Consider the following 144179-nt stretch of genomic DNA (forward strand, 5'->3'; position numbering starts at 1 on the left):
ATTCGCAGGCTTTTTTTTTCTACAGGAGGTCTATGGGACTTGTAATGTTAAAATCGCGATCGCGCAAAATCGCGATTTACCGCGAAATCGCGATTTTAGCTTTACAACTCCCATAGCCCAAAGACCCCTGCAGAAAAAAAAAACGCTGCGAATTTCACAATAAAAAAACGCTAGTGGGTAGGAGCCCTGTAAAGTGAAAATGTTTTTATTCACTACAAAAGGTTTACAAAGTTTTTACAAACAGCTTGATCAATTTTGTTAGTGGAGCAGGTGCGAGCAACTGGAATGGAGTCACAAAGCCAGACGGTAAATAAATTTAATGTCCCACAGCTGAAACTTCTGACTCAGTCCATAGATCACACAGCCAGCATACCACCTCCTCTTTCACCCTGAAGAAAACTCAGAAGAAACACTCAAGTGTATGCGATCCTCACAGATGTGATGTCCTCCACTTGGTGGCAACTCACTGCTTCTCCATCCACCGCAGAAGGCAAAGACAGCAAGTGTTACTAATGTAATCCAGCCCCAGATTAGGCTCTGTCTCTGGGTTTTCAATGCACTTGTACAGTATATTGTATCTTTATGAGTGTAATTAAAACTAATCTCTTTTAACCCCTTAGGAACAAAGCCTGTTTGCACCTTAATGACCAACGAATTGTTCAGGTTCTTTTCATCACCTCATTCCCAGAGCCATAACTTTTTTTTTTTTCCTTCAACATGGCCAAGTTGTATTTTTCAATGGCTGTGAAATCGTCCGCCAGGGATAAGCGGAACCGGAGATCTGCAGCAGCCTTTATTCTCTTGAAGGCTGAGGGTAGATATTAACACTTTCCAATCCACTGTCTGACGTCTAAAGACATTAAGATTTAAAGGGGTTGTCCCGCGCCGAAACAGGGTTTTTTTTTTATTTTTCAACAGCCCCCCCGTTCGACGCGAGACAACCCCGATGCAGGGGTTAAACAAGAACACCGGACAGCGCTTACCTGAATCCCCGCGCTCCGGTGACTTCTTACTTACCTGCTGAAGATGGCCACCGAGATCTTCTCCCTCGGTGGACCGCAGGGCTTCTGTGCGGTCCATTGCCGATTCCAGCCTCCTGATTGGCTGGAATCGGCACGTGACGGGGTGGAGCTACACGGAGCCCCATTGAGAAAAGAAGAAGACCGGACTGCGCAAGCGCGTCTAATCTGGCGATTAGACGCTGAAAATTAGACGGCTCCATGGAAACGAGGACGCTAGCAACGGAACAGGTAAGTGAAAAATTTCTGATAACTTCTGTATGGCTCATAATTAATGCACAATGTACATTACAAAGTGCATTAATATGGCCATACAGAAGTGTATAGACCCACTTTGTTTCGCTGGACAACCCCTTTAAGGCTATACATCTCCTATGTTGGAAGACGTCCAGCGGGGTTCTCTTACTGTATATTGCCAGCCTCTCTGCTGTCGTTGCCTATCCAATGTGTCACCTCATGCAGTACTGGCTTTAGGCAGCATATTATGCCATTGTATAATAGGAGAAAAAGAGTAAGCTCCCTAGAAAAACCAGAATACAAATAGGATAGGAAAGGGTTAATATGAGGACTGCGGACTGTCCAGCATTTGTATATCTCTTTACACATGCTGCAAGAATGCACATCCAGGTAGTCAGACTGCCTAAGATGTGATACCTGTAAGTATTGGGTCTACCAGTGTGGGCATGTTGATAATTATACTTACATTTTTACTATAATTCTGACCTGCTTCTATAGATTATATGTTATAGAATTAAAATAGTTTAGATTTCATAAACTGCAACTTGTGCCAGGCAGGTGTTGTAAAGCAGCTGCTTCCATGGCTCAGTGCAGGTAATAGGTTGTGCAGCTGCGCCCCAGACACCCCTCCGCCCACGTTCCTTCCCTTTCAGCATTCTTCTTGTTTGTACAGCTTTCCAGTAATAACCAGCCCTGAAAGAGTAGAGCAGCTCCAGCCTTGAAGCAAACAATGTAAAGCCTGAACAGACTACCAGCAGCTGGCATAGGCTGGATCTGACATCAACAACTAATCTGGGCAACTAAAAGATGTAAAATTTGTGATTTTTGATCAGTGGATTACAAATATATGAGCATGTACTCCAGGCCATGTACAGCATTGGCAGTGGATCAAATATAACTATTAGGCCGGGCTCACACGGGCAGATTCCAATTGCGGAATCTGTGATTGGCGTCCGCACGGAAGATCTGATGCAAAACGCATGCGTTTAAAAGCATATATTTACGCTTTTTCGCTCACACTTAGGGATACGAATTGCGTATTCTGCAAGCGGTGAAAAAATCGCATAATGCTATGTTTCTCTGCAGCTTCTGCGCAGACAGCCTCCATTGAAGTCAGTGGAGGCCGTCCAACCCGCTGCCCATACACAATTAACATTACATATGGACCGCAGGTACCCGGGTCATCGCTAAGCAACGGTTCGGAAAATACAAGCATTAAAAAAAAACTGTACTGCACAGGACCGACAGCGAGCATCTGCGGTCATCTGCAATACAGCAAAATAAGGTATGCAGGGTCGCCAGCCGGGCTCACAGCCTGAATTCGCCATGGGTCCGGTCTGCCCCTGTAATAGTCTGCAATAATATGGGAGTCATATGCCATGTGCCCAGGAGCCTCACATGGCACATAAGCCATAAATTGGGGACACTGAGGTGCATCATTAATTAAATAGCACAAATTCTTAGTTTTATCCTGTCTTTAGACAATCCAATGGAGTTTGGCAATTAACACACTGGATGCGAAATAGCAATGTTCATCCTGATTCATCTGGTTCATGAATACAATACAAGAAGTACAGTGAAGACTAACAACCAGGATGAGCAGTGTTATATAATGGGAGCAGGGAAATGTAACATTGCTTAGAAATGCAGGGTTTGGGAAAAGCTGGGTAACAATCCAATGTAAATGCTGTGGTTCATGGTTGCATCTGTAACAGTATAGAAAGCTGGGGAGCGCTACTCCAGGAATTAGAGTCGTGCTCTCTTTCTCTCTTTCTGAAATTGGAAAACTGATCTCCAGCATTGGGGCAGCTCACTCCTCACAAGGCTCTCTGTAATAAAAAAATTGTTCTATCTTGGCTGCAGAATCTCACAAGTCCAGCTGCAGGTTAGCTTGCTACAACTTTCACTAGCAGAGCCTCTCTGTTACAGCTGTGGCAGAGAAGAATGATTTGTCTTCTATATGTTCTCAATTGGGTCGGCGCTGCTGCCGCCGGCCCCATTGAGCGCATATAGAGAAGAGAACAGGAATCGCAGATCGCAGATGTGTGTCCGATACCATTGCAAAGCAATGGTTTTAAAAAATCGCCGGACGCATGCGCATGCGCAAATCGCGGCTAAAAACGCCCGTCTGACTGAGCCCTAAGGCGATTAAACATATGCAGAAAATATGCATGTTACATGCGTATTCGCTGTGTAGTACGCACATGAAAAATATGTGTGTAATATGCAGGCTACATGCGCTGTCCATCAGCCAATCAACAGGCATTAAACACAGTCATGTGACCTCTTTCTGAAGGTCCTAGCAGAAACATATATATTAAGCAATAATATGTGTGTGTGTGTGTATATATATATACAGGCCCTTACACTGGTACATCACTGACTGCAATATTATACAGGATTTCACAAGCTAAGAAGCAGAACATAAAGCAAAGAGAGTCAATTTATCTGACTAATGAGAGCATTTAGAGCGGCAATTTTTGTGTTATGTTACTCTTCACTTTTCTGAGGGCTCTACTGCTATACATTAATTTTATATACTTTTCTATGGAATCCAATAATCTGATAATCTGAAACCTTCCAGGTCCAATTGATGGTGATTAAAGGATGTTTCATATATATTATTTAGGAGGAAGAAAGTAGAAGCGCAATAGTTAAAATGATGGATATAAAAGCTCCTCTATCTTGCAGCAGATGAGTTACCACGAACTTGACAGCCATATGGCATCATGCACAGTACGTGCTGGCGGATGCACAGATGCACGGGAATATGAGATGAACTGTCTCATTCATCACCAGACGCAGGTTCAGTAACTACAATGCATCTTTTCATACAGACTAATTTATCAATACATACCATTAACAAATACATAATACATGGAGCTCTGCAGAGTGTCAGCTGCTGATTGACATCTCTCATATCAGGCAAAGAATTCTGAGTATAGTATATAACCACAGAGGTAACTATATGCTGCTATTCAAGTATCTACAGTACAACGGCTGACACCCAGCTTTTCCTAGCCTCCTAAACAACAAATCTCCTTCACATGGGTTTATCAAGTCAGATGATCTGCAAGGTGTGACTGTGCCTCTTTCCAATTAATTTCTGCCTTATTAGTGTAAGAATGTATATACACTTTCTCTGCATCTAAAGCTCATCACCGAAGGGCCATAATAACATCATGCAATTTGGGATTATGTAAACTAATCTCCTGTATAGAATGACCTGTATATAAACGCCTTCATAACATCCCATACCACAGACACTGAAAAAGAACCACAATTATATAGAAAAAATTCCAATAAAGCCTCTTCTGTTCTAGCATTATCATCAAGCAAATGTAACCAAAAGGGATTTGAATTCCAAATTCTATCCAAACCAAATGCCCTACTATTTATTAACAACAAACAAATTAAAGAATGATCAGACACAGTTCATGGCAGATATACCATTCTACGAACATCAGTGTCATGCTTGACCAGGATGTATTGAAACCGGTCCCCCGAACAGTTCCTGGGCTCTGTTTACACAGTGGAACAAAGAGCATAAATCAACACAGGTGATGTGTGGAATAACAGATGGAGAGAGGAACTTTCCCTATATGACTAAGAGACAGTAGCTGCCTATAGCGGATGTCCCATCTTGATGAGAACGCACCCAACCCACAATCCTCGGACACTCACTGTCTCTATCAGTGACAGAAGTAAACAATTAAATAAAAATACAACTACCACTAGTAACCACGGTACTTAGCTTGAGTTGAGCAGGAAAAAAACCAGAAGACCAAGATCCAGCTCTGATTCCAACAACCATCAGATGAAGACTGAGAATAATCAGCACAAGTCCACAGCCAAGACAGGAATAAAAGCTTTCCCAAACTGCTACGCAGGTGCAACAGATAGCAGAATACTCCCATAGACATTCCCACCAGTGCTAGAGAAAGCTGAGAAGAAAATCCAAAACAGCACTAGCATACTTGTAAACCAGACCTCCGTCAATAAACCAAAACCTGCCGCAACAATGAGAAAGCATAGATGGATTATCAGGAGATTATGCAAAGTACAATACCAAGAGTATTGTCCAGCTTCTGAGTTTCTCAGCTTACACAGATCGCATAAACTTAGTTCCATTAATAAACGCACGAAAGCAGTTGGAGAAGGAGAAGCCAGTAGAGGGCCTTTATTAAATCTGCCCAAACAGGGATACAAACAGTTATTAAAATCACCCACAATTAGCATAGGAACAGCATGGGATACAGCCACAAATTCCATCTCCTTCTGAATACATTTGCTGGAATACGAATGGGGAATATGTATTGCCACTAAAAAATAATTCTTCTGAGCAATAGTACATCTAAGGCAAATAAATCTCCCCTTTGAATCTGTCTCACACATGAAGGGGATGTTCTTATGAATCAGTACACTTACTCCAAATGTTTAGCTCCAGTACACAGAATAAATAGAATTTACCCATAAGGAATAGTGGGGCAAGTGAACAGTATCTTTTGTTAAATGAGTTTCCAGTAGTTGCTTTTTAATGAAAGAAATATATAAAACAGGATGGTCTAGGCTGTAACTGTGACATAACAACATGTGGATTTAATACATTAATCATTCAGTTAATGAAAAGCATATATTGTGCTGGAGCCATGTGTCAGAAATGCTGATCTAGCTGATAGGAACCTTTTTTTTGCATCTAATTAATTTCACTGAGTCAATATGCAATGTGAACATTTTATTTATTTATGTCATTAACAAGGACGGAATCGCTGACAGAGGCTTTCATGCAAACACTGTAGAGGAAGACAGGAACATAATGTGTTGGTTATGGAAGGAACCTTTTGATCTGCAAATGTGCAATATAAATACAACCAGAAGGAAGATAGAAAACAAGGTACAGCCACGTCGCCACGCAGCAGCTCTGTACCCGCCAGATGTGCAGTGTAAGGAACTGTGCGGATTTATAAAAGTCATACAAATTTGTTCTTCCACCATTGATTTTAATGTGAAGACATCAAAATGACAAAGAAACGCACAGACATAGCTATATATGTTGTCTTCGATAGCAACACTTGGAATAATAATTCGACCAGAGACATAAGTGGACCCAGGTTTTGGATACATTTAAAGAGGTTGGGAAGTGAATTTCAAAAATTACAGGTAGGAAAGGTGTTTGTGCCATGTTTACGCATAGCTGGTTATGAATACAAATCCAGCTGCCATTACCTTCCCACTATTTTCCAAGATGGCCACTTGCAGCTTGAAACTAGGTTTTGTACAATTTCCTGCTCTGTACTTCCTCCCTGCGTGCTTCTCCGTTAAGTGCTCCCTTGCTATTGGTCAGCAATTCAGTCCCGAAAGCTGAAGAGTAAAAAAGGCATCCCTAGTTGTTCCTACTAAGCAAGTCCAACCTGTAGCGCTGGAATGTCTACAGGTCGCATCCAAGGAACCGGGGAATAAACACTTCTAAAGGTGAAGGTGATGGGTTATAGACCTACAGACACAAAATCAAAGCAGAACCACACTGCAAACTTTAATAACTTTTGCTTATCATTCATTTGACAGCAACTTTATGTAACCGCAATACGCCTTTAAGGAACATCTGCAGGGAGATATGAAATACAGTATACTTTGGGCACCATGGCATTTTTTTAAAACCCTTCCCACATGTACAGTCAAACCACAGTCATGGTGTTTTCAACAGCGGATGGACTCCATTAATAGTACTAGACTGCAATCATAAACAATAGTGCCAATAAAGTGCCCCACAAAACCAGCACCTGCAGTGTCCTCATATAAGCAATGGCAACAATATCCCATCATAAGCAGTACTGTCCTCTCATAATCAATGCTAGTCCCCTACCTGAACAATGCCAGTAGAGTGCCAATAGACTGCTCTCCAGAGACCTTGGTGCCACAAAGTGCTCCAAACAGAATGTCCCTTCTAAGCAGGGCCAACAAAAACAGAACCAACAGAGTTTCCCCAATAAACAGTGCCAGCATATTGTTTCTCATCACGCAAAGAACTCATGGTAGAATTCTGGTTACCTGCAGTTACCATAAGAGGGAGCTCTCCGCATACAAATTTATACTGCTCCTGAATTCCCTATAAATGCGGCAAGTTCTTCTTAGAGGAGGCTATCAACAGAGTCTTGCCCACTCTGCTGTGAGTCTGGGGAGATCTCCCCAATTCCAGTTTAAGGGGGACTACCCACTACAGTTTTTTTTCACTGCGAAATTCGCAGCGTTTTTTTTTCTGCAGGGGTCTATGGGACTTGTAATGTTAAAATCGCGATTTCGCGGTAAATTGTGATTTTAACATTACAAGTCCCATCGACAGCAGCAGAAAAAAACCCGCTGCGAATTTCGCAGTGAAAAAAAACTGTAGTGGGTAGTCACCCTTAAGGTGAACTGCATTAAAGATATTAATGGACATAGTTAATATGTTATATATCAACAGGGTAGGGAATAACTTGGCAATCAATGGGTGTCTGACTGTTGGGACCCCTACGGATCCACAAAATCACTCCCGGTGTGTTCTGAAATTTTGACCTTGGTGGCCACCGCACTAGTCACTTCAATGGGACGGCCAGAGAGTTGAAGTCAAGAGCTCAGCAATTTCTGGTGGTCCAATTGAAGCGAATAGCACTGCTGGAGATTGCAGCGCGCTGGAACTCGGCTCTCTCCAGCAGTTCCCATTGGAGTGCGCATGTGAGGTCACCACTGTCAAAATTCAGATATGCACCATGGGCAATAACTCCGAATCCTAGATGATGGTCCCAGTAGTCAGATACCCACTGATCAGCAAGATATTCTCCATTTGTGCATGTATCGGCGCACAGTACTATACTTTTTGCACATGCAGGGCCTGTTGACATGCGTGCGCCCCCCCCAATTTAAAAGGCTAATGAGGTCCAGATGTGTTTGTTTGTCACTGAATTGTGCAGCGTATTGCTCTTTTGCATGCACATTGAGCGTGCTTTTGTGCACCTCCCATACACTTCTAAGGGGGCCTTTGCTGTGCAATACACAGAAAGATAGAGCAGAACCTATTTTTTTGCACACAAACGAAATGCGCATTTAAAAATCATTCAAGAGAACAAATCCATTGACATCAGTGGGTTCCGTTCTCTGGGCATGGTGCGTGTGTGTTTTACATAGTGTTGTCTGCAGCCGCCCTTAGGTGGGTGCAAGTATCCTGTAATTCACGGATACTTCAGAAATATCAGAAGCCTCTTATCAAGGAAGCACCCCAAGAGACACTGAATGCAGTTACGCTTTTTGGACCTAATCAGTTGGATGTATTTTCCATCTGTGTGCTGTAGGTGTATTTCATGAGGACCTATTATAGCCTATGAGGCTTAACACATGAGCATACGGACCATGGTCTGTATGAAAAAATTGTTACATATCCTGTTCTGGTCCTTATCACGGCTGAGAATGAGACATGCAATATGCACTACTGGCAGCGAAACAAAGTATGCGAAGACTGTGAAACAGATTGTTGTACCAGAGGCTGAGAGTGAACTGAGCAACAGCGCCACCTAGATCTTCAGAATCAAAAAAATACATCCACTGTTTCCTTTTTCCGAATCCTTTTCCATGAGTGACTTTTACATGAGACCTACACATCACATTTATTGGTGCTGCAGCAGAATTATATACTGGGGAGGTGACCTATATGATTTATTATATACTGGGTGAGAGCTGCACTGGTGGAAATTGAAAGTATTACACACAGAATAAACGATAGCATGAAACATGATGGAAGTGTACAGCGTCATACCCAGAATAAATGATAGCGAATTGGAATTAAAGGGGTTTTCCAGTGACATACTATCATCAGAATAGGTCATCAATAGTTGATCGGCCAGGGTCTATCGCTTGGGACCCCGAATGATCAGCTGAGCGGGCGCATGCTGTCAGCGCGGCAAATACACAGAGGTCGGAGCGGAAGCCTCTATGTAGTGGCCGGCGCTTGTACTGCAGGCACCGCTCCCATTGACTTCAATGGGTTCATTCACATGGGAGTATTTTTTCACGCGATGTGTGATTGCAGGAAAATATAGGCGACAAGATCTTGCGAGCATCTGCGAAATCAATGTACTTGCGTAAATGTGTGCAACATACCTAGAAAATCTGTGTATTTGCTGTGCATAAACGCACAAAATCAATGATTTTTGGCATATTTTTTTGTGTGCGTAAACACACACACAAACACAAGGGAGTGAGTGAAATACGCAGGTGAAAGTGCATTTCAGTGGCGCAAACACGTGTGAGTGCGGCCTAAACTTGCAGAATAAATAGGCATGATGCTGATTTACAATCCACTGCATTTTTTTAAAAAGCTGCAGATTCGTTGTGTAGATTTTCTGCAGGAGATTTTAGAAAGCTTCCCCTGGCTTGTACTGTAAATGCTGCAGAATTGTCATAGCAAAGTCTGCAGCAGAAGATCCACAGCATTTATGGCCTGTGTGAAAACAGAGTAAAAGTGCATCTTAAAAACACGCATGCTTTTAGGGTCCATCCATACATGGTGTATATGATGCGTATTTCCCGTTGTGGATTTGCATGTGGAAAATCTGCAGCGTATTTCAGTGCAAACATGGTGGATAACAAGAATCCCATCCACACATTGCGGTAAAAATCTGCAGCAGAAATTGACCCGTGGTGCGGATTTTAAATCTATAGCATGTCAATTTAGCTTCACACGAGGGTTTTATCGCGGCCGTTTTGGTGTGATAAAACGCCGGCCGAAAATCGCAACCATCTGAAGCATTGGACTCCAATGCATTTGTTCAGATGGGCGATTTTCCGGTGCATAAAATCGGTCATCCGGAAAAATAGCATATACGGTGTGCATTCCAGCCGGCCGGAAAAGATAGGCCTTGTCCTATCTTTTGCCGGAATACACAGGCCATTCCCATAGACTCCTATGGGAGCCTATGAGAACCATTAGAAAAGGGAAGGGGGAGGGAGTGTAGCAGCGGCTCGCAATACTAAAAGTCCCGCCCCTCCCCTTGCTGGCAGCTCCCATAGGCTGGAGAGGGAGGGGATGGAGTTTAGCACAACTAGCTCTGCTAAGCTCCCGCCCCCTCACCTTGCCAACAGCCGGCAAGGGGTGGAGAGGGAGAGGAAGTTTAGCACACTAGCTCTGCTAAGCTGCCGCCCCCTCCTTTTTCCGGCAAGGGGCAGACAGGGGGAGGGAGTTTCGCAGAGCTGAACTCTCTACCCCCAGCTGATGGTATTCCGGGCTATAAATAATCCAAAAAGACCCAATTGGGTCGAAACATCGCAGCTTCTCTGTACTGAGGAATAAAGAGAAATTTTTGGATCGTAAGAAGTCTCTGTGTGCTGGTCTCCCTTTTTTATTATTTGGAGGCATATATGTTGGGGTCTTCAGTCTGGACCTATATGTGACCTTGCACCTACTTTTTGTTCTTACGTGGTTCTCATTTCTGGAACTCCGGTTGTGCTGCTATCCGTATACTCCTTATGGATTACGGTATTCCGGGCTGTGGCGTATGCACTCCACACTCGACCGTCTAAATGGGATGAGAAAACGGGAGATGCTGCCTCTCGCTCATGCGTTTTTCATCCACGATTCGGACAGCCTAAAATCACAGCACCCGCGTGAAAGATTAGGCCTTATGCACACGGCCGTGACGGGCTCCGCAAGCGGAATACCGCAGCGGAGTCTGTCAAGGCGCCCCCCCCCCAAAGATCCCATACTTACCTCCGGATCCACTGCACGAAGTCCCGCATAACGCTCCAGTGCACAAGCGAAGTACAGTGCACGACGCGCTGGCAGTGTCATATGACGCGCTTGGCGGTGGTTAGAGGCGCGTATTCACGCTATATTTCCGCTGTGCTACAGTGGACGTATAGCGTGACGGGCGGCTTCCATTGACTACAATGATAGCCGTTCACGCGTATACCCGCTGCAAATAGGACACGCCGCGGGTAATTTCATGCTGCGGAATTCCGCGGTCGAATTCCGCAGCATGTACATTGAGCTATTAGGTTCAATAGAACCTAATAGCTGCAGTGAAACGCCGCAGATTTCGGCCACGTAAATACGGCTGTGGGCATTAGGCTTTATACTGTGGATTTTCACTGTGGATTTCACCTCTTCAGATGAGGGGATGAAATCTGCAACAAGATATGTGGCAAATGCGCATGTAAAGCTACATCGATGCCTTGTTTGGACACTGGTCCAGGCTTCCTGTCTGAGGATTCCATCTGACATGTCGAAAACGGCATCCAGATGGAACTCTAGACGGCTCCATAGGCTCTCATCTCTGAAACAAAGACCAAAACTATAACTTTGGTCTCTGTTTCAAAAGATTTCAATTTGCCTCCAGCATTTTGGCCCGACAGAATGTAGTTGGCTATATTACTCTGTCTGGGGAAAATGTCAGAAACAAACAGAAAGCTGATGAAATGGATTCAGTCCGGCTAGAATGCTGCAAATAACCAGAAACCTTCTGAAATGGAGAAGTTACAGATCTGAGTTCCGGTTTTGGCAAAGCCTGGATGAAGCCTGAACAAAGTGTCAATGCAGCCTTAGGCCGGGGATCCAGGACCGTATGCGGAAAACCTTGTGTGATCATACAGAATTTTACCACGGTGGAGCTGGCCTATCGCCACGCATGGTAGCCATATTGTACTGCGCATGACAGCGCATCTAACACACACTGTCATAAACAGTGTTCCTGTTTCTTGGTTAGAATTTCACGCACTGTTGTTTCGCAACAGCCTATATATATGCCACCTATACGCAATGTAATTGTGCTCATCGAGAACAATTGTCTCTCTCGCGCCTAATATGCGTCAAAATGCAAGATGATGTGTTTGTTTTTGCACTTGCGTGTTACGCAATGCATACACACAAATGTGAGCAAAACAGGCCTGCGAATTACTGCGTATGAATGTACATTGCACGTGTAATGTGCAATGAAATCATGGCTGTCTGAGGTCAGCCGAATGCACACGGGCGGATTTGATTTCCACTCGCGGATGAAAAATCGCAGCATGCTCTATTTTCCTGCGGTTCCCGCACAGACGGCTTCCATTGAAGTCGATGGAAGCCGTCTGACTTGCAGCAATGTCAATTGCGGACGAGCTGTAGACTCTGTGGGAAAAGCAGAAGTTAAAAAAAAACAATCTGTACTGCGCATATCCAACAGCACGCTGTGCGGACCATTCGCAGTACAGAGAACCGGAAGAAGACAGGTCTGCGCGGATGCCACGAAAAAAGACAACAGTTTCGCAGGGTCACCCACTGCGGTCAGGGCCAGATTCCATGCGGGATTCTGCAGCTGGAATCCGGACATGCGGTGTGTATTTGGCCTCAATCATATGGATTTTCCGCAGATTTATTGTTGTGAAATTGCGCCAAAATCTGCAGCACGTCTGTATTGTGGATGTGGTAAACTATCCTAACGCTTGGAACTAAAGATGTAGCAATGACGAGCGCATCATGAATGACAGCTTTGAAGAATATTGTAGCCGAGTTAGATGTCCAGTTAACGTTTGCTACATCTGTAGACGATTTCTGGATAATCATTTTTGGCGCGTCTATTCGCGGTTTACAGTTTATTGATAGAAAACAATGGGGGCTAGAAGAGATCTGGTTAGACCTCACAGGAATCTTCCTGTTTATTATTGCATTCCTAATAAGTGTGGTAATCTGATCCTAATGACATCTTCCTCTGTTTTCCACAGCCCAGATGTTCTCATGGCGTTCTTCGGGCAGGTGCTTTGTTGCAGCAGACCTCTCTGCTATGGTGTCAGCTCTTCCCATATAACTTGGCACCTGGTGAGATAATACTCACAGGGAAGCAGAAATGTCTGGACAGTTGCCTGTAAAGGAAAAAAACTGAAAAGTTTGCCCATTTTATAGCTCCATCCATTAAGGGCTCCTTCACACGGGCAGATTTGTATGCTTTTTCGTGTGCGTAAAATATATGCGTGCCATACACAAATAATAGAGCCCAATGATGTTAGTGGGTTCTTTTACTTCGGTCGCATGCAAAAAAATAAGACCTGCTCTATCTTTCTGCGTATTTACGCAGTAAAGTTCTCCATACTTACCACTCTGGATCCTCCGTACGTGTCCCGCATGGAGGGCCAGCGCATGACGCGTCGGCAGCGTCAGATGACGCGGCCGGCGGTGGGCATGGCCGCATATTCACGCGATACTCCGCTATGCTACAGTGGAAGTATAGCGTGACGGCCGGCTTCCATTGACTACAATGGAAGCTGTCCGTTCGTATTCCCGGTGGAATTCCACAGCGTGAACATTGAGCTATTAAGTTCAATAGAACCTAATAGCTGCGGTGTCATGTGGCGGAAATCCGGCCGTGGGCATTAGCTCTTAAAGATGACAGAGTTCACTTCTTCGCTGGTGTAGCCTGTTTATATGTGAACGACTATTTGTAAACAATCGCTCTTCACATAACGATGTACAAACGATTAGCTTTTTGCATGAAAATGAATGAGAAGCGAATGATTTTCATTCGTCCTTCAGTCGTTGGCCGTGTTTATACTGAGCGAATATTGTCCTAATTTGCACAATCCAATTTTTTTGAACAATAACCGCGTCGTATAAAAGGGACTATAGAGACACAGAAACCGGAACAAGTAACAATTGGGGAGATGCAATTTGTGATTTACCTGGAATGCAGCAAGCCTACAATACAAGCAGAAACTCGCTACACATTAACTGGCATTTGGCAGAGAGATCAAACTTGTCATAGGTTTCTTCTTTCTTCACAATGGAGCCGCATGCTTATTGTCACCGATCCAATGCACAAATAAAGTACTTAAAAGAGCACAAAACATACCGTGATCTTGGCTTAAAGGGGCAGTCTACTTTTAAAATGTGCATGGAAACATGCAGTTTAGGGATAGAGAATTTTTCCTACAAGCAAATAATCAGCCTAAGGGCTTATTCCAACATGGTTCCCAGGCCGATATACACTGTCTCTCTCTGTAGGAGGGGGGGCTCCCACCCTTCTCTGTAGGAGGGGGGGCTGGGGGGGCTCCCACCCTCTCTCCTCCCCGCTCCCGCCCTCTCTCCGCCCCCCTCTCTGCCCCTCTCCGCCCCTCACCACTATTTGCAATAGGTGAAGTGGGTCTGAACTTAGCTCCGCCCCATCCTGGCCATCCCATTGCAAACAGTGGTGAGGGTCGGAGAGGGTGTGGGAGCTCAGAGCACTGCTCCCGGCCCGCCTCCTCCCCCTGCAGAAAGGGACACCGTATATCGGCTGGGCGTGAAAATCCGACCGATATACGGACGTCAGAATAAGCCCTCATTGTTACTGTTATTTTAGGACAACTGGTTGAAAGCTAATATAGCTACAATTGCAACTCTAAGGGCTCCTTGCACACTCGATATTCACGGCATGATATCGCCCTCGCAATCCTTCTGAAAACCCCTTGATACAAGGCGTTTTCACATGGAAACAGCCTCGCATCCTTGGGGGGGTTTCCCTTCATCCCCGCCGCGGATGTCACAGCCGCAGTAGGGGATCGTGATGTCCTCCCACTGTTTTCAGTGGGACAACACTGCAACCGTCGGCTCCATTGAAAACATGTGGAAACCCATGGATGCGGCAGCCTTGCATCCCTGCCGGGCTGAAGGAATCCCCTTCTGCAATCATCACAGCCCCTGCAAGGCATCGCATTATTCTCTGATTGTTTTCAACGGGGTCGGAATTTGTTCGTGAGAAACACGCTCGTGAAAATGAGTCCATTGAAATTAGCGGCTTCGCTTTGTCACATTTTACGGGCGTGAATTTCACACACGCAAAAACCTCCGCAAACACGTTTGTCTGTTTAAGCCCTTAAGGCAGGTTTTCAACATGAAACCTCACATTGTACTGTCCCATGGAAAACAATGAGTGCTGCGTTCTGAGGAACGCGAAAAGATACGACACGCCACGATTCCACAGTGTGGGAAAACATCGCTCATTTTTTTTACTCTATTCAGAAGAATGAAATTCATATTTGCACAAGTTTTATGAGTCTCGCAATGCATCAAATTCACACGAAATTCTCGGCCCCGTGAAAGGGGGTTAAAATCTACGTCAAATTCTGTGTCTTTCTGACATGGCTTTTGGCACGGATCCAGACGCGGAAGTTACCCTGTCAATGTCCACGTGATTTCAAGCACTGATTTCACATGAAATCTCTCTGTGGTGAATTCCACCATGTAAACATACACTAAAATGTGGATTTTTAACGATTTTAACAATATTTTTATTGATTTTTGACAATATTGCTGATAATAACATGAAATCAAAGCGTTATATTCATGTGAACAAACAGGCTAGGAAAGTCATGAGAGTCATTGCTTAGACTGCAACCAAATCAAACATTTTTGAAACAAAATTATAAACAAGTCAACTGGTCAAGTTGTAATTTTACCTCTCAAGTGTAATAAGGTGAAGCGACTGAAATAGTAGGGTAACGGTAAAAATGAGTATTATGATACAGAATTTAAAAAGGCTGAATTCAACAAGATCTGCATTTAGGTCTCAGTCATACAGGCGCCGATCCGCCCGTGTTCCTGCACGATAAGACCGCTGCACTGCAGGTGCAGACGACTCTCCGCACCGGCCGGAAGATAGAACAGATGGCCGTCAATGGAGACTGTCATGCAGAGAGTCGTTCGCACGTGGTGCGGCTGTCTTATCATGCAGAAACACTTGCACATTGGCACCCGTGTGACTGAGCCCTTAGAGGATTTTGGAGTGGATTTCGACAGAAGAGTCTTGTGGACTATCCAGTCCCTTGTGAAGGCACCCTGATGGCTTATTCACACAAATTCGTTTGCGCTGCTTATTGCATAATTCGCACTTGATGTCAATGGGTTCGTTCACATGAGCGTATTTTGCGCACACATTTTATTCACACAAAAAGTGTAAAATACTACTGATGACCTATCCTCAGGATAGGTCATCAATAGTTGATCGGCTGGGGTCTGCCGCTCGGGACCCCGACCGATCAGCTGAGCAAGCACATGCTGTCAGCGCTGCAATAATACAGAGGTCGGAGCGGAAGCCTCATTGAAATCAATGGGAGCCGTGCCAGCAATTACAAGCGCCAGCCACTATATGGAGGTTGGCACGAAGGCTTCCTCTCTGACCTTCGTGTATTTGACCTCCCATCTAGTGGCAGGCGCTGGTAAATGCAGGCACGGATCTCAGCCTACTGCACTTGTCATTCAGCCTTAGCCCTATACCTTTTTATTTCTATAATATTAACAATTTCCCAGCATATACATTTTTCTATGAATATGTGACATCAGCAGCAGCTTTCCTTTTCTTAATTTCCTGTAATTTAGTTTCTCTAAAAAACTATGTGATGATTCCATTAACCCCTTAAGAACCAGGCTGTTTTGCACCTTTAGGACCAGACACTTTTTAGGGATTTTACCCTTTTTCACTGACTTTTTTTCCCGGTTTTTAGTTTTATTGGGGGTAAAAAGCTAAAAAAAAAAAGATTTTTTTAATAACATATATAGTTTTTTTTTTTAATTAGTATATATTTATGCTAAAATAAAGTATGGGAATGGGTTTCTCCTGTTGTTTCAGACATTTTGATATATAATATGTATGGTTTGGGACTAGAGGGTGCATACGGCGATGGTTTGGGTTGATGTCGGCTTTGGGTTATTTTCTGTTTTATGTATATAATTTTAATTTATTCTGTAATTTTTTTTTAAACATATATGTAATTATTCTTGTTACTATCTATGTCCCGTATGATGTCATATAAGACCTCTGGGAGACATTCACATGTTTTTTGTTTTTTTTAATTTGACACTTTTCCACTGTAGCTGGAGCATCCATAGGAGCCTCAGTTACAGGAGAAAACATCCCCTGTAGTGAAAATAACCACTAAGAGAACTGATCAGGGTTTTCTGGGACCCTGCAGCTCTGCTGTAGCATGAGATCCAGTGGTCACATGACCCTCGGGCTGTTGTAGTGGAAGAAACATTTCACTTTCACTTTTTGGTAGATAGTGCTTATTGAGCGCTGTGTACTCTGGAAGGGAGAAGGCAGAAAGGGTGACAACCCGACCTGCTTCTGCTTGATTGCAGAAGCATGGGCTTTAAACCCATGCCGTATTTTTTACAATCGGCTGGGCTTAAAGCCCAGACTCAAGCGCCGTAAATTTACAGTGCTTGGCCCTAAATGGGTTAAAGAGATCCAGAAATGGTTGTCATGTGTCCGCTTTGCATAACAGGCCTCCATTACCTTGGGAAGTCATTCAGTGAATTTACTAGTGAACTTGCCAGAATCAGTTGGAAAGAACAGGATGTACAGAAAGGGAGATTACAATACTCTGTTGAAAATGAAAGCATGTCCGCCGCTTGCAAAGCACAATCAGGTTTATTTTAAGCACGATAGCATCATTTTGAGAAATCCAGCTGTGAAACTGAATCAAATATTTGTGTTGTGGGAAGCAACAATTACTCACTAACCATCTAAGTAACATAATAGGGGGAATTGTTGTATTGTTCAATGTAACTGCATGAAAAGCCAATGAGCCTCCGATAGGGAACATCTCAGCGATGAATCCTGGATCATAAGAGGGAAGATGGGTCAATTTAGGGAAGTAAAGATGAATTCTAGGATTCTGCATGTTACTGATCTGGTTTATGTACTAAATCCTCTTATTAATGGCATATTGAACTTTTTCAGTGACTGCATTATACGGTAATATAATTAGATGATTGATTAAAGGAAACAGAACAGAAAAATGAAGACAATGTTTGTTTAAAGATTTTTTTTTGAGAATTTTTGTAAGTTTTCCAACTTTATTTGCAGCAAATTTTAGTTTCTCGGAGCACATGAAGACTTTTTGGAAGCTCTATTATAAATTTACCATTATAACTGGTGTTATTATTGCTCCAAAGTAGCAAAAGTAAAAATGAAGTAACTTTCCGACTAGTCTTGATTAAATATATAAATTATGAAGTTGCCGTAGGAATAATCCAGGTTATATAAACACAATTCTAATTGCCAAAGGCAAAAAATCCCCGAAGGTAATATCCCCTAAAATATCATCTAAATACTTTATTATGCAAAAATACAACATCCAATGATATTTAAAATAAAGGGCAAATGTTGGTAGCAAGGAAATGTGACCAGCAGTCATCAGTTAGAATCATGTATGTAATTGTGCATATACACACCAAAACATAGGCCATGCCAACTTCCAAAAGCCTATGTGGAAATTAATATGTCAGCACCATCAAAACCCTATTAAAATCTAATCTGTAGCCACCCGACATGTTTCGCCTTCCGGCGTCCTCAGAGGGAGCAAAAAACAGGGCTATAGTGACTCTGAAAACTGTCTAAAGCAAAATCTGTTTTTGTTGCCCATAGCAACTAATCACAGTGCAGCTTTCATTTTACCTCAGCAGTATAATAAATGAAAGTTGTGCTGTGATTGGTTGCTATGGGCAACAAAGACAGATTTTGTTTTAGACAGCTTTCATAAGAGTATGATACCAGGATCAGAGACGGGCTACTTTTCCATGGCAGACCCTGTACATTAGCAGGAAGTAGAGGATGGCTAAAGGGTTATACTGGCCCACCAACCCATAGGGAAGGTACAAGTGCCAATTGCCTAGGTGCAGGGTAGATCCCAGCTTATGTGGGCCCTTGAACAATAAATTCTTAGTGGGTCTCTTTGTGGTGTGTCATGACACGTGGTAGTAACACTGCATGTATGGAAGATATATCATCATTAGAGGGGTCTTCTGAGTTATTATTATATCGGTTTGAGCTCCCAACTGCCACCTCTGTTTTTAATTAGAAAAAGGCCTTTAAACTCCCACAGAGGTCCTATTTGGAACAGGGGGCTGTCACTGATGGGCACAGGTGCATTCATGGATCTACTCTGTAAGACCCCCCTTGTGACAGGGGTGCTAAATGATATAAATGTGTTATAGTTTGGACATCAGTTTTCTGGCATAAAAAAATAAAATAAAATAAAAATCGCAATTTTGCAGCACGGGCAAAGATTCTGACTTTTTGGATTTTTACAACAGGCCCCGATACTTTCGGCCCTGATACTTTTTCAAGAGGTGGATGGGGCCTAGCGTTAGGGGGCATGGCATCCCATATTGTTTACTATAATGTACATCATTAATTGATTTGGAGCCACAATGTCTCTTGTGTTGAATCTCTTTGTTTTACATTCACCTACTAGATGTCATCATGTATTGGAAGAAGCCATATATTCCTGTTTTTAGGTGATCAATAGAACTCAATAATATAACTACTCATAGGCTGCCATAAACTGAAGATTTCATATGACAATAAAGGCAGTAAAGTTAGACCCTTTCCTGCTGATTGTAGACATTTATTTCTTGACATTGGTCAAATGCAAGAATCTGTGGATCTGCTGTGTTTTATTTTTTAAGTCATCATCAGGTACAGTCATTGCATAATTGGAAAGTCAGTTGTGACAAATCACAAACCTGCTCCATACGATGCAATGAATGGCAAAAATGGTACCCACCCTTTCAGAAATTGCTCACCCTAAGCACTGCCTGATAATGAGCATGCAGTAAGCACTCATTCCTCTTGTGTATTTGGGCAGATAATCGGTCGTATGATGGCAAACCGTACTGTGTATCGGGATTCGAGCCCAGAGACTCCTGCGTCCCCGAGCAGTGGATCTGCCAACTGAGCTGCTGGGCAAGACAGCTCCTTGCTATCTATTGCCCTAGTGCCTAACGTGTTAGAATCCTTGCCTTGTGTGATTGTTCTCAGTAAGAGAAACCAAGTAATCTTGTAGATATGACACGTTTTAATGGTTAACAAAAAGACATGATGTTATAGTATTTTTGTTAGCCATTAAAAGGTATCATATCTACAAGATTACTCGGTTTCTCTTACTGGGAACAATCACACTTTGCTCTACTGGCCAACACAGTACTACATTTTTTTGTTAATCCTTGCCTATCTGGCTGGCTCCGCCTCCACATTCTCTATAAAAGCCTGTCTCTTCCCAGTCCTTCTCCCAAGATTATTGGCTTTAGTGCCAGTCTAGTGCCTTCCTTCCTCGGTTGAGGTCCTCTCAGACAAACCTCTTACTGCTTATATGTCTGTGTACCGTTGTCTGGCTAACTACAAGATCGCACTTTCCTTAAATCCCTTACTGCTGATATCAATGTACTGACCTCTGGCTTGTTTACTGACCTCTGCTTGTACTAATCGGAGCTATCACAGTACCCGTACTCTGACCCTTGACTATCATTGGTGAGCTGCTCATCACTCCATTTACATAAGGAGATGTGTAACAGACCAGCGCATTTTTTTTTTGTTCTAATAAAAAAGCTACTTAGCCAACAAATTAGTGCGCTTTTGTCAGCTAAGTATTGGTTCTTCTACAGGATTTGATAATTTGGCAAACAAACATGCCTGATAATTTGGCCATGTAAAAGGCCATTAAAGGGGTTGCTCCACTTCTAGTTATTTTGCTGCGGTGGCCAGTGTTGGTGCTGCAAGCTCAGCCTCATTCACTTCAATAGGACTCAGCCGGCAGTACCAACTCGGGCCACTGCATAATGCATGGAGCTGTCTGCTTCCTGCAGCAAAACAGCTAGAGGTAAGACAACTCCTTTAAGGCAGTCTAAAATCAAAATAAATAATACGTATAGAGCATAAGTATTAGAATAGAGACTGCTGCACCAACTCCCACTGCATAAACAATATACTAGCTCTTTAATAGTGGCCATTTTGTACACTGGGTGGATAGTATTTTGCCATAAAGATTTAATTGTGTTGAAATTCAACGAGAATAATTGAACAATCCCCAAATTCTTACTATTAGGTCATCAATTGTTTATCTTGCTCTTAAGTAACATACCAATGAGGTCATGTAAGTTCACTCACTGAGCAATCCTGCTTGATTTATTATGAGTATCTAAGAAGTATGAGGAAATGCATAGATGAGATGTGTAAGTATAGCAAGATAAGTCATATAAATCTTTTTAATCTAAAAATGTGAAACCTGCAGTGAGCCAGATAAGGGGTTTTATGACAGCAAATCATTCAGTCAATCCAACCCCACCAGTAAGAAGAGTTTATGCAGATAATGCAGAAGAAACTTTAGTTTCTGACGTACAGAAAATGGGTAAAAAGTTTGACATACTAAAAATGTTTGCTCTGCTCATGTTCACCTCAGTCTCATCTTGTGCTGCACCCATTCTGTGGAACTCACTGCCCTGAACCTTTAGATTTTCTCTTAAAGGAAAAGTGTAATTAGAAAATGACATTTTGAATAAATCAAGTTTTTACGTTAAACGTATTTTAAAATACATTTAAAATTCGGGCGTTGCAATTTTCGGTCGGCCTCAGTGCAGCCGAAATTGCATAATTAGGAGGCAGCCGTGATCAGAGGCATAACTTGAAACTCCTGGGCCCAATGCAAAACCTGTAACAGGGCCCCCAACTATAATGCTTTATTCATAGTACTGGGCTCTCTATATGGAGAAGAGAGGCCTTATGGCCCCCCCATAGACTCCTGGGCTCGGGTGCAACCGCATCCCCTGCATCCCCTATAGTTACGCCAGTGGCCATGACCAAGTCACGGCTGCATCTCCCGTTTATGCGCCTGTTCAGACGGCCCAGGTGCGGCAAGTATATGCTGCACCTGGAATACCGTTGAGCGGGAAAGAGGGTTTAGCTCTGCTAAACTGCCTCCCACTCTCCGCCCCCTTGTTGGCAAGGGGAGGGGGAGATATGGGAGCTAGTATGTTAAACTACCACCCCCTCTCTCCCCCTCACTGCCTGTCGGCAAGGGGAGGGGGCAGGACAGGGCGGGAGCTAGTGTGCTAATCTCCAGCCCCAACCCGCCCCCTCCCCTTGCTGGCAGCTGGCAAGGCGTGGAGAGGGAGAGGGAAAGAGGAGGGAGTTTAGCAAAGCCTCTGATAAACTCCCTCCCACCTTCCTTTTTTGGCAGCACTCATAGGCTCCCATAGGAGTTTTTGGAAACGGCCACCGTATTCCAGCTGGAAGATAGTTCCAGCACTATCTTTTTCAGCCGGCGTAACAACGGCTGGTCGGAATGCGCACCGTATGCACTTTTCAGGCTGGCCCTTTTTTTACGCACCCGAAAATTGGCCATCTGAACTGATGCATTGGAATCGAATGCATCAAATGGTCGCGTATATTGGTCGGCCGTGAAAATAGGGCCGATATACGCTCGTGTGAATAAGCCCTTAGATTGATCTCCACCTTGGAGATATTTGTTGACAAGTCTCTTTGATTTAATTAAAATCTGTTGAAAATCTTATGTCTATAAGACCAGACACGGGGGCCTCACAAATGTTCACAAATGTTTACACGTAGCCCCACATGAGCGAACGTCATTACGTCCAGCGTAGCACCACGTGACCTTCCTAATGACGTGACAAGAGACTTCCTAGAAGAGACGCGATGGGACCCCGCCCCCCCCCCCTTGTATCCTAGGATACTTAACGCTCACCTGATCGGTCCCAAGGAACGTTCCACCTCCTGTGTAACATCACAATACTTCCCCCTTCTCCTTTGGACTTCCGATCACGTCACTGAATGGCGTTGTGATACTTTATGGGTACCGCTGGATATGGTTAAATTTGCACATAATATATAGATAATAGCAACAGTATGCCATCAAAAATGGGGATATGACACCATTTATAGTAATATACTTATTATTTAGAGGTTGCACATAGTGACTGTTCCCTCCCTGCCCCTCCCCTTCCCCTTTTCCCTCAGTGTATGTTTGTTATAAATAGAGACCACTTGCCAATTGTTCCCTATGCTTGAAAAAGGCTTGACAGAAGCCGAAACGCGTTGCAGCGCCTATCCACTTGTTCTTTTATGTAATAAACCGATATATGAGGATTATCCCCGCTTCGTTGGAATCTTTCTGCTTCCTTGGATATTGGGGGTGCCAGGAGCCCAGGCACCCCCCAACAAGTAAGATTTTCATATCCCGACACAGTTTGACGGAGCGCATGAAGTGAGTTTTTTCCTATTTTGAATATAAATGTTCACTGATGGAAGACATTATAGGGTTGTACCAAGGTATAAAGGCATCCCCTATCTGCCACGCTGTAAATTGCTGAGAGCCTGAACTCAGCAATATCTAGCGCTGTTAATAAAATAAATGGAGCTGTGATGTGCATGTGCTTCCTCCACTCCATTCATGTGGGGACCATTGAGATCCCCGATCTCAGGATCAGTAGTGGCCCCATTAGCCTGTGGATAGGGGATAACTTTATATCTTAGTAAAACCCCTTTAAGGGATATAAGAAGCAACTACGTTTGAGTTTAACATCACTGATCCTCTGTGTCTGGCAACTGTGGCCAACTTTTTCATCTCCAATGGTCAGAGAGACATCTCTCATCTTAGACCTCCAGCTACCCTGATGGTATCATCAATGGAGCCTGTGAAATTGGACTTCCCCCAACTTGCAAGGGTCTGTTGCACTGTGTAGGGTAAAACTTTGGGCCACCCAGAAATTCCTGTTACTGGAAATCTCTGACAGAGCATTGTAAGTTCTGGGAACCATAGAAGCCCTTGTAAAGATAAAAGGTAGAAATTCATTAGTAGTTTCTTTTTATTATTTTTGCATCAATTAAACTAGATTTCAGGTTAAGTAAATATTCTACCTGCATTACAGAAACACAGCATCCTAAAAAAAAAAGGGTTAATAGTAATGCATCTCTTAGCTAGTGCCCCGGCTTGCAAACAATAAACGGGGTTAACTCATTAGTTAGGCTTACAGCCGCGAGTCTAACGTGACCATCACAAGTTCAGAGAAATGCCAGTCTCACATGACTTTTCTCACATCATCGGGCCCTGACAAAATAACATCACAGTACATAAACAGCAGTGTGCAGAACAGCAAGCCGAACGTCTGGAATTCTCACACACAGACATAGAATATGATAAGATGTAGATATACTGTATATGTGCATGAATGTACGGTCAGAAATAAAAAAAAAAAAAACACCCAGCTAAATTATGCTACTACACCACTAGGGGGTGCTGTTTAAGTCTATAACAATCACACTAGTCTGTAGAGCTGTTCACGAGCCTGGAGTACGGCCATAATACATGCACAAGAATGCACTCACATTACACTTGTGGGAAACTGACCAGAACTGAAACACAGAGATAATTTGCTAAAAGTATGCAGAACAACATACTTAAAACATCGCCATATGCAGTTTCGCTCAAATTAGCATGTAGAAATTACGTGTTATGCAAGCACAAAAAAGAAAGCAGCATATTCTATATTGCGGCGTATTACGCTCAAGAGAGACCATTGTTCTTTATGGGCAAGTAATCAACGGCGCCCATACGCAATCACATTGTGTATATGTGCCGCTGCATGGCCAAGGTCGCTTGTTACATTTGAATGGTGATCATATAGTCATTCACATTCACTGATATAGTGAATGTGAATGACTGACCAATCAACAAACGAAATTTCAGTGATTTATCTGCCAGTACAAATCGCTCACACAAGTGACAGCCATCCAATTGCCTACATCTAACTGATGATGTCACAACACTAGGATATGCATTAAAGAAGTTTTCCTCTCCACTGCATCTCTGGACAGAGAAATGCAATGCAATCCAAGTAGAGAGACTGAGCTACATTGGCTGCACAGTAGAGCCAGAGGGCTCCTATGGATGCCCCAGCTACAGTAGAATGAAAAGAAAAAAAGATAATGTGAATGACCCCCAGAGGTCTTATATGACATCATGGGGGACATGGATGTGAAGAACAATTGTTAGAAAAATACTTTAAAAAAGTTTACAGAATAATGTTGGTTTCACACAGGTGTAAGTGTTTTTACATTTGCCTGCCGGCGGCATGAAAAAAACACGTGATCAGGCGCACAAATGTAAGGTTTTTGCGTCCGTTCAGACAGCACGGGCCCAACGTATATACACCGAGCCTGCAAAGCTGTTGGGCGTGAGAAGGGCAGTTTAGCTCTGCTAAGCTGTTCTCCCCCTTCCCTCCCCTTCGCCGCCTCGCTGCCGCCTCGATGTCATTGAATGGCTGTGATTGGTTAATCGAGTGCCGGCTCTCATTAGCTGACATGGCGCTCGATTAACCAATCAGAGCATTAGCTTGCTGGAGGTGGGGTTTTCAAGCCCCGCTTCCAGGAAGAACTGCTCTGTCAGCTTGAAGGAGGATGCGGCAGCCTGCAGCAGCGACGGAGGCCAGCGCGAGGACCAGAACGCCAGAGGTAGGCAAGTATTATTAGACACTCCCTAAAAATAAGACACTGTGCCTCTCTTGAGTCAAAAATTAATATAAGACAGTGTTATATTTCCAGGGAAACACGGTATATAAAAAAGAAAAATTACCCACTGCCAACACCAAACAAAACCATCGTCATATGCGCCCTGTAATACGAGACTATGCAAATTATATATCAAAATGTCCGAAACAAAATGTGAAACCCATTCCTATACTTTATTTTAGAATAAATATACTAACATTAAAAATAACCAACTATAAATTTAAAAAAAAGATTTTTTGATCTTTTTACCCCTAATAAAACAAAAAAAAAACCTGAAAAAAGTCATTAAAAAATATATAACAAAATAGACCTATGTATCATGCAAAAGATGCAGACAAAATAATGTTGGTAGCCAAAGAAAAAGAAATAGGCCAGTAAAAACCACCACATGGGTAAAATCCTTAAAAAGTGTTTGGTCCTTTAGGACTGAAACACCCTGGACCTTAAGGGGTCAAAAAAAGTTAGTTATCCATGAAAGGGGTAGCAGCTGTTTGTACAATTGTTTGGCAATGAGGATATAGTATGATTCAGCCTTTTACATTGCTTCATGTGATTAATAACCCTGTGGTGTAAGTCATTTCAATAGTATACCATCCGTAAAATTAATGAGAAGCTTTTAACATGACTTGTAAAACATGAAAGCAAAATAAAAGAAGATTGGTGATGTCCCCTGAATGTTTATAAATACCCCGGTCAGTGATGTAATAACCTTATAATGATGTACAGCATTAAAAATGAGTTGGGAATTCTGTCTGGAAAGTCGATCCCTGGAGGGGTTGGTTCTGACCTCTAACATTAGCAGGTCACCAGCGGCTTGAGATACTGTGAATTCCCACCACATTTAAGTATTTTTTAGCTTTAAGAAAAATTAGAGAGAATTTGATCATGATCAGGAACCGAAAATACTAAACAATGTGATCAAGTCAGGTGCAAGATCAAGATTTAACAAGAGCAAAGAAGTGTGTTACATATTTGTGCATTGCATATTACATGTATGATCTAATCCCGGGTTATGTTATTATAAGAAGCCGGTCATACTAGGTGCATAGTATACTTTTTTTTATGGGAAAATCTGTTTTCTGGTTAAAAACACACATTACACTATTAGTAATAAAATTATTTGCCATTAGTCATGAAGCCATAAAAATCATTGTTCGTCATTTGCCAGTTATTACATGTAAAAGGCGATCATTCAGTCATAGACCATTTGCAGGTATTTCCAGACTCCCCTGACAGACCAACTATGGACTGAGTGAGCTATGAGAAAAAAATTTAAATGGTTATCTACGAATGTAAACGGACGCCGTTTGAAAGCAAACTATTCGTTAACTGCAATATATATCCATGCTGAGGAAAATTATAAAAAAAGTTTAGCACTATGTTAACCAGTAGAGCAAAGTGTGATTACCAAGTAATCTTGTAGATATGATACCTTTTAATGGCTAACAAAAATACATGATAGTGAGCTTTCAAACCTACGCAGGCATCTTGCTCAGGCATAATATAAAGACGTATTTATATTAAAACATATACAGATGTTTACATGGATAGGCACAGACATAGTGAACTTAATTTGAACTTATATAAATACCAGGGAGGAATGAACATAACAGTAAATAATTAGTACAGTGCAAGGAATTTGAAAGTTTATAATCTCTAAATTGATGTTAGGGGGTCACCACCAGGTTAACGTGTTACCTCTTCTCTGGGTTTCTCATATCTCATAATCTCCACTGATGTAAGAACCCCCCTCAGAGATTCATATCATTTCTGATAGTATCAAAGGTGGTTATAAACTTATATTCCCAAATTCTTTTGAGACGTTGGGACTTAAAATTGCCTTTAAGTATAATAATGTTATACGAGTATGTTGTGTCCGTGACTAAAAAAATGCTTTGCCACAGGTAATTCTGTCTTTCTCTTTTTAATTGTGTGTGATGTAATCTCATCCTCGCTTTCAGTTTCTGTCCTGTTTCCCCAATATAAAGGCCCCCAACAGGACATTTACTGCACAGAATCAGGTACACAACATTGGACATGGAACATGTGAATGTCCCTGGGATCTTATAGTCCTGCTGTGTGTTGGGGATCCGTATCCTGTCCACAGTCAGTACATGTGAGCAGGTCTTGCAGTTCCCTACATTGCACGGATAAGTTCATTTTGTGTGTCAGAGGGCAATGCACTCCTGATTATAAAGGTCCTCAAATTTGGGGGCTTCCTGTAACACAGGAGCGGAGGGTCCGGGAATATGGAGGAAGATTATGCAGTAGAATTAGGAATAATAGCTGACGCCTTTGCATTCTAGCTATTTTGAATACACAAAATACTTGGGGAAACCAACGTGGAGGTCCCTTTGCTAGTTACCCCACTGGCCTACTTTTGTAGACACTGGTGGAACTTTTCAGAAGCCTCTGCAGGATTTTCTTTTATTCTTAGCATTTCTAATTAAAATATTTCCAGACAAACAACATTCTGGTGAAGTTTGTTGTACATGGTGGGTCAACTGAAAATTGGTCAATGTGTACAAAATCTTTAGTTGCCCGTAGTAATCAATCACAGTGCAACTTTCATTTTACCTCAGCAGTATAAGAAATGAAAGCTGCGCTATGTTTCGTTGATATGGGCAGCTAAGACAGATTTTCTTATAGACGGCTTTAATAAAAGTGCAGTGCCGGCCTACTTTTCTGTGGCCCATCTTGTAGATGCTATGGTGATGATGAGGGAGTGTGAGGCATAGCTTATAGCTACATAATGCATCCACATGAGGGCAGAGTTGTTTTGACAACGAATTGCACCACATCAGGCTATTCTCTACCATGTCTATTTTATGAACCATGTATCCTGGAACTGAGGGAAGAAAGGCTGAGTTATCCCAAAAACAAGCTGACCTCCAATCAGTTTAATGCATAATGGGAATGATACGCACTATCAGGCTCTTAAACTACCAGCCCCCATCCATTCAAGAATCCCCACATTTCGATGCAAATATGGCTTTTTCCATGCAGACTAATTTTTAGAGTCTGTTAATAGGTTATTCCCTTATAAAAGCTTAGAAAGTAAATACTGTATATTAGGTTCTTCATGGCCTAGCAAGAGAAAGGTATGAAAGTACTAATGCCAACTGGAAATCATGGTGGTGAGAGGATCTCTGGCTTGCCAACTGGGCCACTTGGGAATGATCTCTTTTGCACTCTGTGTTATTATGGTATGGTCTTTTTCAACAGGAATTACGCGCTGTAGAGTATACTGCGCAAACAATATTCTTCCCTACTATGAAAGTGACCTGGCTTTTACATTCAGTTATAGTCTGCTTGTTTAATAGTATACAGCATGGGTGTCCAACCTATTGACATCTCTGCGCTACATTGGAAGAAGAAGAAGACTTGTCTTGTGTCACACATAAATACTCAAACACTAACGAAACGCATCAAAATTTTGCATGCAGAATTTGCCAATTGGCAGGGCTAAATTTGCGTGATGATCCATGGCAAAAACCGTAGCAGGAAGCCATGGATTTTGCTGCAGTTTTAAAGGTGGAATTCGCACGTGTGAAAATTCCGCCATGTGAACATACACTTAGGGTTCAAATAATCAGTTTATACCCACCTGAGACACAGAAACAACAACACTGACCTGGCTAATCTGACTACTGTCTGTACTGGGCCACCAGCTCATTAACGCACACAGACTCGCTCACAGTACTGCTGCAGTCCGAGAGCGCTGGACCAATGAGGGGGCTTGCTGGCTTAGACTCGCCCAGCATGGCTCCCTATTGGCTCTCCTCTCCACAATTACTCTCCTACAACTTGGAGCAACAACAGCAGCCATTGAACTGTAAGTTCTCACCCCAGGACTTCTCCCTCTCGTGAGCCAATGTCTCCGCACTTCATTACTTCACAGTCACACACAGTAGTATTTGCAGGCCGCTGCTGTTCTTATACACAGGGCTGGCCACATTTAGTTGCCATTGACAGTAGCCAGCCTTGTGTATAATGAAGCAAAGTGGCCGGCCTACAGAGAGGTTGGCCAACCAGGAATTTTCCCGATGCAGTAAATGACCAATCTGCCCCTATGAGTTACATTCATAGTCATACTGAGATGCATGTGACCCACAGATTGGACACCCCTGATTTACAAGTTCCAAAAACTCTAGGCATAATAGTTGGCTGTAGATTCTTCTCCATCAGCCACGACCCCCAATGCACTACTTACCACAAACATTCGTCTCTGCCAAATTTGCATGTAATTCTACAGACTAACGAAAGTATGTCTAGCTTGAGGTGTCAGGTGACCGGACGTGCCCCCTGTTTGTCTTATGGATTGACCGAGTGCAAAACATCACATATTCTTATAGCTATTGGTGGATGATGCTTTTTAAGGGTATTATTAGTTTGACCCACCATACCTGATAAAGCTATCCGCGAAACGAGCATCGGGTGTGGCGACCTGTCCATCCTGCTCGTCTGATATCTACATGCACATACACTTTTGTGGTTAATGTATGTATTTAATCTTCATATTTAAGTGGATAGTATTTATGCTTACTTCGTTATACTGATGAAGCACAGATTTTTATGCACTTTGCACTATATTATTTAATAGGTTATTGTATTGATTTTAGAGTAGTTTGTGTATTTTTATATATTTCTGTGGAGTAGCTCATCTTTTATGTATTTTACTGTATGCATTAATATTGGTTTTTAACCTAAATAATTTGTTGGTTTAATAAAGATATCTACTTTTATATTTATTTTTATGTGCATTATATGATTCAGCGCTTTGTATAATTGGGTGTTATCTAATACATAGTACTGATACAAGTCAGGATCTTAAAATAGCATGGAGTGGAGACGCACATCCCAAACGTCTCACCTATGTAGTCTTAGCTGCTAGCAGGATCCACACGGAAGACTGAGGCGGACACAAGATCTATGCAGCAAAATCAAAAACGTTACTGAACACATATATACTTTTTTTTACTGCATAGGAGGGTAATAATACTAATATGCTGCATAAACAGTATTGCAGTCCTGAACATTACAGTTTAACACATGGGCTTAGCTCCCACTATAGAAGCAGTCTTACAACTGGGTTTGTCGCCTGAGAGAATACAGTTTTTCTATTGTTCAGTTCAGTGGGGAACCTCCCTGTTACAGGGGCAATGTTAGGGTGCTTCCACAGAGGCCACAATTAGGCCGTATTACGCACCCAAATCTGCCACTGTGGATTTTGATTTGTAAATTTTATTGCAGAATTGCAGGCAGAAGAACCATAAGCCCTTTTGTTTCTGCAACGAAATTCACATGGAGCGTGCAGATTTTGTTGCGTAATTTACTGCAGCTTGCGGTGCAGCCTGCGGACAAATTCTGCCCATGTGAAAGCGCCCTCAAGTAGCAGTCTCTTACTAAGCTGACACACAGGTGGACAGTACGGCACTCTTTAGGGATGATAACACAATACTGGCTGCATCACACATTGGCCTAGGGGAGTTGTCACCCCCAGCTCCTCTCCGACTCGCTGCCTCACCTGCACCAGAGCAGCAGGGCCTTTACTCAGACATCCTCCACCCTTGCATGGTCTGAGGCCATGCCAGCTGCAATATGCCTTTTCCCGCAGCCTCGCACTGGACTGCTCCATCACATGCTGTAACAGCAGGCCATTATTGCTGGCCTTTTCGGTTTCTGGCGCACTTCATTTCCTCGGCACAGCAGCCACTGCACTGGCCTTCCACTCTGAGTTTCTGCTGCTAGGGCCTACTATGCAGTCTACACCATGTTCTTCTTTATTGGTGGCCTCTGCCACTTGCCTCCTCTTTTACTTTACCACAATTCTGCCGGTCTAGCCATTATAATAGGCCCCACCTACTAGTCCATGTCATTGGTGACACACCAGCCATGGCACAAGGGGAGGCTGGCTCTTCCTCTAAGATGGGCTTGATCTTTAGGGTAGTGATGCACTAATCATGACACAACCCACATCATCCTGGCCACTGAAGAGCGGCGCATCATTTGACAAGGATCAGGGCTTGATTCAGTGCTAATCAGAGCACCTGTCTCACCTATACTATGGGTTCAAAAATATACCTGAGTAGGTCAACTTTGCTGCAGATTTTCCAGATTTGTGCAGGAAAAATCTGCAGCAGAATACAGCAGCAGGCGCAGGGATGAGATTTGAAGAAATTGAATATTCACATATTACAGAAATTATCCTGCAGTGTGGGTTTTTAAATCCAGTATGTTCATTTCTGAATTGAGCAGATTAATTGAGGATTTTCTCCATACATTTCAATGGTAATTAAAAATCTGCAATAAATCCACACATTAAAATTGTATTTATGCAAATTATGATGCAATTTGCCTGCAAATCTGCAGAAAAATCTGAAAGTGTGGATTCTAAATTAAAGGGGTTGTCCCGCGAAAGCAAGTGGGGTTAAACACTTCTGTATGGCCATATTAATGCACTTTGTAATATACATCGTGCATTAAATATTGGCCATAAAGAAGTTATTTACTTACCTACAGGGGGTCCCCCCCTGTGCTGGCGTCCCCGTTTCCATGGCGCCGACCAAACTTCTCCTCTGGTCGCAGGATCAGTCGCGCTTGCGCAGAGACGATTCCTCTTCTGGATGGTCCGGGCTCACGAGCTGCGTCCTGGCTCCTCCCTCTTCTCCGCGTCATCGCGTAGCTCCGTCTCCATCACGTGGTGCCGATCAGCCAATGGGGTGGCTGGAATCGGCAGTGGAACGCAGACTGCAGAAGAACACCCGCGGTGCACCGTGGGAGAAGACCAGCGGCGTCATCTTGGAAAGAAGAATCTTCAAAGTTGCAGAACGGGGATCCAGGTAAGAGAATTAAAAAAAAAAATAACACAGGGATGCGGCATTACTGTGGACTAACTGGGGGTCTGTGCAAAAAAAAAAAAAATTTTGTTTTGCCGCAGGACAACCCCTTTAAGGATTTTTTTCCATTAAGAAATATAGAGGAATGTCCACAGCAGCAAATCTAGACTGAATCCCCATGATTTAGTGCAGATCAGTAAATCCATTGTATGTGTACTTACCCTTATCCTACAGCAGGACTGCACAGATGGGAATACCCTTGCAGCCCTTGAAAGTGGATCAGAATGGCAGACAACATTCGGACCTCAGACCAAAAAAGTTGTGCACCCTTGCCCTACAGGTTCCTACATGGGTCATGACAAGTTCTCAAGGAAACAAGATATCAGCTCACTGTCTCCTTGTAGAACCAATTAACCCTGGAAATGCATCCAAAGCACAAAGAAAGAAATACTGCCATGCTGGTCCTTGCGTAGATAACTTAAAGTAATAGATCTCCAGTTTCAGTTAACAAAAAAAAAAACACCATAAACTTTATTAAAGCAAGATTAAAAACCTTGCGATGCACAACCCCCATAAGACTGATTAAAGCTCAAAACGCATATTTAGTTTTATCTGTATTGTGTACCCCAGGTTTTTTAATCATGCTATAATAAAGTTTTTGATTTTTTTTTTTTTACTGAAGCTGGAGATGTACCACTTTTTTATGACAAGCACTGCCTAGTGCATGAACTTATACATTGACTGCAGCAGTGGTCTTCAGAAGACAGTTGTGGATCCTCCAATTGGTGGGAACCATGTAGGTTAGACTATTGGGATGGGTGTCAACTCTGGGAATATTTAGTGAATCCTGCACTGAGCAGGGGGCTGGACCCGACGACCCTGGAGGTCCCTTCCAGCTCTACCATTCTATAATTCTAACTCCAGGCAAAAGCTAGTTTTTTCTATCAAAAATGTCAGGATTACCATGCAGGGATGCTCATAAAAAGAGGCAGGGCTCAGTCTTTTTTTCCCTCAAAACTAGTGGAAGTTATCTGTAGAATAGGAAATAATATTATAGGGTTAAGGTGATCCACTTTTTTTCATGGTATATTTAAATTGGTGTCATTGATAACCATTGATAAACTAGGAATGAAACGACAAGTGATATATATATATATATGATGAGAGTTACCCTTTAGTCCTCTGAAATTATAAAAACTCTGTAAAATTTGATTTTTTTGTTCTTAAATACCCCATATTAAATAAAAAAAATGTTTTTGATATTGTAGAGCTATCCAATAAATCATATAACGTCCCTGCTCCACCCCCAACTAAGAACAAGTGTGTAGCAGAACAATACTACATAACTCAAATGAGCATGAAGCCACCAGATCAGCACCGGCTCATCTCCCATCTGCTGATCCTTGTTGGTCGGGCAGGGACTTGAAGCCAACAACAGCTGTGACCCAGATTTACTTTCCTCTGCCAAACATAGCCCGATGTTTATTAGCAACCCAGTAAACACACAACACAGAAATAAAAAGATTCACATCTTTATTATGATCATCAACCAGAGAAGCGCTAGGGAGCAATGCATTCAACTGCGAGAACCTCAGAACCATTGTGTACCTGCACAAGAACAGAGAAATCTTCCCATTCATCAACCAAGTTCACACTCTGGTATGTGGACATCAGTGCTGGTTGTGGAGAATGGAGTATGGGAATAGCAGACCATAATGGCTTTCTTCATTCCCCAATCCCATTTGAGAAGCAAACATATGTCCCATACACATTAAGTTACAGTGGAGTAAAGTTCTTTGGCCATTGCTTTAATCAAGAGATGGTTAGTCTTAAAGCACAAACCCAATCGTCAAAGAATAATCAAATATAAATATAATAAAAACACAGTGAGACACGAATATATGCAAATAATACAAGATACTAACTACATTCTACAGAGCACTCCCATCTTTCATCCAGGATTGGACTGACCATTAGACAAGTATTCAATGGAGTGCATGAGACATTACAAATAAACTCCTATATTCCAAAATGTCATGCTCATTAACAGGTCTCCAATTACTGCCCAATAGGACAACCCAACTTGCAGTCACCATCACACCGAACACTGCAAGTGCAATAATATTTGCTAGCAACTGGCCCTCTTATCTGTTCTTCTTATCCTCATGTGAAGTGATATGATTTTGGACGCCTTGTCATTTGGCTTTAGATTTATTGGGAGCAACGATTCCTCTTTGCTGGCAATATAACAATTTTAATTACACTATTAAAGGAACGCAGTAAGAGCATGGCTAGAGGGTTGGACAATGACACAGGCACTCTTTATGGTGGTCATCGAATTTCTAGATCATGATCTAGAGGCGTAACTTGAAGCTCCTGTGCCCCAATGCAAAACCTGTAACAGGACCCCCAACTATAATGCTTTATTTATACTACTAGGCTTACTATATGGAGAAGAGAGGGCTTATGGGCCCCCCTAAGGGTCCTGGGCCCGGGTGCAACCGCATCCCCTTCATTCCCTATAGTTACGCCTCTGTCATGATCTACCAACGTCAGCCCTGCACTAGCTACAACACAGTCGTGTTCTGCCTAGCATGTTCCTTTAAGCCACATTATTTATATGAATGCTATCTGAATTTTCCAAAGAAAAGCAAGATAAATGTCAGTAGCTTTTACATAATCCATGAGGCTTAAATCAAACATGGCTCGAGACGTCACTAAAAGTAGATAGGCAATGTGGATTTGACTGATTTTGAGGGACATTTATAAAACCAATCATCACTTAATAAAAATGACAGTATTAAACTATCATGAGTGACTAGATCACTAAACTCTTAATATTCCATAATCTAAAGGGGTCTTAAAAAGGAGCCCCATGAGAGAAATAGCATTTACACATTTATAAGGATAGTGCAAGCTATGGAAAAAGCCCATAAGCATTTTAATGCAATATGCTTGGCTGCAGTACCTCAAACTGCCTCTAGGAGTGTATCATTTATTGTGAGCAATTTTATATATTGATGGGCATCTCAATGCCTTGTAAAGGTTTCCCCAAGGAGCCAAAGCCACATTTACTTGCCTAATCTCCCTATACTGTATTAACCTATTCCTCCAGCAGGTCACAAAGTCGTAGGTACAGCCAATAACAAGAATAGCGGCTTCAATGATTCTTAACATAAGCAAGAGGAAAATGAAACACGTATAAATAAATAATGGAAAAAAACAACAACAAATAAAATAAGCTTTTCTACCACCGCTTATAATAAAAGGACAACAATCCTGTCCTTGAATCCTGAGAGGTGGATCATGTTTTGGGATGATATGCAAGGGAACATATCCCGAACATGTTAGGGGATACTTAAATAAATTTCACAGCAATAAACAAAATATAACTGAGGTATTAGGGCAGCAAAGTATTGTCACAGACACTGCTTGGCTTCTAGGCCATACATCCATGTAAGACCTAGAGGAATAGAAAATATAAATATATATCTTAGAACTACCCTCAATACCTTTCTACATTACACCAAGGGTGAAATTGCATGGACCATTCTGTGCAAATCCGTTAATTTGGACGGGTAGACCAAGCGGGATAAAGAGTTCATAGCAGGATGGTCACAACACACCACGAAATACCCCAACAATAGGGTGAAGCACGAGGTATATTGGGTACACAACGCATTTGCCACCTCTTGGTTTCTGAAGCCTCAGTTTAGAGGACCATCCCCAAACTATGAAGGAAGGCCATAAAAGCAGCAGTGAACGCTGCCTCTTCAGGTCAGTATAGAGAATTGCACACAAGAGAATTGAAAAAAAGTGACAGCAGGCCTTTGGTACATAGTGAGTTTTTTTTCACCCAAACCCAAAGATCTGCTCTTTGCTTGAAAAATAGTCCACAATTTGTTCATTCAATATGAAGAAACATTTGAAAATGAGTTAATTTCTCAGCATGCTACTCAGGCCTGGAGGGGATCTTAACATGCGGAAAAGAAAGGTTCTTAGCAGAAAACCAACAGCAAGTTCTAAAAAGTTCTGTGCATTTCATAGATCCCAAATGTTCTTTCTACATATCATCCTTTAAGAAGATAGAGGTGTTCCTCACAGAGGAACTGGAGAGATTGTCCTCACCCTTGATCCAACTTCCAAAGTCTTCTCCTTCAGAAATGTTTGGCCTTTACAGTTGGGAATGTTTAAAGTGAATGGACGAGGAGGTCCTTCATCTAGGCTCTTTGTGTTTGCTCGTCTCTTTTTTAGGTTTTCTGGAGCATCCCTTTGTTCACAGATTCCCTTTGGTCTTACCTTGTGGTTTAGATTTTGCTGTGCTTCTTCCTCCTCAGAATAGAAGTAGAGGAAATTAAGTCCAAAACCTAAAAAGCGATCCCACAGTCCCATAGGCTTGGAGGAAACAGACTGGGATGGGACAAGCTGAGAAGGCTGATAAAAGTTTTTGTGCGATTCTGTAGAAGACAAAGGAGTGTACACAGATTTTATGTCCAGAGAGAAAGAACGCTTTAGGCTACTAATTTCACGGCGTTGATCGGATGAGATCCCCATGGTGGTAAACCTGCCCGCCAGGGTTGACTCAGCCTCGTCCTTTGCACAGTTGCTGTCCAATTTGTTGGCATCAATGGCCACTTCTATTTCGTGGGACACCGAGCTGAGATTGTGATTGCTTTGGCAAATCTGCTCGATGTTTGCCTTCTTATCAGGACATGGCAGCTCTGAGCACTCTCTGTCTGTAGGGCTGTCTGGATGAAGTGGTTGGGCTGGATGTGATTGCCGGGAATTGACGAGACTCATCTCATATTCAAGAAGCTGACCAAGGAAGTTGAAGTTGGGGGAAATGGTGGGTCTTTTTTCTTTAACAAACCTGTTTAAGCAAGAAAATGATATTGTTATAATGAAGAAACATAACGAGACGACTGGTCGAAAAAGCAACACAAAGAAAAAGACGTCTCATTATGCAAAGCTTTTGAGAATCCTTTTTGTCAGAAGGGTCCTTCGACAATAAGCTGATCACAATGTTTCCTACCAAAGTGACCCCAGCAATCATCTGTAATCTATGGGGGAACCCAGCAGCAAGTCTTTAATTACTTTGCAGCGTCACCACAGGAGACATTAAGCTTATTGTCGAAGGACCCTTCTGACAAAAAATCAATGTGCTGTTCATAGAATGCATCGATGAGCCAAGAGACACTCTTCGTACCTCCTCTCTGCTCTGGCTAATATATGAGGGTCCAGAACAAGGGAACCCGCTAGAATTCTAGGGGTATTTGAAAATGTGCTTTCTAAATTAGACAATCCCTTTAAGGAGTCTTGTTTGTCTTCAGGTCTATAGAGAGGATTCATATGACAGACATATTTCTTCCCTATTAATTTAGTAAATTAGTAATTGAGGGTGGTAGGTAATTATAGTTAATATACTAAGGATTTGCATATAGAAATACTACATGATACAGCATTATACACTTAGACATGTCAGAGGTGACAGATCCTGTTTTAGTAAATATTTGTATTTCCCATGAAACAAACATTCTAGAGCATTTTTTCATAGAACTCTGTATTGTGCATTTCCTCTGTATGTTCTCCTGGCAATGTATGAATAAATTGACAACTGGACTTGTTAATATGTGCTGCCAGTACCAGACTGTGTAGGGACACACCCTATTGACAAGGGGAATAGTAACACCCATTGTCAATTTAGTTTATACATTTTCAGGAGGAACGACACAGAGCTCTAAGAAATTATGCTATTGAATTGTTATTTTATGGGGAATGCGAGTATTTCCTAAAACAGAAGCGTCAGGGACGCGGACTTCATTACATTCAAATTTTAGCTCCAGCCACTTATGAATTGCACATTTATACACTGTTTATCAGGCTTATTGCCTTTACTTTACCTGTAGGCATCATCCAGTGAAAGCCCCATTGAACTCATGATGTAAGCAATGGCAACAGCTGCTGATCGGGAAATTCCAGCCAGGCAATGAACTAAAACTTTTCCATTTACCAACTCCACTTTTCCTATGAAAACATAAAATACTTTACAAATCAATATAAAATGTACAGCAGCTTGGTTAATGAATGAGCAAAGATTTGAAATATTGGAGTCACAAAAGACAAGAAAACTATGCAACATTTTATAGCTGTGTGAGTTACCTAGCGCCCCCTATTGAACATTAAAAATAAAGGAGTTACCCACAGCCACCAATTAGATCAATGTTTTCATTTGCTAAAGAGAAAATGTACGCTGGAATATGGTTGACTGGACTATGTGAGGCTTATTATAAGGGATACCAGAATTCCTCACTGGTGGGAGATGCGGAGATCCCCAACAACAGCTACAACATAGAGGCTGATACTCTATTTCCCATTGGCTGCAATTGGATGAGGTGAAAATCAGACAATAGAATATATTACAGGATGGCCATGGAAAAGCAGCCCGGTGCCACACTCTTATGAAAGCGGGCTAAAAAGAAAATCTGCCCTTGACACTGATAGCAACCAATTACAGTGCAGCTTTCATTTCACCCCAGTAGTATACGAAATGAAAGCTGCGCTATGATAGGTTGCTATGGGCAACAAAGATTTTCTTTTAGTCAGATTTCATAAGAGTGTGGGGTTGGGCTACTTTTCCGTGGCTAGCCCTGTAGAAGTCTATGGCTCATCTCTCACTACTGGGGCCACTATGAATGGATACTATTACTATTGGGGCCACTATGGGGGATACTATTACTACTGGGGCCACATAAATGGATACTATTACTACTGTGGCCACTATGGGGGATACTATTACTATTGGGATCACTATGGGGGATACTATTACTATTGGGGACACAATTACTACTGGGGCCACTATGGGGGTCACTATTACTATACAGTCCTACAATTACAATCACCCCTTTGAAGGCTGCCATAAGGTTGATGTGACCTTCGGTGAAAATTAGTTTGTCCCCCCTGCTATGGAGGAAAGTCCCCTCCCACTGCTCAAGACCCTATATTGTATTGTGAAAGCATAGTGCCCCTAAGTAAGAGCAGCATTTGCTGTGGTGCAACCAGTCTGTCCTTGTTTCACATGGTCAGCAGTTTTACGAAACAAATGAGCAGACTGTGAGCATGGATTTTGAAGGGCAGGCTATGAATGTATGAACCAAACATTTCCTACCCTTGAATTACAGTATAGGGATAGAATACAGTCTAAACGACAGCAGATGTATTCACTGTATCAGATGTGTAATAATAGGAATGACAGAGAGGAAAAGATACCTATGAACTCAACAGCTGCACTGAGCCAGGGCAGGATCTTCTCACAGTAGCTGTCATTGATGGGGATGCGTAGAAAATGGTTATCAGAGATGAAGACGGGTTTTGGACAGCTGTAGCTGACGTTCAGCACATGCGTGATGCCATTCTGATTAATCACCTCCTATAAAAAGGACATTAAGCAGCACAATGAGATCACTGAAAATGAGAAACCAATTCATAGCAAGAAAAAACCCCCGCGAGTCACACAAATGATTGCTTTAAAAAAAGAATAGATCTTTGTGGTTGACCCACCATGTTGACCACTTACTCAAGTTACAGTTTCTATTTAGCAATATCCTTGAATACAATGGGAACCGTGCCTGCATTACCAAACAGTCCGCTTACTGCTTTGTACAGACCGACAGCCACCGGGAGAACAGTTAATTAGTGGGGATCCCAAACGGTGGACACCCACCGATCAAATACTGATGACCTATCCTTAGAATAGGTCATCAATAGTTAAGAGGTGGGCAACCCCTTTAATATGTAGGACTCTTGGACTCTTAAAACTTGGGATCTGAGATACAGCACTTATTAAGTTGGCTACTGAACCTACAATAGGATAAAAGGGCAAATACACATAAAATAAGTTACACTTTATGAACTTGAAATTATATGTATTTTCTCGTGTCTTTTGTAATGGATGGACAATGCTCAATTCTGAGAAAAGTTACTACAAAAAGACTGATGAAAGTATTCATTTTGTTTGATAGAAAAACAAAAATGTAGCAAACGATCTGTTCAGATAACATATATTAATGGTGCTGTATGTAGAAATATGACTCATGCTACTTGAACAAATCCCACAGAGAGATTCACCACTGCGGCTTGAATGCTTCTCATGAGATAGTAAGTGTTACAGGGAACATTTTACGGTTAGCAGTCAATCTCAGGAGAGTTTCTGTAAAATGGGTGGCTCCATTGCATCATACAGCTTTAGAAATATCCCATTCCACCAGAAGACCACCTGTTGAGTGGTGGCATGAGAAACTACATAGATTTTAAAAGGGGTTATCCAGCCAGTGCCTGCAGGGATACGCTGGGGTTGAAGCAGAAGCACTGCTCCGACCAGAGGCGTAACTTGAAGCTTCTGGGCCCCGATACAAAATCTGTACCAGGCCCCCAAGTATAATGCTTCATGCATAGTACTAGGCTCCCTATATGGAGAAGAGAGGCCTTATGGGCCCCCTAAGGCTCCTGGGCCCGGGTGCAACTGTATCCCCTATAGTTACGCCCCTGGCTCCGACCCCTGTGTAGTAGCCGGCGCTTCTAACTGCAAGTGCAGCTCTCACTGAAATCAATGGAAGCTGTGCTGGTAATTGCAGCTCGTAGTACCATTGATTTTAATAAAAGTTGCACTTGCAATTATGAGCATAATCTGCAACACAGGGGTTGGAGCAGTGCTTCCTCTCCGACCACAGTGTATCTCAGCGACGGCTCCCTGGATAACTCCTTTAAAGGCAATAAAAGTCTTTGAGGCACTTTGGGTGCATTTTTTTTATTTATATGCATCAACACTATTTTGGGCTGACAATTAGTTGTGCAATATCGTTTAATTAAAAATGGTGCACGATTTGCCTTCTGTATATCTATGTGTATATATATATATATATATATTTATTTATATTTATGTGTGTATGTATAGACACTGTAGTCTAAGGGTGATTTTACACAGGATGATTGTCAAACATTTAAGCACCCGACAGTCATCCCAAAGATTATCGCTCCAATGCTTTTTTACAGGAACGATAATTGCTCGCTGAATGAAAGTAGAGTGTGGCAGTGATCTCTTCTGGCTGCCCGCCTCCATTCAGAGTAAACAGGCAGTTATCATACATGAACAGCTGCCTGTTTACATAGGCTAATTATCGTCAGATTGCCGAATGATAAGCAAGTGAATTATTGTTCGCCATTCTATCGTTGGCTGTGTTTACACTGAACAATTATCGTTCAGTTTTGCACGATCCAGCGATTAACTGAATGATAATCATTCCATGTAAAAGGGCCCAAATATAAACTTTGCTGTTAGAAAACTCTGGGCCCTTTTACACAGAACAATTGTCGTTCAGTTAATCGCTGGATCGCGTAAAACTGAACGATAATTGTTAAGCGTAAACAGTCAGCGACTGGACGGTGAATGAGAATTCATTAGTTTATTATTCAGCATTCATTTTAAACAGGCATTAAAAACCTGACAATAGTTGGCCCATGTAAACAGGCAGTCATTCATCTATAAAAGACTGCTCTGAATGGAGCCAGGTGACAACAGATCTCCTGTCAGCTCCACCTTCATTTACTTAACAATTATCACTCCTGTGTGAAAGCACAAGAGCGATATAATCTTTGACTGTTGAGTGTTTAAGGGCCCAACAACCGTCCAGTGTAAGAGGACCCCAAGCCGTCAGTCCAGCTTTACTGGTAGATCTATTGAACCTTAGCCTGCAGGTCTATATACAGTGATATGTAAAAGTTGCAAACTGGAAATTTTTTACTTAAATCCTATTGCAAAAATGATTGTCAACCTGAAGTACATTTTTTCCCCCAGTAAGTGAAAAAATAATTGTCCCCAAAGGTGTCCATAACCTTTAAGCCTGAACTTATTTTGGGGTGTGGATTCCCTTTAGAAACGTACAAAGGTTCATTCTGCTGCCTGGTCAGTATAGATATGTCATAAATCATTGCTGGTGGGCGCAGGAGCTTTCATTCAATGGTATTTAAGGCAATAAATGAAAGCCTGCACTAAAGTGTACTGCAGTGCATTCTGCTTGGTTGTGTTCTATAGACTAGTTCATTACCTACACGTTAAGCTCAAGGCAGAGGTAGTGTAGTGCTGACACTGCTCTTTGCAAGGTGGAATCTGCTTTCATTCAAGGTTATTATTCTGGAAGAGGAGACATGGGCTTCTCTAGTGATTCATATAAATTGTATTAATCACAATGTCTGGTATATGTCCCATAATAGAGAATCCACGGAACCATATTGTGCAGAATGATCAGAATCATTCTTAAAATCAGCCCAGTAATTACAAAACATAAACACTTCTCATCCAGTTACTTCAAGCCTAGACCGAGTCAGTGTTCTTCAAAACGTATGAAGTAGCCATCTTTCTGCCACTAAGGCAACCTTCACTGCGCTAACATAGCTTTTTATGCTTCTAGATCAGAAGATCTTTTACAATTCAAGCTTGAAATTGACACTGACATTTTCATGGCTGCTGGGCTGCCAGAATGTTTTTTTTTAACAGTGGTTGCCCTACTTAGGAAATTTTACTGTATATATACTATAGATCAGATCTCAAGCCTTCTGCTAGTTTTTCATCAGGTGGTACAGTTCAGCTCAGCAAGTACGGAGTGTTCTATTGAACTCGAGAAGAGTCTAAAGCTGACCATGCACATTACATAACTTTCTGCCAAAGTCTTATTCAGCCCACAACCATCACTTTCAGCCCCCATACACATGCATCTTTAGCTTGTGTGCTCAGAGAAGAAGGGAGGAAACAGCTGCCAGACTCCTCCAGTGGAGGCTTATCTTCCCTCAGAACAAAAGGACTGGACATGTTGAAATCCAACTGCCCAGTCCTTCTCTTCCATTTACTGTCAGGGGAGAGTTAGAAGGCTCCCATACACACTGGCATAACTATAGGGGATGCAGTTGCACCCAGGACGAGGAGCTTTAGGGGGCCCATAAGGCCTCTCTTCTCCATATAGGGAGCCAAGTACTATGAATAAAGCATTATAGTTGAGGGCACTGTTACAGATTTTGCATTGGGCTCAGGAGCTTCGAGTTACACCTCTGCGTTAAGAGAAGTTGCCCTCCTTCCCCAACTTTTGCATCCGCGCCCATGAGCCTTTAGCTATGCCCCTACCCATACACATTAGATGGTCGGTGGGTTCAATCAATATTAACCTAATATATATGGCCAGTTTCAGATTGTCTCCCAGTCTACTCTAAAGGTTCAATGGGCTACATACACTAAATAGCCACCAGACATTTGGTTTGATCTAGAATGGTTGCCATTGTGTGATCTCAGTTTTAAAAATGGCATTCCCTGTACACCAGAATCAGTCGCTCTCATTCGTAAACCACTTTATAAATGGTAATTTCCAACCCCATGCACCCAATGCAAAGCATAACAGACTGCCATTTTTTTTAGCTTAACAGAGCTGTATGGGGCTATATAATGCACAGTGGACAGATTTTGGTATGAATCTAGCTTGAGGGTTACATCTGGGCATGACGTACTTTCAGCTAATAGAAGAGGACCACGGGTGAATTTCAATGGTGCACTATTGAGAGGAGTGTCACTCCAAGGGACAACATTACCGGGGGTCCTTTTAGCCTTTTGTTGCCTGAGACAAAAAAGTACGATGGTGCCCCCTACTCCCAAACATGAAAATGACAAAGTGTAGGAATTAAATGTATCAGCCATAAGGCTAAAGTACTTAATTTGCCAGCCCTAATCATGGCCACTTAGTGTAGGTAATTAGTGAGGTTCAAATGATGGACTGCCTACAGAACTATAGCTTTTTTTCTGTGGAATGTCCTATACAAAAAAAACAAGTCAAAATAAGAAAAAAGGTGCAAATAAAGTCTGCCATTCTGCAGACTACAAGAACAAGTGCACAGGTTAAAGCCATATAGCTTATCACCTATCAACCGTTGAAGACAAAAGGTTAAACTCATTCAGCAGCAGTAGAGGAAGCAGCATGTAATATGACCTGCGTATGTTTATGGTTCATACCTGATCCATGACATCATTCTGGGAGCCCAGGTAAAGGTGCGGCAGGATACGGGTAACCGACACCGTTGATGTGGACAGACAAGGTTGTGATATACTCGTGTGCAAAATATTCGAGGTGCGGCCCTCACAGAGGTTTGGGAATTGTGATGAGAATTCTGCAAACCCTCCTGCAGAAGAAGACAACATAAATTCTAAAAGCTGACAGAGCAAATGCAACCAACTCAATCTATAAAAATATATTCTGCTTTGGTTTGTTTTCGTGCCCTGCATTGGATAACTTTATTTACTGTTATAGAAAGGTGTACTGAGCTGTATTTTTCTCCTCCCCACTATTTTTGGCAAGTTACCTAATTTGGTGTGGACTGGATGATGGGATCACGGCATATGCCATTTAAAGCAGGATGACTGCAATGATAATACAGTGTTTCTTTCGGGTGAGATGATTTGTGAGTGTGAGAAAATTTGATTCTGACCGGCACTCGAAGTTGGTTCAATGCCAATTCTTAATGTACGCCTGCAAATCCAAGTTAGGCCGATTGCCAGAGTAAGTCTAGAGGTGTAGTTTACTTCTGAGAGAGGTCAATGCAGTACTGCAAAATTAGGATTATTGTTACCATTTGCATTTCTATATATGTTGTATCTATTCACTTCTGCTTAAAACTATTCCAATAGGCCTTCAATGTTTCCTTACCGGTCATAGCCACAAAGTTCTATAAATAAAAAAAACTTTGTAATTTGTGGTTATATTCACACATCCTTATAGCATAAGGGACATATAGTACTATTCATCCTGATCTCCCTGGTTCATGACTATAATGCAAGAACTACTATAGCATATAGAGTGGCAGGTAAGTAGAAAATAAAAGGAGCAGGTTGGAAAGCTAACAATACAGATTATGTGAAATCTAGCGTTGGTATAGAGTTTTATGTCAAGTTGATGGTCAATAATCTCTAAATACTGTAACCACCCTGGTAATTAGCTCATGGCCATTGTTCCGGCTCCTGGAACCCTGGGCTATCAGTTGTTATCATCATGGCAAATATCATTCAAAGTGGCTGTAGGGGAAATTCTGTTTTCCATGTATTACTTGGATATGCCAGGTTCACTAAAATAACAGCTGCAGTTACATTGTGGCTCGAAGATTTGGGCCCCGAGCGTACTTAAATCTAGGAAGTCTTCTATGAGGTATTGATGAGACAACTCCTTTAATATATTTAAAGATGTCATACAAGAGATATATAAAAAAAAAGGAATATTTCCTTATTTTATTTTTTGCTCTGGAAGTTAGTGAACACATTCCATTACTGCCTATTAACTTCCAAGCCACTTCATGGTTTTGCTAGGGTTTTTCTCTTGGGCAATGACCTCACATAGCCAGACATGGCTCAAACACCACTTCTTGAAATACAGTACGTGTGCCGAGTCTTTTAAAACATGATATCACCATGATATCACTCGGAAATAGATGAGTTAGTCAATAGGACAATTTTCGTTTGAATGGGGAATAAAAAAAATCAATGGCACGATCACATTTTCTGAATGTAGATTAGATCATCTTACTCTCAGCTTTTACCACCATTCAAAAAGAATATTGACTAATTGAGAGCAGCTTGCGTTTTACCACAGTCTGTACTAGATTTTCATTGATAGGATTTAGGAATACATTTTTATACACTAGTTAGGCATAATGGGGCAGATTTACTAATACTGTCTAATAATTAGACTAGACAGTCTTAAAATGTGCCAGATTTATCACATTGACTCATACTGGAATATAAATCTGGCATATCTTTAGACTGTCGAGTCTAGGTTTATACCACCTATTAGTTTGCTTAGTTTACGCCAAAAATGACACTAAAATTTTCGTGCAATTTTTGCTCAATGGAGTCATATTTAGGCCACAACTACTTTCCACAAAGCTACAAAGTAGCAAGAAATTGTCCAAAAGTGTCTAAAAACAATCACATTATAAATGTGGTACAAAGCATTTAAGATAGCTTTCTGGTGCAATTTGTGCTAGAAAACTGGTGAATTCCTAATAGTAAGTCTTCCTCAATGTTTGATAAAATGGATATTTTCTATAGTGAAATTGATGTGTAGAGTTTTTACTTTTCCCCAATGGTTTCACACACTCCATATTTGCTGTGGGCTTTCCACAGTGGAAAATTTGCAGTAAATGCACATCAAATCAGCGGTGGTAAAATCTGCCCTGGATTTTGTTACAGATTTGACACAGGTTTCAAACTTAGTATTTCAAAGGTTGAAATTCAGTCAAAGTTCACAGCATAAATAGACATCCTATTAATTTCTAATCCGCAGCATATTTCAAATATGCTGTGGATTCTGTGTGCAAATTTTCTGCTCCACTTGGATGAGATTTTTGAAATCTTGTCCACGTCTTGTTCTGTAAATTCTGCAGCATTTACAACATGTTTGAAGGCGCCCATATAGGATTAAAATTAAACCTTAACAATTAATTAAAAGGATACCCTTTCCAAATAGGGTGATATAAACATCATAGAGAGTGGTCAATCAATCAGGACTAGAGATGAGCGAATATACTCGTTTCGAGTAATTACTTGATCGAGCACCGCGATTTTCAAAGTACTTCCGTACTCGGGTGAACAGGGGAACAGGGGGGAGCCCTCTCTCTCTCCCTCTCCCCCCCCCCACTCCCCGCTGCAACCCCCCACTCACCCACGGCGCCCCCCGAATCTTTTCGCCCGAGTACGGAAGTACTCGAAAATCGCGGCGCTCGGGCGAAAAAGGGGCGTGGCCGAGTAGGTTCGCTCATCTCTAATCAGGACCCCTTTATGAAACAGAGTAGGGATCTGCTCTCAATCCGGTGGAACCAGTCCCTCCATGAATTATATGGAGGTCATTCAATCTAATGGCTACCATGTGATACAACATTTCTCCTGAACAACTGGTTCGAAAACCATGGCCAGAATCAAGGAGATCATTTGATCACAAGGATGGCTTCTGTTTAAAACCGGGTTGTGTTTACGAGACCACCCTTGACACAGAGTCTATAATTATTATATCTACGCAGGTGGACTTCAGAAGTATTGATAATGTATACATACAGATGTGGGTGTGTTGTCGTGTGTGTACACTCTTACTCCAAAACATTATGTTTCCCTTACCTTCCAAAAGAGAAACTGAGCTGTATTTCTTCTCTAGCTTCCCAACTACCAATGACACAAAATGGCCGGCAGATAGTTCTTGATTGCCCTGGTCATAAACAACTACTTGCTTCTCAAATGAAGTATCAATCTGTTGAATTAGAAAAGAAAATCGGAAATGTCAAGAAGGTAGAAACCCAAATCCATTGACATGAAGCAAGTGAGACTTGTCTGATGGAACAAGGAATATTAGGTGCTAACCTCAAAGCATCAACAAGTCACCTATTCAATTATGGATTTTCTGATCAGCAATCTTAATTTCACTAACACAAGAGTTAAGGATGTGTTGGTGCATAACTAAGTAAATCTGTCTTTTAGGAGTAGGGAAAGATGGTTAACAACCCATGTGTGAGCCATAATCACCTTACTAGTTGTCACCAGGCTCACCCTCACCTCAAAAAGAAAACAGCTATAAGTATAAGGTGGCTATATGCAATAAAACGTTGTTGGCTGTAGGTAAGTAAGCCACTGCCAGACATGACTGGCAGTGGCTTATTTCCCAAGGCAACAAAGGATCTAAAAATGCCCAATTCTTCTTTCCACCAGCACCTGCCATCAGTCAGAAGCCACCTTACATATAGACTATTGTCAACACCACCAATACTGACAGGTTTGGCTAACCTTGATCTGATGTGCCTATTTAGCTTAACAAATGGCTAGATAGAACTTAAGGATTTCAGAAAGTCTCTGACACTCCAGCAATCTTCTGAAAACACGGAACTCAAAGATTTCAGGATTCAAAACATTTACAAAAGCAAGATCTTCTATCATCTCTCCTATCCTTCCTTATGATCCCGTACCGTGGGAACTTTACTTTTGTAAAATCTTTGTGTTTCTCTTAGATTTCTTCAAATTTAACAAGTTTGCATTTTGCAAGCCAATAAAGACTTGTCGGCTATTGAGCACGAGGTTTCCTGTTGCCCACGTCTGTCTGCTGCAATATTGACCCTGACTGGACTATATTTAGGACTGGATGATTCATATTAATTTAAAAGTAACATGGAGTCAGAAGGGGTATCACATAACAAGCATCCTAATTATTTTGGAGGAATGTCGATAGTAACAAGATACATGATGCTCTGAGCTCAGCTCTCTTTAATGGTGAAGTCTGATGTATCTTTGACAACAAACCTTAGGGTGCGGTAGTACAAGAAGTTCCTTTAGAAGACGTTTTCGGGCCAGCTTGGAGCCACACAAGTTTACGGAGCCCATCACATGGAGATTGTTGTATTCACTGAATGAGCGGCAGTCAATTACCAGGACCCCTTCACTGTCCTCCCTCAAGATGCCAGCCAGTTTTTGGGCTTGTATTGCTTGGGGAGGCTTCCTCTCTCCACCCATTTTGATCAGTCTGTTAGAAAATATAAAACATGTAACATAAATTATAAATACACACCAAAATACTAAATTATACATAGTCATTAATGTACATTTCTACTAGTAACAATTTCCAGAGGTATTCTAATCATCTATATTGGCTTCAACATTGAATATGCGGTGTCTGCTAATATTGAAAATGTATGACGCCATTACACCCTCTTGAGTAAGATGGAAACCTCCGCATGTCATCATGGATGGACTGCCCACTTTCTGCAGCATCATTCTACTCCACCAATTCTTCAAGTATTTTGGTGGGACTACACTGGATTTCTTAACTCTGATGTTACGGTGCATCCGTTACCTATTGTAGTGGTTCAACCAATATTTGGAAGGCCTATCAATTTAGCAAGCCATTATTAAGAAGTTTATTGAGACAGTTTCACTGTCTCCTTATAAGACTGATAAAGCAGACTTCTAAAAAGCATAGGCCGTGAGATCAGATATCCAGAGATAAGCATGTGCCATGCCTAATTCTTCAATAAAATATTATGTATTATGTAACCAGAACATATTTTCAGTATTAACTAATGGGTGTATTCCAGTCCAAGATATTCAGTACCACTCAGCTAGCTTAAACAAGTACAAGAATGCTGACATGAAAAACCTGATTTATGTAAATACCTGACTCCAAAAACAACCTCCAACAATAAATCTTGATTAAATTTGCTCAGAGGACTAAAGGGCAGTGCATTGGGATTAGAGGTTACAATCTATCAAACACAATAGATACTATTAAAGTTAATAGCAGTCACAGATTTAAAAGTAAGATTGTTCTACCAAGTGGGGGTAAAAGAAGATTATACAGAATTTTATTATTTTTTTAAAATGATCCCTTTTTTAACCAACACATAGAAATTAATGCTCATTTAAGCTCCTTGAGTTTTGAGAATTTTTTGGTACTTTATTAAAATCAGCAGCAAAGACAAGTCAGAACATGAAGCACTTTAGAAAAAAAGCCATTCATTACATGTCCTTAAGAACACAGCCAAGTGACGTAATTTGGGAAATTCAAAAGTTGCATGTGGCTTTTCTAGAACACATAATAAAACAATATGTTGGGAGTTCTTTTTCTTTTTCAATGACCTTGTTCTGACTCATGGAGACAAGTTGGATATATTTAGGATATTAAGCAAGAAACATAGACTTAAATTTGCATGCTTACAAGGTCTACTACAAATTTGATTTTCCATTAAAACTATACAGTACATATTAAATGGATCTCAGTGAAACCATGAAAAGTGTTTTTTTTTACAATTTTCACAAATGCCAAGCTCTTATAGTTGGTGAGGGGTAAGGTGGGTGAATGCATCACTTTTACAAAAAAAAATAGATAAAAAAAAAATAGAAATTAAAATAAATGAAAAACTGTAAGAATCTGCATCTAAACTGGGCAAATAGATAAATACATGTACTATTGCAACGCCATTTTGGTCTTAACATGCTATAACGCCACCAAGTACTGTGCCATGGATGCGGCCTACAATGAAAGAAGGGGCATTAATATTTTACAAGAGAAATACTCCCTCCTCGTTCAGTGGCTTCCGCAGGAAGAGTGACGGACGAGCATAATTCAGAGCATAGTCAGGCCTATCACAAATGCACTGCAGATTGTGCTACTGAAAAAAAAATGGAACTGGTTCAATCTTGTCCATGTAATCGCCTTTCTCCATTCTACATGTGTTAGGTAATAGCACACATGAGTTCATAATGAAATGCTATTTTCTATTGTGTGATTGTGTTTTCTATAGATAACCCACTGCCCAGCAACAGCCTTCTTTGGTCTGTGCATTAGGTCATTGATGACAGGTCTGGCTGCAGATGAGGTCATGGTGTAAGAGGGACATGTTATCTATGATGTAATGAGATACCAGAGGCATGACATATTGCTGTAAATATCAATCACAGAGCAGTGAAATGAGGACCGACGACTTACATGGCCACAAAAGTCATTTTAAAGATCACCACTAATCAATAGGACACAAGTTACTTTGCATTATAGATTTCTCTCCTCCATCTGATGAACTCCAATATAATGCAAAGATGCTATGGTAATTACCAGCCAAACGCTATAGCTTTTTATGTCCCCCATTGTTACTAAATATCATCCATTTTAGGCTTAGAATGGCTCCTGGATAAATCCTCATTTACGAAACGGAAGCAAAGTAAATGCAAACCCTACAACCAAAATCCAATGTTTAATATATGTAATTTGGTTTTAAAATTGCTATTTATTGTCCTTTTCCCCATTAATTAATATAAATGCAATCCCAGAGCCAGTTTTACAACATTATTAAATCTTACATTATTTTTTTCTCTTGAATTAGTAATCTCACACCATCGGTTTATTTTTTATATATATCTAATTAATGTCTGGTTATTCTTTCCTCGCATTATATCTTATTTGTGATCCTTCCCTTTGTTCCCCACTTTCTAGGTGAGCAGAACACTTAACAATGTTACAATAATGATACAATAACTGTATACAATGTTGTTTACAATAATGATACAAACAGCAATTCCATACCAAAACGATCAGTCAAATCAAACATTCTAACTATGATATTTGTAAATACAATCCTTATGTAATGTCTTAATTCAAACCATTAAACAACATCAAATATCATATTCTACACAAAATGATTCTTCAACCATACCCCACACCCTGTACACACCATCATGACTATATATCTCTACTGGTAAACAAACCCATTTTGTTAATTGGTACCTACCCGGGGATACCAGAAAATGTCCTTTGTCCTATAGTAGGTCCACCCTATAGCAAAGCCTAAATATTTTTTTCTTTCGAAGTTTGTATGGCCTCCACGACTGTGAAATATCCGGATGTCCCAATATTCTTGCTCTCTTCCCTACATCCCTTTCATTTTTAAATTCCCTGCAATTTCCTGACGATACATGAGCTATGCATTATTTGATCCGCTCTGCTCCGCAATGCGTTCCTGGCCTTACTACAGCAAAATGGGGTAGGAGCCAATATAGCGGAAAACACACACATCTCCGCATTAAGGCACGTTCATGGAATTTTTCCTTTTTTTTTCTCTACTTCCAGTAATGAGAATGAAATGGAATTCCAACATATCAGTCATGCACAGGAAACAGGGATGTGGGAAGCGGCTTCCAAATATGCAGAAAATGCTGCAAGCAGAAAGGAGACGGAGACTGCAGATAGAAAGCTGCTGGACGGTGCTAACAGAATTCTAGATACATTTCCAGTTATGACTGCACCGATCAGCAGCACAATGCCTGCAAAATGCATCATAGAATCCGTGCAAGACTGAATCCTAACAGCTGCTGGGAGGGATTACCTCTGCCTTTCCCAGAGAAATCTGACCAGCTGGTCTGGGAGAAGCGAGGACAGTGCAGTCACACAAGTATACTGTAGATGTACAGAGGGCGCAGAATTTTACGATTTGGGGCTGTATCAGTAGTGCATATAGGTTAACCTGCAGTCCTATATACAACCACACTGTAATATCACCCATAAATTGTGCTAAATGACAAACTCAGCTCTGCTACATCTGCAATGTTCTAAGCTGCACCTGTCTGTGCATGACACAATATATGTCTGCGCCATCGATGATACAGAACAACATGGAGATGGAGCCTGCAGCAGCTCTTTCATTGTGTAGCGCAAGTATAAAATGGGAAAGGAGGCGTAAAATAGAGAAAAACACAACCAACATAATACAAAACTGCGTTTATGAATATACAAAAAAAAAAACATTAAACAAAAGGCAAAAGATGACAAAGACCTCACCTTTATCAATAGCTCTGGAGGCTTCCCACTAAAGCCAATGCAGCAGCCTGTGACAGCAGCAGTACCTGCAATGGATGGACGGACAGACGCAGCGCCAGCAGAGCTAGGAGGTAGCAGAGTGTCCCAGGTGCTCTGTACTATATTGTTATGGTGACTGGAGCCAGCAGAGAGGATGAGGTAATGTGCAGGGAGAGGAGGGGGGGGCAGGGGGAGGGTTAAAAATAACTCAGGTTGATGTCATCTCCAGCCAATCAGGATGCATGTCAGGCCCGAGCTGTGATGTCACCTCTTAGCCTGATTAAAACAATCCCTTGGTGGATTTTCCACTGACACACACAGCATTAACCCTTTCATGGATGCATTGCTGAATCAGACAAAAGCAATGGATTTCATTTTTGAAATAGAGGAAAACAGTTAAATGCTAATAATAATGAACAGCTTTTTAATTTTTTTTTTTTTTAAAAAGCAAAATCCTGCAAGTGCAACTATCTAGAGTTAAACAATGAAGTCATATTTAATATTCTGCATATGTGAAATTACAAATGCATGTAAGAAGGTTAAAACATCCAATAGTTCTATTGCTGAGAGAAAGTAAGAAGGATTATTCTGCATCTACTGCTAATTGTTATAATCATGTTTATTTCACATTGTACCCCTGCTTGTATTGGGGCTACTTATAAGCCAGCTTGGGTGCTCTTTTGGCATTTGCTCTGCCAGAATATGTTAGGATCCGAAAGTCACAAATGTACGTTATACACATAATGAGGGGTTAGAAGCAGGCGTATGCGAAATGTTACGTAAATATAAATTCAGCGTAAATTTAGCCTTTGGCCAGATTCAAAGAAGCGTTAAGCCATTTTTACACGAATAATAAAATCACATGATTTTCGCGTGGTGCGAGTAAAAACGCAGAGTTATGAAACCCATGCTTTTCCATGGATTCCTTCACATTAGCGATGCTTTGACGCATGCGATATTGCGTGAAAAAAAAATGACGGCATGTCCTATCGTTCTGCGTTTTGCTCTTTTTTTATCGCCCATGTTTTATCGCATTGTAACGTACGGACTAGCGATTTTCATGTGATGAGATGCGTCTCTAACATTAGAAAGTCCTATTGTCTTTCTCTCAAGAAAGGCGCGTGAACAAAATCGCCAGCTGCAGTGATGTTTTTGGGAGAATAAGCAGCGCTGATGCACAGACATCTCATGAGCAAAATTGTGATTTCTCGTGGCGGTATTGCGATCACCTGTGTGAGACTAGCCTTAGTGTTTTTGAAGTGCGATTTGCAGAATATGTATTGCATATTTGCATGCGTATCAGCATATTTTACTGTAATTTTTGCACGTGCAAGTTGTGCGCTATCGCACACGCACAAAAAACTTTGCACCGATGGTCTCAGCCATTGAAATGGCCAATAGTTTCATTGAAAGGGTCAAGGATATGTATCGAACTTAAATACCGCATTCCATTTACTAAGGTTAATACAGAAACTGATGGAACCGTCCGGTTTTGGGACCAGTACTATCGGGCTTGACCACTCACTGTGCGATTCCTTGATCAACCCTAAGGCCGCCTGCAGACGTGCGGAAATTCCGCGGCAGGACTTCCCGCGGAATTTCCGTCCGTGGAAGCTGCCATAGGATTGCGTTAAGAAACGCAATCCTGAACAGACGGCTGCGATTTGTCCACGCGAAATCTCGCACGGCAAACAAATCGCGGCATGGTCTATTTCTGTGCGGGCTCGCAGAGCCCCGCACAGAAATCTCACTCCCTGGCCGCTGGCTCCGGTCTGCGCATGCGCCGGCTGCCCGGCAGCCGGCACATAAAACAGCCAGGGCCATGGGAGCAGGTGAGTGCCTGCGCTGCTCTCTGCAGGGGCTCGGGTCGGGTCCCGCTGCGAGAATTCACGCAGCCGGATCCGACCTGGCCATCAGCAGGCAGCCTAATTCTAACATGGTTTTTATTTGTTTGGAGACGGCTTCATGTCAGGCTTTGTACCTGGTTCTGTAATATTGTGTTTAATCATCATAGTTCAGCCTGACCTTTCTGAAAAGAAGTCTTCATTCTGGAGAACTAACTGTCTTGCCTCCTTTTTTTGAACATCTGATAACTCCTCAGTCGTAGCCGGAGCCAGTTCTGTAGCAGGATCCAACTCTGTGTCCGGCCGGTGACCATACTCACCTGTCTGGATTCTTCTTTTTCTGTACTGCCTGAGCGCCAGCCGTTGCGCATGCGCAGTACAGATAAAGCCGCGCTTTCGCTAGGCAATGATGCGGATCCCCCAACCCTTCTGCAGTGCTCCCTGGGGAAGGGCCGTGGGACAGACGGCTTCCATTGACTTCAATGGAAGTCGTCGGTGCAGAAAAACCGCACAGAATGAAGCATGCTGCGATTTTTCTGCCACGAGCAGATAGGGGGCTATGGGCGGTATTTGCTGCAGAATCCAGGGGCAGCCGCCAGCCCTGGATTCTGCAAATGAAATCCGCCCGTGTGCAAAAGCCCTTACGTAGTAAACCTGTTCCATTTTTTTTCCTTGCTTGATATGCCGTATATGTAAAATCAGTGAGTTTTTCTTTAATTTCAAACAGTCCCTGCCTTTTGGCTGAGAACTTGTTTTCGACTGTCGGAATAAGGACCAACACTTGATCTCCAGGCTCAAAAATATGTACTTTGGCCCTTCTATCATAACTCGTCTCTCCGGCTCGTTGAGCCTGTTATGCGTGTTGTTTAAGAATGGGCATAACAGCTGTAATGTAAACATGAATTTGGGAGATATGTTCCATAACAGTTTTAAAAGGGGTGATTCGTCCCTCCCACACCTCTTTAGCTATATCAAAGAGACTCGGGATCTCTTACATACAGTAATTTAAAGTGTGAAAACCCCAAATATGACTGTGGCACCTCTCTTATAGCAAACACCAGGTATGATAATGGGAAAACACAGTCTTTTCCAGCCCTGTATATCACCTTTTTAGCATTTGCTTTCAAGTTTTCTTAAATCTTTAAACCGAGCTATCAGTTTGCGAATGGTAAACAGAGATGTGTAATTACTCTATTTATATTAACTAGTTCTTTCATCACTCTCAACATGAAGGAGATCCCCTGGTTGTGGAGTATCTCTTTAGAAATACACACCTGGCCGGAGGCTTAACTTGAAGCTTCTGGGCCCCAATGCAAAACCTGCAACAGGGCCCCCAACTATAATGGTTTATTCATAGTACTGGGCTCCCTATATGGAGAAGAGAGGCCTTATGGGCCCCCTAATGCTCTTGGGCCCGGGGGCAACCACATCCCCTATAGTTACGCCAGTGCATCAGCCTAAATATGTGGACTAATTCCTTTGCAATCACCTTGGATGAAGTATAACGCAAAGGAATTGTCTCAGGATAGCAAGTAGCATAATCTACCATCACCAAAATATGTTGGTGTCTCTAGGAGGCCCTTACCAATGGGCCAACTAGATCCATACCTATGTGATCAAAAGGCACCGTAATAGGCATAGGTGGCATGAGACTACGATAGTGAGGCCTTGAGCCTGAGGATGCTTTCACACAGCTGAGAAAAATCGCATGAGACTTACAAATCTCGCACGAATATGAAGTCCCGGTTTTAACACAAAAATGCCTCGCATTTGCGGGGAAATCACACATTCCCGAATGCAATTTTAGCCTGTGTAAAATTAGACTGAAATTTGAACTCTTGGCATGACTCACAATATTTTTTGACATCCCCCTGTACACCTAGCCAATAGATTATCTGTAATATCCTCTCTGAGGTTTTCTGGACTCCCAAAAGGCTACTTAAAATACGACCATACATCAGATCCAGAACGGTTCTCCAATATCACCTTTGGACAATTAACTGTTGCACGTTATTGTCCCCTTTTTTAGCAAATCATTTTTCAACATTATACATGAGAAAATCATATTAACATCAGGCTCTACAGGACCACTATTGATTACCCTTATATTTTCCCTTGCCCTGGAAAGGGTTTGGTTCCAGTTGCTCTGACTGAAAATCATCCTTTCTGACCCCCAGATCCAGTAAAGACATAGGCTCGACTCCCCCCAGGATCAGCCTCTGGTACTATGTTGTCAGGTTTTCAGACCAGAGATTGGAGCTTCAGGAGGATAATTTGCTTGTTCCTGGTGCATTCTGGGAAGAGTGAAGAGTCACTGTAAGTGTGACGATTGCTGGGTGAAGCCAGGTCAAGCTGTTTGGAAGATACTGTCAGACCGCGCTGGAATTTTTACACAAAGGCCCAATGTCCACGGGCGGATTTGATTTGCGGAACCCGCAAGAGGCAACTGCAAATCACGATGATGCATTAGCATCCACTAAAGAATTTAAAGCAAGCAGATGCCAATGTTTTCCCGTTGTGTGGATCACACGTGCAGGAAAAAATCACGGCATGCTCCATTTTTCTGCAGATCCCGCCTTGACGGCCTCCATTGAAGTCAATGGAAGTTGTCCGATCCATGGCACACCTGCAGCTGACACTGCAGATGTGCCACGGCTCCCGTGGGAAAGCAGCAGATTTAAATTAAAAAGGAGGAGACCCGCACTGGATCTGGAAAGGTGCTAAAATATCCCATGGCTGCGGGGACGCACGGATTCTGTGCATGATTCCGCACTCAGAATCTGTGCAGTTGTAGACATGAGGCCTTAGTAACATCTTTTAGGTTAAATATCATTACGAGAATTTTTGACTTGCAGAAGTGGACATCAACAGACTATTTGCAACATGGAAGGGGAGAGTAGCTATATGTTTACAGACCTACCAGGGGAAAAAACAAACATCATCTCCCAGAAATGCAAGCTTGTGTCTCTATTGGAGGTAAAGGTGCATAGTCTTCAGGAGAGAATAGCTACATTGAAACTCATTAAAGGGGTTGTCCCGCACAGAAACGTTTTTTTTTTTTTTCAATAGCCCCCCCCCCCCAAACCCGATGCATGTGTTGAAAAAAAAAAACGGATAGTACTTACCCGAATCCCCGCGCTCCGGTGACTTCTTACTTACCTTGCGAAGATGGCCGCCGGGATCTTCACCCTCGGTGGACCGCAGGTCTTCTGTCCATTGCCGATTCCAGCCTCCTGATTGGCTGGAATCGGCACACGTGACAGGGCGGAGCTACGAGGAGCAGCTCTCCAGCACGAGCAGCCCCATTCAACACGGAGAAGACCGGACTGCGCAAGCGCGTCTAATCGGGCGATTAGATGCTGAAAATTAGACGGCACCATGGAGACGGGGACGCTAGCAACGGAACAGGTAAGTGAATAACTTCTGTTTGGCTCATAATTAATGCACAATGTACATTACAAAGTGCATTAATATGGCCATACAGAAGTGTATACCCCAACTTTGTTTCGCGGGACAACCCCTAAAAGGCAAATTAGGATTTTCTTGACAGAGTAGAAATGACTCTTCAGAATACTGAAAGAAAATAAATGTGCAGCGTACCTGCAGAAGCAGATGAATGGAAGCATGTGACCCAAAGAAGCAGGAGGATCAGGATCAGCCAGCACCCATACTGCTCGGGAACCAGTACCAGGCTCTCACGCAGGAGAACGACAATGAGGTACATCAAGATATGACTTCATCAACAAAGAACAGTGTAGTAAGTATACCGGATCCTCTTGGATGGAGAAAAATAGGTGTTGTTCTGAAGACAAAAAGAAGAATGGTGGTTGTGGGGGATTCCTTATCGAAAGGAACAGAGGCTGCTGTCTGTAGACCTGACATAACCTCACAACAGGTGTGCTGTCTTCTAGGTGCACAAATTAAAGGTGCATCTGATAGGCTACCAAGCCTCTTCAGTTCTATAGACCACCACTACCCATTCCTACTAATACATGTAGGGACAAATGACACTGCAAAAAAGTACTTTGTGTCAGAGACTTGAAGACCTCGGCAGGAAAGTGAAAGAATTAGGAGCACAGGTGGTCTCCTCATCCATCATCCCAGTGGATGGCCATGGAATAAGGAGATGGAACAGGATTCTAGAGGTGAACAACTGGCTACGTTGATGGTGCCGTCAGCAATTAGATTTCTAGACCGTGTAGTGGATTACCTATATGATGGACTATTTGCTAGAGATTAGTTGCACCTTACAAAGACAGAAAGCATATATTTGGCAGACGCCTTGCTACACTCATCAGGAAAGCATTAAGCAAAAACAATATGGGAAGGGAAGTCTAAGGCAAAGCAAAAATATACAGCTCATTAATACAATTGAGAACCTTGCTATTAGAAGTGGAAAGTAAGAACAGATGAAAAGTAGAGGAGCAAGAGACCCTGATCACAAACTAAAATGTTTCTACACAAATGCACAGAGCATGGAAAACAAACAAGGAGAATTGGAGCTGATAACACAGGAAGATAAATTTGATGTCATAGGCATCATTAAAACTTGGTGGGATGATGCACATAATTGGAATACAAGGCTTGAAGGATACAACTAGTTTATAAGAAACAGACTTAATAAAAGGGGAGGAGGTATTGCGTTGAATGTTAGAAAAACATACATCACCACAGAGATGCAAGCTTCAGAGCATGGTAGTTCTGTAGAAACTGTTTGGGTAAGAATATAAGCAGAGAACAACAGAAAGGACACCATTGTAGGCATTTACTATAGGCCGCCTGGACAAGCAGAAGATACAGATGAACTCTTTCTACATCAGATGGCCAAATTCTCATAAAAGTACGACATAGTGATCATCACAAGTAAGCAGGATAGCGCCTTGGCAATTGAGTTGTAAATCCGTAAAAGAAGAATAGAGCTTACCTGGCGCATGCGGGGGGTCCCCCGAGGAAGGGAACCAACCCGTTAGCACCTGCAGTCCTGGCAGACTCAGCTTATGGTCAATCGTCTTCATGTCGCGCAGGGCATCCACACCAAGGGAGTTCAGCAAGAGAGGGTACCCAAATTTAAGAAAAAATGGGTACAAACAGAATAGTAAGAGTAAAAAATAAAAAATTCTCTGCGCTCATAATGAACAATAAGTGAAGAAGTTGGTACTTACATGGAATAGGGAGGGGGTAAACACCTGAACAGGGGAACCCCCTCCCTAAAAGTAAGAGATCCAAATAGAGTCCAATGAAGACAAACTTTTATTTTAGATAGAAAATCATGAAACACATTTCGGCGCATCAAAAGTGCCTTTTTCAATATTGTCTTCATTAGACTCTATTTGGGTCTCTTAGTCCTAGGGAGGTGGTTCCCCTATTCAGGAGTTTATCCCCCCCTTCCTTTTTTCATGTAAGTAATGGCTCCATCACTGATTGTTCCTTAGGAGTACAGATTATGTTTTATTCTTTAATCTTACTATTAACATGGTGATCGTGGAAGAGTTTAACTATCCAAACATTTGTTGGGAATCTCTCTCAGGCAAAAGTAATGGATCCAACAAATTCTTATCCGCTCTTGCTGACAATTTTATCTTGCAAAAGGTAGAGGAGAAAACAAGGGGATCTGCTATATTGGACCTACTTCTTACCAAAAGGGAGAGAATGATTGAGTAAGTACGGGTGACTGGGACCTTAGGAGGCAGTGTTCATGCTATCATTGAATTTTGGATAATGAGGAGAGGAAGGCATAGGAAGACCCAGACTTCAAGGTTGGATTTCAGAAAGGCAGATTTTACAGAACTCAGAAAGAGGTTTCTAAGGATCCAGTGCCTGGATATTCTTAAGGATGTAAATGTCCAAGAATGTTGGTATGAGGGTTAGGGAAATATAGCAAAATGAGATTCTCAAAGCATAATCATTAACAATTAGAGATGAGCGAGCATACTTGCTAAGGGCAATTGCTTGATCGAGCATTGCCCTTAGCGAGTACCTGCCCGCTCGGGAGCAAAGATTCGGTTGCCAGCGGCGGGCGGGGAGCAGCGGGGGAGAGCGGGGAGGAACGGAGGGGAGATCTCCCTCTCCCTCTCTCTCCCCCCCACTCTCCCCTGCTCATGGCTGCAACTCACCTGTCACCCGCGCCGGCAGCCGAACCTTTTCTTCCAAGCGGGGAGATACTCGCTAAGGACAATGCTCGATCGAGCAATTGTCCTTAGCGAGTATGCTCGCTCATCTCTATTAACAATCCCTAAAAGGGGGAAAATAAAGCATTTAAAGAGGCCAGGATATCTGAAAACAGAAATTAAACACATGCTAAAATGAAAGATAAATATGTTTATCAAATGGAAAGAGGGGGCAAATCTAAAGAATTTAATGCAGTCTGCATAACTGTAGGGCAAGTGTCAGTAAATCTAATAATGACTTAAAGGGGTTCTGTCATTACAATCTGTATTTTTTTTCTCCAGTAAATCTGCCCCGCTGGCACAACCTGTGGTAAATAACACATATAAAACGTTTTTTCAGAAGTAGTACTTACCTAGGCTTCATTTTTCACCTCCATGCTCTGTTTACATCTTCAGCCCCTCCTGCTAGGAGGTCATCTCCCAGCACCCCTTGCTGTGCTGACCACTTCCGCCCTCACAAAGCTACTTCCGCCCATCCAGTGCAGTGAATAGTCCTGCCTGCAGTCTACCAAAATCTGCTAGTGTTTCTCCCTGGGTCTCTGAACACCCAGAGTTTCCCAAGGGCCTCCAGATCTTCCTTGCAATCTCACAGTAGCCACTCACTGTAGTCACTCAAAGCAGTCACTCATAGCAGTCACTCATAAAAATCACTCACAGTAGTCACTCCACATAGTAAAAACAGGAATATTCCCCATGCAATGTATTGTATGAGTGTATGTATATATACATTTATCTATGCGTATATGTATCAAGATGTGTGTGTATAGATATATGTATGTATGTGTGTGTGTATATATATATACACATACATACACACACACACATATAATATGTATAGTAATATATCTACACACTGCATAGGACATGTACGTTCCACGCTTACACCCATGTGCGGCTGCCCTCAGAGAGACAAAAAAGTGCACAAAAGTGTGCGCAACTGCACTTAAATCTGTGTAAAGCTGGTCCTATTGTATGTATATATGTATGTCCTGTTGTACCGCCTCTAGCTTGGATACAAGATGTGATACGGGCGGGCATGCAGGCTCTAGTACCCTGTTGTACCACCTCTAGCTTGGATACAAGATGTGATACAGGCAGGCATGAAGGCTCTAGTATCCCGTTGTACCACCTCTAGCTTGGATACAAGATGTGATACAGGCAGGCATGGAGGCTCTAGTACCCTGTTGTACCACCTCTAGCTTGGATTCAAAATGCGAAACGGACGGGCATGGACGTTCTAGGACCCTGTTGTATCGCCTCTAGCTTGGATACAAGACGTGATATGGGTGGGCACGCTGCCACTTGGGATGCATTATGCATTGACACTTGGGGGTCAGGATAACAGCATGCTGACAATAGAGGGCAATGTATAGCTTTATGACTTTGGTGATGTTAAATTCATTCTCTGTGGCTGATTTTACACAAGTGAGCACTATATCAGCCCGAGAAACTCAAACCAATATCTCGCATGGCAAATATGCGAGTGTGTCTGCCAGTGCAGTGCGCCTTGTAAGAACAATGCATTGCGATGTGTGTATGTGTGTGTCATATATATACACATACATACATACATACATACATACACACACCGCTGTAGGAGCAACTGTAAGAAACAAAATAAATGGTGGGAATACGGCGCCCGCCTGATCTTTCACGCACATAGTATTCATAGGGCAGGTCCTATATTTTCTCGGTCAAGTATTAACGAGAGAGAAACCATAGTAATCATAGGCTTAGTTTTGTCCCAATATACGGCCGTGACAATCATGGCCGCATAAGGGAAGAAAATTACATTCGCCTGAAACCGCCATATACACACACACAGACAAATAAAGCTAGATAGATATATGTGTGTATATACACATAAACATATAGATGAATAGACACGGATGGATAGACGGGCAGACGCAGACGGATAAATGCAGACGGATAATTACAGACGGATAGATGGATAAATACAGATGCATAGAGAGATAAATGTAGACGGATAAATACAGACGGATAGACGGATAAATACAGACGGATAGACGGATAAATACAGACGGATAGACGGATAAATACAGACGGATAGACGGATAAATACAGACGGATAGACGGATAAATACAGACGGATAGACGGATAAATACAGACGGATAGACACAGACGGGTAGACAGATACAGATAGCATATATATGCATATAAATATATATATATATATATATATATATATATATATATATGCATATATGCTTTTTATATATATACTTTTATTTTTATATATATATATATATATAAAAGCATATATGTGTGTGCATATATATATATGCATATATATATGCATATGCATATATATATATATATATATATATATATATGCATAAATATATATATATATATATGCATATATACATATATATATATATACATATATATACACATATATATATATATATACATATATATACATATATATATATATATACATATATATACATATATGCATATATATATATACACATATATGCATATATACATATATATATATGCATATATGCATGCATATATATATATATGCATATATATATATATGCATATATATATATATGCATATATATATATATATGTATATATGCATATATATATATGTATATATGCATATATATATGTATATATGCATATATATGTATATATGCATATATATATGTATATATATATATATATATGTATATATGCATATATATATGTATATATATATATATATATATGTATATATGCATATATATATATATATGTGTATATATATATATATGCGTATATATATATGTGTATATATATATATATGCGTATATATATATATGCGTATATATATATGCATATATATATATGCATATATATATTTATGCATATATATATATATGCATATGCATATATATATGCATATATATATATATGCACACACACACACATATATATATGCATATATTTATATATGCACACACACATATATATGCATATATTTATATATGCACACACATATATGCTTTTTTATATATATACTTTTATTTATATATATATATTTATATAAATAAAATATATATATGCTTATATGCAGAAGCTTGCATTTCCATTGGCTAATAGAAATATATTCTGCCTGACAACAGTGTCAGGGATACATTTCTATTGGCCGAGAGGCAGCAGAAGCTTGCATTTCCATTGGCTAATAGAAATGTATTCTGCCTGACAACAGTGTCAGGGATACATTTCTATTGGCAGAGAGTGTGCACGTGTAACGTGCTCCCAGGCGAGCGCGAGCGCGCCGCAGACTCGCGCATGCGCAGTCGTGTGCCGCGCTCCCAGGCGAGCGCGAGCGCACCGCAGACTCGCGCATGCGCAGTCGTGTGCCGCTGTCTCGCGCGTGCGCAGTCGTGCCGTTGTCTCCGCGGCTACCTTCATTCCGCGCTTCCTCACAAGACAATGTACGCACACGTCACTAGTGACGTATGCGTACATTGACCTGAAGGAAGCGGAAGGTAGGCAGTGTACGCTTTTTGACCGGATGGAAGAAAATCGGGTGCTGGAGGTCACGTGACCGAATTGACAAGCGGCTCCAGGAGAAGATTTGGGATAAGAAGAAGAGGTAAGCAGGCTGCCTGGGGAGCAATAGGTAAGTATAAAATTTTTTGTTTTTAATGACAGAACCCCTTTAAGACTTGCAAGAGAAGCCAAAAGCAATAAAAAAAAGATTTGGGGGGTATGTCAAAGGCAAAAGAAAATTCAAAGATGCTATAAGATGTTTACAGGATGAAAATGGTGAATTGGTTAAGAATCATGTTGAGAAGGCCGAACTTTTAAATTACTATTTTGTATCTATTTTCTCTCAGAAAGTAAATGCAACATCAACTTCCCTGTGCTATTGGAGGAATAAAATAATGCAGGCTATCTATAAACAGAGAGATGGAGAGGGAATACTTAGCTAACCTAAATTAATTCAAGTGTCCAGGTCTAGATGAATTACATCCTATGGTACTGAAGGAAGCAGTGAAGGTAATTGCTGAACAACTCATTGTAATCTTTAAAAATTCCTTGAGAACAGGAGAAGTCCCAAAAGATTGGAAAAGGGAAAATGTACCTATTTTCAAAAAAGGGGGAAAAGAGGACCCAGAAAACTACAAGCCTGTGAGACTGACTTATATACCAGGAAACATCTTTGAGCAAATTATTAAAAAGCATGTATGCAAGTACTTGGATGAGAATGGAGTAATTAACCAGAGCCAGCATGGATTTGTAACAAGAAAGTCCTGCCTGACTAATCTAATTTCCTTCTATGACAGAATCACTGATTGAGTTGATCAGGAAAATGCAGTAAACATGTTAACAGATCTGGAAGACCAAATCTTGGCCCAAAGACTGGACATGATCAGACTTTGTCCCAGGTGATACGCAAGAGGTGATACGCAAGAATGCTGCAACTATCGGACCATCGCACTCATATCACATGCAAGCAAAATACTGCTGAAGATTATTCAAAAATGCACAAACTCAATTGCTGAGAGGGAGCTCCCTGATGGCAAAGATATTAGCATTGCTACAAAGATTCAAATGTTAAATGCAATCCTGTTTCTGATCTCCATATACGCTTGGCTTTCAGGGTACGTAGTTCTGAGCTGACTCCACCTCCAGATCAAAATATGCTTTTTGCGTTTTTTTCCAGTAAGGAAGGGAGCAGTCATACTGGCCCAGCATGTTTCTGCCATGCTTCACATGTTCCTATCCTCTCCCGGAGTTACGCAAACAGCGTAGTGCACTGTGCTATGCTGTTTCCATAGATCCCATTTACTTCAATGAGAGCTATGAAACTGCGCTGTTCTAAGCGCTCTGCTCTCCCAAACAGGTGGACAGAACAATGCTCTCGGTTTTCCCATCTTGGTCATGAAAAGCTAATGCCCCATTTAGACATAACAATAGATGTCTTTTGAGCAACTTTTGAGCGATAATCATTGTTTGCATTACATGGCAATATGATCACTCAAAATTCGCTCAAATGGCAGTTTGAGTGACAGTTTTGAGCGTTCACTTTACATAAGTGTGTAAATGAAGGCTCACGCTGTATGCAAAAGACAAGCGGGACCGCTATCTTCTGCATAAGCTGTTGTCTTCTCAGACCGCTCAGCTAATATCTGAGCTGGGTATGCAGAACACAGGCAACCCCGCAGTGATTTTCAGGGAAGGGCTAATAATATATATGTAAATATAAGCCCTTCCCTGAAAATCATCCATAGCATGTGTAAAAAATAAAAAAAAATATATATATATATACTCACCTCTCCGCCGCTGCCGGGGCTCAGCCGCGTGTAGCCGGGTCTTCTCCCAGCACTGCTTTGAAGGTCTTTCATCAGGCAGCGCACAGCCAATCAGATACAGCACATTCAGCAGAACTTCAAAGCAGTGCAGACAGAAGACCCAGCTATACGTGGCTGAGCCCCAGTAGCAGCGGAGAGGTGAGTATATATATTTTTTTAACTTTTACACCAGCTACGGAGGATTTTCAGGGAAGGGCTTATATTTAAAGCCCTTCCCCGAAAATCACTGCCAGGGTGTCGGCAATACTCTTGCAGCTGGACTGCTGTGTTCTTCATACTCCGGCTCTGTTCGCAGAGTGGGATACCAGCTGAAACAATAGTGTCAGTGGTATCTCACTGTGAACTCAGCGTGCGGCACTGATAACGCTGATTGTTCTCTTTTAGCATGCTGAAAGAGACCGATCAGCGACTCGTTAAGGAAAACTGCTCGATGTCTGTGCAGTAAGGCCTTAGTCACACGGGCGTTTTTTCACGCGATTTGCGGATCGCATGACGGATGCGCATCCGCAAATCGCGTGACCGGTGCGCGCAAGTCGCCCGCAAATTGCCCGAAAATCTGCTCCTAGCCGCGTTTCATTAGAAACGGGCCGGAGCTGTCCAGCGCATTGCATTCAATGGAGACGGCAATAGAGCCGGCTCCATTTAAAGCAATGCGCTGCGGGCGAGCCCGGGATGAATTGTCGGGAAGGGCTTAAATATATAAGCCCTTCCCTGCAATTCATCCTAAAATGTGTAAAAATAAAAAATATATATATACTCACCTTCTCCCGGCAGCCGGAGCTCCGCGCGGCCGTCCTGCAGTGGGTGTGAAGGGGGTGTGAGTCAGACCTGCCCCCTGATTGGCTCAGCGCTGAGCCAATCAGAGGCATGTCTCACTCACACCCATTCATGAATTCATGAATGGATGTGAGTCAGACCTGCCCCTGATTGGCTCAGCGCTGAGAGGCAGCAGTCACTCACCCATTCATGAATTCATGAATGGGTGTGTTAGTGAAACCTGTCTCTGATTGGTCAGGGCTGTGACCAATCAGAGGCAGATCATTGAGCAGGCGGGGATTTTAAAGCCCCGCCGGCTGAATAGTGCCGAGAAGCAGTTCAGGAGAACTGACAGCGGCCGCGGCTGGACTCCGGCTGCAGCGGAAAGGTGAGTATACAATTTTTTTTTTATTTTAACACATTTTAGGATGAATTGCAGGGAAGGGCTTATATATTTAAGCCCTTCCCGACAATTCACCCCGCGCACGCCGGCAGCCCATTGCTTTCAATGGAGCGGCTGTATTGCCGGCTCCATTGAATTCAATGGGCAAACATCGTTCTTCTCTGTCACAGCTGTTACAGCTGTGGCAGAGAAGAATGATTTGTCTTCTATATCTTCTCAATGGGGTCGGCGCTGCTGCCACCGGCCCCATTGAGCGCATATAGAGAAGAGAACAGGAATCGCAGATCGCAGATAGGTGCGATCTGCGATTTCTGTTCTATAATTTATCGGACGAGCGCATAAAAAGCGCTCATGTGTCCGATACCATTGCAAAGCAATGGTTTTATAAAATCGCCGGACGCATGCGCATGCGCAAATCGCGGCTAAAAACGCCCTTCTGACTAAGGCCTTAGACCTAACGATTCTCGCTCAAAAGACGGCTTTGAGCGTTTTTTTGAGCGAGAATCGTTGTGTCTAAACCGGCCTTAAGATGGAAATACCTCCTTAGTATAAACATACAGTCAAGATTTCTTATGACCTCCTCATGTCCCGCTAGATTACTGCAACTTTCTTCTTAGTGGTCACCCATCTAAAATTCTTGTGTCCCCCCATTCCACCCTCAACTCAGCTGTCTGACTAATCCATCTTTTCCTTTGCTACAACCTTGTCTATCCCATGTACCAATCCCTTCACTGGCTTCCTATTCAGTTCAAAATATTATCAATCACATATAAGGCTATTCATACCCTGTCCCTTTCATACATCTCTCATGTATTATCCTGATACTTATGCACACATAATCACAGGTCCATGCAAGACTTCCTTCTTTGCCTTCTTGCTCCTCATACTCACTACCGCGAAGGATAAGACTCTTCCCCACCTTGAAAGGCAACCCACCTACAATAATTCCTTCTGCCACAACACACCCCCATATGAGCAGCTTCTACCCTCACCTGAAAGAACCTCACCTCACCTTTGCACTGAAAGCACTGGCCCTTTAACAAGTTATACAGGAGAAACCATGGAAGATGAAGGGGTGAAGGCGAATGTATTAAATAGTTTTTTCTCAAGTATATTCATGAATGAAAAAGAAATGTCACACGAGATCCAGGGGAATAAAACGAATTTCCCGCAAAATATCACCAGCCTAACTCAGCAGGAAGTGCAGAGCCGGTTTAAAAAAGATTAAAATCAACAAATCGCCGGGTCCAGATGGAATACACCCGAGGGTCCTAAGGGAACTAAGTGACGTGAAAGACAGACCGCTATTTCTTATATTTAGGGACACTATCAAGACCGGGGTTGTACCACTGCATTGGTGTATTGCCAATGTGGTTCCAATATACAAAAGGGGCCAAGAAGAGAGCCTGGTAACTACAGGCTGGTAAGTCTCACTTCAATAATTGTAAAAATATTCAAGGGGTTTCTGAGAGACGCCATCCTGGAATACCTCAAGGAAAACAACAGTATAACTCCTCATCAGTATGGGTTCATGAGGGGACGATCATGTCAGACCAATTTGATCAGCTTCTACAATGAAGTAAGTTCTAGGCTGAACCTGGGAGAGTCTATTGATCTCGTATATCTAGATTTTTCTAATAGGTTGATATATAAAATGAGATGGCTCGGTCTGGGCGAAAATGTGTGTATCTGGGTAAAGAACTGGCTTGGAGATAGAAAGCAGAGGGTGGTAATAATTCGTACTCTGATTGGGCCACTATTGCTAATGGGGTGCCACAGGGCTCAGTGCTAGGCCCCATTCTGTTCAATAAATTTACCAATGACCTGATAGAGGGACTGCACAGTAAAATATTGATATTTGCAGACGATATGAAATTATACAAGATAATTAATACAACGGAGGGCAATGCACGGCTGCAAATGGACCTAGATAAGCTGGGGGCTTGGGTAGAAAATGTCAAATGAAGTTCAATATTGGTAAATGTAAGGTTATGCACATGGGCAGGAGAAACGGATGTCACCAATATACACTAAATGGGGTACTGCTAGAGAAAAGTGAGATGAAAAAAGACCTACCGGTACTAGTTGACTGTAGACCTAACTGGAGCAATCAATGCCAGTCAGCTGCTGCAAAAGCATATCCAGTTATGGGGTGCATTAAAAGAGGTATCGGGGCGAGGGACGAGAACATTATTCTTCTACTATATAAGGCACTTTGCTGTAAGAGCAGTGAGACTGTGGAACTCTCTGCCTGAGGACGTGGCACAATAGAGGAGTTTAAGAGGGGACTAGATGCCTATCTAGAGCGCTAGGATATAGACATTAAATAACCAGCGGGGTTGTTGATCCGGGTCTTGGAGTCAGGTAAGAACTTTCAAAACGTTAATCCAGGGATTATTCTGACTGCCATTATTGCATCATTGTTTTTTTTGCCATCCTCTGGATCAACAAGGGGGGTGGAAACAGTCTCACCTAGATGGACTTTGTCTGCCTTTAGCCTAACATACTATGTTACTATGTTACCTACTATCTCTTTCCCTCTCCCCTTGAAGATTGTAAGCAGTTGTGGACAGGGTCCTCTCTCCATGTGTATCAGTTTGTCAGTTCTGTAGTCAAGTTTATTGCTTAGTCTCATTAATTGCACTAAAACCCTTTTCATACATACAGTGTCCTGAAATTAAAAGCACTTTAAAATAAATACAATAATACTGGTAATAGTGTCAGGGCTTGTTGTTACGTCATATACCGTGTTTCCCCGAAAATAAGACAGTGTCTTATATTAATTTTTGTTCAAAAAGGTTTAACTTTTTTACATGTATAGCTGCCTGGACACTATTTAAATTGACTATTTTAATTAACTATTAGCAGAGCTTAATTTTGGAGAAGGGCTTATAGTTCAAGCATCCTCAAAAAGCCTGAAAAATCATTTTGCATCCTCAAAAATTCTGGAAAATCATGTCTTATTTTCAGGGGATGTCTTATTTTCAGGGAAACAGGGTAGTACTTTCTCGGCTATACAATATAACAACACTATTAAGAATTTGTGAGACTTCTGTGTGTTGGTAGTAGTGTGGCTTCCAAAAACCAAAGCAAACCCCACACACAAATACCTGATTCTGGTAGCACATGCTGTTCTTAAAGACCCAGTTATAGGAAATATTTCTACAGCCGCTGCTGTGGAAAACTACATCACAGTAACACAATTGCAGTATTTATGTGGAAAATGGCATTTTGAAAGTATTTCTAAAAATATCATTCACATCAATGAAAATTCAATAGTTTTACAATCTTTTGCCGATTTTTTACATATCTATAAGCGGAGCTTGGAACAGGGGCGTAACTATAAAGGATGCAGGGGATGTGGTTGCACCCGGGCCCAGGAGCCTAAGGGCTCATGTCCACGGGGAAAATATGATTTAGGATCCGCAGCGGATTACCTGCACGCGGATCCGCACCCCATAGGGATGCATTGACCACCCGCGGGGTACATAAATACCCGCGGATCGTCAATAAAAGTGATTTAAAAAAAAATGGAGCATGAAAAAATCTGGACCATGCTCCATTTTCATGCGGGTCTCCCGCGGGGACGGCTCCCGCGGGCTTCTATTGAAGCCTATGGAAGCCGTCCGGATCCGCGGGAGACCTAAAATAGGAATTTAAAGCATTTACTCACCCGCAGCGGACCGGGAAGCTCTTCTCTTCCTCACGGCCGCATCTCCCTTGCTTCGGCTCGGCGGATGTGCCCGGCGCATGCGCGCGGCACGTCGGCGACGTGCCGCCGGCGTCAGGAATTCATCCGCCGGCCGAAAATGAAGATCCGGCCTGAGGAAGAGCAGAGCGTCCCCGCCCGCTACGGATAGGTAAATGCTTTTAAATTGCTATTTTCGGCGCTCATGTCCGCGGGGCAGGAGGGACCCGCTGCAGATTCTCCATTGAGAATCTGCAGCGGATCTGATTTTCCCCGTGGACATGAGGCCTTAGGGGGCCCATAAGGCCTCTCTTCTCCATATAGGGAACCCAGTACTATGAGTAAAGCATTATAGTTGGGGGCCCTGTTACAAGTTTTGCTTCGGGGCCCAGGAGCTTCAAGTTACGCCTCTGGCTTGGAGCTCTGTTTTTTGACAGAGCCCCATGTCCTCTAGAGAGTGAATTCATTGGACTTATGAAACTCCTATTACAGTCCATAACACATTTGTCTTCAGAAAGCTCACCTTTTTACCCCATTTCTAAGTACAGAGAGGCAGAGAGGTTAATGGTAGCTTGCCTGCTCACTTGAAGGAAGAAGCAAACTTTGCTGTCACTTTGCCCTTCAAACTTCAAACTTTGTTGCACACGTGATCAATGTAAAGCCGCCTGCACACGAACAGGTCGGATTCCGCATACGGGAGCCCGCAGCGGTCTGTCGAGGGCATCCTGAACCCGGTCTCCTTGTGTGCGTGCCCTCACGTATCCACTGGTCTGCACATCTCCTAACAGTCTGGTCAGAACGACCCAGGTGGCGGCAATTAGTTGATATGACCATTTAGCTTCTTGCATTTCAATAATGTGCCTCCTGTAAAACTCGGTTAATTGGGCGAAATCTCTTTGGTTAACAAGCTCTACACAAGCGGAAAAAGAGGTCCACTAAACATAAGTAGCCTCTGAGAGCCTTTTAGTAGGCCAAGGGTGGACCCAATTTTAGGCAAGACCATTGATCTAATTACTCCACAAATCTAATCATTTGCATATCTGCATGAGATGTAACTGAATGTTACCACTGGGGCCCCTTTTGTAGCTAGATATCTGTGAAACACTGGCTGCAACAGACCATTAAAGGGATTGTCCAGAATTTACAAGACAGGGTCTCCTTTTTCCCAGGAATAGTGCCACTTATGTGCATGGGCTGTGTCTGGTATTGCAGCTCTTTGCCATTCCAGTGATTAGGGCTGAGGTCACATACCAAATACATACAAGGGACAAGAGTGGAAAACAAATAAATTAGTTTTTCTAATCCTCAATAGCATTCCCTTTGGGTGGTGGCACCAAAGATGTCATCTTTTCCCAGATGGAAATGGCTTTTAGGTAGAATTCCTTATTCAAATACTTTCCTACTGTTTCTGGAGAATAGATCCTAACTGTTGTAAATAGTTCCCCATATATGTAGCTTTATGCACCAATTAACCACATGACACATATTTAGAATATTTCCATAATGAACTAATCTAGTGACACTGATACATTTATACCACCCAGAACCAGCTGTGACTACTGAGATCACATGCTCAATCTATGACTCAAAGTATGACAAAGTTTACAGAACTTGCATGTTAGGTTCGAGATAAGAGCATGGATAAAGGAATGCAGCACAAGTTAACCCTTTATGAGTTGACTGAGTCACCCTGTGATACAGAAGTCACCTTCCTAGTGACCCACAACCAGTAACTGCGTACAACATTCATAAGAGTAGTGTTCAAGGAACAGGGAAGAAGCAACCAAATGTAAATCTGATCTGATACCCATGAACTATATATGGGGTCTACAAAGCCAAATGCAGAGCTAGGAAGTTCTGATTTCCAAATTCTGGATCACAACTAAGTGAGGAAGCTGTATAAGCTTTTCCGGTACAGGGATTGTATACAAGCTGGACATACATGTTCTCGATGACAACGATGTGCACTAAGACATCTTTAAAATCATCAAGATCTTCAGTCGTCACAAGTAAGAGTTCACAAGCGTTTCTAATGCCTAAAAAGTTACAACTACACCCAATCCTTGTGCTTGACGAGTCTGTATACCACAAGATGCAGAGAAGAGGATCTACTATAACTGAGCTCATTAAAGGGATCCTGTCACTAGTTTGAAGACGATTACACCACCTGCAGTTAGACAAGTTAGACACCAAAAAAGTAAAGCTTATCCCACATCTTCTCTTGTTACAGTGCCTAAAGCCAATACACTTGATAAACTGACTTTAAGGTCTGTTTCACACAGTCTACAAAATCGTGAGATTTTGTAGCAATGCGACATCGCTACAAAACGCATGTATGTGAAGCCCATGGTTTCCAATGAGTTCTTACAGGCTACAAAACATCCGTCATGTAAAAGAACCCATTGGAAACCGTGGGCTTCACATACATGCGCTTTGTAGACCGTGTGAAACGGGCCTTAATGTTTCCTGCTCTGAATATTAACTTGGTCTGAACAGGCCGGACCCTCTCTGCTGGCCATAGTGCGCTCAATAACCTGACTACTGTCTATGATGTCTTCTTCATCATCCACTGGCTCATCCAAATCTCACACATTGCCACCCAACAAAATTAAATTAATTAATTTACAGACTTATTTGATATTTATAAACTCTTAAAAATAGTAGTACTGCTGTTGGCTATTATATTCTCACTTGCAGGCAGTTTGGTAACACCTATGTAAATTCAATATGAAAACCTGTCATGCTTTCTGCAAACTGACAACTGTTCACTTCTGCTTTGAAGATCATCTTATATTTACCCACTTAGAAAAAGTGGATATTATCCCTTTAAGTCTAGTGTTGACCTGCTGTGTTCTTGCATAAACTCCCATGTCCTCAATATGAATCTGACGTTTTCCTTAAGCCTCCCCTTTAGGCGATATAAGCCGCTGTACAATGTGAGCAAGATGCTGCTGAGCAGTAATGACAGCAAACAGCACAAGCCTGAAATGCTGGTTCTAAAAAGCTGAAAAGTAGCGTGCAAATGTGAGTGTGTAAAAAGCTGCCCGCAGGTTAGCAACTACTTCTTCGCAGCACGTCCACAAACGCATGGCTAGTTGTTTTTTTTTTTACAATTAATGTACTACAGTCAAGGCTAGGTAGACGGCAGAAGTCATGCAACCCCAAAAATTAGTGTGACTTGCTATTATGAGACTGTCTTACAGCTGTAATTTGGAATTTTGGAATTTTTACTACCAACATATGTAATATCACAGTATGACACTGCAATCATCCAAAGTCGCTGCGTAGCCCTATCCTCAGGCCTTGTTCACATGAGCGTTTTTACATAGCACGTTTATACATTGGACGAAAAGCACAACCATCTGAAGCAATGGCTTCCAATGTATTCGTTCAGAATACCGATTTTTAGCCACGTAAAAACGTTGCGCCAGAAAAAACTAGGCCATACGTGACCGAAACCGGTGACCAAATTTATACGCTGACGGAAAAGATGGGTCTTGCTCTATCTTTCGACCAATACACGCGGGCGGCTCCCATACACTTCAATGGCAACTGGAAAAAAAGAAGGGGGAGGGAGTTTACCTGTGCCCATCGCAGGGTAAAGCTTACAGGTGCCTCTATTTAGCATTAGAAGTCATTCCGAGGATGTATGCCGAGTGAGGGATTTCTGGGCTGTGGCGTATCTTTTCACTTTAATACGTCGCATCCGGCCGTGTGAATGGACGAGAAAACGCTAATTAAGTTCAGGACTTGATCGCGTTTTTTGTTCAAATTTTCACAGACGATGTGGCCAGCGTGAAAACGCAGATGCTCGAGTGAAGGATGCCTTAGGCTGAAATAAATGCATAATGATAATAATATAATAATCATATTACAATCTCTATAATCAAGCTAAACACGCTTAAAATGTTTATCCCATGAATCAATTTTATACCACTTCTGGACTCTGTCAATTTCATCATTGTGGATCTCTATGCTGCATATTCCATTTTTGAAGGTCGTCATCACCTTCATTTTCTGGATGTCCAGTTACAATCTCATTTTCTCTCTTTCTTCTTGAACTTTGAGGATAAGTTGCTCCAGACCTTTTCTGCTTTGTAGGGCCGTGTTGTTGGGATATCTGAGATTGCTGATGTTTCTGCCCCAATCCTTACTCCAATTTTGATCTTTTCTGTTTTTGCTTTTCTTATGACTGCTTCTGCATACAGGTTGAAGAGTGGTGGTGATAGAATGCAGCCTTGTCTTGTTCCTTTCCCGATCCTCAACCACATCGTATTACCATATGCAGTTCTCATTGCGGCTTCTTGGCCCACATAAAGTGATATGATGAACTGGGCAAAGTGAGCAGGTGTTCCCATTGTAGAAGGCAGGTCCACAAGCCTTTATGTAGTCAATGAATCATATGTAGATGTATTTCTGTCATGCTAGTGCCTTCTCCATATATACACACACAAACATTATAGAATTATATCTTAAAGTCAGGGTAGCTATAAGACAATATGCTTATTAATAATACAGCTATACATTTTACACTACACAAGTAACACACATTCCCTCCAAACTGTTCCCAAAGAGGACCCAGTGTACAAAGGTCAATAATACTGTTAATACCACTATGCAAAAGACAAATAATACTGCCACATCATAACCACTACTACCATTACCACCACACAGTGACTGAGTAGTATTACCATTCTGATACTGAATGAAAACAGACCATCATACAGTGAGCATATAGTGGTAAATACCTGTTCTAGACAGGCGCTCTGCACTGTGTAGGTGATCGCTTCTTGAATTGGAGTTGTTCACGTTCCATTTTCTTCCCTATTTGGTCCAGACCTCTAAGAAGACTTCATCCAGACACATCTTGTCTCTGCCAATCCTAAATGTAAAGACATCTTTGGCTCTGACTTTTCCAAAATTTGTCCCACCTTTTCCTTACCTCTACACAGACAATCCATCTACAGTGCCCCATATGATAATAATGCCATCCCCTCCATGCTGCACACAGTAATAATGCTCACTTTCACCATCAATATAATAGTAACATCCCATTTGTGCCCTGCATACATTATACTGTTCCCTTATCCATAAATACTCCCCCTTTTTGTTGCCCTCCATGTGTAGCAGTGTGCCAGTTTCCCTTTGCTACTGTTGATATTTGAGGAACTGTAGTACCAGGTTTGGACACATGAGGAAGCTCATCAGGTGGACAAGCACATTGCTTTACACTCTGAACACTAGGTGGCACCTTACTATATAAGTAATCATACTTACTATAAAAATCTTCACTACATCAGATTTTTAATAAGTTTAGCTACCAAATTTGTTTATAATTTAGCAATATGTTAAAAAAAACAAAATCAGGGTTCCTACGCATCATGGACAACATGGAATACCTGGAATTTGATGAAAGTCATGAAATACCTGGAAATGTCATGGAATCTTCTAATTTGTTTTTTTTTCATGAATTTTTTTTCTGAGTAATAATAATAATTTCTGAGCTTATTGTGTGTTTTAGTTCTGTTTGTCCAAAACAATTTCTTTATTCCATTACAATCCAGTATTGTGTTTAACACTACAGGCCAAAGGAATAAAGAAATAGTTTTGGATAAACAGAACTAAAAACACACAAGAATCTCAATACTCAGCCTTAGGCTTCTTTCGCATGAGCGCTTATCGGCTGGCCGTTTTCACGGCCGGCCGATATGCACTACATTGGGGGAGAAAAAGCTGGTGAACGGGCGCACAAATCAAACGTTTGTGCGCCCGTTCATATGGCCTGGTAAGGCTGGCGCAAATGCATCGACCTCACCAGGCTATCTCCCAATTTCCCTCCCCATCGCAGGCTCACCTGTCTTCCTCCCCACTCGTTCTGTGCAATGGGAGGGGGCGGGGCTAAGCATTGGTCCGCCCCGCCTCATAATAATGCCTATAGTCAAGGGGCGGGGAGACAGTGGGTACTTAGCTCCGTTCCCACCCCGCCCCTTGTCCATAGCATGAATGGTAGAAGGCGGAGCAGACCGATGCTTGGCTACGCCCCCCCATCCCCTCCCCTCCCATTGCACAGAACGAGCAGGAAGGAGGAGAGGCGAGTCTGCATAAGGGGAAGAGAACAGATAGAGTGAGTTTAGCAGCCACGCTGCTAAACTCCCTCCCACCTACGGCGGCTGCCATGGGCTCCCATAGGAGCCCATGCAGCGGCCAACATATTCCGTCCCAAAACATAGTTCCAGGACTATGTTTTGGGTCCAACCTAAAAACGCCCGGCGCTATATTGGGCTGGCCGGGCGCTTTTACGTTTCGCAAATACGCCCATGTGATCTGATGCATTGGAATCCAATGCATCAGATCACAGCGCATATCGGCCGGCCGTGAAATGGCCAGCCGATATGCGCTCATGTGAAAGGCCTCAAGGCCCATTTACACCAGCAGATGATCGCTCAAAGATCGCTCAAATGACAGTTTGAGTGACAGCTTTGAGCAATCATTTTGCATAAAGTATTAAGTAGCTACTCAGCTACTTAATAGCCATTTAGTGTGCAAATTAAGCCTTAGCTGAATGCAGTTAATAGCCGGAGGGCTCTTATCTGCGTTCAGATCCTTTGTTCTCCACGGGTAAACAATGCTATCAGCACTTCCCGTGGAGAACTGCTGATAAGGCTGAACAGGGATTTTTAGGTAGCTTGAATTTAACAATCAGCTAGCAGTGCACGAAAAAGCGCACGATGGGCGCACATTTAGACGCAACAATTATCGCTAAAACGATCACTGATTAGAGATTTTTTAGCGATCATCGGCTGGTGTAAATGGGCCTTTAAAAATACAAAAACTATTTAAGATTTTGATGTTTTCGTTCTCAACCGGTGGCTGGGGATTTTTATTTTTTTTTTATATATTTAACTGGAAATAGCTCAACTTAGCAGGGTGGGTCTTTTATTACTTTTGTATATAAAAAAGAAAAAGCAATAAAGATGCCTTTGCACTTGGGTGAAAATTGCGTATTTTTTGAGCGATGCGAGAGTGAGTAAAAGCGCAGAATTTAGAAACCAATGATTTTCAATGGTTTCCATCACATTTGCGATGTTGTAGGGAAAAAAAATCACGGCATGCCCTATCTTTCTGTATTTTGTGTGTGTGTTTTTTTTTTTTTAAATCTCCCATGTTTTTACCTATGGAGCCTCCTTTTTATCGCATTGCAAAGCAGGAACTTGCGATTTTCGTGCGATGCGTTTTTATCATTAGAAAGTTCTAATACCTTTCGCGAAAAAAAAAATTGTGGCAAAATCGCTCGAGAAAATTGGAAGTGGTAGCCATGTTTTTGCGAGAAAAAGCAGTTCTAACGCTCAAAAATCAATCCCGTCCTGTCCTCTCCCATTGCTGGCTGCACAAGGGGCGGAGAGGGGGCGGGAGCTTAGCTCTACAGGGGCTATCACACCTGCAGAGAGCCGGCAAGGTGGAAGGAAGGGGGAGAACAGTTTAGCAGACCTAAACTCTCTTCCCCCACTCAATGGCATAGTGGTCTCGACGTATATGCGCTGGGCTCGGGCCGTCTGATTTTGTGCACCCGTTCTCACAAATTTTAAGTTCACACCAGTGAGCGCACATAAAAACACCAACGGCCATGTGAATAAGCCCGTAGTCACACTCTAAACTGACTAAAATAATGAAAAAAGACTGCTGCCGAAGTCTTTTTTCATTGCTGCATGTGATTTTGGTGATAAGGATCCAATCACCTGTCTCTTTGGCTACTGCATAATCTATGCCCAGCCCTTGGAGGGATATGCAATTTGTGCTGCTGGCGACCTGCTTTCTCTAAACTGACTAAAATAATTGTTATTGACCCTAACCCAGCATATATCTATCCAGAGAGCATGGCCTATGTATACCGCCTGTGTGATGTTATTGACCACCACAAGTGTAACTTAAAACTCCTAGATGCCAATAAAAAATCTGCAACTGGGCCCCCAATGATCACACTTTATTTAGAATTCTTGTCTCTTCATATGGAACAATTGGACATGTTGGGCCCCCTTAGCCACCACAGCTGAGGTGTAAATGCAACCATTGCATCTCCCATAGCTAATGCCCTGCTGATCAGTCTATACACTATTGTGTTAGCAAAATATTTAGTGATTGTCACATGATAGGAGCAGTCACCATTCTAAATGATTGCACTGATATTTTTCTGCCGCCTACCTTACCATTTTTTCTCCTTTGGGTTTGTGCAACCAACTGTGACATTGATGGAGACCTTCTATTGTAATCCTGCACATGTAGTCCTTGGCCACAGGCATGTTAAATAACCCACAGGGTTCAACAGCGCAGACATGAGCAAAAACAAGAATTCCTACATTGATTCACTGAGACAAACACGCAGTCATGTTTGGCCTTACTGCTGCTGGATATCAGCATGGGATTTTTTCAGTTTTTAAAATGTATTGTAGAAAGGGAAGTCATAATCAGTAGAATAATCGGCATATATCTTGTATCTATCATCAGAATATTTGTACATGGAATATAATTTATAAGGTACAGCTGTCATCTTCCTTACCTTTCAGTATCTGGTATGGTAGCTCCTCTTTTCTGCCTTCAGGCTCCCTGTAAATGTTCAGTTGCAAAATAAAATCTGTATTATAGTAAAATAGAAGACAAGAGGGAGAGGAGGGGGATGCAGCTGCAGCTCAAACTCTTTGTGAGACTGCAGGCAACGCAATTTTTTGAATTAGACCAACTAATCACATGACTATGGCCCTGAAACAGAGAGGGTCCTAAAAGATGCAAAAAAAATTAAAAAGGGAAGAAATACTAATTTGTTATACAAAATTTCTACAAAAACATGACATTTTTAAAAATTGAGATTGTTAGAAAAAGTCTGGTCACATCAATTGCTAACTTTTCAGATTCATATTCCATGGCTTCCTACATGCAAGTGCTGAGTATTGGGTGAAGGAGTGCGTTGACAGCCGAAGACATCGGAGGCGAGTGCTGTATCTTCTGTAATCAGCTGTGGGCACTAATCGTGCAGTTTTGTGTTTTGGGTGCAGAAATGCTGCTGAATGCCGCACAGAAGTTCCACGGTATTTACAGAAAGTGGATAACATTTTGAAAATCTTGTCCATAAACTGCGGAAAAAAATCAACAGCAAACCTGTGTAGAAATATGACTTGTGGTGCGGAATTTAATTCTGCAGCATGAGAATTTTATTGTCGTTTCTGCTGCAGAATTCACCTCTTCTCAATGGGGGGTTAATTCCATACAAAAATCGGCGATAAAACCTTTGCCAAAATCGGGTTTTGAGACAGACTCTCTGCTGCTGATCTGCTGCAGAATGTCCGCTGCAGACTGTGATACAGAGATATGGATAAAGTGGCCCCCAACTATTCAAATTAATTTGCCGTTCAGGGCCCTGAAAAAGCTGAGTGGACTCAATATTAATTTCCCCCTTCCTCCCTCGCATCTGCCCAGGTCTTTTGATGTACAAGAGGCCAGGAAATCCTTTGTTTTGAATGGCAATAAAACTAGCTAATGACAGGGGAATGCCAATTGACCCCCTGCGGTGTGGATTCACACCTTAGATATTTCCCATAGACATCCTGGCTGCAAAATTCACCTCACGTTCCAGTATTGGCCCCGGAAAACCCTCAAACTGCGTTTTCCCATACCTAGTGATAATTTCCGGGACATGTTTGATATCAATGAATAGATAAAATCATGATGAAATATGACGGGCATATATTCCTGATTGGAGATCCTCATGCAGAGATATAACTGAAATGGTGAATTATGATTTTTCAGCGCTCGTACGAATCCAACACGCCTCTCTCAGAGAGGGCCGGGAGAAGGTGTGTTCTAGGGAACCCTTTATAATTTAGGGCTCCACAGATCCAAATGGTCAGATCCTCTGAGAAATGCCAGAAGATGCCATGCTCCCTCTTTACCTCCTTCACTGGGCAATCAGTGCTGGTCGGGTGATGCGGAAGTGGCCCAGTGGTGCTGCGCTCACCAAGAATATCGGAGGTAAATTCATATGTTGTGGTAAGCCACACTCCATGACCGCATTCCCTTTTTGGTAGGAGTGCCCCGCATTAAAAGTTTTTTCCCAGAGGTGCCCAAAGGCTGAAAAGCTTGGGAAACGCTGGTATAGACAGTCTGGATCTGCAACACTTGCAATCTGCTGTAAAATCAGCATGGGTATTTTTACTGGTAAAACTCCCATATTACTGAAGTGCCTGTACTAATTGGCTGTATAGGACCACCTCTTTACAGTACAGTGCGGTACTACATGTCCTGTACTGCCCTATACCTGTGTTCCTTTGGGCACCAGCTGAGGGCGACTGCATGTTATTTGGTACCTTGTATACTGTACAGGACCCTGAAAAAGCTCCTGTCCTCTACTTATAAAGTGATCTACGCCCTCTTACTGACTGTTATATGTAATGACTTGTTTTGTCTGTATTAGTTATCTGCTTAAAGGGGTTTCACAGGCAATTTTTAATGATGACCTATCTTCAGGATAGGTCATATATAGTTGATCGACTGGGGTCCGCTGCTCAGCACCCCAATCGGTCAGATGTTTGGGTGCCTGCTGGCAACGCCACAACACACAGGGGTACAGAGCGGAAGCATATAGCTCTGACCCCTGTGTAGTGGCCGGCAATGGTAACTGCAGCTGCAGCCCTCATTAAAATCAATGATAGCTGCACCTGCAGTTACAAGGCCAGCCACTACACAAGGGTCAGAGCTATCTGCTTCCGCTCCATACCCCTGTGTGTTGTAGGGGTGTCTAGCAGTAGACCACAGCTGATCAGCATTTAGATTATCCTGAAGATAGGTTATCAATAAAAATTGCTTGGAAAACCCCTCTAATTTTCCACGCCGATTTTCTCATCTGCTCCCACAGCTCCGGCTCTGTGATGTGCCGGCTGCCAGCCAGCCGTCGCATGCGCAGAGACGAGCCAGCCACTACTGACACTTCTGTGAGGGCCTCTGCAAGACCCGCACGAATTAGAACATGCCGCGATTTTTTTTTTTGCGTGCTTCTTCACGCGGACAAATCACAGCCATCTGCATAGGATTGCATTTTGTAATACAATCCTTTGCAGGCGGGCACGGGCGGAAATTCTGCGGGAAATCCGGCAGCGGAATTTCCGCCCGTGTGCAGGGGGCCTTAAAGTGGTTTTGCCGCAGAAGCAGTTCTTCTGTGGCAAAAATGCAACGGAAAAACCACAGCAAAACCGTAATACAGATAAAGAAGCTCTCTGCTTACTGCAGAAGTCAGCTCAGTGCAGAAGTGCACCAGCCTGGTGATCAGCTAATCAGAGGGAGTCCCGGGCAGTGGATCCCTAGCAGTCTAATATTCATCGATTTACTATTCATGGTCTATTCTGAGGATAGGCCATCAATCGTTTAAAACTGGACAACCCCTTTAGGCTGCCTGTTCACGGGCATTGCGATATCCCGCGGCGGATCTCCGTCGCGGAAGCCACCACTTGGGAGCAGGAGCCAGCTGACGGATCTCCGTGGTGAGCCTCTCTGACAGATAGGCTCACAGTGGAGAATTGCAGCAATTCGCAGCATGCTGCGATTTGCCGGCCGCGAGCGGAGAATCGCTATGATTCTCCGCTCGTGGACAGGGGGGCTGTGTTCCCCGTGGCTGGATTATCGCCGCGGGGAACAGAATGTAAAAACGCCCGTTGGACAGGAGCCCTTAAGGAAAACATTGCTAAGATTTGTTTTTATATGTATATTTTTCAATATTTAGTGTTACTTTAAGGCCGAATGCTCACAGCCAGGTTGGATTCTGACTGTGAAATCTCGCAGCGGAATCAGACCCTGTGCCCCTGCATTGACCCCCACGTACCTGTCTTTTATTCTTCTCTCTGCGGATGTGCGCGGCCGCACATGCGCAGTGCAGAGAGTTGCGCTGGCGATTACACGAATCCGCCGCGACTTGCAGTGGGTCGGACCACTTCCATTGACTGCAATGGAAGCCATCCGTGCGAGGCCCGCACCAGAATCGGACATTCTTCAATTTTTCCCCGTGAGCGGAAAATCGCAGTTGATTTCAGCTCGTGGGCAGGGAAAATCATTTTTCTTAAATGTCCTATGGGACTATTTGCCATGGGATCGGGAGGCGAACGCCCGCTCTGGAACCTGCAGTGCAAATACAGCCTTGTGCATTGGGCCTAAAAGTGTACTGGATTACATGTATATAAATATTACCCAACAGAAACATGCCAGCAACCAAAAGACTATTTTCAGAATATACAACATGTGGATGGTCAAAAGTTGAATTTCAAACTAAACCTTGCTTCTGCCAGTGATATGATCTGAAAAGTCCCCATCTTCACAGCTTCAGATAGCAAATGAGTCATAGAAGCCACTGTCTCAACAACACTTTCTCCAGTCTCCAAGCATCAATCCCTCACTGAGGAGCACAAGGATATATTTAGTCAAACCGCGTATCTGCTTGTAAACAGACCAGCTCTATATCACTCTATGCAGCTGCTGAGAAACCTGCTGGCAAATTAAGTTGGCCACACATGATACAATTTCTTGGATCAATGCTATGATTGGCCAAGAATCTGCTCATGTATGGGGGACAATCAAGTGTCCATGATACCCTAGCAGCCTGTAATCTGGTATACTCTAGCAGTGATGAGCAAATGAGACGTGTTCTGTCAAGGAGGCAGTTACATGTATGAATTCCAAAGGGTCAGTGAACCTGTCACTGGGAATTTACAGCGGTCACCACCCCCTTGATGGCACATGATGTCATCTGTATTTTGGGCGCCAAAACTAACAATACTGATTACTTGGGAGCTGGAAGAAAAATCTAAGGCCAGCAGAATCAGTTATAAATGGATAGAGAGAGTTGCAGTTGTTGGACGGTGAGTCAAGAGCCTACTAAGGTACCTGAAAAGGTCCAAAATTCAAGGGTTTGGAGGGACATCGTCTCTCCCTAAAGAGAGTACCCAGAAGGGGTGTGGAGACACCTAGGAGGTGAGTGAGGAGACTTATAAGGCCATGCACGTTCCTCTGGGTAATATATGCAGTCCAATTAGAGATGAGCGAACGTACTCGTTTCCAGTAATTACTCGATCGAGCACCGCGATTTTCGAGTACTTTCGTACTCGGGTGAAAAGATTCGGGGGGCGCCGGGGGGAGGCGTGGCGGAGCGGGGGGTTGCAGCGGGGAACAGGGGGGAGCCCTCTCTCTCTCCCTCTCCCCCCCACTCCCCGCTGCAACCCCCCACTCACTCATGGCGCCCCCCGAATCTTTTCGCCCGAGTACAGAAGTACTCGAAAATCGCGGCGCTCGGGCGAAAAAGGGGCGTGGTCGAGTAGGTTCGCTCATCTCTAACCCCAATGAACTGTACAGCATAGTTTTAAATGATGTAATTGTCCATCTTTCTGTCACAACCAGTTGGGGAAGAGAAGTTGGTCATTTCGAAAAACTATGACATCAAGTATTTTAAGCAGCATCGCATAAGCGCCCAATAGTCATCCCAATGACTATCGCTCCTGTGCTCCAGGTGCAATAGTCGTTCAGTGAATGAAGGTTGAGTGCTCTGGAAATGTCTTCTCGTTACACACCTCCTGTGAACAGGCAGTTGTTCAAAGTTGAACAACTGCCTGTTCACAACCAGTGAGAAGTCACTCACTAGTGTCTTAACCCCTTCCAATCCACTGTCTGACGTCTGAAGACATTATAACTTAAGGCTGTACAGCTCTGATGTTGGAAGATGTCCGTCGGGGTTCTTTTACTGTGTATTGCCGGCCTCTCTGCTGTCGGCGCCTGTCCAACGTGTCACCTCATGCAGTACTGGCTTTAGCCAGCATAAAGCGCCATTGTATAACGGCAGAAAAATAGTAAGCCCCCTAGGAAAACCAGGATGTAAATTGGATTGGAAAGGGTTAAGGCCCATTTAAATGCTTCGCTCAAACGAGCGAAAGTGAGCGATAATCGTTACATGTAAACGCGAAGCCATCGGCCACTATTTGTTCACTTGTTGTTTAGTGCTGAGTTTCAGCCTGCATAAAAATAGTCGTTAGTTTTGTCTGCTTGTCCATAAGTTTAAATGGCATTCATTCATTCTTTCAAAAGACTTGAGGGGAGGGGTGATTGTTTGCCTGGCTAAACACAATGACTCATTCTGTAAGGCTGGGTTCACACAGGGCAGATTTGTCGCGGTTTTGCTGCGTTTTTTCCGTTGCAGTTTTGCCGCAGAAGAACTGTTCTGCGGCAAAACCGCTTCAAAGGTTTTTTTGGGCTTGCGGATTTTGCTGCAGTTTTTTCCGCAGCGCTTTTTTACTTTTTGTCGCGTATTTGGTGCGGTTTTGGCTGCGTCCTTAGAGGTCTATGGACAAAAAAGCGCTGCGGAAAAGACCAAAGATCAAAGAATGAAGATGCTGCATCTTTTAAAACCGCGACACAGTTGCATTTCCGCCCTGCGGCTGTGCGAAAAAATCCGTCCTGTGAGAACAGCTTTTTGGCAAATCTCATTTGTGCTGCATTGCACTGCAAACGCAGCGGTTTTGCCGCAGTGCGGATATGCAACGGCAATCCGCGGCAAAACCGCCCTGTGTGAACCCAGCCTAATAGCAATGGCTTTTTCTTCGCACTAATTAAAAACCTCCTGCTTAGAGATTCTTCATAAACACATGCCCACCTGAGCAAACAATCGTGCACTTATCTTATCTATGTCCACTTCACATATAAACACTGACAAACGACCTAGCTAACAGGGAAATGGCGACGATTTCAAACGATTATCTTTACAGGTAAACACTTATCATTCGAAAGCAAAAAGGTTCATTCGTTCGAACGAACGACAATCATTGCGTGTAAACGGGCCTTTAGTTTCAGTGAGCGTCTGCGGTTATCCGCAGTACAGAAATGACAGCAATGCAGGGTCACCAGCCGGGATCAGAGCCAGATTCCGCTGCGGGCTCCCACATGCGGAATCCGACTCTTTCGTGTGCAGCTGGCCTAACAAGCATAGAATATAATAAATCGCTTTCACAAATACAACAAAACACAGAAGGGAAGTGTTAAGACAAGAGATAGAAGAGGAATTTAGCAGACTCAGGAAGTACTTGAAAGTTTCTATTGTATTCGCTTCTCCAAGCTGTACACATGAAAGCCTGTTTAACTTTCCTTCCTTAGGGACTACCCAGTGAATTATGGAGCTGATGTGTTGCAGGACTATGAATCTTTACATTATGTCATCATTCATTTTAAAGGGTGTTGTTGAAGCAATGTGTAATCAGAAAATGACCTAGTGTATAAATCAGTCGTTTATGTTAAATGTAGTTTCCATGAATTATTGGTGATTTTTTTAATGTTCAATGCCATGATCTATATTTTTAAAAATCCTAAAATCCTTCAGTTTTTACACTGACCATAAGCCTAATAAGAGTCTGACACATCCCGTTCTGTAGAGAAATCTTTTCAGCAGTCATCTCATTTACATTACAGGCAATTTTCAATTAAAAAGTCACACACATAATATATATAACACAGGATCAACTATTCACAATAGGTGATGGTCACAGCTCACCTCCTCCCCCTCCCTGTACCATGACCTCTGCATGCCATAGAATATGCCTAGAACAATCTCGCATAGAAGTCAATAAGCCAGCTCCTGTTCATTGTGGCTATGACCCATGAGACTGCTGTAAAGCATATCTTTGCAGCAAAGGCAAGATGGCAGTCCCCAAAGTCATGGACTAATGAAAATGTACTATAGTCTGTCTCATGCAGAGAATGCAGTTGTTAGCAGTGGCATTGAGTGTATCACTCCACTATTTGTGGTTTGGACAAACGTCACTGGTGCTGATTACATGACCATCTCTACTTACTGGAGAAGAGGCAAGGAGGAGACCGGTGTTCAATCCCCAATCACAAAAGTGATACATTTAACGCTGCTGCTATGGGCTGCATTCTCTTCGTCAGATATACTATAGTACAATCAGAAAATAAAGACAGATTAGAAAAATGTAATGTGCATATGGTTTTAATGAGTAAAAAACTAACGGCGATACATCCCAATTAAAGTCTCAAATAATTAGGGCTACGTGCCATACAAATTCCAAGAACATCACTGGTTAATATACAGCCATATGGTGCTTTAATAAGTCCTAATGACCACTTGTCTGTGAGTCCATGTGTGAGTGTGTTACATGCCCTGCCCCTGATCACATGACAGTGACGTCATCACAGGTCCTAAAGCATAAAACAGGCAGAGCCTGACAGCGTCTGTGTCCTCACGGGACCTGTGATGATGTCACCGTCATGTGATCAGTTACCTGGGCTTTGACCTCTGCCCCTGATCACATGACAGTGACATCATCACAGTTCCTTCACTTTATTAAAAACCTGCAGAGCCACACAACAGCCATGCATTTACAAGACCTGTGACGATGTCACCCTCATGTGATCAGTCAGATGTGTGGGAGGAGTCTGGGGTCACATGACCAGGTCTTTACCCTCAGTGTATGCAGGACTCTGCTGTGTGACCTGCAGTTTATGTGTTCCATTAGGATGTATTTAGAGAGTGTATGGAGCAGAGCCGCATGTGTGTGACATGCATGTAGCAGAGCTGTGTGTGTGTGACGTGCATGTAACAAAATTGTGTGTGTGTGACGTGCACGTAACAAAATTGTGTGTGTGTGACGTGCACGTAGCAGAGCTGTGTGGCACACTGCGCCTCCAGAAACACTGGTACTATAATTTCCTAATAAACACTAGTACTGTCATATTGTCCTACAATGTCTGAACACTGTATCTCCCTCCACATAGAGGGAAATAATATAACAGCCAGAACTGAAGATCATGTCTAGGCAGAGAATAAATGGAGAGGTGCCCACTGCCCACTCATGTGCCGCTTTTTGTATTCACTTTTATGGGAGTCATGGCTCGGTTCCATGCACTCTGTGCCCAGATGCTGCAGCCAAAGAGTGCTGGGTTATGGGACACTTAGCCCTGAGAGAGGATGTAAATGGGTCAGGAAGTGTCTACGTTGAGCTCTAGTAAGGGAGGAACTAGTGATCATCCTGTAGAGATTGGCTCTTACTAATAACATGTTCTGGATGGTTTAGTCTTGGAACATCAGAGGGATGAGGGAGTTATAGAAGAGATTGGCAATGGAATAGAACCATCTACATGGAGAATGTTCTTCTTGGAAAATCTGTAAACTTAATTGTAGTTTGTTACCGTGTTTCCCCGATAATAAGACCCTGTCTTATAATAATTTTTGCTCCAAAGAGGCACTCGGTCTTATTTTTGGTGGATGTCTTATTATATTTACCTAGCTGACTCTGTTTAGGTCCTTCCCGCTGCTCTATGGAGCTCCGACGCTCTGAGCCATGGCATTGATTGGCCAATTCATAAATCCTGCCTCCATAACGTGATGGGTGTGATTGTTTCTTCAAGCGCTGCTCAGCCAATCAATGCAGTGCTCAATCTCAGTTATTGCATTGGTTCATCGAGCATGCATTGATTGTCTGAGCAGCGGTCAAGAACCAATCAGAACCATCACTTCCTGATCTTCTATGGGTGAATGAGGACTACAGGACGCCCGGCAGAGCTCCAGACAGCAGCAGGAAGACCCAGACCGAGCCTGCTGGGTAAGTATTCCTTTTTTTTAATGTAATGCAGCTAGGTCTTATTTTCGTGAAAACAGGGTACTTAGTTGACCTGTTACAAGTTGAAATAGTCATTATGAAGATAACACTGATCTGTTGTTTCAACAAAGTTAAAACTGCCCAATGGTTTCAAGATAAAATTTGAACTGCAACTGGATGGAGCAGTTTTATCACCTGCTATTGGTCTTCTATGCTGGTCTACTGTCCCTTTGATCTAGTGGCCCTCTGATCTGCTGGTTCCTGGTCCCGTTATCTGCTATCCGAGATGGCATACACAATCTTCGGACTACCTACCACACAGTGCATTGGTGGTGTTAGAATACCAATCCTGCTCTTTGATGGACCAGTGCTACTCATAACAGTGCTGGCAATGAGTGAGCAGTGCATAGTGTACAATAGGTAGCTAGGAAATTGTAGTGGCCATCTTGGGCAACTGAAAACAGGATCCCAAACCAGCAGATTGGACGGACATTGGCAGAGAAGAACGTCTGCAGGTAATATACTCCCCCTCTTTGGTCTTGGGACATGTCAGTGACCGATCCGGCAGTAAAGTTGTGTAGGACGAAGGACTGTTAACGCTGTGTCCTAGAACACTGACATGCTTTGTGCCATCCTGAAAGACCAGTAATCACCAAGCTTCCTTGCAGCAACTAGAATGTGTGGTAACCATCAAGCATATTGTACTTATTGATGTCAAATGTAATCACTAAGCGTACTGCACCACTGTTGTCTGACGGAAGTACACTCATTTTGTACAACTATTTAGGGTCTACAATTAACCCCTGATCACCTCTCATACATACATATAGGTATGGCTGTGTCTGGTACTGCTGCTCAGTCCTATTAACCTATATGGAACATATGCAGTACCAGCCACAGTTGCCGGTATAATTGAGCTGCTGTGGCTATGCGTTAACATTCCGCCAGTCATCGGGATTTGGGGAGGTTGGACCACCAAACATCAATGTTTAAGTCCTGGAAAACTACTTTAAGGAACAAAAGATACTACAAGAAGTATTATTAGTTAGGGGATATTTTTAGCTTTAGTGTCTGATTAATGGTGCTTTCCACCTTTATTTTACTCCAAATAGATGAGATCAGTTGGCACCAAGTTACTTAAACACGTGGAAACCCCTTTATGGTTTTTTTTTTTCAGAAAAACTCCACATGGTTAGTGATATTTTTTTCAAGTGGTTTTTGTGGCAAAAAAACATTTTGGAAATATTAGCTTTAGGTTAACAGGGAAATATGAAGCACACTACAAAAAAAAATGTGTTTTTTTGTGGCATTTTTGGATGTTTTTTTCTGGTGTTTTAAAAGGAACCTGTCATCGGTTTGTAGCATTGTAAACTGAGACCAGCGCTAGAATAATGAAAGTCCACAATTTCACACAATTATCTTTGTGTGTTTGTTGAGAAGAGCTTACCTGGGTATTGTTTTTTCTTAAGGAGGACACCTAGAAGGTGAGTAAGGACACTTATAAGGCCATCCATGCTCCTCTGGGAAATATGCAAAGAAGGAAGATAGAACAATACCTCTGCAGCGCCACCTATTTGAAGGCAGCATTTCTGCAAGTCAATGTTAGATTCTTTATACAAGCCTTAAAACAATGACTGGGAATTGAAAGCCAAGCCAGAATCCATACACAGACAGCTGTTTTGGATTTCTAGCTTGGCTAGTGAGAGGCCTATGACGTGAGTCAGGAAGGGTATCATTTCTCCTTAAGGAGAGCACCTAGAAGGTGTGGAAGAGACTTATAAAGCCATACATGCTCCTCTGGGTAATATAGCCAAAAAGGAGGATGGAACAATACCCCTACAGCGCCACCTACTGGATGGCGGCATTCCTGCAAATCAACGTCAAACCCTTTATACAGGTGTTTAGAATAATGATTGAGAATTGAAATCTAGGCCAGAATCCATACACAGACAGCTGTTTCGGGGTGTTTGCCCCTCATCAGTTTGCAGTAGGTTTCTGACTTGGCTAGTGGGAGCCCTATGACATGGGTCAGGAAGGGTATCATATCTCCTTAAGAGCACCTAGAAGGAATGTGAGGAGACGTATAGGGCCATGCAGGCTGGGAAATATAAGCAAATAAGGAAAACAGAACAATATCTCTGCAGCGCCACCTAGACACACAAAGATAATTGTGTGAAAGAGTAGACTCTCATTATTATGACTGATGACAGTTTCCTTTTACCACCTGAGAATTCCTTAGCTTTTTGTTCTCACAAAGAGTCAATTTTCCAGTCAACATAATTCCTGTGTGATGAAATGATAGATTGTACCCCACAGGCACTGCTTGCGGGGGTGGCAGAAAATATCACAGTTAGTGATGATGATCACACAGTTCTAATAAAGAAGATTACAGCTAATTCTCCTGACTGTATACTTATAGGTCTGTAGCTTATTTAGGTAAATATACAGACTAGTAATAAACACTGTTTTCCCTGCAGGCAGAGATGGTATTGACTCTAGTTGGTCATGTGATTCTGTACTGATACATCATGAGAAAGCAAGCGTACTATAGAAGAGATAAAGCAGAGAGAAATCTCAGGATCAAGATGGTGCCTGGTAAGTATCAGACAGGAAACTGTATTGCATGGAAGTGACTATATTATACATAGAAGACATCCAAAGTGTGACAGGCAATCAGGTGAGGGGGCAGAAATGGAAATGTGTATTTACTGGAGAGGCCTTTTAAACAAAAGACATGTTATATGTGCTTTTTTGGATCTAAAAAGAGTGTGTGAAGGAAGCCTTAGGCTAGTTTCACACGGGCAAATGCGATATGGGTCGTGAAACTCGGCCCAATATCGTGCTCGCCAACATGCGGTAATTCCATGGCTGCAAGGCATTTTTGTGTTAAAAACACCTTGCATCACTTCAGGGAAGATGCGATCCTCCGATGCAGCTGACAGTCGCGGTGGAAGATCACTAAGTGCTTCCCATTGTTTTCAATAGGAAAACCTCACATTGCTTCGCACTTGCATGCACCTACGGTAGCATGCAAATTTCATACATTATTGTAAACAGATGCATGATTCAAAATCAGACGCCACTGCAGCCTATACAACCTTCACACGGAAAGAGCCTCAGGGTGTGTTCACATGTTGCAGAATTGGAGGCAATTTTCTGCATCGTTGGTGCAGATTTTGGCTGAATGCACACGGCTGGGTCTGATTCCGCATGTGGGATCCCGCAGCGGAATCCGACCCGGTGCCCAGCTGGTGACTCCTGCGTACCTGTCCAGATTTCTTCTCCTCTGTGCTGCGGATGTGCCAACGATCGCGCCGGCACACATGCGCAGTACAGCTGATGCCTCGCCGTCACTAGGCGATGATGCGATCCCGCGATCTTTCCATTGACTACACATGCTGCGATTTCTCCTCCGCGAGCAGAAAATCTCAATCGATTTCCGCTCGTGTAGATGAAATCAGGTTTTGCCATAGCCTGCTATGGGTGGTATTTGCTGCGGAGTCCGGAAGCGGACACCCACTCCGAATTCCGCAATGCAAATCCACCCGTGTGCATTCGGCCTTAGTCATAGATCCACAGTAGTCAGACATGGAGTGAGAGAAAACTCTGGGAGCAGCATGGTGGATACAGACAGTCACACACTGACACTTACTAGTGACACTGGTGCTCTCTCTCCTCGGACAGACAAAACCCAACAGTCACAGCGATCAATTACTGATAGACTCCACACATAGCCACCACAGCTAGAACCCACAGAAAGCTGCAGAGAACAGCCACTCCCCTCACTAAGGCCACTGACAGACCATGACATGCTAGCCGATCGCCTCAGCCAATAGTTCAGCATGAACTACACAAAGGGCAAGAACAGGAGTGGCACAGAGTCCATGGATCATCCAATCAGAATATCAGAAAAACTTTATGCTGCAGCAGGCATTTGGGATTTTTGACGGGGGTCTGCAGTAAACTTCACCCCTGCAATTGACAGAGTGGAATTAGCTGCAGATCAGAGTCAAAAACTGCAACAAAATCTACGCCAAATGGTGGGAATTTTGGTGCAGATGAGTGCCAAAATCCACTACATGTGAAACAGAGGCGTAACTTGAAGTTTCTGGGCCCCAATGCAAAATCTGTAACAGGGCCCCCAACTATAATGCTTTATTCATAGTACTGGGCTCCCTATATGGAGAAGAGAGGCCTTATGACCCCCTAAGGCTCCTGGGCCCGGGTGCGACTGCATCCCCTATAGTTACACCTTTGATGTGAACATACCCTTAGGCACTCTGCCTGGTATACCGCTTCTAGTGGAGAATACTTCCATAATACGGTGCACAATGGTACACTGCACAACTTTTTTCTCTAATGGACTCCATATAAATCTATGAGCACAACCCTCCATATGCCTCTGTATGAAATGTGAGGGCCACGGAGATGCAGTATGGGCCTGAAGATTTCTTTGGGTGCCATATTACAAATCTGTACCGTACTGATCCACGATACGACTGTGTGCCAAATTGGTGATTCATTAGATTGGAAGAATCAATTGGATAACCTCAGATGGTGACCAGATTTCTTATGCATACAGGTAATAAGGAAAACCGGCATTTATAGTTACTCTTATGATACATTGTATTCTCCTAAAGTGGAACACACTCTACTAATTGTCCGGGCATGTGGTGAGGTGTCCAGGGTGAATCAGAGCCTTAGAGACATACAGTCTGTTCAACTCATAGTCAGCAGGCATTACTTAATCCAGCTGAGGTCATGTCTTGTCAGCTCAGGTGTAACAAGCATGTCTCCTATCACATAAATGTGCTTATAGTGGTGAAGTAATGTGACCAGTCATGGGTTGGGCAGGTGGATATTTCGGAAAGCGTTGGGCTGATACAAGGGAATGTTCCCCTGAAAATAAACAGAGCACATTTTGTGGTGCTATCTTTCCACTAGGAAACTTCCCAAATTGCTCATGGAGTAATGACATCAGTAAGAAAAGCTTCCAAGGAGACGTACTTTACTTCTTGCTTTTTTGTACAGCTATTAAGTTACATCTGAGGGTGGCTTCACACGGGACAACTGTCGGATGAAAAATTGCTCAAACAAGCGAATCTCAATGATACTTGTCCGATGTAATCATGAGACCTGGCAGGAATCTCTTAGTAGTTGCTAGTCGTTTTGTTTCAGCTCGATGAAATGACGTGATTAGTGAGACTGTTCTCGCTCAGTGTGAACAGGCAGTTGTTCATTTGGAATGACTGCCTGTTCACAGTGAACCGGGGCGGGCAGCCGGAAGACCTCTCCGCACACTCAACCTCCATTCACTGAATGACTACAGGAGCGATAGCCATTGGGACAACAGTTGTACTATGTAAAGTCACCCAGGGGCGTAACTATAGAGGATGCAGGGGATGCGGTTGCACCCGGGCCCAGGAGCCTTGGGGGGCCCATAAGGCCTCTCTTCTCCATATAGGGAGCCCAGTACTATGAATTAAGCATTATAGTTGGGGGCCCCGTTCCAGGTTTTGCATTGGGGCCCAGGAGCTTCAGGTTACGCCTCTGAAGCCACCCTTAGTCCAGTTGCATCTTAAGCTGAATGTAAGGCTGGCTTCACACGGGCAAGAAAATTGCGCAAAATTTGTGTGTTTTGAGACGCACAATTATGAACCCCATTCTTTTGAATGGGGTCATACACATGAATGGCTTTGCTGCATGGCACTGTGATGCGATGCTATGTGGGAAACCAATCGCAGCATGTTCTCTCTGGCTGTGTGATCTCACATCGCAGCCCCATTGATTTCAATGGAGGAAACTCTGCGATCCTCCGGCGTGGCTGTGACAGCCACGGCAGAGGATCCCTTCATCCAAAAATGATACAAGGATGTTTTTCATGAAAAAGCCTCACATCCCTGGGGATTTCACATGGTGGGGAGCGCGATATGTGAAGTTAGCCTAAGACCACTCTCACACATGCGCTTTTTACCCCAACGCTTTGAATTGATTCCAATGGGGCCTTGTAGACCTGCACTTCAGCACTGTCTGCTCTATTCTAGCGCATTTTCATGCTTTCATTGTGAATTTGGAATGTCAAGAATAAAGAACTATAAATTAACCCCTTCTAGAGTGACCCTAGACTTTAAACATCCAGGTGGATGATTTTTAAAAAAGTAGTATTTTTTACTTTATTTGTTATGCATGAAAAAATTTAAATAGTGAAAACTATTCTACAAATAGCTGTTAAAAATCAGCCCGTATATCAGGAAAGTCTATTTATGTAGCCCAATAAGTAAAGTTTGGACCATTAAACCAGCACATACGTGAAATTGCTAAAAAAAATGGTCATTTAGGAGCGAAATACTGGCCACTAACAGATTAAGGTAAAGTTTTTATCCAAATCACTTTATTTAATAGATGGAGCAACTAATATTAACATTGAGCCCTATGGACTTATAGCAATCATTGGTCTGTGAAGGAGTCCATAAAAATGCTGTAAAGTGTTACTATTGGGTCCTTTCCATTGTTATGTTAGATTGCTCTTTATACTATTCTGTATGATGTGATGTACAGAGTGAACAGTTTAACTCACCCGAGATGCTGTAGTGATCTAATAGAGTCATGAATCTGCATTTAGAAAGTTAGTATTTCCAGAAATTCCATGGCACTCCCCGCCTAAATCGGTCGTGCTAATAGGGTGGGGTTGTGACACTCAAGTTGTCAGAGTTGGCAAAATGTCCTAATAGCTACTTAGTTAAAGTCCTTATTCTTTTCAAATTCTCATATTACAGAAGCTATTCAGTACATTTTATCCTTAAAGGGGTATTCTGGGACATTTACTATTGAGGAGCTATCCTCAGAATAGGTCATCAATAGTTCATCGTTAGGGGCCTGCCGTTCTGGATCTCCAACAATCAACTGATCGTCTGGCTAGACATCATCATTGGTGGCCAGGGTCTGAAGTGTAATACCTGGCAGCGCTCCCATTGATTTCAATGGGAGTGAAGCCATCTATTACACTTCCTCCACTGATCACCGATGACTACGTCTGGCCTACTGCACTCACAGCAGGCTAACCAATCAGCTAATTGGGGGAGGTCCCCAACGACAGACCCCTAACGATGAATTATTGATGACTAGAGATGAGCGAGCATACTCGCTAAGGCAAACTATTCGAGTGAGTAGTGCCTCATGTGAGTACCTGCCCGCTCGTCTCTAAAGATTCGGGTGCCGGCGGGGGAGAGTGGGGAGTTGCGAGAGTGAGCAGGGGGGAGAGAGTGAGAGATCTCCCCCCCGTTCCCCGCCGGCACCCGAATCTTTTCAGACGAGTGGGCAGGTACTCGCATAAGGCACTACTCGCTCGAGTAGTTTGCCTTAGCGAGTACGCTTGCTCATCTCTACTGATGACCTATTCTGAGGATAGCTCATCAATAGCAAAAATCCTGGAATACACCCTTAAAGGGAGCCTGTCAGTGCTTTTATAGTGACTAACAAAATAACCGTGGCTGGAAAGGCACATGCTGAAAAATAGCTTTGTGGCAGCGGACAGACTGTTCATCGCAGAGAAAAAGTTTTTTGATTGATTATGTTAACGAGGTCACAAGTGCCACGAAAACAGTCCCCAGACTGGCAAGTGTTCCAGCTCTCCTCAGTAAAGACTACTCAGTGCTGCCCCCATAGCTTTGACTGATGGCTCGACTGTTTGGTTATGTCTCTGGTATCAGCACTGAAATCCCAGACCAGCACATACACGATACTCTCCCGCAGCAATGACCCTCCATAGACATGCTGTGGTAAATGATTCCCCCCGCCCACAAGCACAAATCAACTGTAATTTTCCACTCACGGGAAAAGAATCGCAGCATGTTCTATTTTGTGCGGAAAATCGCACGGACAGCTTCCATTGCAATCAATGGAAGCCGTCCATCCTGCGATATTCCGTGCAATGGGCACTGCGGAATTATCGCCGGGATCCACGTCACAGCCCAGCTTCGGAGCGTCATACGCTGCACTGCGCATGCGCGCTGGCCGAGACACTCGCGGCAGATCCAGACAGATATAGGGTCTCTGGGGGCGCACCGAGTGTGATTCCGCTGCAATATTTTGCAGTCAGAATCCGAGCTGGCCGTGGGCATGAGGCCTAAGCAATCCTCTCTAAGCTAAATGAAGAAAAATCTGTCTCTTGTCCCAGATGCTGGGCAGATAGATCTTACCAAGACTAATACATTGTAATTGTGAGAACTTTCAGCTCATTTACAAGGGGCGTATTTCCCATGCGTAACACGCGGTAAATGGAGACAATGAACTGACCCAGTACTATATCTGCATGGAGTTTGTGCACCGAATGGCCAGTTTATTAAATACCTGCCCTTTCAGTATTGGAGCTCCCCTGTATGGAAATTAGACATGTAACCCGGGAGTGCAGCATAACATCAAGTCAGCAAGTCCTCCGTGGATCAGTTTCAGTGTAAATCCACATTAGAATGGGAAAGTCAAGCAATCTGAGCAACTTTGAACAAGGCCTGGTCATCGGTGCTAGACTAGTCAGGGCCAATATTTCTCCTGCAATGGTGTTGAGAGTATACAGAGAATGGTGTGATTGAGGAAAATCATTCAGAGTAACGGAGATCCTGTGGACATAAGCAACGCATCAACAAAGTAGTTCAGATGAGGATGTCAAGAATCATTCTGACAAACAGGCAGTGCACAGTTAAAGGGGTTGTCCCGCGGCAGCAAGTGTGTCTATACACTTCTGTATGGCCATATTAATGCACTTTGTAATGTACATTGTGCATTAATTATGAGCCATACAGAAGTTATAAGAAGTTTTTCACTTACCTGCTCCGTTGCTAGCGTCCTCGTTTCCATGGAGCCGACTAATTTTCGCTGTCTAATGGCCAAATTAGCCGCCCTTGCGCAGTCCCGGTCTTCTTCTTTTTTCAATGGGGCTGCTCGTGCTGGATGCCGGCTCCGTGTAGCTCCGCCCCGTCACGTGCCGATTCCAGCCAATCAGGAGGCTGGAATCGGCAATGGACCGCACAGAAGCCCTGCGGTCCACCGAGTGAGAAGATCCCCGCGGCCATCTTCATCAGGTAAGTAAGAAGTCACCGGAGCGCGGGGATTCAGGTAAGCGCTCTCCGGTGTTCTTTTTAACCCCTGCATCGGGGTTGTCTCGCGCCGAACGGGGGGGGGGGGGGGGGGGGGGTGTTTGAAAAAAAAAAAAACCGTTTCGGCGCGGGACAACCCCTTTAAGCAAATTGGAGCTAAACAATGCTCTAACTTACTTAGTGCCCAAACTCACAACTGTTTGTTCCTTAGCACAGATGAGCTATAACAGCAGATGACCAGTTTGAATGCTATCGTTGGCTAAGAATTGCAAATGAGACCATGCATGCTCCTGTGGGAAATATGCAAATAAGGAATATGGAACAATACCTCTGCAGCGCCACCCATTCCTGCAAATCAATGTCCGACCCTTTATACTGGTCTATGCAACAATTATTGGGAGGAGCATGAATGGTCTTATAAGTCTCCTTACTCACCTTCTAGGTGCTCTCCTTAAAGGGGCTCTGACACGAATAAGGTTTTTATGCTTTAACAGCCATTGTTCCCTGGTGTGCTTAATAGACACAGGGAACCCACGATTTTTGGCGTGCTAAAGCATAAAAACCTAATACTTACCTTTGTGGTCTGTTGTTGTTGTGCAGCGGGGGTTATCTCCCCTCCGTAGAAGACAGGTGCCCTCTGACAGGAGTCAGGACGGGCCGCCTCTCCACTGCGCATGCGCAGAACTCGGGAGTTTAGCCAGGACGGACGGGCCGCCCACAGCAAGCACTGCTTGTGACGTGGCGCCCGTCTGTTCACCTTGGAAGTGGCTGACGGACGGAACAGAAAAGGAAGCGGTCATTTTGACCGCTCCAGCTCTGCTTCAAGAAGCAAAAGAAGATGCCCGATGGAGGGGACATGCCTAACGATCGGTCCTGGCCAGGCAAAGTAAAAAAAAAATTTTTTTTCATGTCAGAACCCCTTTAAGGAGTGATGATACCCATCTCGACTGTTGTCTAAGAGGAATAGAGAGGCAAGGATCTGGTGGGCACAAGAGTGCAAAACTTCGATCACTGAGCAGTGGAAAAATATTGCCTGGTCAGATGAATCCAGATTTCTGTTCCACCATTCTGATGTAAGGGTTATAATTTTTCACAAGCAGTATGAATTGATGAACCCTTCCTGTCAGCTCATCAAAGCATGTAATCTAACATGTGGCAACCACAAGAAGCTATCCTGTCCCCATGGGCCAATATTCCTTAAGAGCATTTTTAGCACCTAGTGGAATCTATGCCACGACCAACTGCTGCGGTTTAGAAGGCCAAAGGAGATCCTCCAACAGGTTACTAGATGGGGGGGGGGGTCTCTAATAAAGTGGTCATTTGGTGTATGCTCTGTCTGGGTTTGCTCCTACACTCCAAAAACATAGATTAAACGGCTCCCTATGAAAGTGGCCCGAGTGTATGTATGAAGGAGTTCATATCATTACCTTTTCACAACATGTAGAGGACGACTCAAGTGTTTATTTGCTTGTGATTTTTTTTTCTTTGCTATTTTGAGGGTAAATGTTCTTTAACAGACATGTAACAGGCAGACATTGTTATCCTCAGTCTGTTGGGAGCCGGCACTTAGATAACAGCCTGGTCAGGTTAGCAGGTCATGTCCTTGTTTCATAAAATATCTACAGTGTAAAGGAGGAAATAAAGGCTGGCTGAGCATCATGGAAGAAGTAGGTCAGCAACAGCTGGAGAACCATCCACTGCCCAGCCCTGCCCGCGGCACAGAAGCTGCTGTCATTCTTTCTACCCTGTATTTTCATTCTCTTATGAGTGTCAACATATCATCTCTGACCATTAACCCTTCCAAAAAAGCCATGCATGGCTATTTAGTTACATTTCCTGCCTGGTGTTGTCACTCAGAACAAGTGAAGACAATGACTTAAGCAGGTAGTTATTCCTTGAACTCATAGTTCATCGGGGCTTACAGAACAACGTGTTACTGGCGGGGACATTTTCAGGACAGCTCTTATATCCCAGCAGTCTTCATGCATACTTAGAATAGGTTTCTTAAGCTTTTCACTCTTGGAAGAAAAATATCTTCAAGCAATGGGGGAGATTTACTAAGCTGAATGCACCAGAAATCTGGATCATTTTGCTCCAAAAAAGTGGTGTACATGCCTTGCACCAGAGTATGTGCTTTAGACACTTTTCGCACTTCATTAGATAGTTTTGAAAGTGGCTTGAAAAGAGGGTGTGGCTTAGAGAAAAGGGCATGGCTTAAAAATCAACAAAGTAACACCCAAACTTTGGCACTAAATACTGGTCTAAAGCAGTAACTTTCCAAAAAAAAAGTTTTTTTACGTTTTTATAGTAAAACATAAAAAAAATAAGTTTGGTAATACTGTAATCATACTTATCCACAGAATAAAGTGCACATCATTTTTACTGCACTGTGAATACCACAAAAACTAAGCCCCCCAAAAATGGCTATTTTATTTTAATTTCACCCAACCTAAAAAAATTTCTGTACACTTGTTAACAGAAAAATAAAAAAAAGATTCAGGCTCTTGGAAGGCAAGGAAAAAAAAAAGAAAAATCAAGGGGTCTTGAAGGGGTAGAAGGGAGGGTTGCTTTGGATTATCTCTAATAGTAGAAAGATTTCTTGACAAAACCACATTAAAAAGTGTTCCATTTCTGGGACCCTTCATTTAGGGTGGTTTTACACTGAATGACTGTTGGGTGTTTAAGCTCACTGAATGGAGGTGAAGCGCATCAGATCCCTTCCAGCCGCCCACCTTCATTCAGAGTGAACAGGCAGTCATTCATAGATGAACGACTGCCTGTTTGCATGAGCCGATTATCATTCGCTTTTTATGTGTCCTTAAAATAATTAATAAATGAATTATCATTCGGCGCTCGATCTTTGGCTGGGTTTACACTGAACTAATATTGCTCAGTTATTCCCCATCCGAAGAATAGGATATAACTTGCTGATCAGTAGGGGGTCTGACTTTCAGTCCCATTGAAATGAATGGAGTGCCAACCATGAACGCTCAAGCCATAACTCCCCATTCAGTGTGATGTCACTACAGGTGGAAGAAGCAGCCCCGCAGTGATGAGAAGAGGGTGATGTGGTCTCAGGATCGGTGGATGTCTCAACAGTGAGACTCCCACCAATCAGAAAGTCATCCCCTGTCCTAAGGATAACTTGTAATTCTGGTACAACCCCTTTAATAGAATAGAAGGTAAAGCTATAGTACACATAAGATAGCTGTCTCAAGCCAACAGTCAGCCATCTCTCCCAAACCCCCTATACACATAATACAGCTTGTGAGCATGTGCTCTGAATGCAGAGCGAGAGAAAGCCGCTGCCAGATCGGAAATTATCCCCGAGAACAAAAGGATTAGGTAGTTGAAATCCAACTGCTCAATACTAATTTGTCATTGAGTGAATGCCATTCACATTAGACGATTGGCCAACATTGGTGGGTTGGCTCAATCAAAATCTAATGTATATGGACAATCTTGAAGATTATTCTCATTTCGGAAATCGTATTTCAGCGTGTTCAAAAATCACAAAACAATGCATTCCCCCATAAGATGTTTATTTCCAAAATGCTCCGTTCTCCAGATATTGATTCCTCTGCTCTCTGGTTGTCTACTGCATGGGCCACGGAAACAGACCAGCTCTTCTATGGAAAAAAATAGCAGAGATGGCTGTTGCTTGCGCACTTCTTTCATCCAGCTACTTGTAGTGCTCTGCTATTTTTTTCCCATAAAAGAAGTGGTCTATTTCCATGGCAACGAGCAGTAAACAACCAGAGGACAGAGGAATCAAAAGCTGCAATATCTGGAGAATGGAGCATTCTTTTAAATAGACATCTTATGGGTGAATGCATTGTTTTGCAATTTCAAACACATTGAAAAAGGAATCCTAATATGGGATTACCCTTTAAGGCCCTTTTACAACGTACTTTCACTGAACGTGTTTACACCTAACAATTATTGTGCAGAAGCATATAGTTGTTCAGTGTAAAGGGGGCCTTTACCCAGCATTCCTTGTTTGTCTATTTATGTCTATGATGAAATGAGAATAAGTTAAAGTAGTTGGATTCTTCCCCTATATTGGTTTCAATAGAAAATCACTATCAATGTCAGCCTGAGGTGTACAGATGTAGCAATTGTTAACATGACTGGTGCATTATGCTATCTCATTGGAGTTAAGTTATCACAGTGGGCTACATTTCAAGCTAACGTTTACTACATCTGTAACTGCAAGAAAAGACGGGTAAGACACAGGAGTTTAATAAAGCAATGTAACAAATTTATTGCACACCCTGAGGCACAGATCCTGAACGGTTATTTTTAATTTTCCAATCCCCTGAAATTTTCTTCATTTAGGGTTTTATTAAGCAACTGTATGAAGTGTAAATATTTTTCTCAGCACGTTTTATAGGCTGTAGCACTCTTTGCAGTAGAAAGTATAATTCTATTTGTCACGCTTTATTTAGGGTGGATGACTAAAATGACAGGACGACATAAAGACTGACACATGCATGTGCAGCGAAAAACGATAGGGGGAAACTGTACAGTAGTGCAGATTTATCATCCTAGGATTGTGGAAAGTTACGTGCTAATAGGCTCTGTTACTGAGGCCATTAGCCACCGCCATGCTGCATATATTACCCAAATCATAAGTCAGCATTTGCTGTAGAGAATATGTAAAGACTGCACACACAAGGGGACAACTCGTGCACTCAACAGTTTCGTCATCTACTCACTTCAGGGGAAAATAAAGGATAACATAACCCCCCTCCTGCAGCCAAAATCTCGCAGATTATCAGTGTGTTCCATTAGGAATCTGTGAAGAATTTTGTTTTTAATTAAACTAGAACAGCAGCCAAGGTACAAGAAGAGAAATGTTCCAGTGTTTATTAAGTGCCTGCATTTAGGGGACATATTTGAGCGATCTCAACAGCTTGCGTGCGAGCCAAGAAATGACATCATTGGCACGGGTGCAATGTCAAGAAGACATAAGGTGTCATTCAGTCTGGAACCGACGGCCAGTCCTGTAATGGATACATTCACTTCCACGTTTAGATCGATTGGGATTGTGTTCAGTCTCTATTTATTTAACAATAAGAACAATGTGCATTTGAAAAAAAAAAAAAATCCAAAACTTCAAAATCAACAGCGCCACCGTGTGGTCAGAGAATTCAATTACACAACCTTGATTTCCATTTACTCTGAAGTCACAAATAAAGGAGCTTGGCTGGAGCGGCTTTGTCCTGTACAAGATGTAAACTAAAAGATGTAAGTGAGGGCTATTCCCCTATTGTAGCAGCGGTGCTCAGCACTATGAGAATTGCTGATACAGAGCTTTTAGTTCTGGATCCTTGAAACTTGGCACAAAATTTATTTTAAGGATTTCACTGAAACCTTCACTCAGAGACGGAGCCACAAATTTACTTCTGCGCAGAAAAAGAAAAGTTAAAGAATAGGATTTTAATAACATAGTTAAGTCACATCTTTATATAGGGGGATTCAAGAGTAAGGGCCATCTGAGTATCTTCTGAACCAAAAAAAAAAAAAATACAGGAAGGGAACTTTGTAGAACACGTAGATGGGTGGGGAAAACTTTTTGTTACTAAGGTGGTGCCTGGCAGCCATCTTGATTGCGACCATATTGGATTCAGCCCAAGAAACTTTAATGGAAAGGGGTCATGGCATGCATGATTTAAGGGTAGAATGTCATCAGAAATTGATAGGTGATGTCATTTTTTCAATACCTGCAACCATTTTCGAGCTATGGATGATGTCATCTTGAGTATTTTATGGTATGGAAAATACAAGACTTTTCAGGTACCAGAAGATACTATTAACAACCCAGGACAGAATTGAGATCATCCTGATGGTCGGTAACAGAGGTTCATGTGAGGTTACTGAAGCTTTCAATCAAGAACACACAGGAAGACAGTGAATGACAATGCGAACTGTCAGGAAGCTGATTCAGAACTGGTCACCCGAGTAATGCTGCCGATTCCCAGCTGTCGACAGCTATGCTGTTTTCACAAGGAGTCCACATGAAAGCACCAGGAGACTGGCAATGGAGCATGGTGTGAGTCAAGTCCTCTGGTTCTCGCTTTGTCCTGAACACTACCAGTTCCCCTGGACCTCTGAATCAGCTTCCTGACAGTTCGTACCTCACCAGCCGTCCTCCTGGGTGTTCTTCATTGAGAGTCTCAGCCACCTTACGTGATCTTCTGTTACCAACCATTGGGATGATCTCAGTTCTGTCCTGGATTGTTAATCCCATTTTCTAGTACCTGAAAAGACACGCGATGAGCGTATTCCATACCGCATAATTCAACATAACTTCATTAAAACTCAGCACGACATCATCCATAACTGCAGGTATTGAAATAATGACTGCATCTATCAATTTCTGAGGAAATTCTACCCTTAATAATGTATCCGATTCTTTTATAGTTTCTTGGGATGAATCCAAAATGGATGCCACCAAGCTGGCCAACAGGCAGCACCATGGTGTCAAAAAGTTTACCCCCAAACATCTAAGCGTTCTACAAAGTTTCCTACTTGTATCTCTTTTTGGTCAGAAGATATTCCAGGTGGTTCTGCCCTTTAAATCGCCCTGCAATGGTTAGAGCTCTATTTTCCTTATACTGAGGTCTGGCATGGTAACATGTTGGGTGCCTGTAGCAGCCACTAGAGGGAGCTTGCGTACTTCTTAACAGAAATTGTATTTAGAGGTCACCCAATATATTTGCACCCTCTTTTAAAGGATTTATTAAAGATTAGTTTTATTCATACCATCAGATACACTGGACTTTTACATATATGCAGACATAAATTGTATGCAGCAAGCTCCCTCTAGTGGTGGCTGAAGACACCAGCATAAGCCTATGTCTAATCTGTATATAGCAAGATGAGGAAATCAAATCGGTACACGATTTTAAACCTACTGTATTTAACCCCCCCCCCCAAAAAAAAACCAACTATTTTTAATTCAGAGTGAACACTCTTTATAAAATTAGAAAAAGGGGTCTGCTTTTTTCTGAAAGCTGCGCCACTCTTGTCTATGGGTTACACCTGGTAGTGCAGCTTAGATATATAGCTGAGTTGCAACATGAAGGAACCTGGAAATTATAACAGTAACACTGTAGCTGCAATTAACTTACTTGTAGCTATTGATGACCATGTCATTTACAGACACATGTCCTTTACTGATCATCTCCCGGAACTGTGAACAAGTAGAGGATTGTTATATAAAGCCATAGACTATAGGCATGCTATCTGTGGAGCTCTGTATTCACACTTACCCTATTGTTGTGCTTAGCCAATTCAAGAGAAGCTGTGAAAAAGAAGCAACGGACTGGAACTCCAGCCTTCTGTGCGCAGCTGATGTACCTGAGGCAATATAGGAGTATATCATGTTACCTATAGCTACTATACAGTGTGCATGCATTTATTGCCCTTTGTGATACCAGGTGTGGGATTAAGGGTAGCACAGGATCTGGGCTGTATGGAAAATGTGTGCTGCCCTCCAGCTCTGAATTGTAAAATGGTTTGCTACACTGTGCGTAGAATTATGTGCATACAGGATTTACCATGAACTCTATACGTCCCACCCCAGAAGCGCCCTTACCCCCTAAATCTCCAGTCCTGATCCGCCACCCCAATCCCCATTTGTTATGTTTAATCTCTTTGTAATAAATGTTTTCAAATATGTCACAGACATTAAGGAATAGCAATTGGTGTTAAAACATGTCTCGCAGGACCTTCAATTCACATTGTACAAAAATTAGGCAAATCTTCAAATTAAATGTCAACAAATGACAAATAAAACAAATCGTACGTCTAGCCCAAAAATAGACCCCCAGACCACCTCCCCCCAGTCGTCTATTGTTTTACTATATCGGTGCAAAACTAACTGAGGAGCAGGGGTGCGGCCCCATATTATAACAGAATGTTAGTTAGGAAAATAGAAATCCCTTTCATTGGAAAAGAAACAAAAAAGGTATGAGAATAGTAAGGCACTCCAACAAGAACACACATTCACAAAAACCAAAGGAGAGCGGGAGAAAAAAAAAGGGGGAGGGTGGCACCTTGAGCGTATTCCTGTCGGTCTCTTATTCTGGCGGACCTGTGTCCCCCTCAAGGCTCGTGACTAGGGTCTGTTGAAACAACTGGTGAACTCTGTAGAGGACTCAAACATAATCCAGGGTTACCAGGTTTCTCTATATTTTTCCCTTTGTTTTTCGGGTTCTCAAGAGTGTTCCACACATAGCTCCTCCATAGTGTGAAGATATGACATTTCTTGCTGCCACTCCTTCATGGAGGGGACTTGTGTGGTTCGCCAGTGGTGAGGGATAACCGCTCGGCTGCTGCAATACAGAACTGGAGCAGGGCTCCCTTTTGGGCGCTAATTGAGCCCGGTAGAATGGAGAGGAGAGCTATCTACAGAGCATTGTTTACTGATTTTCTGCACATCGAGTTATAGATGGCAAACACCCTGTCCCAGAAGGGGCGCAATTTATCTAGCCCCACTAGACGTGTATAAGGATGCCCTTTATCAGTCCCACAGCGCCAACACATGTCCGACACCGAAGGGAATTATTGTGTGGGGTCGTGTCGGGTATCTGTACCATCTAGCCAACACTGTGTACCCCTTCTCCAGAGCAGCGCACGCCATGGTCAGCTTGTGTGTGAAATTAAATGACTTTTGCCAGTCGCTCTGTGTGATTTCTTACCCAGCTCCTGCGCCCACTTGGGCTCATGCGACTAAGCTCCTGCATCAGAAGACCGTATATTTGCGACAATACATGCTCTGGAGGGGACCGCAACTCAAACAACGCCCCAAAGGGTGTCAATTCCAAGCCGGGGATGCTGCTTCCTTTCGAAGGTGCAAGAAAGGAGCGACAATCCCTATTTTTTAACCGCATTTTGGCAATACTGATATCAATTTCGTCTTGCCAATAAAGCGTCTTTGAATCCTGAATTGAATGTCCCAATTACCTCCCACACACACGCTATACTACCTACATCTACTGTTTGTGTGTCCATTCACTATGTACATACAGTATGTAAAAAAACAAATCCACACGTCCTGAATCCATAAAATCTGCTTTTTATTAGCATCATGTGACAAGAATGATTCACCGATCACACATGCTCACGATTCAGGACGAACAGCTTCTGCTTCTTCTACACGCATGTACAACGTACAGTAATTGACACGCTGTGGATTTTTATAATTCGCACCAGAGGTAAGTTTCTGTATGAGAATCTATACAGCATATGGATGAGATTTGTAGCAATCTCTTTCATGTTGCTAGTACTGTAATCCCTGGCCGCCGAGAAAAGTAGATTAGGAATCCCTAAAGTTATTCCCACTTCTGCACCAACTTTAACTGAAAAAGGATCCATAGGCCAAACTCCCATCGTCAGTTCTAGGCTGAATCAGCCTCATCAGCCACAACTGCTCTATGTCCTCCATAACTGCCCTATATGGATTGTTTCCGAACGGTTAATATGATGTTATGGGAATTAATAAGGGGTAACTATCCTGCACGGAGGAATAAAGAGGATGGCTAGGCTGGCAGTCCAGGTCTATAATACCTTATTCGTTTTTGCGTGTGCGGAAAAAGAAAAAAAAGCTCTATTTTATTACGCATTACCACACCCGTTACCCGTGTATATGAGCATTGGGCTGCACAATTTCCTGGGGAAAAGAGCACACCTTGAACTAGCTAGGCTACATCGCCTTTCAAATCATGGCACGGGTGTGTCCCAGTCAGTACAAGTACGGTAAAATGTGCAAAAGCATGACGTTCAAGGCACATATGCCCATGTGAAGCCGGCCTGATATTTAATTGAGGCCCTGGAGGCATGGAAATTTCAGGCCCATGCTAAACAAGTCCCAACTTGTGTGGTGGAAGGTCCAAGACTTATTGGGTATCACCGGCTGTACTCCGTCAAGATCAATCTGGGACACATTCTGGCTGGCTGAATTGGCTGAGTTTTCTAGGTGAAGGTTCAAGGGGGTCCATTGTATTTCACAGAAATACTTAGACCGTTTTTATTGATGTTCTTGGACTTCAATCTGCCAAATAGTCAGTTTTACAAATACCTTCAACTGTGCCACACATTTGGGATGGAAATTTCTAAGGGAGGGGCAGCAGTATTGTATGTTGCCAATAACCCCACCGCAGAGCTGATAGGGATCAATGAAAACTCAAGGGGTCTTATTTCTAAATTATATCAACAACTCCTGGAGTTGTTGATACAATTTGTCTATGGAGTAGCGACGAGTATAAAAAATACCTCACCTAGCTCCGGCACTTAGTTTATGGTGGTGAGGGAACATGATAAATGGGAGAGGCAGTGGCAAGGGATTCTGAGTATGGTTCTGAACTGCTCCCCAAGTGAGGCTCATAATTAATGCAGATCTATTTACTTTATAGAGTATATAAAGCACCCATATTTCTTCATGACATAGGGCTCCGAGGTTCCCCATGTAATAGATGTAAAATTAATAGTGATGACCAGAGGCATAACTTGAAGCTCTTGGACACCAATGCAAAATCTGTTACGAGGCCCCCAACTATAATGCTTTATTCATAGTACTGAGCTCCCTATATGGAGAAGAGAGGCCTTATGGGCCCACTAAGGCTCCTGGGTCAGGGCGCAACTGCACCCCCTATAATTATGCCAGTGGTGCTGACCTCCTTCATATGACGTGGTCCTGTGCCAAGCTGGTTCAGTTCTGGAACGGTGTCACAGATATGCTTAATTCTATTTACTCTGTCAATATGGAAATGAATGCATGTATATGTAACTGGAAGACTTACCTGTTTTGGATAAAGGTGGCTAGAACACGGTATATGGCCTGGAAATTCATAGCTCAAAGGTTGCTAGAGGAACCTTCCCCATTGTGCTCATTGCTATAATTAATTGGCTCATTGCTATGGAATAACTCATATTTCAAAAGAGGTGCAAGACAGAAATTTCAAGGGCATATGGAGTATCTGGTTAGATGAATCAGGTCTTGCTACAGCTGCCTAAACACAGGACAAAATTTTCACTAGTGCCCTTGGATTAGAGTCAGATGGGCTCTCATATCTTGATAAAGTAACAATGACTCTGCAATACACGCCCTCTGCAAACCAACTCAGTGATTAATGGTGTGCCTCCTAATTCACACCTTACTCTGCATCTTGTGTTATCGGCCGTTCGGGAGAACGAGGGGGTTGGGGCTTTTGTTATAACAATGCAAAAGTCAATAAAAATTGTTTGACAAGAAAAAAAATTCCTGTCCACAAATCAATGCAGGACTGTGACGTGCCTGCAACTGATTTTTGAGATATAGTGAAGCCACTTGGTGGTTCCGTGATGACGACTCAGTACAAGGGCAAGTAGTACACAGCAAGCACTAGGAAAGTAATGGCCAAAACTGTGGTTCAAAGCTTTTGGTCAGGAGTGTGTAATGGCACCAAGGGAGAAGTGGCAGAGGCTCACTACTATAGCCATCACCCCAGGGGCCAACCACAGGTAGACGGCAGACACAGGCAATACACCTATTGTCTTCACCAGACCAGTGCAGGCAGGTGAAAAAGTTTATAGAGAAGTGGGACAAGTAAGTAGGTGACACTGCAGCTACAGGAGTGAGGTGGGGTGCGGACAGAGCAGTCATATGAGCGCCAGATATACAAACCGTGTCCACCCAGTCTCTATACTAGTAACCAGCGCTGGTCCTCTGACTACAGGTAGTTGTCAGACAGAGTTTAGTCTTTTAAGTCGCCCCTACTGTAATCCACCATTGTATTGTAAACACGTCTGCTTTAGACAATACTTGCAGTCACTATGAAATAATTCTAGATCATTGGGTTGTGCCATTCACCTGGAAACCTCTGAATACATTGACAATTTTGTGTTACCATTCCCTGTGTCAATCACATTTATTTAAGCAACTGCCAACTACTCCAATTCCATACTCACCGGCCGCGGGACTCCACATCAGGGTTGGTATTATCAACTACCATACTCTTGCCGTTTCTCAGAGCTTCCTCACAGGCCGCCACACACTTCTGCCACGTACCCAGCGTGTCCTATGGCAGATATACACGCATCAGGATAGTGGGAAGATCTGTGTATGAACTACTACCTGTGACAATGTAGCGCATGACTACACAGAGCAGCAGGGGGTCTCCTCTCGCCATCTACTCACCCTGTTGGCATAGCCATAACCTTTTGACACCAAGTGTTCTTTTATAAAAGTAGATTTTCCAGCTAGGAAAAAGAAACAAAAGATAAAAATCTTGTCTGCCCTTGTGTGCCCACACCATATAGGAGCGAGACCACAACAACTTCCACAGCGGATCCAACACAAAGGGTTAAGGGGAAACTTTACCTTTTATTGATGTCGCTTTTAGGGAAAAAAAAGTCTATGCAGACAAGTGTATTAGGGTGCGTTCACACGTGGCTGATGCGCTGCGGGTCCATGGAAGATGGCATTCTATCAACTGAATTCAAATTGAAAGGATGTCTGCTGCAGATTTGCACCAAAACACGCGACAAAATCCACAATCAGTGATGTGTGAACGCACCCCTAATGTATCTTTATAGTTGTTTGAGCTCTTAACTTAGCATATTTTATTAACCCCTCGAAGACCAGGCTGAACTGCGTCGCTGCTATATTTACTATCTATAGACTTAAAGGGGTTGTCCCGCGCCGAAAGATAAAATTTTTTTTTGCCCAGTACCTGTAAAGGAAAACCGCTGACATGTGTTATTAAAAAAAAAAATAAAAAAAATTCCCTTACCTGAATCCCCGTTCAGCAACTTTAAAAAATCTTCTGTCCAAGATGGCTGCCGCTGGTCTTCTCCCACAGTGCACCGCGGGGTCTTCTCCCATGGTGCACCGTGGATGTTCTTCTGCTGTCTGCGCTCCACTGCCGATTCCAGCCACCTCATTGGCTGACCGTCACCATGTGACGGGGGCGTGGCTACGTGATGACGCTGAGAAGGGGGAGGAGCCAGGACGCAGCTCGTGAGCCAGGACCATCTAGGAGAAGAATCCTCTGTGAGCAAGCGCGACTGTTCCTGAGACCAGAGAATAAGTTGGTTCGTCGCCATGGAGACGGGGACGCCAACACCAGAAGGGGGTAAGTATATAACTTCTGTATGGCCAATATTTAATGCACGATGTATATTACAAAGTGCATTAATATGGCCATACAGAGGTGTATAACTGCACTTGCTGTTGTGGGACAACCCCTTTAAGGTTCTTGGTGCCCATTTTGATCAAACTGTGAGAGCCCAAGTGCCCCGTCAAGGCAACCTCCTCAGGTGGGTCTGTACACTAACAGACAGACCTCTAGGGGTTCTCACAATTAGACCAAAATGTATATCCATAATAAATATAGCAGTAATGCAGTCCAATATTCATATATTCAATATTAGCATACTTCTAGGCGCTTATGGTGTGCTGTTATGCTGTTTGTATGTTCATCTTTGTGATATAGCCACTGTAACTTGCACCCACACGTTGTTTTTGAGGTGTTGATAATCGTTTTTTTTTGCTTTGAGAACTATTTTTCCTTTTTGCATTCCCACAGTCATGATTATGGCCTCCTGCAGACGGCTTGGTTGGATCCCGCTACGAGCCATGCCCCTGCAGTGACCACCATGGCTCACCTGCTCCGCCGTCTCCTGCGCTCTGCTATGTGCTGGCTGGCGCATGCGAAGAGCAGAGCCGGCGTGTCACCAGTGACGTTTCTGTGCGAGCGGCTCACACAGAAATAGGATATGCCGCGTTTTGTTTACCGCGCGAGTTTTCATCTGGTCAAATCCCTGCTGTCTGCATAGGATTGCATTATCTAACGCAATCCTAAGACAGTGGGCACAGGCGGAAGTTCCGCGGGAAATCCGCTGCAGAATTTCCGCCCGTGTGCAGGCCTATATCACGTGTGTCATATCATCATACTCATTTTTCTTCGACTTAGTTGTACAAGGCCTTGTACTTTTTTTTGTTTTCTAACAGTTCTACAGGATGAGTTGTACTTTACACATGTGACACTTACTGGTATAAATTTAGCTTTTAATTTTTATTTTATACATAGACCAGCATAAAAGCTATAAATTTACTGTACAGGTTGTTGTAGTCATGACGATGACCAATGTGTGCATTATGCTATGCCTTGGGACTTATATTTAATAAAGTTTGATTTCTGTAAGAAAATGCATGTCTGTGTATTTTTTTTTACAGTTTTTAACATTGCTTTTTCCTTTATTTTCCTTTCTGTTTGTTTTAAAGAGCGGGATTTTTACACATTTTTTTTGTATTTTAAATTAGAATGTACTGGCATATGCATTACCTGGGTACTAATAGTACACAGGAATTTGTTAGGACATACAATACCACCCCAATAAGAGGAAATATGGTCCGACATCTCTGGGGTCCATCCAGACTGCCTATGCTAGGAATTGGCCCTGATCACATCGCAAGGACTCCCTGTGACGTGATCAAAGCAGAATTCTCCATCAGTCTTTCCCTTTGAATGCCTTAATCAATGATCATCGCACCATTTAGAGGCTTAAAGCGGTTATCCAGGCTTTAAAAAATTGATGGCCTATCCTCAGGACCCGCCATCAATCTCTGATTGGTCAGTGTTCACCGTCCAGGATCCCCGTCAATTAGCTGACTGCAGGGGCTGCGGTGCTCATGAAGGCACTGCAGCCTCTTCAATGTGTTAAGTAGTTCGCCCGTTCTAAATTTAGTATGGATGAACTACTTAGTGGTGCCACCCAATGCATTCAGTGGCGGCTTTTAATGCTGACACTGGGGAAATGGAGAGGAAAGTAAGTATAACACTTACATTCCCGGACTCAGTGGGTCACCTACTTTCAGCCCATAAACATAGCATATAGGTCTAAAAGTTGCTGACAGAGTCTCTTTATTGGGAATATGTCATTAACTATAGACACCATAAACTAAATATAAACTACGGTAATTATAGTGCTTATAGTTTAGGTGATGTGGAGTCCAAGGAGCCTCTTTTCATACTCAGTCGGTCCCTTGCTCCTGCAATGTCCTCCATCAAAGTCACTGCTCACCCAGCAAGCTTGACTCTTTCAGAAGGCTGTCCACTCACACTTCCATAGAGATGAATAGGAATGCGTGTGTATTCCCTTCTGAAAAAGCTCACGCTGGCACCCTGACTTCGCAGGAGGACACCACAGGAATGGGGGAGCGGGTGAGTATAAATAGAGGCTCCTTATACTGCGTTTTACCTAAACTATAATTTAGTTTGTAGTACTGACAGTTGGCAACAGGTTCCCTTTAACTATATGTTTTTGCTGAAGATTTGGAACTCTGCAGAGAAAAGATACATTAAGAACTTAATTAGAACACAATTTTAGAGTCGTTTAGATTCAAAATCAAAATGGTGTTCAAGGTTGGGCATTCATTTTAATACCTCATATTAAGTATAATGGCTACACAAATCATTGGTTTATGCCTCAGTGGCCAACTGTGGATCCAGATCTACTGCTTTACAGTACTAATTCTGATTCAGGGAGCGGAAGAGGAATCCTGATTGCCGAATGGTTCCGTCTTGACATAGAGTCAAACGGACCCCATTAACGATAATGCAGTCTGTTCGGTTTCTGCTCAGCTGTCCGGCTTTTAGATGGAAGGAAAAAGTCCTGCACCGAGCGCTGTTTCTTCTGGTATTTTATCCCCTTAGTGACGGAGGTTTTTTGCTTTTTTCCATTTTCGTTTTTTCCTCCCCCCTTTTAAAAAAATCGTAGCTCCTTTATTTATCCATCGCCGTCGCTGTATGAGGGCTTGTTTTTTGTGGGAGGAGTTGTATTTTTCAATGGTGCTATTTATTGTACTGAAACCTTTTAAAAAAATTTAAGGGGAGAGAAATGGTAAAAAAAAACGACATTCCGCCATCTTTCGGAGCGTTCGGTTTCTATGGCGCACAAACTGCAACAAAAATGACGCGATAACGTTATTCTATGGGTCAGTACGATTACTACGTTACCAAACTTACAGGTTTTTTTTTTTTGCTGTACTACTTGTATTTTTTTTAAAAGATATTTAATTTTTTAAAATTATTTTCTGTGTCCATTTTCTGCGCACAATAACTTTTTTATTTTTCTGTTGACATAGTTATGAGAGAGCTCATTTTGTGCAGTACGTCCTGTTGTTTCCATTGGTACCATTTTCGCATACAATTGGCTTTTTGGTCGCTTTTTATTATATTTTTCCTCAGAGATAGGGTGAACAAAAAAGTGCATTTAGGGCGTTTTTTCTTTCTTTCTTTTTTTTCGGACCACGTTCACCATGCGGGGTAAATAATACATTACTTTGATAGATCGGACTTTTACAGACGCAGCAATACCAAACACGTATTTTTGGTTTATTACTTTTTTTTAAAAATAATTACTAAAACTTTATTGATCTTATTTTTACAGTCCTCCTAGAGGACTACAACATGCAATGCTTTGATCGCTCCTGCAGTATAACGTAATGCTATAGCATTACGTCATACTGTTTTTTGACAGGCAGTCTATCAAGCCACCCCATGGGGATGGCTTGATAGGCAGTCTGCTAAGGCAGCCCTGGGGCCTTTCAGAAGGCCCCCGGCTGCCAAGACACCTGCACGGCTCCCCCGATCTCACCGCGGGGGGGGGGGGGGGCGCCGTGCGGGACCCCCGAACGATTTAAATGCCGCTGTCAGAATTGACAGTGGCATTTAAAAGGTTAATAGACGCTATCGGCCGAACGCGGCTATTGCCCGCGGGTGTCAGCTGTAATAAACAGCTCATGCCCGCGGTGTGTGGAGGGAGATAGCGGCGCTATCTCCCTCCATACACGTCCTACAACAGCAGGACGTAAAAACACTATAGGGCCGTCACTAAGGGGTTAAGTCAGATCTGCAACAGAACCTCCGACCGGAAGCTCCAACACAGATGTGAAACCGGCCTTACTAGTAGTCCTTCAATGAGATGTCACAGCCTAGTACTCCCCCAACTAGCTTTTATTAGGGCTAAAGGAAATGACTCATTTATTCCGTTATGGTCATTGATGACCACTGTTTTCAAAGGACATCTGTGGCACTTCAGAGTCAGGAACCACCCTGGCTGCATCTCGAAAAGACCAGAACAGATATGGACATAGATATGGTCATACAGGACATAAAAGCAGAGCCATTTACCTGGCACACAACTGTATTAATAGGCGCTGTACTACTTGTACATCACAGCCTGACGTCCAGTTGAATATACAGAATATGTGTAAATCTCATATTACAAAAAAGTGTAACCGTACAACCAGAGGGAATTTCATAATTTCCATCTCAATTAAATCTGTCACTACTTTATGACATCTAATTTGCTTCCACCGTACGTCATAGCTGGCAAACAGCCCAGAATGTGACTTCATTTTTTAGGTTAAAATACATTACGAGCCTAATCTGCAGGACTTTGGCCGTAGAGGTATCATATGATCTCACTGCATCCACAGCTTTAGCTTCAGAATAGACACTTATGATGTCGCTAGTAGTTGTATTAATATGCAGAAACTAATTCATAGGTATTGCACCTCTGATTCTCCATGAAGCGGAGTTGTGCTGGTGTCCCATGCGGGAAGCGGCACTAGCAGCAAGGCAGCTGAATAACCCTATCCAAGTGCTAGCAAGTATATGTATTAGCCATAGAAATATATGTAAAATATATACGGGAAAAAATATACGCGAAGTAATAAATACCTGCAGGAAAGCCAACAGTTACCACTACTTCTGGAGAGGAGGACACCAGGGAGGAAGACGGAGGATCGTAGAGCGGACCGTTGGGATCCAGAGCCTTCTGTTGGTAGAACGGGAGATGCTCAACATCTAACAAGTACAGAACACACAGAAGATGACGACTTCCATTGTATATGGTCTAAAGTCCATAATCCTCACTTTATGCTGCGTTTACACAGAACAATTATCATTCAGAAAACTGTTCAAACAAGCTAAAATAAATGATAGTGGTTCAGTTTAAACACGAGGCAACGGTGAACAAGAATTGTGCGCTTCTAGTTCAGTTTTAGCCGCCATAAAAATCTGCGGCGGCTCAAGGACTTATCGTGCCGTATAAACACCGATCGTTCAGTGTTTCACCTAGGAATGTGAAGCACTGGATGACTAGTGCACGACAACTAAACACGCTGCCCGAGCGCGGAGGAGCTGGTGAGGACATCCCGTGTAAAAGGAGAATCAGTCTTAAAGGGTTTAGACCAGGATCACAAGTTATCCTCTATCCACAGAGTAGGGAACAGCTTGTTTATCAGTGGGGGTCTCACTACTGAGCCTCCCACCGATCCTGGGAATAGGGGTCCTGTACCCTCTCTTCTGTCACTGCACAGATGTTTCTCCCACCCGCAGTGATGTCACACTTAACAGAGCCATGGTTGTGCATGCGCAGCCGCCACTCCATTTAAACAAGCGGTCATTTGAACATGAATGACTGCCTGTTTATAAGGGCCAATAGTCGCTTGGAATTTAGGGGAGCTAAAAACCAAGCAACTCCAACAAGTAAGCGAATTCTTGCTCAGTGGCCACGTGTACATGGTGGCAGTTCTCAGCGGGACACCAGTGAGAAAGCGCAGAGAACAATGCAGCTGTTTGCATATTCAAAACAGCTGCATTGTTCTCCGAGCTATGGCGGCAGTATCCCGCTCCGCCTGCATTAACTCTTAAGTAGCTGAGTAGCTACTTAGAGTTATGCAAAGATGATCACTCAAAACTGTCACTCAAACTGTTGTTTGAGCGATTTATGAGCGATCATCACTCCGTCTAAATGGGTCTTTACTCGCATATGGAGTTGGAGATATGTTTAACGGCCCTGACAAAATAATCTTCTAACGACCATCAGGATGATTAGTGAACTCAGGTGGAGATTTCACGGCCCCTTAGCACTGTCTCTAAACAATTAGAAGTGGGTCTAGGAGGAAGAGTGGTGATCTGGACATCAAAAGGTCAGAGGGCAAAGACCCAGACACGCACATAGGGCAAAGACCCAGATACTAAGTGTCAGTATAATTACAGGCAAGTATACAGAGGGAGAAGGTGGCTATGAAAACTGGAATCTAATGGTCAGACACAGCACTTTGTTTGATCATTAACCCTTTAACTACCAGCCATTTTTTCAGGTTTTTCCCTTTTGCTTTTTTTCATCCATGCGTTTGATAACGTTTTTATTTTTCAGTAGACATAGCTGTATGAGGGCTTGTTTTTTGCGGGGTGAGTTTACTGGTACCATTTAATGCACCATATAATGTAATGGAAAACTTAAAACTTTTTTTTAAGTGAGGTAAAATGGAACTAAATAAAAAACACAAATGTGAAATTTGTAGGGGAGGTTTCGATTTTGCGGCATCAATAGTATGGCAAGAATGACATGTTAACCTCTTTGAGTTGCTATCATTATGGGCAGGAATGTGTATAAGTGGGTAAGTAACTGGCTCAGTGATAGAAATACTCTGATTGTGTCACCATTACTAGTGGGGTACCACAGAAGTTGGTTTGGGGCCCAATTTCTTTAAATATATGCATTAATGACCTGGTAGAAGAATTGTGCAGTAAAATAGCAATATTTTCAGATGATACAAAACTAGGTAAAGTAATTAACACAAAAGAAGACAGAATGTGGTTACAAGAGGATCTAGATAAGTTGGGGGGTAGAAAAGTGGCAAATGTGGTTTAACACTGATAAATGTGATGTTCTGCACATGGGCAGAGAAATGCATGTCACCATTACACACTAAATGGGAAACTGCTGGGTAACACTGAGATGGAAAAGGACTTGGGGGTTTTAGTTAACTGTAAGCTTTACTGAAGCAACCAGTGTCAGGCAGCTGCTGCCACGGCAAATAGGATCATGGGGCACATCAAAAGAGGTCTAGAGGAACATGATGAGAACATTATTCTTCCTCTTTACAAGTCACTGGTCAGACCACACATGGAACATTGTGTACAGTTTTGATCACCGGTACTCAAGAAGGATATATCAGAGCTTACAAAGGCACAAGGCAGGCAACTAAAGTAATAAATGGAATGGACGGACTACAATACCCAGAGAGATGATCACAATTGGGGTTATTTAGTATAGAAAAGAGACGGCTGAGGGGCGACCTAATAACTATGTATAGATCAGGGGACAATACAGAGATCTCTCCCATCATCTATTTATACCCAGGACTGCGACGATAATAAGATGGCATCCTCTACATCTAGGGGAAAGAAGGTTTCTACACCGACATAAAAGGGGGTTCTTTACTGTAAGAGCAGTGAGACTATGGAACTCTCTGCCTGAGGATGTAGTGATGGTGAACTTAGTAAAAGAGTTCAAGAGGGGCCTGGATGTCATTCTTGAGAGAAACAATATTATATGTTATAATCATTAATTACTTCAGAAGGGTTGTTGATCTGAAATTATTCCGAATATCAGATTGGGGTCAGGAAGGAATTTTTTTCCTTAAATGGGGAAAACTGGCTTTTACCTCCTTGACGTTTTTTGCCTTCCTCTGGATCAACATTGGGGGCTAATAGGCTGAACTGGATGGACATGTGTCGTTTTTCAGCCTTGCATACTATGTTACTATGTTTATAGATTTTTCGTTTTAATGTTTTACTACTTTTAAAAATATGGGAAACCATTTTATAAAAAAAAAAGTTTTTTGTTGTCATATTGCCCCTTAATCTTTTTATTTTTCTGTCAATTGGAGTTTGGGAGGGCTTGCTTTTTGCAAGGCTGTACTTTGATTGCTATCATTTTTGGGTAAGTAGGACTTTTTCATTTTTATTGCGAGATATGGTCATTGGGGGACACTGCTCAGGCCGTGGGTATAGCTACTGCTACTAGGTGACAAACATCTAGCAAAAAAGATGGACTCCATACCCTGTTTCTGATGTTTTGGGCTTGAAAAAGACCTTAATCTAGGTTGAAACGTTGCCTACTTTTAAAACTCTGAAACAATAAAAATATTCCTTTAAACAAACTTTTTGCATCAGTTTATGCTGCCGCCCTCTCTGTGTCTTTTTCATTGTGTGCTTAAAGGGGCTCATGTCCATAACCCCTACGGTGACTTTGCATTTTTTTGACTTTTTATCGTCTCTTTTTTCCTCCCCCTACTACAATTCATTCTGTGGGTTGCTTTGTGAGTGCTGTGGGCTTTTCCTTTTTGGTTGACTCTTCCTACCAGCATCAAGCTAATCAGCTTTAACATAGTGTCTGTAGTAGGCAAACCTCTCTGTTACTGGTCTCCAGTCCTTTTTCTACACTACCTTCGGGAATACAGGGTTGGCACTAGACTCTCCCTGTTCCCCAACGAGGAAGGCTAAAAGCATAGAGACAATCATCCTGTTGTATGCCCGACGCACAGAAGCAAAGGAGGAACGGTCATTCTCCAGTTTGACTGTGACTCGCCAGGCATAGTGTGCCCCATCTAACGAGAGCAATCCCTCCACAAAGGATAGGCGAGCACTAGAGCGCACACTGCTGGAGTCCATGAGCAATTTTTTTGTGGATGGGTAAGTATACTACTCAGTGGGGTAAGTATTGTCTCCCCCACTCCCCCTCCTATCCTCTCCCTACTTATCCACCAGATGGGAGTTCGACCACCTCTCCTTTTAGTCTGACTAAAACCCACTGCCTTCTTCCCTATCCCATTCCTTAGGGTGGTCTCTCCTCTCTCCCTCTTATGGCAAGACCCCTCTCACGGCTTTCCCTGTGTCTTGGGACATGCTGTCTTTTGCATCTTACTCTGGTGGGACAGGTTTCCCACCAAAGTTGTTCTCTTCTGGTGGTTCCTTGGGCCACCAGGTAAGCGCCACAGACTTCCACTTCTGGGTGCCTGGCACATCGCCTGTGGGTACCTGCTGGAAGGAGTCATACTGGCGCCACTCTCCCACCCCTCGGCATTCAGGGACCTTTCTCAGCAGCATGTACTGCGGCTCATTACTCCGGCCCTGCTATGCGCTGGACCAAGATACCGGACGGGGGCAGATTATGTGTATACTATAGGCCGTGACTTTGGGCCTAATCTATTACTGGGGACGGGATGCAGCTCCAGTCATCTGACAGGTTGCTGCTACTGCGGTGGTGGTCCTACAGGCTCTATTCAGCCTATCCCGAGTGTCCTGCCAGGAGGAAGTACTTCCTAAGGAATCTGCCAATCACAGCTCTGGGTACCTTTTTTCTGTGCTCCCCAGGGTTGAGGCCTGTCCCCAGTCCTTTTTTCCCTTTGCTCCCGACCGCAGCACTTTTTTTTTTTTTTACTTCTGAGTCATGTGATACCTCCCGTGGCTCATCCTCTCATAACTGTGAGGCCTTGGACCACCAGCGCCAAATAGGGTAGGCTTCACTTGGCGGCTAGCTTCTCTTATCTGTGCCCCCTCTGCAACAACAAAAGAAGGCAAGATACATGCTATCACCATGTCTGACCCCCATGGCAGAAAGCTCCGGACAGGCCACAGCCAGGGGCACGCATTTTATGTGCTCTCGCTGTCACACCAAATATTCATGCAGACAAGCCTTCCGTCAAGACAGATTTGAATAAAATGGATCAATATGTGAAAGTCTGGCATTTTTGAATGGAGTCCCTGAAGTCTGTCACCGCATCAATGGGACATAGAGAGTTCCTGTCGTCCATCGGCATCAAGGTGGCATACCAACTTATGCCCATTTGCAAATCGCATCAGTGTTTTCTCTGCTTCGCAATTCAATAGCAACACTTACAGCTCGTTGCTCTCCTGGTCGGGCTGGCAATGGCTCCCCGAGTGTTCACGGAAGTCCTGGTAGCAGTGACGGCCCTTCTACACTCCAGGAGAATTGTCTCTATCCCCTATCTTGACGACATCCTAGTAAAGTGGCCTTCCCAATTGGCTGCTCTGTAGAGCCTCACAATCGTCATGGACACACTGTCCCGATTCAGGTGGATTATTAACCACCCCAAGCCCTCTCTCTTCCCATCTCAGTGTCTGGTCTTCAACACAATAAGTTCCTGTGTATTGCTTTCATCGCAGAAACTTCATCTACTCCAGGCTCATCAACTCCCTGTGGCACCTCCCACTTCGAGACCTTTACAGGGACCCCTCTTCCACCTAAGTTTAGCATTCTTCATTTAATAGCATGGCAATTGAAGCTGCGATTCTGAGGAATCTGTCATCTAGACTATGATGAAAGCTAGGAAATCCTCATACTCTTGGATTTACCACGGAATGTGGAAAGCTTTCTTCCTCTGGTGCGAGCAATGAGGTATTCACCCTTTGCGCTTTTCTCTTTTCTGACCACTGTCTTTTCTCCAGGAAGTGACTTGGGCCTCAGTTCTCTGAAAGGTCAGGTATCGTCCCTGTCCATTCTTTTTAAGTGCCCTTTGGTGTCGAAAGTGTCCGTCTGTAGTTTCATACAGGGAGTCGCACACGCCGCCCCTCTCTATCGTTCTCCAGTTTCGCCTTGGGGTCTTAATTTGGCCATAGATGCCTTGTTATCGCATCCCTTCAAGCCTATGCGAGTTCTACCATCCTTCTGTTCTGCGGACTCTCTACTGAGGGCATACGCTCTCCATAAATTGGATTTAGTTTGTGCTCTGAGAATCTACTTGGCTCAAACATCCGCCTTCAGGCGCTCCAACTCCTTTTCCGTAAATCCGGATTATCTGAAAAATGGCCTTGTGGCTTCCAAAGTGGTCATTTCACATTGGATCAGATCAGACATGGTGGGGGCATACCATGCAAAGGGCAGAGAACCTCCCTTCCATGTTAATGCACATTCGACTTAGGTTGTCGGCGGAGCATAACAGCGATTACACTCTTCACATCTACAAAACCACCAGGCGGACCTCTCTACGCAAATTTGCAAAGTTTTACAAAAGGGTATAGCTATTAGAGGAGCTAACACTTTTTAGCTTAGTCTCCGCCTCCTAGTGGTAGTACCTAAACCCTCGAGCTGTGTCCCCCAATGAACGAAACAACAAAGAAAATTTACGGTAAGTACAAAAATCTGTTGCATTCACCATGAGAGATAAATAATATGATACTTACATAGTGCGGGTTATTTCGAATGTGGCGATACCAATTATGCTTTTTTTTCATTATTTATATTGTTTTGTGGGAAAACGGGGGGTTTGAATTTGTAATATTTTTAATTATTGTTATTTTAAACATTTTATTTTACTTGAATCTCTTTTTAGTACAACGCATGTGAGCTGTCAATCAGTCGCGATCAGAGCTAGCTCAGATTGTGGCTGTTTGCAGCAGATGTCAGGAGGGTTTTGCACTGCCAAACCACTCTGACTGCGCACCATAAGATGCACTGAATTTTCAGCTTAAAAAATAGGGTAATTACAAATGACCTCTTTACGCCACGCAGACATAGTCTCTACCTTCTCCTAGATCAACACAATAAGAAGATATGTGAAATATGAAGTATTTTTGTAGGGCTGCATTACAGATGATCATGCCAAATGCAATTAATATGCCATAAGACGGCTTCAGCTGGTACTAGGACTTGAAAATAGGATTTTGTAAGAATATGTTTTTTCATTTTTTGCACACTTACAGGATCAAAGGGAGGTAGTTGAAATGTAGCTTTCTTCCAGCCAAGAAAAAACTCTTCTGGAGTGTAGAAATTTATGCCAATGTTTAGTGCGAACTATAGAATAAGATTACAAGTTACTGTCTTGAAACTTCAAATAACATCACAATTCACATATAATTGGTAAGAATATGACCTGAAGAGAAAATTGGTAACTAATCATTATATCTATGCATCTATCACTAGTTATAGGTCCCTAAAAATGTAAAGTTGTTTCATTGGTCACATTAGATTAAAAGCAATTAAAGGTTGGGAATGTAGCATTAATAACCTATATAATGTGCAGCATTATTCATAAATGATATTTGCAACAATGTAACTTTTTTGATATATATATTTTTTTTAAAGTGTGGAGGAAAACCGCCTTTTAAGTGGTTATTTCGATCCTATATAATTATGTCATATTGCTAGGATATGACATCACTTTATGATCATAGGTGGTCTAACCTCTGGGTCAACCACCAATCCTGAGAATGAGGCCTCCCTCACACAGGCGTTGCAGTAAACGCTGCAACTTTACTTTCGCTTATGGCCGCAGGGAGCTGCGGTTGACAGCAGAGTTTAGCGTACCTCATCGTTGAGGTGCACTAAACGGGCAAAAATAGAACAGACACCACTCGAAAACTGCGGTGCTGGAAAGAACTACGATTGAGCAGCTGTCCGAGCGGCTCCATTGAAAACAATTGGAGGGTTATACTGCGATTATTGCTAATCGCGGTAAAAATCGTCTGTGTGAAGGAGGCCTGAATGGAAAGCACTGATGATGTAGCACTCTGTCCTCCTCTAAGTTTCCCCTCTCACGACTGCGACACAGCGATAGGGATGCAACCCTAAAACCAGAGCTGCATCCCTTTTCGTTCTTAGGATTGGTGGAGATAAAAGAGGTAAACCACCCCCGAAACCGATCATATATTGATGGCCTATCCTAGCCATATGGGAATACCCCTTTAAGAGCATGAACCCTTGGAGTGCTGTTCTATTCTGTGGGTTTCCTAAAATATATTAAAATGCCGCTTATATTAGAGGCAAATTGTTCAATCTATGACCAACTTTAGATACTTACTAAGCGGTCACTGCAGGAGAAATCTTTCTTCTTGCGATCCGGAGCCCAGTTTGCAGGTCTTCCAGCGGCATCTGCGCAAATGTAGTAAAATTATGAATTAATAAAAATTTCAACTGATCCAGTTCAGAAGGGGTTTCATTTGCCAGACACGAAACCACATTACAGCACCCACTCATACAATGGTATAAAATAATATCTACTTCCCTCCAGATAATCCGTATTAGTGCATATCTAATACCGTATATTCCGGCGTATAAGGCGACAGGGCGTATAAGACGACCCCCCAACTGTGACCTTATAACGCCGGGAATACAGCGGAGCAAAAAAAAAAAAAAATCATTACTCACCTCCCCCGGTGTTCTGCGGCGCTGCTGCAGGATGTCGCTCCCTCCTGGTCCCCGGCAGAGCATTGCTTTCTGGACGCGGGGCTTGAAATCCCCGCCTCCAGAAAGCTAATACTGTGATTGGCTAACACACGCCGTCAGCCAATCACAGCCATTCAATGACATCATTGAATGGCTGTGATTGACTAACACTTGTGCGCCTTCAGCCAATCACAGCCATGCAATGATCGGCTGACGGCCTGTGTTAGCCAATCACAGTAGTAGCTTTCTGGAGGCGGGGATTTCAAGCCCCGCATTCAGAAAGCAATGCTCTTCCGGGGACCAGGAGGGAGCAACAGCCTGCAGCAGCGCCGCAGAACGCCGGGGGAGGCGAGTAATGATTTTTTTTTTTTTGACACTTTCCTTTTTTTGTATTACCGGCGTATAAGACGACCCCCGACTGCAGAGCAGATTTTGGGGGGTTCAAAAGTCGTCTTATACGCCGGTATATTGATTATAAATACTAAGTCATTTAATTATTATTTAACAAAACTGTTCTTGCATTTATGTAAAAAATGTTACATTATCAACACTTTTATAGGAGACCAATAGGAGAACAGTGCTTTAATAGGACAGATAGGTAGAAGGGTTAAAACTAGAGATGAGCGAGTATACTCGCTAAGGCACATTACTCGAGCGAGTAGTGCCTTAGCCGAGTATCTCCCCGCTCGTCTCTAAAGATTCGGGGGTCGGCGGGGAGCGTCGGGGGAGAGCGGGGAGGAACGGAGGGGAGATCTCTCTCTCTCTCTCCCCCCCGCAACTCACCTGTCACCGGCGCCGGCCCCCGAATCTTTAGAGACGAGCGGGGAGATACTCGGCTAAGGCACTACTCGCTCGAGTAATGTGTCTTAGCGAGTATATTCGCTCATCTCCAGTTAAAACACATATACATACATACACATATATGCACCACAGATGTCTATGGCCTAAAAACATTCTCTACCATGCAGTCTAGTCTCCTGGGTGCTGTTGCCTCTCAAAAACATTGGAAATTACTATTTAAGATGTTGTCGGTATCCGTGTACAGTAGCACAGCGCTGATCATTACCTCCTACGTATACACAGTCCTCCTTCTTAATCTTAATACCATCATTAGCCTAGGGGAGAAAAACACTAAATTGTAACCAGATATTTGCTATTTTGTGACAAATGCACTTTTTTAAACAAAGGACAACACAACACATACAGGGGGTCATATACAGTATGTACAGAAAATAGTAATTTACTCTAAGACCAGGAAGCACTGACATATCTGAGCCACCACAAGGAATGCTCCCCTGAAAATGTAAGTCGGGGTTTATAGAAGCATTTTTTTTAGCAGATCTTGTTTTACAAATAACAGAAATGGAGAGGATTTGCTGCACTTTCTTGGTCCTGCTCTAAGAATGCCGCTCTTTTCTGATCACTAGAGGATGCAATGTTTTGGTCTTTATTCACTCCTGCCCTCTGTGCAAGCTCAGAAATCAAACCTGATACAAAGACGGAAAGGAAAAACGGATGTAAATGGATTGTGTTCCATTATTTTCTATCTCCCAATTATTACAATGTAAAAATAAAAAGGACCCGTTTTTGTTCCATTTTTTGAGCCGAAAACAAAAAACACAGCAGTCTACGCGTTTGTTCAACGGTTAATAAAGGATTGGAGATGGAAAATTGAGAAACAGATTGACACTGAACGTCTTCACTTTCAATGCTTTGCTATGGGCAGGAAAACTGAAATATTTTTTCTCCGTTTTGCTGCTCCCACAGCTGTACAGAAGGTAAAAACACTGGTGTGAAATGGCCCTTATCCAATGCTTTACTAGATTTCTCTGATGAACTTTTCTCTGGCTTTCCAAAAACATAAGTTGTTCCTTATAAAAACAAAACTGTGTATAGACCTGTCTTACCTTTTCACACAGGTAGTCCCACATTCCAGTGACCGGTTTACGATACATCCCCATACCAGTCGCCACAAAGATCTGCAATGAAACACAGCGTCTTTTTAACCAATTGTAGTTAGGAGAAAGATGTACCTATGACTCATCCATAGACATTAAGCAAGAAATGGTATCCTTAACGATAATCTGTCAAGTGTCCATCCCAAGGGTCAGCTTAGGATAGCGGGGTAGATGCTGAACTCAGGAATATATAGTTTTCTAGGATTTAATTCAGTATTTTAATACTTGTCTACAAGTTGCCAGGACTCAGCCTTTGAGCCTTGCAGCCCCACACACTCATAGAGAAAGCGAACCTGATACTTTTTGGCAACAATTTCACAAATGAAACACCCTATTGAGATATTTTTCGGCACTCCTTGGCAACATGCGATGTACATTTAAGTAGGATTTGCGCAGGGTTTGTATGAAGTGGATACAGGAGCTGAGCCTGCCCCGTATGCAGCGGTTGTAGAAGAGATGACACCTGATCATTAAAGGAGATGTCCCGAGGCAGCAAGTGGGTCTATACACTTCTGTATGGCCATAATAATGCACTTTGTAATGTACATTGTGCATTAATTATGAGCCATACAGAAGTTATCAAAAGTTTTTTACTTACCTGCTCCGTTGCTGGCGTCCTCGTCTCCATGGAGCCGACTAATTTTTGGCCTCCGATGGCCAAATTAGCCGCGCTTGCGCAGTCCGGGTCTTCTGCAGTCTTCTATGGGGCTCCGTGTAGCTCCGTGTAGCTCCGCCCCGTCACGTGCCGATTCCAGCCAATCAGGAGGCTGGAATCGGCAGTGGACCGCACAGAAGAGCTGCGGTCCACGGAGGAAGAGGCCATCTTCAGCGGTGAGTAGAGAAGTCACCGGAGCGCGGGGATTAAGGTAAGCGCTCCGGTGAGCTTTCTTTACCTCCCTGCATCGGGGTTGTCTCGCGCCGAACGGGGGGGGGGGTTGAAAAAAAAAAAAACCCGTTTCGGCGCGGGACAACCCCTTTAACCATTTAGATTTCACTATTAATACGGATAGTGGCATTTCAATGGCCCCACAGTGAGAGGGAGGTGACACGCATTTGCTATGGCAGCCTGTGGTCATGTCAAGGCCCAACTAGGCTGCCGTGTATTTCAGCTTTTGAAGCTGTGCATATGGTAGAGCTTATAGGGCTTTCCCAGGGAGAATACTATTGATGACCTATCCTTAGGAGAGATTATCAATAGTTGATTGGCTGGGGTCCATCGCTCGGGACCCCGACCGATCAGCTGAGCAGGCGCATGCTGTCAGCGCCGCAGTAACACTGAGGTTGGAGCTACAGCGGAAGTCTCCGCGCTAACCACTGTGTAATGGCCGGCGCTTGTAACTGCAGGCACAGATCACATTGATTTCAATGAGAGCCGTGCTTGCAGTTACAAACACTGGCCACTACACAGAGGTCAGTGCGTAGACTTTTGCTCCGACCTCTGTGTATTTGCGGCACTGACAGTATGCGCCCGCTCAGCTGATCGGTTGGGGTCCCGAGCGACAGACCCCAACCAAAAAATTATTGATGACCCATCCTGAGGATAGGTAATCAGTAGTATTCTCCCTGGAAAACCCCTTCAATAGGAAGCCCGTGAAAATACAATATACTGCAATACTTTAGTATATTGTATAAGCAATCAAAAGATCGCTTAAGGTAGCTTTGAAAAATACAACTTGTCCTGCAAAAAACAAGCTCTCATATGGCTAGGTTGACAAATAAATGTAAAAAATTATGATTTTTTTTTTTAAAGCAGTGAGGTGAAAAACACAAAAGAAAAAGACTTGTGTCTCCTATGGATTAAAGGGGTTGTCTGCTTACATAACCCCATTGCGTTAGGAAATATGAATGCTATATGTCAAGGGGTTCTTCAGATAGGACCACCCTCTATTAGCCAGCGTAGATCTTTTTTTGGAGGACTCCGTATACTGCTTTAGGTATAACATTTGCAGACTGCTTACTAGCAGATCATTGGTAGGGGGCCGGACATACAAAAAGGCTTTGTCCAAAGCAGACAACTGCTTTAATGCAGACTAGTCCACACTAACCTGAACAGGTATTCCCAACTGATCCAAAACGGCTTCCACTTTGGCTTTGAAAACTTCAGGCCTGAGCTTACCACGGCTAATTCCCATTTGATTCGTGATGAAGACCACCTGACAAAAAACAATAGATAAGATACATCTACCGACTGTACAGCGGCCACTGCAAAAAAAAAGCATGCTGCACTGTATACGCTATTCTTTATGTTGTGGCAGTTCAGCAGTGGCATAGGTCAGAGCCTTCCATCACAAGGCATAAGTTCGGGAACACTCCTAATGTATGCCTCTGCTAGAGGACTCTGAGGATATAGCTCACCTCACTGGCGTAATTATAGGGGATGCAGGGGATGCGGTTGCACCTGGGCCCAGGAGCCTTAGGGGGCCCATAAGGCCTCTCTTCCCCATATGGGGAGCCCAGTACTATGAATAAAGCATTATAGTTGGGGGCCCTGTTACAGGTTTTGCATTGGGGCCCAAGAGCTTCAAGTTACTCCTCTGGCTCACCTTATATCCATCCGCACAAAGGGCTTTCAATTTTTTGGGAATTTCAGGATATAAAATTCTGCAAGAAACAAACAGATTAACAGTTATTTATAAAGTACATAAAATAGAACTAGAAACTTGTACCAATCTGAATAATGAAAATACAAGAATTATAAGAAAATAGGGAAATGTACGCTGCATGGCCGCACTATAGTTGAGTCTATATATTATATTTTGCATTTATTATGTATTTATATAAGAAACAGAGTATCTATTCTAGTTACAGAATAAAGATAATCACTTCGGGTAAAAAGCTTAAGTTAAACTGCTCCTTACCTCCAGTCATCCGGACCGGTTGGGAAGACCTTCCCCGACTTAGTAGTTATAATTGTTCCATCAATGTCAAACCCAGCAATCTACAAGGCAAACAATACAATAGCAGTGACAGCTCAATGCCCATAAGCAAGGTAATCCAATCAAAAATGGCAGTATATAAAAGAGCCAGTTGCCATAGCAATATAGGCCTCCTTCAAGTTACAATGGCCACAGGGTACAGTATTTTCAACATTGCAACTTGAAACCAGACTCAACGTACAATGCGAAAAACTGTCCGGCTCTGCGGCACGTGCATTGTACTGGAAATCTGGCCAATCAAAATGGGATATTTCACTGGTAAAACACCTGTAGTAATGAAATGCCTGTAGTGATTGGCTATTTAGTAGCGCCTCTAGAGCGTACAGTGCGGTACTACATGTCCTGTAGTAATGGGTGTTTAGTAGCGCCTCTCTAGAATACAGTGCGGTACTACATGTCCTGCAGTGATGGGCTGTTTAGTAGCGCCTCTCTAGAGTACAGTGAGGTACTACATGTCCTGTAGTGTTGTCTACCTGTACCAGGATGAGCGCCTCCTTTGGCACCAGTTGCGGGCAGCTCCATAATATTTTCTGCTACACTGTGTTCTGTACAAGTCCCTGAAGAAACTCCTGTCCTCAATATACAAAGTCATTTACAGTCTCCAGCACTTATATCTGCCTCTTATATGTAAGGACTTGCTGTATCAGTATTAGTTATCCTCATTTTATATTACTTTTGGTTGACATTCTTTTACTTCGGAACCAATTAACAGTTTTCCATAAAGTTATACTTTCAACAAGGCTCCTACTGGAACCAATTCCTACTATACCTTGGAAGATGACTGCACGCCTTTCTTGTTAAACACCAGAAGCTTGCCATGTTCTTCCCAGGTGTCTTTGGTGCAGGCTCTGCCTTTCGGGGGGTCTGGAGAGTCATTGGTTGCTTTGGTGCTTGTGGGGTTTCCTTTGGCTGCTCTCTCCTGCAACTCTCTAAGTTTATGGGAAATTTCTTCTTCCTCCGAATCCTCACTGTTTTCTGAAGGCTTTGAGACAGACGCCTGAAACTTTGTTCTTTTGCCACTGGGCTCTAATTTGCCATCTTCCTCCCGTTGGGTCCTCTTGTTGCTTTCTGACATTTCTGCATTAAAAAAGTCTGTAATTGTTTTCTTTGGGGAGGCAGCAGCACTCGCGGGCTTTTTGCTCACCCGATGCGGCACCTTGGGTTTCTCAGTGTTTCTTGGACTTTCATTATTGAACACAACAGTGTAAGGATATAAGGCATTCACCATATACAGAGTATCGTTCTCACTCATCAATGTGCTCTCACCAGCCTTCAGCTTTACCTCCCCAACCGATGTGGGGTTTGTACCCATCTAAAACAAAGCAGAATACAACTGATGAAACCGTCCTAACATACTGGAGCCAAGTTCCTAGAGAGAAGGGGGTAAGGAGCAATAACGTACAATATCACTGCTGTCTGCAAAGGAAGATCACACTGTAATCCCTCCTGGTGAGATCTAAACAAACAGGTTAGTAGTCCGCTGCTACATCTTATCAACCTTTTTGTGCCATTCTGCCTACTAAGAGTACCAATATATGAAAGTGATATGCTGCCCTTACATAGGTGAGTATATTAGGTAGATCAGCATTAAAGCGAGTGTCTGGGACTTTTGGATTTTTTCTATTGATGACCTGTCCTCAGGAGAAGTCATTAATAGATGATTGCATGGGGATCTGCCGCTTGGGATCCCCACCAATCAGCTGATTCCTGGCATCGTTGTCCCTATAGACAGTACAGGAAACAAATTGTGCTGAGAAATAGATTGCGCTAACCGTAGTAAGCAACCCAGCTTGGTATCACAGACGTAACTCCCACTGAATTCAATAAGACTACCATGCTACAGTGCAGTCTAGTTCTCCGTAGTGTCAGTGGTGCCAGGAATCATCTGATCGGCAGGAATCCCGAGGATTGCCCCCTCCCCATCCCAATTATCTATTTAAAACCTGTCCTGAGGTCAACCAAATAAATAATCCAAAAAGTCCTGGCCAACCTCTTCAATCATATACTATATAAAACATTATTTAACAGCACTTTAACATTGGACCACACGGCTCTGACCTGTGTGTATACATTCCTTTTAGGATTTGGTCTATGTATAAAATATGATATAATGCATTATATATACACATATTCACTTGAACTCGTTTGTATTTATGGCACTATTATGTGATTTCATCACATTTTGTATATAATGATTTTCACGTGACTTTTTATGTAAGAGTTGTTTCCCTTTTAGTGTGTAGGGAGGGTAATAAGGAAATAAAGTGTAACTCTTGTTTTTCAGTAAATAGTGTTTAATACATTTGGTTATGTGTATGTTGGGTATGTTTCTCTGTACATCAGAGTGCTGCTCTACTGCTTTATAGCAATGACAACCAAGAGTAGTCGTTTGACCTGCTGCAACTTTAGACGTCAATGATGATGCCAATTTTCAGGGATTTATTCTGTCCCCCGGCTGCCCAAAGAAGCCCAGAATAGTACAATAATCTTTTACGGGCCCATAATGTGGTTATGCAGCTCTCTGATGTCTTTTGTTTTCCATTTAACAGAATCAATATCAGAGCACATATTACACGGGTGGCACTAACAGCGTTGTTCAAGATCTAAAAAAATAGGTAACTACAGGAAGTGTGGTATACTAACAAAAGAAGCGGTATTCACCAGTTCGGTCCCACAACGCTCCGATCCTCCCTGCATATGTGACAGCTGCAGCGAACCACCGGCCTCAGTGATGTATAACATCAGACTACAGGGCCAGCGACTGGCTGTACCAGTCAATATGGGTATACGGGCACTTCGCTGCTGCAGACAGGTAAACAAAGCTGGACAGGGGGGACTGAAGAAGCACTGCAGTATCAAAAAGGTGAGTTATATGTTCTTTTACCAGATTTCTTGCTGTTGCCCAAGTTTTTTTTAATATCTCAAACAACAATTCTAATGGGAGTTATAATAACACAAGAAACTTAAAAATTGGAATATCTTCTTCTGCCTGGGTACATATGTAATAGTTAGCCCTTTCTCAGTTATTTCTGCTACTGGGAAATAAAAGCAACAAACAAAACTGCTATCACGGCAGCTACAGCAAAGTTAGGACTCTGGAATGGCAAGTCTGCCAGATTAATATTTCTAAAGCATTAACTGGCAGTTTGCAGAGTGTTCTAACGGTGCTACTTCTGATTGTCCCCGGAGCTGTATGCAGAGCACACTTGTATACCAGGATACGGTTCTCTGTGGATCACACATCCTTACTGCGCACGCCTTATCCTCCCGCCAATCTTGTGACCCAAGCAGGTGATATGTTCCTTACCTGCGTGACACGAACAACTTTCCTCTCAACATTGGCCACAAGCTCCACTATAAGACAGAAGGAGGTTACATTATAATTAAATCATCTTAAGAAGTAGTAAGGAAGTAATTAAAAGTGCAGTTTTTAATAAGTTCAATAACTCAAATTAAATCTTATGTTTCTAGTAAAAAAGGGAAAAGTGGTAAAAACGCAGAGTAATCTCATATCCAGTAATGCAATACCAGATGAAGGACAAATGTGTTGCTTGCTACTGGATGCAATGGTAGACTTTTGTTTCTAACTCTGACAACCCCTTTAATGACTACTAATATTCACCCCCTTTAATTTTATAAGGCTGGCTGCAATACAGGAGTGGAAGAAAGCAGCGACTCACCTTGCTTCTTGGAACATCTTCTATCTGTAATACAGGTCTCGGGGCCTCTTCCCATGACGACTACTTCTCCATCCGGGAGCTCTATGGGACTGTGCTTGCCATCTGTGCTCTTCACATAGCACTTCATCTCTATGCAGTCCTGGAAGAGAGAGAAGACTCAGCATTGTGTCTTCCAAGACTGTTACACATCAAAGATCTCAGCATCACAGCCCTATACACAGGATGGCTGTCGGACACATAAGTGCCCAATGTCTGTTCCAGTGATAATGGCTCCTGTGCTTTTACACAGTATCGGTCATCACTCAGTGACCGGAGTCGGAGCAGACCGGGGATCCTTCCTGCTGCCCACCGCCATTCATAGTAAACAGGCCGCCGTTCATAGACGAATAACTGCCTGTTTACACGGGACGATCGTCACTTGATTTTTATGCACGATGGATCCAAACGAACCAACTCTCATCATTCAGAGCGATTATCGTTCAGATTCCCACAATCCAGCGAGAATCTGAATAATTGTTTAGTGTAAAAGGGCAAACAGGCACCGCACTTTCTACAAACTTTGCATAAATCAGTAGTACAAGCAAATATAAGAAACCTGGTAATATAGGTTATCAGAGAAAAATGCCTTCTCTTAGACACATCTCCTGCACTCTGCTAAAATCTATCTCGAGATGGGTTATCAGCTCACTGAGAGATCAGATTACATGCTTCCTATAGAAGTTTATGGAGGGGGAAAAAGCATTGGCAAAGTGAGGATCGGAAATGCTGCCGCTGCTGGCTCGAGTTTTATTTCACCCTATTGCTTTATTCACAGTTACACTTTTTCGAGCTCTATGATATTACGGCTGCATTCCCACGAACGTATATCGGCTCAGTTTTCACGCCGAGCCAATATACGTAGTCTTCATCTGCAGGGGGGGGGGGGGGAGGATGGAAGAGCCAGGAGCAGGAACTGAACTCCCACCCCCTCTCTGCCTCCTCTCCGCCCCTCTGCACTATTTGCAATGGGGAGAGGCGGGACAGCGGTAGGGCTAAGTTGAGGCATTTAGCCCTGCCCCCATCCCGCCTCCTTTCATTGCAAATAGTGCAGAGGGGCGGAGAGGAGGCAGAGAGGGGGCGGGAGTTCAGTTCCTGCTCCTGGCTCTTCCATCCTCCCCCCTGCACATGAGGACGACGTATATCGGCTTGGCGTGAAAACTGAGCCGATATACGTTTGTGGGAATGCAGCCTACAGGATATAGAGATGAAATAACCAGCGATTGTTGTTGGTCCTGTTCTTGGAGTCAGGTAGGAATTTTCAAACATTGATCCAGAGATTATTCTGACTGCACTTATAAAGTTGGGAAGGAATTTTTTCCCCCAAAAGGGCTAATTGGCTTCTGCCTTATTGGGGTTTCTTTTGCCTTCCTCTGGATCAACAAGCGGGGTGTAAACAGGCTGAACTACATGGACATTGTCTCCCTTCAGCCTAACATATCATGTTACTTTTCAGTACTGCTGTATAATGTCCTCCATGCTGCTTCTGAGGGTGTGCTACAGAGAGATAGGGCAGCACAATCTGCGCTTTTCTATGTATGATTAAAAATTTGATTCCTCAGTCATGCAACCTGCATGAATGGCAACATAGGTATGTTTAAAGGGATTCTGTCATCAAGTCCGTGCTGCCTGAACTATAGGCAGCAAGAGCCGGCGGAGGTGTGGGGAGTCTGATCCTCTGTGAGATGCTGAAAATTGTGAGAAAGTGAAACACAAAGTATATTAGAATATGAGGGAACATTATTAGAGATGAGCGAGCATCTTCTCGAGTAATTGCATTCTCGTACGAGCAGGCTCGGGGGAGCGGCGGGGTGTAGTGGAGGGGAGGGAGATCTCTCTCACTCCCCCCCCCCCCTCACCCTCGAATCTGCTCGGACGAGAATGCAGTTACTCGAGAAGAGCGATGCTTGCTCGAGTAACTGCCTTATCCGAGCGTGCTCGCTCATCTCTAAACATTATTTACGTGGCAGAATTCAGTCTGAGAGCCGCTAAGCAAATGTGAATGTGCCTAGGGGGCCAAATGATCACACCGCCCCTATCAGCGCCACCGGTCGCATGTTTTATCGATGTGACGCCCACCAATCAGACATCTGTCTCTTTAACACACTGATAGGATGAGCCATAGAACAGCAAAACCCAGTAGCTGAAATACACTTATCCCAATGTCCAGACCGCAGCCCCCACAAGGGTCGTCTCCTCACATCAATGGCATTTTAGGGGGATTTTAACTCTGTAGAAGGTGATACACACCAATCACAGTTATGGCGCCTTCACGTCTGCGTTGGATCCTCGGTCGGGGGTTCCGTCGCAGGTCTGGCACAAAATATAGGAGGAGAGAGCAATGCATGCAGCACTTTTCCTTCGGGTAAGACGGGGCAGTGCAGGCAGGGGATTCCCCTTTTGCTGCCAACTGGACGGCGCAAATGTGAAATCACCCTATACAGTTATGAAGCCACTCTGTAACAGAGGAGCCCATAACCTGAGCCTCACTATCTGTAGGACTACAACTCCCAGCCTCACTGCACTATAGCATCGCAGGACGTGGCAGTGATTACTTTCAGCTTGGACGACTTTCTAATACAGCTCTATGAACTACAATTCCCACAATGCGCTGCGGCTGACAGAGAAATTACATTATCAACGCAGTGCATGAGAACATATGGCATATAGATAGAGCCGCTCCCCGCCGGTGACTGACCTGAACTTTACAGCCCAATACAGCTCAGTGCCGCTTACTACTTCCGCGGCTGGCCGCTGTGTGGCGCTGGGGTGCAGCGCAGTAAACACTCCGGCAGGAAAGTGTGGACGACGTGGGAAGGTTCCGGGGCAGAACGAGCTGTAGAATCAACAAGGGCCATTATCTGCATAGGTGACTGTACTTGTCACTTCCTTACATCCTCTGTCCATATTAGACGTCATCGTGCTCTCAGCAGTTACAAGCCTTGGTGACAACCACAATGGCTGCTGGCCCTGCTCTTACAAGTTTTCATGCTGCTTTCTAAAAACTCTTAATTGTGCCAAGTAGTCATATAAAGAGATGGTACATACTGGAAAAAGAGATATCACAGAAACAGTGGGCTCAAGACATGTCATAAGGTGGCTGTCACACTGGGGTTAGGGACAGTTCAGGGTGTCCGGCTCTGAGAAAAACAAATTAAATGGAAAAAACATTAGGTTTTTCACCCCCATCGATTTCAATGGGGTTTCAAACAGACGGAAAGCAAGCGTTAAGGTTTCTCTTCTGTTCTGTAATTTTTCAGGTTTTTTTTAACAGGAAAATAATGCGCTTGACTGTGCTATTTTCCTGTCCAAAACCAGAAATCGAACAGAACGGAAGCATTTTTTTTTTTTAAATCCCACTGAAATCAATAAGCAAAAAACGGAGCAGGTTTTTTAGTTTTATTTCACTTTCTCTCCTTCAAAAACGGAGCAGAGAGACATAAAGCCCTGAACTGACCCTAACGCAGGTGTGAGAGCCGCTGAGACTTCCTTCATACATGCTGTTTGTTAGCTTTTTTAAACAGATATTTGCTTTGCGGTTTTTAAAAGCCCATTTTCTTTTCTAAAAGGCCAGCTTTGCACGGGCGAGAAAATCGTGCAAGGTTTTGCACTGCAAGACGCACAAATCTTGCACAACTATGAACCCTATCCTTTTGAAGGGGGTCATACACATAAGGGATGTTTTCCTGTATGGCACCGCAATACAATGCGGGAAACACATCGCAGCATGTTCTATCTTGTATCGCAGCGCCCATTGTTTTCAATGGAGCCGGCGGCAGCAGCGCACGACGTGCTGGGTGAAGGCAATGCGAAGTCTCCCATTGAAAACCATAGGAAAAACTCCCTGCCCCGGTTGAGGTTCCCTGCATCCCCAAAGTGATACGAGGCTGTTTTCACATGAAAACATGTTGCATCCTCTGGGATTTCACACGGATGGCGAGGGTGATATTGGGCTGTGATTCACCTGATATCATCCTCGCCCGTGTGAAGTTAGCCTACAGAAGCTATATGGAAAAATGGCTGAAAAAAAAAACCAAACCTAGCCTGCTGCATTTGCAGTAAAATACCAGTGACCGAAAAAACGCTACAAGTGAGAAAAGCCGCAAAAATAACCGCACTGAAGCTATTTTAGTACTTCCATACTGGTTTCTAAGTAGCATCCGGCCTCAGCGTTTTGGCCAAAAAAACCCACTGCAATCGATATCAAGAATAACACCTCTTAGGGCTCCTTCACGCGGCCTTTTTTGTATCTGTGTTTTGCGAGCCGAAACCAGCAGTGGGTCCAAAATCCGGAAGAAATGGAAATATCTCCATTACACTTTCTCTCTGTTAGTTCTACTCCTGGTTTTGGCTCACAAAAACTGATACAAAAAAAGCCCGTGTGAAGGAGCCCTTAGGCTGCCTTCACACGTGCGATAAAATTGTGCGATTTTTGTGCGATGTGAGAGTGAAAATGCAGAATTATGAAACCAATTATTTTCAGTGGTTTCATTCACATCTGTGATGTTTTCACTCATGAGATGTGGAGTGAAGAAAAAAAATCACAGGATGTCCTATCGTGCGTTTTTCGATTTTTAAAAAAAATTTTTTTAATCTCCCATGTTTCCACAAGTGTGAAGGCATGCTAAAGCCTCCCTCACACAGCAAAGCGCAGCGCTCTTACGTTTACTTCTCTGCGGCTGACAGCAGAGTTTAACATACCTCATCATGGATGAGGTGCACTAAACGGCAAAAATACAACAGACTCCTCTCGAAAATCGCAGCGCTTTCCAGCGGCTGTCTGAGAGGCTCCATTGAAAATGCTGTGTTAGGCCCCTGTGCACGGGCGGAAATTCCACGGCGGGATTTCCCGCAGAATTTCCGCCTGTGGAAGCTGCCATAGGATTGCATTAGAAAACGCAATTCTAGGCAGACGGCCGCGATTCGTCTGCGTGAAATCACACACAGAAAACAAATCGCGGCACGCTCTATTTCTGTGTGGGGCTCGCAGAAATGTCACTCCCCGACCGACGGCTCTGCTCTGCGCATGCGCCGGCTGGGCGGCAGCCGGCACATCAAAGAGCCGGAGCCGCGGGAGCGGTGAGTGCCACGCTGGTCCCTGCAGGGGCTTGGGTCGGGTCCCGCTGAGAGAATTCTCACAGCGGGATCCAACCCAGCCGTCTGCAGGCGGCCTTTTGTCGTGGAAAAAAGTGCCTGCGTAAGTGAGGCCTAAGGGCGCCCACCCACTGGCGTTTTTTTACCTGCGTTTTGCGTTTTTCCTGCACAGGCATAGAGATAAAGTGTGCTCATGTCCACTGGCGTTTTTAAAATCGCCCCGCCCCGCAAAATCGCATCGCAGCTGTCCTTACACTCTGGCTCCTTTTTTTAATCTAACTTCTCCCATGGTTTTCAATGCTCCCGGAAAAAACGCAACGCAACGCAATTCGCACGCGCCGCGTGGCGTTTTTGCAGACAACATTACTGAAGACTGTGGAAGGGTGGGCATTCTTCACAGGTGCTGTAGGGTGTGTTGGTATAGAAACGCTATGCAACGTTTTAGGATGAGACATTCTCCGCGTTTTGCGTAAAAAAAACACAGCGAAAAACGCAAACGCGTAGATGCGAAATCGCTGCGTTTTTCACGCACTAACAACGCAAACGCCAGTGGGTGGGCGCCCTTAGAATGTGGCGTTTCTCCTAAAAACATTATGTGTCAAATCACTCTTTTTTTACAGCGGTTTGCTGTGTTCTTTGCTGCAAAAAACATGCCGGCCAGATGAGAACTGTAGGTTAATATGAAGTTCGGAAATACGCTAAAAACAGTGAGTGTCTTAGTGGCGTTTTTTCCTTACTTTGGGTGTGTGGTTTTGGGTCTATGGCTTCTTTTTAAAAAGCAGCATGCTGTAGATGTGGGAAGTTTTTCCGGTGTTTTCCCCTTAGTTTTCTATAGGTAAAAAAAAAGGTAGGAAAACTGCATGAAAGTTATGGGGCTTTTTAACAAGCCTCAAAAACCACCACAAATAAACTCTGCGTGATGGAAGCCTGAGGGTACGTTCATACTTCATACGTTGGAGAAATGGTGCAGAATCTCCACAGCGGGAATTTCGCACCAAAATCCACACTGAATTCTATGGCAAAAAATGCATTGTCAATGGTATTGGAATATTTCTGCTCTGCCGCGGAAATGTTGCGTTGCAGATTTTGAAGATGCAGCGCGTCAATTCTTTGGACGTTTCCGCTGCGTTTTTTTGTCCATAAGCCTCAATGAAAGTAGCAGCTGAAAGGAGAGGGTGGAGAGGAGGCAGAGAGGGGGCAGGAGCTCAGTTCCTGCTCCTGGCTTAAATCCCCCCCCCCCCCCTCCTGCAGATGAGGACACAGTATATCGGCTCGGCGTGAAAACCGAGCCGATATATGGTCGTCTGAATCCACCCTAAGGCTGTACAGCTCCGATGTTGGAAGACGTCCATCGGGGTTCTCTTACTGTATATTGCCAGCCTCTCTGCTGTGGAAGCCTATCCAACTTGTCACCTCATGCAGTACTGGCTTTAGCCAACAGAAAAAGAGTAAGCGCCCTAGGAAAACCAGAATACAAATTGGATTGGAAAGAGTTAAGGCCCGCATGCACATGGGCAGGATGGATTCTGCAGCGGAACCTGGCCCTGGTAGCAGCGGTGTCCGCGCGTACCTGCTTTTTTTTCCTCTTCTCTGTACTGCGGTTGGTCCACGTGGATCGCTGTCAGACACGTACAGTACAGATTTTTTTTCTTAAACCTCTGCTTTTCAATGTCAATTGCAGAAGGGCCACAGATAGGATGGCTTCCATTGACTTCCTCGCGAAAATGGAGCATGATGCGATTTTCTATCCATGAGTGGAAACCACAATTGGTTTCTGCTCATGTGCATGAAGAATCACTATTCAATAGCATGCTACGAGCGGTATTTGCCACGGAATCCGGAGGTGAACGCACGCTCTGGATTTCGCAATGCAAATCCGCCCGTGTGCATGCACCCTAGAGGGTACCACGAGCATCAAGAACCCGGAACAAGGATACCTGTTGCCCTTTGGGTATCTTATTCTCAAACACTGCAGCATTTCAGAATAAATACACTTTGAAGTTTGATTCAGAACTGGAGCCAAGTCATGGGGGTAGGTCACGGGGGCTTCTCCTCACCCACGGCATGAAGATATCTCTGATATCTCTCTCCCTGCTTGTATATAGACATCCGCAGCTGGTCAGTGTATGCTGAGGGTCTTCATAGTGGATTTTACCATTTGCATTGCGATTAAATCCACAAAAAACCCACACAATTTGGTAAGTTTTTTGTCGCTTCGGCTTTTCAGCAAATTCCACCCACTGTGTCTGAATATACCCTTAGGCCGGCTTAACAGGTTGGTAGGGAAATTGCACAAGATTTGTGTGATGCAGGACACACAAATATGAACCCCCAGTCTTTTGAATAGAGTCATACACATCAGCAATGTTTTCCTGCAGCCGTGGCGGAGGATCCCTACTTCTGCAGCAACCAAAAACCAGGCCTTCAGCCGAGGAGAAAGCAGGGTACAAGATGGCAGCGGTTCACGGTGGTGCTACTGTCCTTTCCCGTAGTCTGAAGTATGGCCCAGCTCAGTCACTTGCAAAGGAGATAAGATCTTAGCAGACTTGATTACCACAGATCAGTCCTGGATTATTGTCGTGACGCCAGTGTCCCTAGATAAGTGATAAGTTACTCAAGATGAATAAATGAGTCCACAAACAACAAGTGTTTTTCAAAACCTGGGACACACAGTTTCCTTTTACACACGATCCAACTTTGATTTTCCAACACAGGTAAATTACTTGTACTTCTCAATATGAAGATACCAGATTCTGAACAGATTTCTGAGCTTTACCTTTCTGAACACACTTGACAACAGAAAGTTCTTTTTCCCAAAACACACACATGCTCAGTCGCTGTTATCTGAAGGACACTTTACACGGTCTTGTGATTCAAAACACAATATTGCGCTCGTCTGTGTAGAGTTAGCCTAAGGCGATTTTGCAGTGTATGCAAGGTGTTTTTGTAGCAAAACCACCTTGCATCACTTGGGGGAAGTACCATCGGTGGGGAAATCTCACATTCCCGAGCATGATATTAGGTGAAGTTTCACGGCCCGAAATCGCGCTCGCCCATGTGAAATTAGCCTCAGGATCAGCAAGTGTTCCCCATTAACAGCACATCGCATGCACCTCGCATGCTATGCAATGTTTTTCCCGACTCCATTGAAAATAATGGGTGAGGGGTTCCAAAGGAATGCCCATAGATAGGACATGGGGTTCATATTTGTGTGTCTCGCAACGTAAAATTCTCGCACAATTTCTCAGAAGCTTTAAGTAAATTAGAATTAGCTATTATTATGATAGTGTCCGTCTTTTTTAGCCTAGGATGCAGGAGGCACTATTACTAATATACACTAGAGGGTGCCAAAGTTTCAAAAGTCAAAACTGAATTCTTGCACTATGACAAGTATGTGTCCACAAGAAAAGTGTGATTGAAGCCAATGGGTGGTAACCCTGCTGTTGGACAGATGTACCCACACCCATATGGTGAACATGACTGCATAGTAATTCGAAGACGGAAAGCTATGCTGAGAGAGACAATTGAATACAAACTGAAGCAATATTAGAGGATGCCAGTCATCACAATCCCCTTATACATACATCCCTGTCCACATTTAACTCCTTACATAGGAAATGTCTCATCTTATCTTATAGCACTAAACCTCGCTGTCGTCCTAAGCCATTTGCTAAAGTCTGATAGTTCACAAAGGCTTGTACCAGTGCCTTTACATATGGGCATTTCGAACCTGTGCAGCACTCAATCTTTCCATAGACTTCAACTTTTTCCACCTTTTTCACACTACATCTATCTATCTCATATCTATCTATCTATCTATCTATCTATCTATCTATCTATCTCATATCTATCTATCTTCTATCTATCGACCTCTTATCTATCTGTCTCTGTCTATCTATCTCATATATTTATCTATCTCATATCTATCTATCTCATATCTATCTCCTATCTATTTATCTAGCTCATATCTATCTATCTATCTATCTATCTATCCCATATCTATCTATCTATCTATCTATCTCCTATCGATCTATCCCATATCTATCTATCTATCTCCTATCTATCTCCTATCTATCTATCTATCTATCTATCTCCTATCTATCCATCTATCTATCTCCTATCTATCTATCTCCTATCTATCTATCTCCTATCTATCTATCTATCTATCTATCTATCTATCTATCTATCTATCTCATATCTATCTATGGCATCCTGCAGGTTTTCCTGCAGAATTTCCGCCCGTGCACGCTGCCATAGCATTGCATTAGATAATGCAATCCTATGCAGACAGCCGCGATTTAACCGTGTAAAAACATGCGCAGTAAACAAATAGCGGCATGTCCTATTTCTGTGCGGGCCTCACAGAGGCCCGCACAGAAACGTCACTAGTGACACACCAGCTCCGCTCTGCGCATGCGCCAGTTGGGCAGCAGCCGGCACATAGCAGAGCGGGACACGCCGGGAGCAGGTGAGTTGCAGTGGTCACTGCATGTGCACGGCGCGCATCAAGTTGCGAGAATTCTCGCTGCGGGATCAGACCTGGCTGTCTGCAGGTGACCTATCTCATATCTATCTGTCTATCTATTTCATATCTATCTGTCTATCTCATATCTATCTGTCTGTCTATCTCATATCTATCTATCTGTCGGCTCCCACACACTTTCCTTTTTTTAATCCTGCAATATCGCTGTGTTTTTTTAACGCGACTGTCAATGGGACTTTCTAATGTTAAAAACGCATCGCAAGTTTGTGTTTTGTGATTTTTGTGCAAGCGTTTTTAACATTAGAAAGTCCCATTGACAATTGCATTTAAAAAAACGCATTTTAAAGAAAATGCAAGTGGGTAAGAGCCCCAATATCTATCTCATATCTATCCGTCTCTTATCTATCTCTTATCTTTCTATCTCATCTATCTATCTAATATCTATCTTTCTCACTATCTATCTAATATCTATCTCATGTCTATCTATCTAATATCTACCTATCTACCTATCTATCTATCTATCTATCTATCTATCTATCTCATGTCTCTCTATCTCATATCTATCTATCTCATGTCTGTCTGTCTATCTATCTATCCAAGACTTCTCTGGAGCAGCATCAGTCCTCTGGAACGGACTACTCCAAACTATCCCCGACACAAAATTTCAGGCGTGCGCTAAATACACACGTCTTCAAGAAGGCATACCATATCACCTAAACTAAATCCATCTTTACTCTGCCTGACCAAACGCTCCCTGTCCTACTGACTGCAAAGTAGTGAGGGTTCCCACAACTGAGATAATTGGCCTCCCTTGATTGCCAGCTTTGCGTTGTTTGGGAAGCATGTAGAATACACCAACCCTAGGGTTCTCCGGTACCAAGTCCAAAGTTTTTGTGGGATCCACAGACAGACTTCTGATGACCCTTTTTAATTCCCTAACATGTTTTTGAGTCGAGTCTTGATCCATTTTGGTGTAGTATCTGGTGTCAGCTGTCCTTTCATGAGGACTATATCAGCACCTTTATCTGCAGGCTTAATGTTGATTTCCTTGTTGTTTTCGAGTGCATAGATGGCCCCTCTATGACCCTCGAAGTGACCCTCCAATTTAGGGACAAAATTCTACCCCAGGACCAGAGATTCTACCTACCTAATGCACACTGTGCACTACTCTCTGATTAACGAGTGTTGCTCACACGAGCACGTATTTCAGCACGTCTGGAACATTGGGTTATCATGACAGCGATTACTAGCTGAGCTACCGCAGCTTCCCGGCTGGTAATCACTCTGTAGCGCTGCTGCTGACGGCAGTGTGTGCACCCGGGATCTTCCTGCACTGACCTCTCCTCCTTGGTTCCACAGGAAGAGAAGAGAAGGGGGGAAGCGTATGGGCACACACACTTCCACCCGCAGCAGCACTAAGAAGAGGAGCAGCCATGCTCTGAAGATGAGGAGCAGCAGGTAAGTATCTTCGTTTCAGGTGTTGGGGCTTTATTATTACTGGGGCTTTGTGGGGGTCACTATTACTACTGGGGTCGATATAGGGGACACTATTAGTAATAGTGTACCGTATATCAGCCCCAGTAGTAATAGTATTACTACAGAGGCCACTGTCAGGGTCACTTTTACTACTGGGGCCGCTGTGGGGGACACTGTTACTACTAAGGGCCACTATGGGGGACACTGTTACTACTGGGGCCAATATAGGTGACTGAGGTCACTATGGGGTCACTTTTACTACTGGGGCCGATATAGGGGATACTATTACTACTGGGGCCAATACAGGTAACATTATTACTACTGAGGCCACTGTGGGGGTCACTGTTACTACTTGAGCCAATATAGGGGTCACTATTACTATTGAGGGTACTGTGGGGGTCACTATTTCTACTGGGGCAAATATAGGGGACACTACTACTACTGAGGGCTATGTGGGGGTTACTATTACTACTAGGGCTAATATGGGGGACACTATTACTACTGAGAATACTGTAGGGAGCAGTATTACTACTGAGGCCACTATAGGGGAACCCTTTACTACTGGGACCAATATAGGTAACATTTTTACTACTAAGGCCACTGTGGGGGTCACTGTTACCACTGGGGCAAATATAGAAGAAACTTACTACTGAGAGCACTGTGGACATTACTATTACTACTGGGGCCAATATAGTTGACATTATTACGACTGAAGCCACTGTGG

At 43.1% G+C, this 144179-nt stretch overlaps 2 protein-coding genes across 3 annotated transcripts; both read right to left on the reverse strand.

Moving 5' to 3' along the window:
* Positions 1-33949: 33949 nt before the first annotated feature.
* LOC136632756 (dual specificity protein phosphatase 8-like) lies at positions 33950-52978 on the reverse strand. 2 transcript variants are annotated; one of them, XM_066607894.1, is made up of 7 exons: positions 52821-52978; positions 48797-49016; positions 47627-47756; positions 44480-44646; positions 39700-39859; positions 38334-38457; positions 33950-37303 (listed from the first exon to the last, which is right to left on the reverse strand). In XM_066607894.1, the coding sequence occupies exons 2-7, from the start codon at positions 49004-49006 to the stop codon at positions 36532-36534; spliced, it is 1563 nt and encodes a 520-aa protein (XP_066463991.1). In that variant the 5' UTR covers positions 49007-49016; positions 52821-52978; the 3' UTR covers positions 33950-36531. The 2 variants fall into 2 exon arrangements, with proteins under 2 accessions (XP_066463991.1, XP_066463992.1); XM_066607895.1 differs by lacking the exon at positions 52821-52978 and adding an exon at positions 51775-52070.
* A 49019-nt stretch (positions 52979-101997) lies between these two features.
* PNKP (polynucleotide kinase 3'-phosphatase) lies at positions 101998-135201 on the reverse strand. Its single transcript, XM_066607896.1, has 17 exons — positions 135101-135201; positions 132367-132505; positions 131994-132040; positions 129456-129998; positions 128609-128688; positions 128294-128351; positions 127796-127903; positions 125700-125771; positions 124859-124907; positions 123428-123498; positions 122329-122421; positions 115494-115590; positions 109943-110004; positions 109714-109823; positions 105036-105123; positions 104895-104956; positions 101998-103166 (listed from the first exon to the last, which is right to left on the reverse strand). The coding sequence occupies exons 2-17, from the start codon at positions 132491-132493 to the stop codon at positions 103052-103054; spliced, it is 1782 nt and encodes a 593-aa protein (XP_066463993.1). The 5' UTR covers positions 132494-132505; positions 135101-135201; the 3' UTR covers positions 101998-103051.
* Positions 135202-144179: the final 8978 nt, after the last annotated feature.

Source organism: Eleutherodactylus coqui, chromosome 6 (genome assembly GCF_035609145.1).
Source record: "Eleutherodactylus coqui strain aEleCoq1 chromosome 6, aEleCoq1.hap1, whole genome shotgun sequence".
NCBI lineage: Eukaryota > Metazoa > Chordata > Amphibia > Anura > Eleutherodactylidae > Eleutherodactylus > Eleutherodactylus coqui.

Coding starts and splice junctions, on each gene's coding strand:
- LOC136632756 (XM_066607894.1), bottom strand. CDS start 49,006: ATGGGTGGAGAGAGGAAGCCTCCCCAAGCAATACAAGCCCAAAAACTG. Junction 47,757..48,796: donor TTGTACTACCGCACCCTAAG/GTTTGTTGTCAA, acceptor CTAATTCAACAG/ATTGATACTTCATTTGAGAA. Junction 38,458..39,699: donor TGCAGCTGTTGAGTTCATAG/GTATCTTTTCCT, acceptor ATGTTTTCATAG/GAAAAGTGGAGTTGGTAAAT.
- PNKP (XM_066607896.1), bottom strand. CDS start 132,493: ATGAAGTGCTATGTGAAGAGCACAGATGGCAAGCACAGTCCCATAGAG. Junction 128,352..128,608: donor ACCGGTCCGGATGACTGGAG/GTAAGGAGCAGT, acceptor TGTTTCTTGCAG/AATTTTATATCCTGAAATTC. Junction 124,908..125,699: donor GGGACTACCTGTGTGAAAAG/GTAAGACAGGTC, acceptor TTTCTCCCCTAG/GCTAATGATGGTATTAAGAT.